Raw genomic sequence first — 144,179 nt, forward strand, 5'->3', positions numbered from 1 at the left:
TCCCTTTGATTCCATCGTGCCTATAATCTACTGTACTAGTCCTCTCGGATATAATCAGCTGTAGTTTTTCTCCGTTTAAGGTATTATAGACACATATGAGTTCTAACTACTGACAAATTTTCAACTTGAAGGTCTTAAAATTACGGCTAAACACGCGCCCAAAAAAAAATTTGTACCCCCTCTAGGGGAGTAATATAATTTAAATTTGATACAACTGACGAGTGCGGGCCTATTGTAGTGTCTTTGTAAGTAATAGATACAAAGATGTTACAACTGTTTGTAACAGCAAATTATAAATAACATTTCAATAAACATTTTCCATTAAACGAACAAATTTTAATAAAAATGTATTTATCTGATTTATTTAGCAAGCCCTTTAATTTGGCTCGAGGCGGAAATAATTGTTAAAAAAATAATTTCTTACCAAATCTGTTTTGTTTTATAATATCGCATTCCGGTGGGACCAAAAACATGTCTTCATGAGAAAAGAACGGATTATCAATAACTGTCTCGTGGTAGAAGTTTTTGTATTTTCTCAAATCATTTACGTATTTCCCGACCTTATCGGCTTTCATTATTAACGCGTTTATGGCATTGTTGCAATCTTTTTCGGAGCTTATGCTAATAGATTCGTCTTCATTCAATACTCTTAAGTTGTTAAGCAGCATAGGATTGAAGTAACGCTTAAAGATTTGACCAATCCATTCCGGCGCAAACACCTGTATGTTTTCTTTGTCATTATACTTGACCAATTTTTCCAGTTCCCCTGCGGTTAAATTAAAATGTTCCAAAACCTTTTCCGGATAAAGACCTAACCGTATGAAACCGACGAATGTGTTCAATATGGAAAAGCCCAAATTAGTAATATTCTTTTTGAACAACTCGACCCTGGTGGCGACGTCTTTGAATTTGTCGTCACCCGTGTAAAACATAACTTTGACCAAAGACACGTACGAACCGATGACTGACAATACGGGATGTGCCGTGGCTGCCAACACTTGCTGTTGGAACGACTTAAGACAATCCACGTCGAAAGTCCGCTGTGCCATCGAAAACAATATTGTTATGTCGGGATACGTGTCGTCTTCTAATTTTGTCAGTAATGTGACGTTCCGCAGTAATTCCAAATTGTCGGGTTCGCTTTCTTTTAGCCAGTCCACTTGGGCGAAATCATTTTCGGCTTGCAACAACAGGTCAAAGAATAACATTTGTTTCGGATAGTACCGCATGTACGTTTGTCTGTTCAAAATCGGCTCTGTCAAAGCCTGCATCTTCAAAACGCTTTCGTGCAGTGCGTTCATGTGCGTTTTGATTTTCTCAGATGAATTGTCGTAGCTATCATTCAAATTAAAAAATTTCGGTAACAATTTGTTGAATTGATTGTAACCCCGACTTATTTTACTCGAATCGCGCGTAATAATGGTCGAGTAGTAGTATGGGAAAGGCAACCAAGGGCAATTGATGCGAATGCTATCAAGTAAATATCCAAATATTTTTTCATTGGCTTTCTGAAATTCTCCTTTATAAATACACACCTTGTTCGTCGGTAGGTCCGATACTATTTCACGCTCCGGCCCGTCGTACGTTCGTACCAATAATGTATTTGAAACGTTGTTCAAGTATAAATTGATTGCCATCATGTCCTTCGGTCGTCTGAGCGATTGGTTGTTTTCCGTCATCAGGTCATCGAGAATAGCCAAAACGGTTTGGCCTTGAGCTCGTAACGCTTCGCCACACTTTTTAAGCTCTTCTAAATTCAACGAATCCTCTTTGTAATTATCGAATTTTGTGTCCAAATTAATTGCATGTAATTTGAAAGCAAAAAACATGTATCTGGAATAAAAGCAGTGTTTCGTGTTTTGCGTTTTAACAAATGAGTCGAGAATAACAAGCAGTATCAAGCTCTTGTATAATATCATCGTGTACTATATTATTATAAATCACTGAAAAATACACGTTATAGCTTGGAACACCTACAATTGTGAAATGTGTAGCTATACTGTCCGTAAGCAGACTGTCAAGAAACTGTTTTTTAGAAATATTATTTGTTTTGCACGGACAATTTTAGACGTCATCGAAAACACATATTAAAACTAGAGAAACAATTTTAGACAGACAATATTTTATGTATTTTTTTTTTAGTGTTTAAAAACATGCATGGATCTCTTGCATTTTCATTATATCAGAACTTCGGTATTTAAATTTACAGCTAGACTAAAATGCTTTTATTTTAGGTTCTATTGTAATGGTTTACATGGGACTTTCAGTTAGGAAAAAGCTCCATAACCGTTTTGTCTCCTGATTTTTTATCAAAGTTTTATCATTATATTTTTTAAGAGTGGCAGTGGTTGTCGGTATATTGTACAATACGTTTATAAGAATTATTCGAATCGAACAAGGAAACCAAATCGATTGATCTAGACCAACGCGTTAGGTTAGGTTAGACTACGTTTTGTGTAAAATTGATGTGTACACAAGCGTGTGTAGTCCATTAAGACCTACAAGATTCGATCAAATAAAAATAAAAATATGGGCTATAGGATAATATTTCTTTTTGTTATCATGGCTCATAGTATAATGTATTTCATTTGCTTTGCTCGGTACAGCACTCATAAAAAATCTACTATTGCAAAATTTGGGCGCGCAGTGAACAAGATAAAGCTGAACTATACGGATATCAACTCGAACTTGTATTTCAGCCAAACGACATAATTTCTGAACTTGACAGCACTCAATGTCAGTCACTCATTTCTACAAGAGAAATCATACAGCACTTTACACCACTTGAAGTAGCCCATGAAAGCGATACCAACATCAACACGAAAAAGGCACCTGGATACGATGAGATTAGCCCACGCATCCTTAAAGAGCTATCTAAGAAGGCAATCATCCACCTTAGTCACATCTTCAACGCCCGATATCGCTTCTACCATGCATGTCAAAATTATTCAAAAAACTTCTTCTTAAGCGTCTTAGCCCACTTATTGAAGCAAAACAAATCATACCAGACCAGAAAAGTGTGAGTCTGAGTTTACTGTTTTTCTTGTATTTTTCGATAAATATTATTTTGACACCATACACGACTGACAATATTATTTATCATCAACACGGTGACTATGATTGGACTCCACTTACTTAAGGTCGATATGTGATTTAATAAAATATATAACCAACATTTGTATCATTCGTTGTCCTACTTTGATCTACAAAAAAAAAAAAAAAATTAAAAAAAAATAATCTAATTACAGAATTAAAAAAGTAAACGTCCTATTCATAAATACACTGCACTGATGTTTTATGTTATTTGTTAGACCTATCTTCAGACTAATTATCACTTCTTAAATCTTAAAAATGCGCAAAAAATATGTCAACCTTTCTCGCAGGAGGGGATGGGGGGTTGTCAAAATTTCGGTTTTTCCACGTGCGATTTTGTCGATGGCACATTTTATATTGAAAATGCTAAGGTTATAATATATTGAAAATATTTTCAAAAAAACATAAAATTTCGGCACTTGTGCACACATGAGAATGTCTGAGTACATTTTTTTTTTGTGAATGTGATAAAATCACTTTTAAAAAATGTCATTAAAACCTAAAACTTATGATTGGCCACTCAAAACTTACCGGGACCACTCTAAATAGAATCCGTTAAAATATTGGCATGATTTGATAATTTTTTTTTAAACATTTAACATCTGCAAAAAACAGTTTTCCGGCAATTAAAAAAAAAATGTACTCCAGAATTTTGTTATTCGTCTAATATGTTATGGATACATAACACTATGAGTTGTGACTCCTGAAAAATGTTTACAACTAATAGGTCTTATAATTACTGCTAAAAACACAAAAAACGTTGCACCCCTAAAAAAGAGCAGTCTATACAGACAAAAAAAAAACCTACACCATTATGCAAATATATTTCAGATACCAGCTGTTGACTGTTGATTCACCCTTACTCATTGTCACCTACAAACCTACTACCGTAAAATCGTAACCCCCCCCCACCCCCTTTTAGTTTGGTTTTTCCCTAATAAAACAAAGCTTTACTACAGATTTTTAATTAAATTTTATGTGCCCCATTCTAGAAAAAACTTAAAGTAAACCCAATTTTTTTTTTTTTTATTAAGTAAAAATTTTACTATAGCTTTAAACAATCTCGAAAATCTTTTCATATTCTTCTAAACGTCAGTAGTTAGAACCGAGTGTCTTAAAAATGTACTGAGTTTTACTAATTAAAAAAAAAAAAAAAAACAGTACATATTGAAAAAACAATTTATAAAAACTATCACTGTGTCTTGAATCAGGATGCGTGATGAAGTTTTTTGCGGTTTGACAATCAAACGAAGCTAATACTGTTAATTTTTAAATGTCGATAGTGTTTTAAAAAAGTATGTAAACAGCGAAAATTGTAATAAAAATAATTAGGATTAAAGGAAAAATAAACGGAAGAAGTTAAGACGAAAACAATTGCTGGTCGATAAAATAATTTTCATAAAAAAAGGCATAAAATTGTTAATGTGACATTGCCGCCGAAAGTATATTTTATTTAGAAAAAATATGAAATAGGTATTGATAAAAGCACTATGAAGGCAATAATGTACTTAAAAATAAGCCTATAATTATCGCATACAATTAGTACGAATCGTGTTTTTGAGGAAATTAAATTTAAAGATTAAACCTGCTCCCAGTTGATTAATTTTAGTACTCGGCAATTATTTGGTGCTACCAGATGTTTGGTGCTACCAGAATTTTAGGGGATAACTATTTATGCCCACTCCACCTTTACCCAAACGACGGTACTAGTTATCATACAATTTATATTATAACTTAATGTTATATTAATGTTGCGAGTGAGGATGTTATAGAAAATTGGCAAATCAAATTTAACCAGTATGACGATAATGAAGATAGTTTAATATCTTTAATACTAGATATATTTAATTCTTGTTAAAGCGACACAACAATGTTCTGCGTTCATATCGTTATACAATCAGTTGGCATAAATATTTTATGGAGATGATCAAATTATATTTAAAAAATGTAATTAATTGTAACCGCGATAATGACGATTTCAAATTTTTTTGCATTTTTCCATAATTTTGAATTTTTTAATTATTCCTTATACTTTTATTTTCTATTAAATTACAATAAAGAGAGTTTTTAAATGATTTACTGTTACAACTTTTAGTTAGTTACATAAAAAAAAATGTAGATACTACATTTCACAATTTCCCTATAATATATATTTTGTCCCACTGTCAACTGAGGCCACCGGTTGTTCGACTGTATATGGCAAATTTCAATATTTCACATAATTATCGTTACTTTTAGTAGTTAGCATAAAAAAATAATCAAAATATCAATTGCTAAAGATTGCTCTGTTTTTGTATTTTTTATTTAAAAAGAAAATCAAGCGTATAAGTTTATAAAAAGTCCACCTTTTTTAGACCCTTAGAAAAAGTACTAAACGTTTTTAACCGTTATTTGGCTACATTCGTTTACTTTGACTACTTTTTTAACACTTTCAATTATGTATTATTTTACAGTATTAATTATATTTACAAAAATTAGTGTTACAAAAATAAAGTACATTATAAGAAAAATGTACAAAATAACAAAAACATGTTTACAACTACACTTTAAATGTTGACTTAATATCACCTATATTACAAAAAATAATCTTAATTTCACTGAATTTGCAGTAGTCGTTCAAGTATTTACAATGGAGGATAAATAAGAATTAGTACGTTTATTTTTTAAAGCAAACAAATTGTGAATTTGTGTTTAATTTGAAATTATGGCATTTGGAAACTAGATATGGCACGGCTTATTTGAATTTTGAAAAATCGACTGAAGGTGAATCAAGTGTGAGGCAACACTAAGGTTGGGCAAAATACAATATTTACAGCTCCCTGGCTATAAGGCATATCAAAGTCAAACTATCACAGTACTTGAAAATAATGTATATTAAACCGTATGCACTATTCAAATATTTAAAATAAAAAGTTGCGTAACAGCCTGTGACAAATTGCCAAGTTTCAAATCAAATAAAATTATGTATTCTGATCTAATGACAAAAAACATTGGTCGAGAACACTAGTCTAATTTCACACCCGATGTATAAAAACTTTGATAATAAAAATCTACAGTATTTTTTTAGTTCAATAAACATATTGGTTTTTGATTCTTTTTCAAAAACACCCTTTTTTTGTCCGGCCTATCCATTTACATCAAACATAACACATGTTATTGGTTTTTTTGTGGAATATAAAACCATGAACCAATCTAAACCTATTATTACTCAATGGTATTTGGAAACTGCTAAGAAAATATTAAATTGGGTTATGGGAGTGCTGTCTGCGGCCAACATTTTATTTAGGACTGACTACTGCATACAAATAATTCACAACATTAATCAAATTGTTTGAAAATTGTTATGAAATTCAGAATTTAATGTTTAAAATAAGTTTTGAAATTCAGAATTTAACAAGCTCGCAGAGCAGCCGTTGCTGGCATAAGTTGTGTTTTTAATTTCACATTTTTTTTTAAATTAATGATTTATTAATTAATTATTTTATAGGTAATATAATTTAACTTTGTGCTAACGTTGAATTTTTATAAATTCACTTCGTTTATGTCCATATACTTAGTTGTGTATATACTATATTAGTTTTCAAACTTTGTTTGAGCTTGATTTATACTGCACTGTTTTTTATTTAATTAGGACTAATTTTTTGGTAGTACATTTTTTCAGACCGTCACAGTCTCCTTGATAGCGGCTTAAAAAAGGCATGTAAAAAAAAAAATTGATTGAGTAGTGCTACAATATTTTGATCATAATATAATATTGATATTTTCTAGTTTCTAAATTTTTAGTTTTTATTTTATTTTAGAACTATTCAATCAATATTATGTCCTTATACACATCCCATGTGGCTATTCTCTAGACTCTACAAGACAACAGCCAAGTGCCATTATACAAAGCTGGCTATTATCAAACAAATTAATTATAAAAAAACTAACTAATAAAACTCAATATTATGTAAATTGTACAAGATAATGTGTAATAAAAGCAAACCCTATGGTGAATCGTTATTAGGATAATGTCAGTACAATTACACAGGCGGCGTAGGCTGTAGTGGCGCTCGATACAGGCGATGCCTGTATACAAAATCCTTGATTTTTTTCCAACAACAATATTTTACATACAATCCTCTTAAGTTTAAATACAATTTCTACACGAGTGTTTTGGGGAAATCTAGAAATGATTTATTAAACTTGGATCGGGTAAATTCTGAAATCATCTGTCGACATTGTTGTATCGATGAAGCGCACGACGTTTGCTCGGAACTCGGTTAGAATTCATTGTGTGTCACTATCCTTAAAAAAATGCAATATATATTTTATATATTATATAACAGTTTAATATAACCTTTAAATTGTTGTGTAGATAATTATCAAAATTTGGAAGGAAAGACAAAATAAAAATTCGAGTCGATCGAGACCAAAACAGACTATAAATTCAATAGTGTATAATTTACTAATTATTATTACTAATATTATTCAACTTCAAGTTATATGCACTCACGGTTATCACAAAAAAACTACTAACTGACCAGCTGCAGCTTACAACCCTAACCGTGTACAAATCATAAACATTAACAACAATTCAACAGTACACACAAATCTAAAATAAATAGGAACGGTTAAGGTTTACACGAACCTGCATTACAGCTTCGGATGTAGGTACAAATAATTATCACAGACTGGAAATTTAAAACAAAAAGTTTGACAACAAGTTTACAGACACAAAAAAACACACATCATAGTAAAACCAATACTTTCGCTGCTCTGCATCGAAAATTAAAATAAAGCTCCAAAGGGGACGAGGACAGCCACAGTTCTAATAAACAAATTTGAATTTTCACAGTTAATGCCAAGATAATAATATTATTTGTTAATATTAAAAGCATGGCATAAAACATAGGTATGTTGGCGAACTTGTGATAACATTGAAAATGGCTGCCGTCGTTCTCGGGCGGCCGTGTACTTTTGCCGAGAAAACGCCGGCAGCCATGTTGTCAATATTGATAACGTAAGTTCTGAATGTACCTGTGTGTTTTTTTATGATGAAAGTTTTATCATGTTGTTTTCATTTGAATTCCGAATTAATCTCAATAATAATAATTAAAATATAAATATACCTACATATAGGTATATCTTTGTATCCTATGACGTACCTGACACACACGTCTTATCCATCTTAGACTTATCAACATGTAAACAACGCCGTCTCCAAAATGTGTTACAGGTCTGTCGTTTTGTCGAGTAAGTCTATTGTTGTGCATGACAAGTAGGTATAAATATAATAATGTGATACACATTCAAATAATTATCGTCAATACATGTTTAACATGTCAATGACTATTAACGTGTGCGGAGTTTAATTGGATATTTTTTTTTTTTTTTGACCCGTTGTAAATTGTACTTTCCCAAACTCGAGGCGATTACACCATTGTACAATAATATGTATTTATGTAAACGTTTTCATAGTATATTTTTGCTCGTAATTATAGTTTCCGTACTGACTCACTTGTTTTCGGTACACGTTTGTAAGAAAAATTGGCAATTTGCCTATTTAAAAAGAAAGAAAAAAATTACTTCAATAAAACTTAAGACGCACGATTTTATCATAAAAACATACTCGTATAATGTTCCGTTTTGATCAAGGTAAAGATCGTTACGTACCGGACAGACAATACTGCTTGGCACATTCGACAAGTTATTATCTCGATCAAGAGTGGGCGTCCTGTGCTTATGAAGATTTTTCTTACGATACGGTTTGTCAATGTTTAAAACTTATTAATTTGGTCTTTATATACCTAAAATTGTATGGTAAAACTTGGTTATTCAAACAGAGTTCAGTTCTCCTAAACTTTAAATTTGTTTTAAGTACACCCATACTCAAAAGATTTGTTAATTAATTTGAACATCCACCAAACCGCTCCCTAATTTTCCACTATTGATTGTATAACTTATTAAAATTAAGTAGGTAAAAAAAAAAAATTCATATTAATAATATTTTTTTTTTTAAAACTATAAACTGTTGTTACCGACAATAGTGTAGTCGATGAAATTAAAAAAAGCCAATTTATTGAGTTGCTGTACGTTACATTTATTTAGAAATATTGTACCTATTATAGTAGTTAATACACTGTATACACATATATTAATAATTTTTTTTGTGTTCTGTTGGTTTATGAATTACAGCCTTATGAGTATCAACGTCAACGTGAACAGCAGCGTCGAGCATTTTTACAACTACAGTCTATAATTTCGCTGGCTAACGGCGGACATCTATTGTACGGTTTATCGAGAAAACACGACGAGGCCAAACATTATAACTACGATTCTCAAGAAGGTATGACATGGCCTCTTCGTATGGTTAACTATAGAAAAGTCAAAAGACATCATTTAAACACCAACAACGATGCTAGAAATCAAATGTTGGACATGCCGAACTTATCGGACGATTGGAGTATGTAAATTAATTTCACACAAATTTAACATAACGAGTAACTCCCCCCCCCCTCCCAATTTTTGTTTTTGTACAGTGACAAAAGTAATAGACTGGAGCTCGACAGGTTATTTAACGGCCGCAATTCAATCGTCAATTTACCTGTGGTCGTCGCAAACTCAAAGCATTCAACACAAAATCATCACTAGCCCCGAAATCGACAACGTAACTCGTATTACTTGTTTGAAATGGGATAGACGAGGTACGAAATTGGCGTATGCCGTCTGCAGCCATCAGGACTTGGACAGTTTTGATTTAGACTTGAGCGCCACCAGTAGTTCGTTTACTCGCAGCATCCCAAACGCCGACATAAACACTGTAGTAGATGAAGCCGATGAACATATGTACAGTGTAGACGATACCAATGTTGATGATAATAATACACTGCAAACTAGCACTGCTGCTGTTGTAAATGAAAGAATCGATTTAACGGACAGTATTGAACACGCGGAACAAAATGATTCGTCGGCCATATCAAAGAAACAAACTAATTCTATTAAGGTACAAACAATATTATTAAAACAACTTAAAACTACTACCTACTACTGTAATATTGTGTTTCTGTCTTTTCAGATCTGGCTATTAAACGAGGAAGCCAGCTTTGTGCAACTCGAATGTGTCACATCCGTGGCATGCGGATGTGTACACAAATCGTCTGATTTTACTAACGACTGTAGTACGGTTGCAATGGATTGGTTGGCCGATGGACAAATTTTGGTAACGTGAGTACGCAAAATATATACCCAAGTTGAGTTAGGTAGTTGTTTCAGCGTCGATTTACTTACACAGATAGGTAAACGGATGTTTGCCTACTTGATCAATAGTTCAACACATGTGTTTTGTTTCAATAAAATTTGTATTCCATTGTGTGTACAAAAATATTTGTAATTTTTTCCTGCTCAGGGGCTGTACGAGAGCAACAATTACGTTTTATCGTTATATTAGCAAATTACATCAACTGAACGTTGTACGCGTCATACACACCAACAGCAAACTCCAAACGATGATAAGCTGTATGCATTTGTCACAAGATTCGGAAAGCCGATATCTGGCCGTTGCATTTCATTCGCAACTACGATGCAAATTGAAATTGTGGCGTATCGGAAAAACAACGGTAGATCACTGTGGACAAAACGCCGACGATGCCGTGATTGGTCTTGACTCGTTTACCGACAACAAGTCAAAGTTGACTTTAACCGAAGTGTTAACGGACACCTACAACAGTAAAGATAGAGAACAAGGAGGCTGGGTGATAAAAGTATGCAAACAATTGTTAATAATTACTGGACATTTATTAAAACAAAATTCTACTACCTATTGTATTTAAATAAATAAGTACATTTGTTTTTTTTTTTTGTTCCAGGCTCTAGCTTGGCATCCGTGGAAATTTTCTCTAGTATGTTACGCGGTTACGCCCGTGAAAAGTTACGATTTATTGACCAGGCCTTTGCCGTCGTGGCTCGTATTAGCCAATGCTTGTCGCGGTCAAGTGCTAAAACGAGTGGAACAGACCACCAGTCAACCGTGTCCGACAATACAAATTTTATCCGTCGACACCCATTGCATGACTTTTAGTCGTTTCACGGGAGAGCTGTTAGTGTCGGCTTCCACAGTTTACCGTAAGTCGTTAATGTTTGTTTATAAATTTATGTGGTTAAATATAAAAACAAAAAAAATTGTTTTTTTTTTTTTTATTCTTGTGACAAGTGTGTTCTTTTGGATGGTAAAAAAACAATTATCCTAATTATTTAAGATTAAAAAAAAAATAGAGGCTAGGTTAGGTTGGCAAGTAGCACTTTTATGTAAAAATGTAATTATTTCAAGTTTTTGATTTATTATCAGTGATCAAAAATACTTTGTACTATTGTCTTTTTTTATTTATTATAAAAGTAGTATAACACATAATTATTTTTTTATGACCTTTACTTAGAATATCAACAAATAGGTGAAACAAACATTAGTCAATAAAAAAACTTAATTTTTCACTTGAACCAATAATTAAATACGCCTCACAAATAAGGAGAAGTCCAAGGAGAAAAAACCTAGCCTTTGAATTAAATATATATTTAATAAAACTTGTCCACATTAAAATTTTACTATTTTATTGTTAATATTTTATTCCATCTAACTTTTATTTAAAAAATATATACATAACATAATATTATTATTATATTTATTTTATTAGGCAAAAATTCCAATCAAAATAACAGCGTCGTCATCGTAGAACACGGAGTCGTCGTCATGCATAGTCTGACGTATATTGTCGACATGTTAAGCGGTAGCAACTCGGGTAAAGGTTTGTTCACGGCTTGGAGTCCAAACGGTTGTCGAGTTGGTAATTGTAGTGGTTTTTTTTTATATATTTAATATATAAGATAATGGATTTGTAAATATTTTAATATTTCACTCAATAATATTTTATTTTTGTCTTTTTTAAGCTTTCACGAGTACCGACGAATCTCTCAGGATATGGAATTTTTTCCCGACCGACACTCGAAAGCCTAACGGGGGCGACGGTGGCACGGCGGCTGATCCAGCCAAACACTATGGTCGCGATAAAAAAAAGAGAAACAATTCATCGTACTATTGTCATCATAATAACAACTTGATGTCGAAACTATCTTTTCACGCATCGCTCGTGATCAAATAATGAAATTGTTTTTTTTTTTTTTAACTTGTATTGTCATTTATAATAATTCATAAGACTTAACCGTATTCATATATAGATATATTATAAACATAAGCGGCTTAGGCTTCTCATTCCTTGTCTTTCACTTTTTAATTAAATAATTATTGTGAATTTTTACCATTTTTACGCGTTTAAAAGATTATTTTTATATTAGAACCAATTAAATATTGATTTTTATCGAATTGTAACAAAGAATAAATTATATAATATAATATAGATGTGTAATATTTGAATAAAAACTGTTTTATACATTAATACTGCCAATTATGTGTTCTGGTAACTATTTTTACAGTCTTTTACACAATATGGATTAAGTTGTGAACGTTAAAGGGACACGTCGTATTCTCTGAATGGATTATGCATTTAGTTACATAAAGCATCCACCAGCCAGTTCTTTTACATATTATACAAAATTCTGCTACAAGTAATGTGTCATAATATTAAGGTATATCAATCAGGGGAGAGGCTTTTGTACGACGTAGGTCTTAAGTGTAATATAAAAAGACAGAAATTTCTGTTGCTCCAGATCTTGGCAGTTCACTTCGGACAATCGAGATATTTTAGAAAATGCTATTGGCAAAAGCATTGACTCAGATCACCAACATTACTATTAGACAACGCGTTTAACTTTTATACTTGGTAATCAAACATTTAAAAAGTGAAATGATTATTAATCGTTTGTTGACCATTCGACTGTTGGTATAGTGTAGTCAAATTATCGACAATTTTTTTAAAATAATTTATGAATACAATCGAATAGTGTATATTGTGTGAGACAAGATATATTACTAATAGTTAAAAAAAAAAAATTGTATTATAATAATAGTTATTATTTTTCCGCCAAATATTCGAAATGGAAATAATTTGATCAAAAAGTCAAATGGCCTACAATAAAACTCCAATATATGTATATATACAATTTGCATCAGCTGTTATTGGTGAATTTTTCACATTGGATTTATTATTTTTCTAGTCGTAACGATTGCATACAGAATGTGTCGATTGTCAGGTGACAACCAAATATTTACCAAACTTGTGATGACTACGTAAAATATTTTTTCTGGGATAAAAATGAATTTAAATAATTATAAAATGAAACATGCGCTACCCAATGATGATAATATTTAACTTTTATTCATATAGCTAAATACGATATATTTTCAGGACCTTCTGTATACTATAATACAGAACATACACTGCCGTGTTAAAAACACATCATTGTAAATCATATGGCTGATCATCAGCTACGCAATGAAGCTAAAAGAGAATAACACCTAATTGACACTATAAAGACAGAAAGCCCAATAAAGCCAATAACAAAATTTAACTGTTTACTGTTGACAAAGTTGTTATTATAACGTTATCACAGATTAGATAACATGTTATCTAATCCTATGCTATACTACGGATTATACGAATCCGTGTTTATGCGGTAAACCGCGGCTACCGCGGTTACCAAGTCGGTAAACGGTGTTCGGCGGAGGTACATAGACACACAGACAGACCACGGCCCGTAATTTTTCGGCAGCACCATTTTGGACGCAAGCCCGTGTTCGTTGCGGCCGTTTTGCCGTCGCAACCGTTGCCGTATACGTACCGGCCGCGGACTACGGTGTGTGACGTACGAATTGACCAGCCGAGGAGGCGTTTTTTTTTTTTCCTAACAAAATGCTGATAACAATTTATCACATTATTTGGCCACGACCGTGTATGCTGTGTAACGTCGTTGTGTTTAGAATGATTTTAATTTAATTTAGTTCGGAGTTGTATTGTTATATTTTTATGACAGTCAAAAAAAAGAAAATAATATTTTAAACCTATTTTTCAACTTCACACACACACCACACACACACACACTATGAGTTTTAACGACAATCGCTTAAGTACGTACACAGACATACAGCTTAGCGTCGATCAAACGCGCGATATTATTATTATAAAATTATTTTCAATTTTGATTTTGTCATATCTAGATTTGAGCAGCGGCAATAGGCGTCTGACGAGGCGACCCATGGAAACCCCGGGATTGGACACGAAGAGCCCTCCGATGGCGGCGGTGCCGCCAACACCGACTCCACAACCTTATTACCACAATCAACAGTCTCCCCAGTATGAGCCCCAACAGTTTGCGCCTCAGCAACAGTTTTATTACAACGATTTCACGCCGAATCCGTCCGCGCCACAACACGGCTACGGTCAACAAAATTTCGCGTATTCCGGACCCTCGCCAATGATGGACGGTGTACAACAGCGACCAAATTACCCCCCTAGTACGTGTAATAACAGTAATAATAATTGTAGTTTCAATGTAACACATTGTACTAACACACATTGACTCGTCTCTTAAGGCCCGGGTCTGCAGGTTTCACCACAGCAAGTGCCGTCGAACATGTTCATTCCTACGAGTAACTTTGTCGACGCGTTCGGCGGCAATCCGTTGCTGGCCGGCGCCACCGTTAAATATGGACAAAAAATATTGGGTCAGGTCGTTGACGACCAAGTGGGCAAGTATACCAGCGGGTTCGGCGCACAAATAAAGCGATATTTCGCCGTCGACACTCGATATGTAATCAGCAAGTTGACTCTGTTGATATTTCCATTTGCACGTACGGTACGTTTTGTATATTTTATCATTTACAATTCAGTCTAACTAAGTTGAAATGACTTAAACCAATACTTATTGAAATCTTACTTACTTGCCATCACTTTAGTCCAAGATAAAATTTCATTGCCGTGTCTGCTGGCCTATGTCTTGTTTGACCATTCTAAACGATAAACCTTTTAATTGCTAAACTTAATTCATTGTTTTAAAACCAAAAAATATTTAATATAAAATGTTCCAAAACGCTAAACAATATATAACAATAAAGAAAACAACGTTGGTAGGTATTATAATGCATTCCAAATTGCCCGTGTGATTCACTAACCGTACGTTTTAAACTAAACTATACATTGTATTCTTGTCAATACAGGATTGGTCAATTGTTTTGGAAACCACGGGAGAACATAACGGCGGACATCAGCGTGTCGGTCCCAAGACTGATATTAACGCCCCAGATCTTTACATACCGACCGTTTCGTTTATTACGTAAGACATATGCGTCAAAATTACACATTGTTTGACTTTTTGACTATTCGTGTTAAAACTAACTAACTACAACGGGTGTCTGCACATACAGGTACTTACTGTTGCTGGGACTTATACTGGGCAAACACAATCAGTTCAGTCCGGAAATGTTGAGCGTGCACGCATCACGCGCGCTCGCCTGGGAAATGTTTGTGGTCACGATGGAAATGTTGACGTTGTACGTTATAAACATACAAAGTTCCCTAAGGACTCTGGACCTCACTTCCTATTCGGGATACAAATATTTTGGGTAATTTAAATTGATATAATACTTTTTCAACACATTCTTGTCGGGTTGCAAAGTAGTTTGCGCAGTCGGGCAATGTGAGAGTTAGTCAATTACAGTTAAATACATTTTCTTTACACATTTGTTGCCGGCATACTATTAACAAATTAACGTAACTTTAAGACTAGGCCATTCGTAAGCCGAAAATATTTTCTATTTTTTTTATATGACAATTACTTTTGTTTTGAAGCAAAATTGTTAATGTTTTACAAGTAGTGACAAAGCTTTCAAACACTTTCTAAGGTAAGGAAATAAAAGTGAATTAAATTTGATGGTTTAATAGAAAATAACACTTTTAAAAATAACCTGCTTTATTTTACCCGTCGTCAGGTTAGGTATCGGTTTGTCGATCCAACAGAGTTTTGTCGTGCAACCCGACGACGATAAGACAATAATACAATACTAATCAACGATAGTAGGTAATAATGTATTCTATTTGTTTTAGGATCGTCGTGTGTGTTCCTTTCGGATTGATGTTTGGAGAAACTGCATTTTACATTTCTCTCCTGTATTCGAGCGTGGCTTTTATGTATTTTCTGGTAAGAAGATATTATTATTATCTAAAAAAAACATATTACCAAGTAGGGTCCGGAACTTGATGACCTCAAAATCCTTCAAAAATGCACTAACAAAAAAAAAACAAGTTATAATAACTAAAAGTCACCTAAAATAATAAAAGATTGATCGTCTGTCTAGTAATTTGTTGCCGTCGTATCTATAACGAAACTATTATTTGCTTAGCCGTAGATCTTATTCGCGAGAAGGACCATCTTCGGAAAATAATTTTACTAAATACATTACACACAATAATATTATGATAATATTTCCTCCTAACGTTAAATAATTTATGAACCACATGAAATTGTCTAACCATAGTTTACCTTCTTAATTAACACTAAATATATTCTCATATATATTTAATCAAATGTGTTGATAATAATTTTTTTATATTAATGTATAAAATATAATAGGTAGTTGGTTAAATAATATCATTGAGTATAGATTGTATACTATATTATTATTATTAATTTAGATAAAACAAATATTATGTTCTAATCTATTATTGCTATTTAAAATTCACAAAATAAATTTTAATAAAGATAAAAAATTATAATCTATTTTAATTTATATTAAAATGATTTTTTTTACTTAAAAACAGTTGCTAGTGTGGTTTTTTTGAGACATAAAACTTCTCCAATAGGTTTTTATCTATTTTAGTTTCTTAAAGTGATCTCTCCGCTCTCCCGTGGAAGTAACCGGAATAGTTAGAAGCAATAGTCGTAAGCCGATAGAAATATTTGTGTAGCTTAACAACGTTGGGCCTATTTCTAAATGTCCATATTTTTATTTTGTAAATGTTTGCTTACTCTACATATGCTTAACTAGTATAAGTATTTCATACCAAATTATTAAAGTGAAAATTAATTCATAACTCTCAAAGCGAATGATCAACTTGCCTGCCCGCTGATGATGGCATTGGACGAGCATCAAAAAATTAAAAACGCATTCGGGTCGAGTTTCTAAAAAATGTAAATATTTTCCCAACTTACAATATTGTATTAACAGCCTTTTTTTTATTAAAACAACAATTATGTTGATTTTAGATTATAAAATAATAGTACATTTTTTTTCCCCCTTTTAAACTGACATCATATCTTATAACGACGTTAACAATTAATAAATCGTTAAAGCCGTTAAGTGTATACATTGTTTTTTTTTTGCTTTCAGTTATTCTCAATGCGTTGCCAGTTGAATTCTTCGGTGTCGGACACTAATAATCCGGTGGTGATGATCGAGTACAAGCGCAAAAGAACGCTGTATTTTTTAATTTTGGCCGTAGTCATTCAACCCATTACCACGTGGTTCTTGGTGTCCAACTTAACGTTCTCGATGAGACAAAAACCTATTTAATAATAGTAAAAAAAAAAAAAAAACAAAGACCATTTCTCAATTTATCTCGGGGCGTTTCTGATTATTAATTTTTCTTTGTTTTTTTTTTTAAATTATTACTATTTTCTAATTATTTATTAATTAACTATTATATACACTTATTATATTTACCTTCTATATTGTAAAAAAAAAATAAATAAATAAATAAAAATGTGTTGTGTATTAACGCGTTAATAACTTAACTCGGGTGTTTATTAGTGAAATTTCAACAAAATTACTTTATTTTATTTACGATCAAAACCGCATAAACCTGTTAACTGCTTCGTAATATTTTTTCCACAAGAAGAATCGCGACTGAACAGTTTTCCTTGAGAAAATATTTGTCGTCGATTGTAAATTTAACAGAAAAAAAAAAAAGGAAAAGTTATCCGTATCGAGTAATCTCTTGAGAAAATATAAAACAATATTTATCGTCGGCTTTGTTATTAGAAGGTATGCAAATATATAATAACATTGAAGTTGCCCTTAATATTCCTGGCCTAAATTATTGTACTGGAAAGGAAAGTAACTCTATTGAAGTACCTTCAATCAACCATAATATACCGTTTATATAATGTGTTGAGGAAACAAACTACTGTTGCGTTGACATCGGCATTTGCTACGAATGAAGTTGGGTTTTTGATACTTTTGAATAATCAATATTAGCTCCTTTCATACTATTTTTCCTCGCTTGCAATACACGACTTGTTGTTTTTTTTTTCCATTGTTAATTTTATTAGAAGCTTTTTAAAATCAAACAAAGACATACGTTTGTAATTAAAGTACTGTCTAGATTGATATAACTTGTAGTTTATTTTGTACAGTAAGAAAAGCGTTTGTCGGTGATGAATAAAATATATTATTATATGTACAGACTTTTACTCGCTTTATGACATAATAGGCAATTAATGTGAAGTAGATAAAATTGTTTAAAATGTTTTTAAAAGTATAACCAAAAGAGTCCAGCAATTAAAACCAGGACAATAACTGAATTGTCTTTTCAAAGTCCAAGCAAGTATCCACGTTGTGTGAGCTCTATACTTTTATTGTTAAAAAAAAACCACTAAATTGTATGTTACTGCAATAATAATAAATGTCTGTAAATTAATATTATTACTGTTTTTTTTTTTTGTATAATGATTAAATATATTTATATATTATTTTTTAATGACTATATTATTAAATATAAGTCATTTTTTACAAGTTAATGAAGCTAGTACAATTAAAATTATTTCGTTTAATATTTATGTTGGATATATTTATATTATATACGTATAAAAAGGTACCTAAAAAAAAAAATGATCTGAATATTTACTTTTTGCACCACGGATTAAAAATAATTGTGTTCAAACAATTAAACTGTCACATCTACGGACATATGCTAATTATTATACTTAGTTTATCGACTTACTATACTAAGTTTATTATACAAATTTTATTATATAGTTAAACTGTCGTCGTATTTTGTTTATTGAGATTTAAATTTTCTAACTACTTAAAAACATTTTTATGTCAAATGCATAGTTTAGTAAAATTATTATTAAGTTTTCCACTGTGTATACTGAATACTGATGGTTACATATTTTCCTGTTAGTAAAAATGTAAAAGAATAATACTTTTTTTTTTATTAAATCCCATCCATACAAATGGTTTATAATTACTTACTGTTAAATTTAAAAAAAAACTAATCACAGTAAATCATTAAGGGGATTGCATGCGGTTTATTTTTAAGGAGTTTTGTATAGGCAATATCTAAGAAGAAATAAGTTTTAAAACTAGGATGTTTATGGTCTTGCATCTATTTTTTAGTGAAATCAGAATTACACTAAAATACGATTTAAATTTGAATCATAAAGACTAGATTTCAAATCAGCAAACTTGATATTGCACATATTTGCAGATTTGACACTTTTGAGAGCACATAATTGCCTATAACGATTATATTTTATAGATATTTTAGTAGGTGGCCTATTTGTAAGTATAATGTTATTAAAAAATGTTCCATTTTATATTATTATCTTTAGTCGTTCTTATTTATGATTAGGTATGAGCTTAAGAAAACTATACATAACATATGAGAAAAGTATTGAACAAATATTCTGTAAATAAAAATATTGCCCATTTTTTTTTTTTTAATTATCACCAGTCCTTTTAAATTTGAAAACATTACCAAAATAATTGTAATTCAATTTTATTCTTGGGGTAGGGGGTGAGGGTCAAGTCGCTCAGAGTAAAAAAAAAAAAAATACTTGATGCTAAAAAAACAAGCATAGTACACGAGTAGTGGAAATTTTGTCTGGCTTTTCGGTCTGAAACGTCACAAAAATTAGTTAGATTTATTAGAAGAAAAAAAAACTATAATAAAATAAAAATATAAACAAACTTAGGGTCACACTACACACTTATGCCTACTGTTCATACTACAGTCTACAAACTTGTGTCTTTAACCTTTACGTAAGGAGGCTTTGAAAAGAAGAGAAAACCCTGCCCAAAGCAAGGGGTTAGTTCTTGCCCTCACTTGTCTCTCAATCTTGTACATTAGCAATTCACCAAGCCGAAAACCTTTATCTCAATAACAATAGGGTCAAAGAGAGTGTAACAATTATTGGAAAAATCACTTAGCTGTCCCATATTGTTTTCTAGACTGTCGAAACGTTAAAACGATAAGTTTGATTCGGTTATTATTATAATTTATTTTTATTCAATACCGAATAATACAAATTACAGTTTTAAAAACTAGCGTTTTACTCTAATATAATAATATATCTAATATATGGTATAAAATATAATAAGTGTTGTCAATTCAAATAATTTTTTATAATAATAATAATAATAAAAAAAAAAGAGGGTAAATGTTTCAATACAAGGTACGATAAAATATGTTATGGTTTTTTTTTTTTTTGTTGCCACCAATGGCACACAATAATAATAATAATATTATAACTAACGCGATAACGGTTACAATAGTCAAAAAAATGAATACAATAATAATAATCACTAGACGAGTAAATAATAGTCGAAAAAAATAATATATATAGGTACGTAGTTATTTGTAAGGTTAAATATTTGGAATAAATTGTGTCCGTCTAGCCGAGTACGACGAACGCGGTTAGTTTGATGTTCCCGAAGCTACGTTGTTGGACGTCGATTCCACCGTAATGTTCCCGGCAGTCGTATTCGTGCCGAATATGACGGCTAATTCGTCCAACAGAGTTTCGTTTCGATAAGCCACTCTTATGTCGGGCACGTTGGTTCTGGATATGTCGTTGCCGGCCACTCCTTCTTTCGTGTAGTTCGGTCCCAACCAGTATTGTTTAATCTGACAAAAAAAAAAAAAACGATAGGTACATAAAAGTCAAACTATATTATAATATATAAACGATTTTAGTTTTAAATACAAAATATGTTTCACACATAAGTTCAACAATAATAACTTATACGTATGTTTATTCGCTTACTCTGTGCGGGAAACCCGACATCAATACCGAATTCCTAGCCAACTCGCTCATGTCGCAAGCCGACAATTTCCAAACTTGCGCCGCTATAGAGTATTCTTCCATCAAGGGTTCCTTAAATAAAAACGAAAACCAACATTAAAATAAATTATCATTTAGTAATGATAATTATAATAATGGTAATTCTTGAAAAGTGCCTAGTAGTAAGTACCAAGTATAAAAGTACTTGGAGATTAGTCAGATCAATGATATTAGATACCCAGAGGGAAGGAGCAGGACAGAAGGTAAGGTAGGAATAGGGCCAAAGAAAACCCCTCTCCTCCCTTGATCCTTTATCGGCTGATACTTCCCTCCTGTCCCTGTCGACATGCTTGAAGCGATAAGTTAAGTTTTAAATGAAAAAAATAGGTCAACAGGGCTCTTCACGTGAATGTGTCTTATATTCCAGTACCAGTGTCTTTCCTTCAAGGAAAGAACTAACGAATAACGATGTTCTTCTTCTCATCTCATCTCATCTCACTATCCGGTGTCGCCATGACGCTATAGTAATTCCACCTTCAGCCCAAAACCTTAACAATGTGCACGGTAAATTTTTGCCTAAGTAGACAGAAGCAGAACGCAATATTCACCTTGGTGAAATGAAACTGCAACGGATCGTCGGTGGACAGGCTGATGACCAGGCCTCGAGCCAAATACTCCGGCAACGGGTTCCGATGGTAGTTCAAAAACAGCGAGTTATTCGACAACGGAGACATGGCAATGCCTATCTGGGCGACATAGTACAAATACTGAAGCACCGGCACTTTCCTCAGCAGCAATCCGTGGGATATGTTTTCGGCCATCATAAAACCGCACACCAAATGCTGAACGGCGCCGGCCTCTCCGCAATGAGGCCTCAGCACGAAAGTGTTCAGTCCTTGTTTGCTAAAAAGCAACGGGAAAAACATTATTCTCAACAATGTTCAATAGATAGAAATACATACATACATACATTGATATGTTTACAAAGAGTTGGAATAGGTACTTACATTCTTAGATGATTCAAAACGGTCATGTTGGCATACATGTAATATTGGTAGTAGGCGTAAGGTGGGTTGTCGGTAGTGTCCTTCCATTGGGCCGGCTTCGGCACGTCTCGATCGACAAACGGATTTTCCGGTTTGGATTCGTCGTCCACGCTGTCGAATCCGACCACATGTTGCAAAAATCTAAAAAAAAAACAACAACAGTATTAATTATTATGACAACACGGTAGCCTGAACCACCATAAGACAAAATATTATCTCTTGCCCTCTTCGCACAAAAATGCATAACACATATCCATGTCAACAACAGTGACAAGAAACAGCTGATAATGGATAAGTGACAAGAAACAGCTGATTAAGTAGGTAAAAGGGTTCAGGTCGGGAGGAAGGAGAAGACTATTGGATAGATCAGAGAGGGTAGGATAGCAGGGGATGCAGAACAGTGGGAAAGGTCAGAGAGTCTCATACTATGTTTGTCTATGTAGCTGAGAAATTAATGTGTTTTAATTTTTTTGAAAACTGACCCATAAAAATAATTACCACACAAAACCTGATTTTTTAAAAAGCAACAAAGCAACTCGAGTAGTATAATATTAAAACAACTATGTGGGGTTTTTATATTTATAATCTTCCAAGGCCAATTTTTATAGCTGGGACACAACAGTAATTTTCCCCTCCATAAACAACTGGGCATTGGTCTCGTGTAACATCATATTAATAATATCCATAATTTTCACACAAATAGTTATAGTATTATGGATGGCCTTTCCACTTTTTAACACTTGTAGTTTTAAACTGTACATACATTTTTTTTTAGAATTTGTGCATTAGTTTTGCTTATAATTTGTATCTTATGTAATTGAAGTACTTTTAATTTGGTAGTCATGTTATGCGCGAGCCTATCTAAGCTTTATAAGAAATATGGCCCCTCACGTTATAACAATATTATAATTTGAGTAGAGACCATCATTTTTTTTTTACTCTGACCAATCGATTCAGTTGTCACCCTTTACTTTTTGTTCATAATTGATTCGAATTGATAATCACCTGTGTAAATCTGGATGACTCTGTGGGTCATTGGTGGCTTCGAATAATGGCAAAAAAACGTTGTCCAACAGTTGTTGAAAATTGTCGAGTATACTGTTTGACTTGAATATATCACTGAAAAAAAATAAAAAATACAATTAACAACATTTAACCAATCACTTGATTTTTTCAAAACAAAATCTCCAATCAACACACTATAATTGGGAAAAAATTTTCCTAGACATTGGATTCAACGATATAGGAAAGGACAGTTTGGCTTTTTTTTTTCAGTTTTTTTGGTTTAAGCTCTAAAAATTGCAACAATGTTTTCCTATTATTTTATAAGCATTTTCAATTTGTTTTCAAAAAACGAACAAATTTTAGGTTTAATATAAAATAAACTAATCGCCGTTTTCAAAAATATTACTAGGCGCATTAGACCAATTATTGTTGGAAACTATCATTTGATCATTTAAATGCAAATAGGTACTCTATTTAAAAATTAGCTTCGATGTCGTGCTGATGAGGTATTGTTTTTGCAATGATGATTTTATTTTATTTTTAGTCAAAAAAATTAAAAGTTTACCCCTTTCCGCCCAAACATGAGAAAATCATCCAAAAAGTGTAAAAATTGGTCAACGTAAACATTATGGGGCGCTATGACTTTTTAAAAAGTAGTCGCATTAGTTTCAAACTTGTATAAAACAAATTGCTTAGACATCATGTTATTAAATAAATAAACATCAAAACCTTTGTGCCAGATAGTTTTATGACTTGAGGTCTGAAAATTAGATTGAAAGTACATCTAGAGTGGTACCTGAAAAACAGTTTGATCAAGTTGTTGTTTACGATATACGGTTAACGATGACGACAAAGTATTACGGACAAGCGGTCAACCGTAATCGTATCCACCCTTATAGTAAAATTACAATTTAAAGCACATTATTGTGATAACAATTCTTTTATTTCGTACTCCAACCACCTCCGAATTCGCACGAAAGAGTTTTTTATAGTTACAATAATTTTTGTAGACCCGTGACCTCTCCTGGCAAAATATGACCCGACCCCACTTTACCTGCTTTTGCAGTAGTTTACTTATTATGTTTATTAAAAAAATCAAACTATACATTAGTTCCTTTTAGAAAAAACTTAAAGCAACTTATGGTTATATGTATAGTGAAGAAATTAACGCTAACGATAGACTGACAGTGATCGTATCAGCCTTTCATTAGCGCTGAAGAAATACGTATACGCATAGAGTGTATTATTTTTATAATAGGGTTAAGGGTTTAAATATTAATTTCTTTACTACATTGGTACCTATAGTGCATGTTTTTACTTTGCACTTACAACAAACGTGGAATTTGAACGAGCCATCTAATGTTGTCAGAATAAACCCGATTGGAAATCGCCCATCGTGCCAGTTTATCCCATTCGTCACGACTCTTGCCGTAAATCGATAAACGGAGTTCGGCATTCTGATACTTGGACTCTTCCAAATCGGCAGCCACTTCGTTGATCACACGAGCAAAATACTTTCCGCCCGTGTGGTTGTCGGTTTTCAAGAACACCTCTCTCAGACGGGATTCTCCAATCGGGTTGTACTTTGCGTTGAACTTGTCGAATCTGTGGAAAGTGTTGCGGTCCTGTTTGTATTGTACAAAAAAATCCAAAAACAATAATAATTAATTTAAAAAAAAAATATATATACATAAAACATTATCCACACAAATACAAAATATAGCATATAATTACATTACATGATAGATGAGTTCTATTGAATAATAGATGAGAACAAAATGTTCATCCTTTTCTTGGAGAAAACATATCAATGTATATTATATCAATATTATATCAAGTATGTTTGATGAGTGGATAAGAGATGTGGAAGCACAACGGCCATAACGTTATAAGTCTAACAGGGACAGATTTTGATCCTAATGAAAAGTAGTGTTAAGTAAACTTTGGATTGACAGTCATAACACATATTTGTGTTGAGTGACAAATGTTTTTGTAACATCTGATCAATATAGTAAAAAAGAAATAAATTCAAATGAGTGTAATAAAAATCATAGAGGCCCAACATTTTAGTGACAAATTGTCGGTGACCGTGGACTTTTATTTTTATTCGTTTTTTTTTTAAACTGAAGATTGCATACTTAAAAATAGTAATAATACACATAAGACAATACGTATAACAGCTAGCCGTTGCATACTAATTAGGACATCTAATTGACATTGCAAGAAATCTAAGTATCCGTTTACCGCGTGTACATCCAACATATCCACCGTCAGGTCGTAAGAAGTCAACTTCATCGATTCGAAAACTTGTCTAAGCGACATCCCTCCGGCTGTTACCACTTCATCGGCGTGGTTCTTTAGTGTTTTCTTAATGAAACGCAGCAAATGTTTTTGATTCATGCACGACGCAGCGTGTATATGAGTGTCGACCTGTGAAAAAAACACAAATAATTAATACAATATAAAATAGAAACGTACAATTCAATGTTTCTCACGATTGAGAAGACCTCGGAAAGCCCGCCCATTTTATAGGCCTGCGACCTTAAATCGTTTTAACCCTTGCGTTGTACCTTTTAAGATACATACATTTGATTTATAATACTTTCTATGACCAACAGTAAAAAGTACTGTTATTTTAAGTGTTTTTTTAAATTTTAAAATTAGCCCTAGCCGAGTTGTATAAAAGGCGCTTTACCTATGGAAATGTTATGTTTACGTTTAGACGGACACCTCAAATTGGTCTCGATCCCTAAAATAGTATTTATTTATAAACAATAACTGTTTTTACCATCATAATATAGATATTAGATGTGACTTAAGAACATATTTTTATTGGGTTCATCTATACAGGGTGATCGTATTAAGACACTCGTTTTCTCTTAAAATAATTGCAATTTTCCTTATTGGGAAACACTTTAGTTTATGTTATTTTACAAATTCAAAATTGTATCTTTTTATTTTTCTCTGTAGCTCTATCAACTTTAAAACTCAAGAAGTAACGCAAATATGTTTTAATACGTTTTCGAAATAAGAATAATTTTCAAAACATTTTGTCTGGCCAATAACCAGTTTTGGGTTGTTTGGAGGCGGATTGCGGTAGTGTAATGCCAGCAGATAAAAATAATACTACACTCCACCCTTACTCCTGTCTTAAATTTTAATTTTAATAACTTAAAATGTAATTATACAAAACTGGTTATCGACCAGTCAGCATTTTCAGCAAATAAGTCTGAATGAAAAAAAGTAAGTTGAATATATACGTTACCCGTTAAGTTTCAAAAGTCGATAGAGCTCTGGAAAATACTAAAAAAGGTATTTGTACATAGTAATTATAGAATATTATAAAATAACATGAATACATATAATTTCAATAAGAAAAACTACCAAATTATTATCCGAGAAAATGAGCGTCTTACGTTAAATTGATCTCTCTGTAATTTTATATATTCGCCACAATAAGATAATTAATAGTAATAGAAAAAATAATTCAAGCAAGGCTAGCCGATTAAAAATGAAAGTTAATTAGAGAAAGACACTTTTTCATATTTTTTTAAAAAGCCAAAATAACCCAAAAATGCACACGTATTGGGCAATTGTTTATTAAGAACGTTTATAAGTCAAAATTAACAGAATTCGTTACATCTAAAACGATAAGCCATCAAAATCAACAATAGCACACTATTCTGACAGCTTACTTAGATTTTAAACTTATATTCTTATGTTATAGCATAAGAATGTTATGCCTTTTAAAACGGTATAAACTTAATTTTTCTCTATCAGAATATCACATATTTAAATTATTTTGAGGCAGTAAGAACAAGAAAAAAACTCTTTAATTCCAAATTAAAAAAATAAAATTGTAATGTTTTTTAAGTACATATTTGTGTTTTAAATTCTAAAAAAATTTCATATTATACTTACAATTTATTATATTTTCTAGAGAGCTGTCAACTTTGAAACTAAAATTTTAAATTCAAGAATATCTATCGTCAGTAAGCTGATAAAGCTTTAGAAACTTCAATATTAAATGTTTCTTATTTTTTATTATCACATTTCTTATGGACTGACTTTATGAAGAAATCGGTTTGGTAGTAGGATTTTTTTTTAAAAGTGTCAATTATTTATAAGCTATTGCGTTTATTGAATTAATCTTGAACTACCATAATATTTTAATCATTAAAATTACAAAATTTTCGGACCAGTTCGTGACACAAGGACAAATTAATGGGAAAGAAAGTTCAACAAGGAACTCCAGGAAGAATTGGGCTTAGCACCAGTCACTAGTTACATAAAAGGACACATAATACAGTGGGCCATATTACGAGAAGAAACTAAGAAGAAACCTCGAGGCAGACCGAGGGAAGAGGTGGCTAGACGCAGTAGAAGAGAATCTTAAAGCTCTGAGAGTGCAAGAATGGAATGGAATAGTTCAGGATCCAAAGAGATGGAGGGATGTAGGGATGGTGACAAAGAATCTAATAGAGTCGTGAATGCCAGTGAAGAAGAAGAAGAAGAATTAAAATGAAAAATGTTAATTTTTTTAATTATAAAAATACTATTTACCTTTCTAATGTTATAGAAATCGCGATGTGGAATAGCTTTTTGCGAAGCGAGTTCTCTTAACTCGTTTAACAGAACGTGCAATTGGAATTTCGAAGACAAGTACGATAGTCGACGATAGCAAAACGATTTTCTGTACAAAAAAAAAAAACAAAAAATTATCATACATTCGATTATAAGAGGAAAAAAAATACTGAAAACGGGTAAAAAAAAAATATGGTAAAATATACCGACTAAAAACGGCGTAGAGTTTATTACAAACGAATTTGTTTTATGGCTAGGAGTCAGTTCAAAATTAGCACGTTTCAACAAGATATGTCCCATTGTCTTTGCCCACGGTCTTATATACAGGCCAGGCAACTAGACTACTTATTGATGATCCGAATCTAGTTGAATTTTCAATGTATATGTTTTATATATGTTATTATTGGCTTATCGTGATAGTTATATCATAATAGACGCAGACTCGGATCTAGAAATACAATTTGGAGGGGAGGGGTCAAGTTGCTCAGAGTAAAAGAAAAAATATATAATCCTAAAAAAAAAAAATCATATTAGATCATCAAGAGGATTCGATACCAGCGGTTTTTTTCAGTCAAAACACATCATTTTTTGTCCATCGCACATGCTGAATCAGTAATCCGATAAGTAATTTGAAAACAGATTTGAATTTGTCATAAAGTTTACTTAACCATCCTTCGAGGCACTTTTTTCAATTTTGAATTTTAGCCCTTTACAAATTTGATTTTAAAATTTGAAACTTTATAAAATGTTCAAACGTTACTTATTTATAGTAAGAAAAAGCTATCAAAAAAGTACCACGTAGGATTCCAAGTAAACTTCATAACAAATTCAAATCTGTTCGGCTTGAATCGGCCTGTGCATGGTCAAAAAATGTACAATTATATTAACTAAAACGGCTTTTACTCATAGACAAAATTATTTAAATTAAATCAATTTTTTACATAAAAAAAATAAGAAATCCGTTTCCCACATAACCTAGTAATGTTGCCAAAGAATTTGTACATCTTTACAGAATAGAGATCAGACCATCTTAAGTAGCCGAAATTTTGTCTGGCTTTTTGGTCTGAAACGTCACAAAAACAGCCCGCATGCAATACCCTTAATAAGTTAAATTGACTTTTGTAGAAGTATTTATTTGGCGTATCTACTATTTTCTCAATGGAAGCTGAAATTCCGATTTTGATTGAGATATTGGAAAATTAGTTTATAGATTTATTAGAAAAAAAAACTATAATAAAGTTATAATACAATTTAGCGTGTTATTTGATGTCAGATTCTTTTTTTTACAAAAACCAAAGTTTTCTAGTAGTTTTTAAATAAACCGTGAAGGTTAAAGTTAATTTCTGGGAAGGGGGTCATGACCCTCTCCTGCATCTGTGCCTGAATATACGGCCTAGCTAACCTTTGATGATTCATCAATAAATAAGCCAATCTACTACTTAGGGGTTTAGTCTGGCAGCCTGACCTGTATATAATACAGTGTCCTTGCCTATAATAAGAGACACGAAAGTGTGATGAGGAGGAGAGTGACAAGAGATAATATGTGAGGTGATAGGTTTTCAGGAGTGGGCGGGTGCCATAAAACATATTCGTGTGTTTCTCCTCGAAAACGAGGAAAAGTCTTTTGTTATTGTTTAACGTTTACTTGTTAAATAACAATCGACGAAACTTACAAAGGTCCGTCGGAAATCATAGTGCACAGCCGTGTCATGTCTTTACAAAACGTCTCCAAGTTCGGGTACGGAAATCCCTGAACGGGATTTTCCGAATTGGGATCTTCGAATAATTGGAACACACCGTCTTGCGAACGTATTGTGTATCCCAGAGACGGCGGGAATTCACATTGCCAAGGGTCGCCCACGCTGGCCGGTGGGTGTACCGGATGGTCTGTGAAAATTTGTTTAAAACAACAGTAATAATAATAATAATATAATGATGATAACTATATATACAGCATTCGAATATTAGTCGACAAAACAAACAACGGTAGTTAATAAAACGTCATAACAAAGCAACAATATCTATGTACATAATAATTAACGATTAATAACTACTATAAAATACAATGTAATTGGTAATATTAGAGCTATGCGATTATACAACAATGTTCTCAGCACATCATATAAGTTATTCGGTTAAAACTACAAAATAAATACAATACGATTAAAAAGCGGCGGTAGGTAGTTGAGACACGTGTAATTTTACATTTATTTTTAATTATAAGTCAAACGAGCGTGCCGACTGCGGACTATATTGTATAATATTTTAAAATTTCAACTTAACTCTCGAGATCAACGGTGGATACACGTTTTAGTTAACAGTAACATAATATTATAGGATACACATTCAAAAGGATTTTAAACATCATTTCTATCGGTTATCCACAATGGAATAACGCGATGATGAACTGTTAAGTTAGTGCAAATTTGTAGTGTGATAACTGATAACTACTGAAGTAGGTACACTATAATAGAACGGCGGCGGCGGTATTGAAAATATTAATAAAAAAAAAAATGTTAAAGCTTTTTATAATCCCCACGAATTTTTTAATATTGGCATAAATATGTCTTATGACTGAGGAGGAGGAGAGCGAGGGACGGCGACAAGGGGAAATCAACAAGTGATAACAGGATCCGCTGATAAGAGACAAAAAGGATCAGCTGATCATAAGACATGCTCATTATCCAATACTGGTCTTTCCTTCAAGGGAAAGATTGCATTTTTGTTGTTTTTGTAAATTGCTAGGAATATATATATTAATTTGTGTATATATTAGTGTTACAAGATTCAAACGTAAATAATGTTAAAGAAAACTGATTTGATCATCGCTTATCACACGCACCGTATTCACCGGACGCAATATCAAACAATAGTTGATCCGTAAACGCGTCGTCCATGGTTGAACTCCGACGGTCGGCCCACGGATTATAAGAGGACTTCGAGGACGGTCTCCGGTGTGTTGAAGACCGTCGTCGTTGCTGATCAACTGTTTTAGCAACGACCGTTGCTTCTGCTATTATTATTTTTACACACGTTAGAAAACACACCCGAAATGGCAATACATAAGATTTTCCCACGTGGGTGGTCTTTTCCGGCATTGCATTACCGTTTACCGGATAATCAATTTAATATGCTACACTTTATAAAAAAAAAAAAAGGAACCCTACACAGTTAGGTCAGGGCATAGTGGGGACGAAGCATATTGGGTTTCGAGAAGGTCACAGATATCACATTCAAATAGGTGCAAATGGACTGGCTCCCAAACCAAAGAGTAAAAATATATTATAGAGCTGTAATAACATACGACTTGTACTCAGCTAATTGAAGGCGACCGACAGTGTGACCACTTTAAGTAAAGATTAATACTTTCTTTTTTTAATTGTTAAACACTGCACAGTATCGTCCTTATCAATTATATAGATAAATTAAAATTGCACGATAATGTCATAGTAAGATAACTGCTAAGTCATATGTTTCGTATCACATGGTTGTACAAGTATGAAACAATTAAAAAATATGTACCAGAGAAAAATAAGTTCTTCGTTCTAGTCACCAGTACGAAGCCATAACCAAAACACGGTTATGGACATCTGAAAAGCTAATATTTTGGCTAATGTATATCCTACCCGAAACCCTTAACCCTTGATCAAATTAACAATTCGGGTGCAGACTGCAGATCCATCCTTTTTTACTAGTTTTAGTTTTAACACCGAGTTGATAATAAATAAAAAAGTTCTCATTTATTAATTAATTGTCCATCGACAGCTGTTAAGTTCAGCTTATATTCCATCGTCAAACGTGTTACTTGTAAAAATAAAAATTAAGCGTTTGTTTTTAGGTATTAAGTTTAGAAGAATGTGCTGGATACTTTATACAAACAAGTATTAGAGAGATCCTCGCCGCAATCCTATTGCGACAGCAGACAACTATAATTTACCCTAATGGCTCTTTGAAAGATCATTTGTCAGTAAAACATACTACTACTATTGCACACACTAACTATTGGAATACTGGTTTGGGGTGTCTAAATTGTTTATGAAATTATGTATTACTCGAATATCTATAAGGGAAGGAAATGCCACAAGGTAAACTTGGGTAAACTAATGTAGCACGTTAAATCAACTATCAAGTATCATTACTATACACAATAGGGGAGATTGTAAATTGCATCAGGAATATTGTTATCATTTATCAGTGTAGTAATTGACGGTGGTGGACTTTCAGCTTAGCAGTATTACCCATTCGTGGTTGATTTCGACGAAAAAAATAGTCAAAATATAATTAAAAACTTATGAATTTTCAAACGGGGGGGGGGGGAGTAGTCGGATATATACTGATAATAATAACATTAGTTTATAGCTTTTTTGCGCAGCAGGTAGGACTACCTTTGCCTTATGTGAATTCACTATATTTAATGTGATACGAGTGTATTGGAAATAATTTTCACTCATTCTATTTAAAATATGTTTTTTATACAATTCGAAAAATGGATCTTATTTAAAATCAAACACCCCCAAACCTTTTAACACCCCATTCAAATAATTTAAATTTAAGGACTTAACTGGGTTTTGGTGCTTTTTATTCAATTGATAATAACTTTGGTGTTTATCCATAGATTTTCATCAACGGTAGCTTGTTTTTTTTTCGTAAACTAGTGTCTGTAAATGAGAAAATGCTGAAAATTGTAATGTATTTTTCGCGCCAGCTAGTCACTTTACACAATAAAAGGGTGGCATCTGATTTTTGTTTTCGCTGTAAACTATGGCAATCGTTTAGCCGTACATAAAAAGCTTAGTAAATATATTTAAGAGTTTTGGCATCTTTTAGCAATAAAAACCTTGTGCAATTCACAATCGCCCACATAGTGTATAGGTCTTGTCAAAACATATGTAGTATTGGATACCTAGTATCTACACAATATATATATATATATATATATATATATATAACAATTGGATAATTAACCTAAAACTTAAAAAAATAATAAAATGCGAAAACTGTCTATTCAACTAAAAAAGTAAAAAAATTATTAAATCATATTATTATTATTGCGTAGATGACTTTTATATGGATAACAGATTTAAAAAAAAAAACTGTATCATTAAGTCACTTGTTATTTTAGAGTTTTATATTATATATTCTGTAAAAAAAACTTACCAGCAATCGACTGGCGATCTTCGTGCTTGATTACCCGAGCAGTTGGGTAAGGCTGATGTTGTCTGACTCCAGACTTGGCGTCGTTTACCGAATTGACGGTACCGTCTGCCGAAGGCGACGAAGACGAGTTGCCCGTGGTGGTCGCATCGGTCGACGCGTCTTGTGTTGCTGATACATTTTCCTGTTGTCGTTTCTTGTGGAAAAACTTCGAGGTGATAGTAGGGAACGATTGATGGGACACGCGCATGTAACGTTCCCGAATGTGTAGCGCTTCCATGAGTTGTTGCGACGCCCAGTGTAAATCCTCCAAAGGTACCTACACACAGCAGATTTGGTAATTAAATATTTAAACGAACAGTGTTAACTCTTACACTGTTTTTGATGATATGACAATATTAGAAACGGAGAAAATCTAATAAATCCATTTCTTCTCCGATTACTTCTCTAATGGCCGTTCGCACCAACTAAACGTGCTCACATTTTAAGTATAGTTGGTTCGAAGGGTCATAAGGGAGAGCAACAAGGGTGGTCCTGAGAATGAAAAGAGGGGGGGGGGAAGCTGGAAAAAAATTTACTTTAAATATATTTCTAATATATTATTTTAAAAAGAAACATAAAAAGAAACTATAAAAAAATGGATATATTTTCTCTTTTCAATTATTTCTTATCGCTTATCTTTTGTCTTATCTCTTAATATTTAAAATATATTTTTGAATATTGTTACGCGAAAACGGCGACATACTATTTTTTTTCATAATAAGAATGTTTTTGGACACCGTTTAAGTATTTCAAATTGAATCGAAATGGATATAGACTGTTTTTTAAGGCAAACACGTCACTTTTTTTTATTCATCGTACCGGCCGACCTCATTATCGTATAATAAATCTAAAAACGGATTTGTCTTGGTCATAAAGTCTACATGAGATAGGGTTTTGCCTTTTTTCAAAATTTAATCCTTTTCAAATTTGGCAACATAATCAGTAAGGAAGTGAGGTTTTTTAGGGTAAATGTATTACTGAAAAATTTTGGTTTTTAATGACTAAAATTAAACAAAGAAATAATATTGAAGTGTCTAGGAACCGTATCGGCCCAACCCACAAAATATCAATTTGTGTTTTATTTGAAAATATGTTACAGAATTGTATTTCTTACCAGTGACAAACTGGCCCAACTCTCAAAATTATTATTCGCTAGAAAGCAGCACATAATTCATTTTGTCATTGGAATTTTAATAATTATCTCCAGTGCAAAAAAACTTAAAATTTATGATAGTTCTATACATGGTCGAAAAGGCATTAATTTATTCAAATTCAAGTGACCATATTTGTTTCGTTTATTAAAACAAAACAAAAAAATGAATAAAAGTCAAAACTTTGAAAGCTTGTGCTGTAAAATTTCACTTTTGAGGGTTGGGCCGATAAGGTTCTAGACGCCTCACATTAAAGGGTCATAAGTTGTGTTGGAAGTTTGCAAACAAACTTATAAATACAGCATTATTTAAGAGGTAATTTCGACCATTTATAAAAATCATAGTAATCGCATACCTAAAAACATTAAATTAATTAGCGAAATCTTTTAAAGAAAAATATTAAGTGTACTTGATGAATTCTATCATGTTTATAAAGACTGTGTTTGTCACAACGAATAACTTTACATCTAATCTAATATTTGAAGTATGTTTTTTAGAACAAAATGTAAAATGTTGAAGAGCTTTGTTTACTATGTTTTCAACTACTTAAATTCAAAACGACGACAACAATACTAGCAGTATTATGAAGTTTATCTTATACTTGGGTATCTCATGACACATTATTATATTGATTATTTAAAGGATGGTATGATAAAACTTGGACATAATAAATCCATTTCTTATAAGCAAAAGACGTCCCAACCTAAGACTACTGACTGGCATAAGACGTTTAGACAACAAACATTAGAAATTGTCTAACAATTTATTTCACTAGAAATCGCCACGGATTGCCAATGGCTTAAGGAACAGGCAATGAAAAAAAAAACGATTTTTTTCAAATCTGTATTAAGTTCTGCGTAGGTTGATAGAATCACTTTATATAATTTTTTAAAGTTGCCGATGTAGAATCCTGCATGTTTTTTGATTTTCAGGAAAATGCTCCACTTGTAAAATCAAGGTTTCTTTGTCATATGAAGTACATTTATGCAAAATCTCAGAAAGGGTTTTCTATTTTTAGTATAGATAGAGGGAAGGGGAATTTTGTATCTAAAAAATGTATAATCTTTTGTTTGCGTTAAGCAAAAAAAAGTTTCTTCTAGATTTTTCTTTTCAACGAGCCAGTAGTGATAAAATTTGGTTCTTCAAGACAGAAAAATAATCAGTAAAATGGTTTTCCAGAAACTATTTTTTGTTTCTGATAAGAGATTAGAGTTGAGGGATGTGGTTGGGGTTGGGGTGGGAATTAGCTTGGAGATAGGGAATGGGAGATAGGGGTAGGGGATAGAAATGTTTTCGAAAAGAAAAACTTCAAAATTGCAATTATTTTCTGAGAAAATCAGCGTCTTGCGTTAAGGGGCCTCTACAGGGGGAAACTTATTAATGAACTAACACTAGTTTAAAAATTGATCTACGATCGAAGCCTTGAAAATGTTATGAATAATTCAAATGTTTTCCTAGGAACAGTATGTTTGTACTAAAATAGATCCTACCTACTTTATAAAAATAACCTTTTTTTTTATGAATTTACAATCTATAATACAAGGCAAATAGTAATATTAATATACACAAACATAAATATGATAGAACCCAACGTGATTTTTTCCTAATTATTTTTAATTTAATATTAAATATCAAAATAAATCCTTCTTCCTATGATTATGTAAATGTTAAAAATATTTACCTCAAGAGAATTACATGCGGTCTATTTTTAAGGAGTTTTGTACATGCAATATTCAAGAAAAATGTGGTTTTAATAAATTTCGACCATGTCAATTAATCAACCGGTTAATTTGTATAAGCTTCAAGGTGTGATTTTTAATTTAAATAGTTTTATCTATATTTAAAATCCATTTTGGTTTATTTTGTACCAAAAAACTAGACAAAATGTCGATTATACAGGACGGTCCAATTTCATTTTTGTAAAGAGATTCCGAATTCTTTGGTTACTTTACTATGTTATGTAGGAAGCCGATTTTCATTTAAAATATGTCGGTTTCTTGTAATTAAATAAATTGAATTTGCTTTTTTTTTCAACATTGAAATACAATTTTTCACATAAACAAATCCGTTTTCTACAATATAACCTAGTAATGTTGCCAAATAACTCTTGTATCTCTATAGTGGTAGAGGTCCCTTAAACCACACTGTATAGTAATAATATGTTTGCATGTTTAACTCACTCCGCTGTTGTGCTCTCCGCTAATGCTGACTCTCTGAAAGTGTGGCACAAAATCGTATTGTCCTTGGCTATCGTCTCCGTGTTGTAGCCAGTGGCCCGTTTGTCCACCAAAATCCGGGGCGGCAGACGAATCCGGTAAATCCGAAGATGATCCATCTGCGTGTACCGGTTGACAACAATTACTGTCATCCACGTTCGAAGATGTCGCCGGTTGTGCCGTGGGTTGTTGTCCGTGGACGGCCGCCGTCGCGGCTCTTTTTTCATCGAACTCTTTGGCCAGACTAGACGGATTGAGCAAATCATAAAAAATCATTAAAAATAATTGGAAAAATTAATTAATTAATTAAAAAAAAAAAAAAAAAACGTATAACGTATTCCGAGTAAAGACCGGCGGCTTGTGCGGACGGGCAATCGCCGACGAGGATCTATTAAACATAATATTATTAGGTTTGTACTATGATTGCATTTGAAACAAAAACAACATTTATTATCAGCAGCGGTACATTATTAATATACTAGTGTAGTATACCACCACCGACACCGCGTCATAAACTCGTCGGTAAATAATATATAAACGCGCGACAGTAGTAAAAGTCACGACGGCGGATCAAAGACCACCACCGCAGTTATTCATTCTGTATATTTGTTTTGTACTATTACATTAATTCAATTATTACGCTACGACACAACTTGTTTCATTTCTACTTTGACCGTTTATTCGTACTACTCTAAATTGATTTATCTACGTTTTCTCGTGGACTTATGAACTCGGTAACACAAAAATATCAAGGTTAGAAGAAGGGGCGGTCAAAGGCTACCTACTTACTACTACCGACTCAATAATAGGCATACACTAGGTATTTACTAAAATGCCACATGGATTTTTATCATTTTTTCAACCTAGTCCATTTTTATTATCAACAACAAAATTAACATATAATATATTTTTATAGTAAACAATCAAATCAAACGCACGCACGTTTGCAAAGCACACCGAGATAAACATTATTTTGGAAATCAAATCCTCTATTCTAAACGACCAAGCTAAACATATTATTTATTTAAAACTAAACAACAAAAACAGAAGAATCTCTTTCAACTAGGCAACAAGCCTCGTCGTGTAGTTTGTACAGCCTGATGAACCGACAGTAAAAACGTTTACACAGTGCAAACATGTTAAATTTTTAAATTTACAACAAAAAAAAAACACAACAAGCAGTAATTTTATCGGGTCAATCACTCGTTGGAAACTGCAATTCGTAGAGATTGTGTTTAATCAGTTTTATTAAAAACGCTTATGAATGCAACTTTGTGAATAATATTTAATGCTTGTACTTATATCTTCTAGTATGGTATTTATGTGAGCGATATTCAAAATAAAATATGTTTTCGAAATCCATACATTTTATACACTATCCGTACCTATAATTCATTGTAAGCAAAATATATTTCAATCGTTTCAAGGTAGATATAAAATATTATAATAATATACAAATGATCATGTTTGTGAACCATTTTTTACTGGCCAAACAACAAGTCGAATCTCACGGAAAAAGTATTTTACTTTTGGGTCAAATTCGGTTTCTTTAAAAGTAAAAATTTGCAAAATTTCAATTCCTAAAGATTGAAGTGTATTAAACAAGTATATTAAAATATAATGGAACATTTTTTTTTCGACTATTGTCTTATTTCATTTATGATAAAATAAAAGCAGAGATTATATTATTATTATAAAGCAATCTGATAGCAGAAAATAACAAGTAACAAACAATAATGAAATGAACGTGGTGACACACACGTATTACATATTTTATCAGCGATAAATGTGAAAAAATACAATATTTACACACATATATTGGTTTTACAAAAACATGTGTCGGGTTCGATGTACATAATTAAAACAAATAAAGGTGTAACACTCTTTTACACTGGAGCTATTAGAAGATAGACCACTAGTGTTCAATTAAATTTGTTCGATTTATTATGAAACCAAAACGTACGATAACATTTATATAAATAAATATTATTGTTAACATATAGAATAGGATTTTTTGATTATAATTGTAAAAAATCAAGAAAGTAAACGGATTGTGAGATAAATAGAAAATACATGAAATGATGAAATTTTACACAATATTTCAATTTTACCATTTACACTATGATTATCACAAAACTTTAAGTATAAATAAGGTTTTTGCAAACAGGATATATTTTCTGCGGATACGATAACATGTGATTATTATTTTATAGAATATCTTATATTAATAAAATTAAAAAACAAGCAGCTAGAAAAACGATTTTTTTGCATAAATCAATCATGTCCTATGCGTATATCGTCAAGACGAACGCACCAGAACGATAATTGGCTTTGTGTATGACGTCACATTTATAATAATAATTGTATTACATTACAAGCACAAAGAAACCCTACTGTATCGTTAGTCTAGTCTATCAGCCACTAGGTCAATACTTATTCCACCTTCTCATCGTTAATATAGCCACGAGGTCACGGGTAAATAAAAGTTGTGTGGCAAATAGTGATTTGTCAGGTAAGTTAATTTAACATTTATTAGAAAGATAATAATATACAAGAAATATAGCTGGTATTAAGACACATTATTGTTATGCAGCTCATCGTGGTATTTATCACAGTAACATAAGTCACACAAATAATATTAATATTGAAATAATATTAATTAATATTCACGATAATACGTTATGTAAGCCTCTACTAGCTCTGAAGTGTTGTAGTATTTACCGGCTGACAAAATAACAAATTGTTCATTTATTTTATAAGAACAATACGAGACAAGGCAATTACGCAACGCTTTGCCACCGTACAGATCAATTAAAAGATGACACATATTTTATAAATAAGCACAAAAACGTGGTTAGCCGTCATCTCATTTACTATAATATTACGAAAGAATATATTATTAAAGACGGAACGGGAAAACATTACTAGAGTTGAACCAAGCAACCCTTAAGAAGTTAATATTAATCAGATATTTAGCAGCTTTTCATAAACTATATTAAAAAATATTTATCTTCTATTTTTGAGAATAGGTACATAAATATAGAGGTGTGATTGACTGGATGGAAGTATATTGAAACAATGGTAACGGTATTTTAATCGAAATTTAAATTTAAAATTGACTATTTTAGACCCTAATCACAGACTACAGGAATAGCTTTACAAAATGAACGTTAATTGTTCAACCCGTGACCAAATTCGAGTTCATTACAAACCATACAATACGATTCATTAGGTGCACTTATTTTTTTCTTGAAATGTTTGCAATTTTTTAGTTTTTCTTTTTGAAAATATTTTTTTTCTTATGTTATATTACAATACCATACAATTACTTAATATTTATCTAATTTTATTCCAAAGCTCTGTCCATTTAAAAAATAAATGGTAATGTATATGGTGTATATGTGGTAAATTTTTACTGGTTGATAAATAGTTTTGGATAATTATTGCAGTCCTAAATTTTAAATTTTATTAGCTGTAAAAGTAATTATTCGAAACTGGTTAACGGACAAGTAAAAATGTCCAGCAAATTGTTCAAAATTTTAAAAGTAAATTAAATAATTATGTTACAGTTTAAGTTTTTAAAGTTGATAGAGCTCTGAATAAAATTAAATACAATGTGTAATAAAATAACACTCACCACTGTAGCTCGACTTTAAAATTGACAAAATTACACTAAACAAATGAAGCCGAAAACGTTTTGATTTTTCATAAGTATGCATGAGTATAAACGTAAATAAAGATATATTTTATTATGTTTACACAGTAAACATAAGTGTATGATTTTTTTAAGAACAATAGATAAGAGCGCGCGTATCTCTATTTTATGTTTTCGAAATGGTTTTGAACAAAACTTGAAATAATTTCAATTATTAATCAATTTTAGTTTCGATGCGGAGTTGAGAAGGTATTGTATGAACATTGATGTGTTCTTTAAAATGTTTTAATTTGTTTGTCTGTACCCACGTTATCTTATCTTGTCAGAAATCGTACTTAGAAGGTACTTAAAAAAGCCAAACATGTAAAAAGTTTACCCCTTCTCCTTCAAAAACGCGAAAAAAACAAACAAATTTATATGTTTTTCAACTTAAATTACTATAAATATTTTTTAAATTAATCGAATTATTTCAAAATCTGTATGGAATATTCTTTAAGACATAGTACTACAAGAAAAACGTCGACCAACCAAAAAAAACATCATAGGCACTTTCTATCCTAAAAGGGGTGGAACATTTTTTTTATATTCCTCTTTTAGGTGAAGTTTTATGGGTTGAATTCGGAAAATTAGACTAAAGCTAGATCTATAAAATGTACAATTTTCTCAGAAAAATGTAGTCAACCTTTTTTTTTTATAAAAGAAAAACGAAAAAAAAACAGGGGAAAACTACACTGACCGTAATCAATTTTTGGATTGCTATGCGACTTCAACAGTCAACAGGTATTTGAAAATATTTTAGTTATATTTTCAATTACGATATATGGATAAGCATATGTATGATAATTGATAAGCATATATATATATATATATGGATAAGTATAAGTATAGCAATAAATTATTATAGACGGACGAGCAACTCTAATCGCATCCACCCTCGTACTTAAAACAAATTTTCAAACATTGTCATAAGGTACAATGCTTTTATCGATATTTGTACTTCTATCATTCGCCGAAGCGTTTATTCGAAACTGATTTTGTCACTTTCAATTATTATTATTCATATAAACCTTGTGACCTTTCCCCCCTCTCGTTCAATATGCTCCGTTCCCTCTAACTAGTGATAAGAACTGAAGTCGACTTCGCCATTTTTGTGGGATTTCTGTGTGTACAAAATAATATATATATATATATATATATATATGATTCTGTGTTATCAACTTAACTTGTAGTTGTTATAAACAGTGATAACAGTAATAAACATTTAATAAGGTTCTAGTTCCCACAAGGATGGGGGATAATGGTAAAATTCTGTTGGCGACATGAACTCTTATAGCAATCTAGTTTATAATAATAAATAAATATATATATATGTATCCGTGTCCCCACTATACTGGCTTTTTATTTATTTAATAAAAACACTATAAAAAACACATACCTATTGCTAATTGCGGCCATTTTGCTTTCGATTCGTTCGATTGGAAATTGTGGTAGCTGATAAGAAGACGTGACGCTGCCACCTACGTTAGACGCCAAGTCGGAGGCGATCTGAGGTGCAGTTCCCGTCGAAGATGCGGCGCTTATGGCTGAACTCTGTTGCATCGCCGGAGGAGATGTGGCCATTGGGTCGTCGTCGTCATCACTATCTGTGTACACAAAGAGATGATAAAACACACTAGCATAATATTCAATAGCGGTTTATAATGTTACATAAATAACATATTTTTATCGTGGAAAAATGTGTTTTTTTTTTTTTGCCATTCAAGAAGCTCAATAATATACAACCGCAGCCCGATTCTCGACAAGCAAGGCGCGCGCGTTTACTCTGATTTGGCGCGATAACGCCTCACAACAGGAATAGCATTCCTATTTTGCAAGGGTATCCGCGTTCGCCTAAATCGTATATGGGGAGAGAGAGAGAGAGAGCGAGAGACTCGGTCACCTTGTTTAACGATCACGTGTAACCGAGGAGTACGTGCCGCTGTACAAACAAGACTTCTCATTTCTCAATGCACTTGATTAATTAAACTATATAATATATATATAATAGAAGAAAAGAGGCTAACTAACAGTGGCTACGGTCTAGATAAAAAATTATAGGTCTCTCGAAATAACGTTTGAATATCCTTAGACAGTATCAAGTTTGTGACATATATTAATATGTATTTTATGCGCAATCATTCGACCGTCTTTAGTCAGCACTTATAACGCTGTATAAAATAAAGAAACACTTAAATAAATTACCATTTATTTTTACGGGTTGATTTAAATGTAAAACTAAAGTACTAAAGCTAAGGAATTTAAGTGATTTACCTAAGTGCAATAAACGTATCACGCAGGACTAGTAGCGGATAAGAGATATAATTAATGATATAGGATCACATCCAAGTATATATTATGTAAGGTGGACTTAAAACATTGTATTTGTTAATAATTTACATTTAAGTATTGTGTTCTTAAACAATCAGTACAAATTTATTTATTTTTCATTAATAAAAAAATAACTCTCCTAATTAAATATAAAAAAAAATATGTTGTAGTGAATTGACATAAAGATTAAAAATAATAACGCAAAAGGACACGATTTAAAAGTTCAATAGAAATTTGAAAAAGGTGCGATTTAACGAGCATTTTTTTTTTAGTTTTTAAACAATTTTTTTGATGATAGTGAGGAGAATTTACTAAAATTAGAAAATATTCAAATTTTTTCTGAAATCTTCTTAATTTCTTCCAGAGCGCTATCAATTTTGAAACTTAAACTGGGACTTCAATTATTCTGCTTTCAAAAAAGTAATAAAATATATAACTTTCTAATTATGTTTCAAAAGTTGATAAGAGCTTTGGAAAATACTAAAAATGGTAAATATTTAGTAGTTTTTTAATATTAATACTTATAATAAAAACATGTTTTAAAAAAGAAAAACTATAAAATTGCAATGTATCGCCTTGTACACTAGTTCATAATTCACAGTATTATTCTTGCATAAAATATAATTTTTTTAATTAATATAGAGGTATAAGAAAAAATTACATAAATATATACTTATTATACTATAAACAATTGGATTTTAGCCCCTCCGAAGATGTTTTTCTATTTTAGTACTGTCAACAATATTATAAGATTAGAGATATTAGTGGCAGGTATAAAGATTGAATCTTCAACCTCACCAGTGATCTATGGAAAATACTTTTACACGAATGAATGTAAATGATTTTAGTCAAACAGACGTTATAGTAACATAATGTACGAGGAGTTTAGTACTTAGATACTTGTAAAATAATATATTACCATCATCTGAAAAATCCCTAAGCGAATATCCACGATCAGAATCCGACTCGGATTCCGCCTGTTAACAAGTGCATTTGGAGATTTACAGTACGCCCGTCTTAAATGTGATTTCTGATAAGCAGATGCACTATTCGACGGTTGTGGTGGTGGCGATGGAGATCCGGTGGAAGGATTTATGTTAATTAGTCCACGTCTATTCATAGTAAGGATTCGGGGTAAAAATGTAACGATTCAGTAGTTGAAAAAAAAAAAATACTCAAATATTAATAATATTACTAGTACAAATTAATCGGGGGAAAAAAAAGGAGATAAATTTCAGTAGCTATGATTATTTTTGTTTATGTTAGATTCAACGATAACGGAACACTACAAAGTAAACTGGCAAGTAGTAATGATCTGTTTTGTGTCACCGACGAGTAAAGTCGACTCAAGTTGGCATAAAAATGACATTCAACAACACTACCTACCGTTGTTCTTTTTTTAAAAATAGAAGTGTAGGTCGTAGTTCTCTAATTTTAGCCGAATACAAAGCTCACACACACACACACATACTATAAAAATATTACCCACCAACTAAGTATATATAACACAAAGGAAAGACATGCCCTGTACTTTATATTTGGACTTTATTGTAATCCGTAATCACTAATTAGAAAAAAACATGTTGTGATCATAACTTAATTATATTTATCGTTTAATGAATAAATGTGCTTAGCTCTGGGATCGACTATTATTTATTTTATCCATCAACTTTTTATACAAAGAACACAGGGTGAATGGTTCCATATGACCAAGTCAATATCTTAAAAGAGTTTTTTAAATTATTCTTTTTCACAGTTTTATTATAGTTTTTGGTTAGGCCAAATTTGATACATATTTCAATGATCCCATCCTTTATGTGTGAAACCCAATGAAACTAAGATTTTGAAACGATAACGTGCAATGTGCATACTTTACTACCTTTTTAAATTAAGAATAATTTACTGAAAATTTTGACTGGTCGATACCCAGTTTTGAATAATTACATAGAAAGTTATTTAAGTTTAAAATTTAGGATAAGGTGGATTAACATGCTCAGATAAAAATAATACTACACTCCAACCTTCCTCCCGTCCTAAATTTTAAACTTTAAAAGTGATTATCCAAAACTGGTTATCGACCAGTCAACACTTTCAGTAAATTATTCTTAATGTAAAAAGTTAACTAAATATATACGTTTACCATATAAGTAACAAAAGTTAATAGAGCCCTAGAAAATACCAAAAAAAGGTAAATATTTAATCATTTTATATCTTATATTTTTGAAAAAAATTTTCAATATTGGGCGAACTAATTATTATAAAAGTATAAATATAAAGGGGAAAAATTGCATTTCTTAGATATAATGATTTTAATGAAAAATATTAGGGTACCAACTATAATACCGAAATTATTAAAAATAGATTCAATACTTTCGATCTTATTAGTTTAATTATAAACTTAAATTTCAATTAATCAAACTAAAAATCCGGCCATAGTATTCATTCATACATTCTGTAGCTGGGACTTTACTATTGGCTTACAGACATGTAGGTCTATCTCTAAAACTTTTCATTCTTTTGACAGTTTAAGATAAAATTGAAAATTATACGTTTATAAGATGTAACACACGGGCTTTTTAAAATTTAAACCATTAAACCGCATGGTTATGAAATCCGAACTACCTGTATCATTTCACCAGTAGAGTGTAGCATTTTGTTTTTTCCACAACAAGCTCTTAAAAGTTATTAACATCAGATTTTTTCCATTTCAATTACCACCATAGTTTTTTGATTATTTTTTAAATCAAGAAAGTAAAATAACAGATTGTGGTGGTTATAAAACGAGTGCAAAGTGAAGTGAGGCCTATCTTGGCTAATATTATAAAATAATTTAACATACCACGCGGTTTGACGGTAGACATGGCGTTGGGCGGAGGGCTACAGGACGGTGTTGGTCTTGAGGTCAGTTCGTCGTCTTCTTCGTCGTAATCGGTATCGACTCTAGTCTGATTGAATAAGTTTTTGGTGGCCGCAGACAAGATGGAAACTTCATCTTCCCCGCCCAATGCATTGGCAGGGACTTCCGATTTGTTGGGTGCACTTAACAGTGACATCGCAATAGCAACAGAACGCCGCTGCGACTAATTCGTTTTCGGTTTCCTGTAGAAAGAAAATTTAATTTTTTTTTAAATATATATTATTACGGTTACGTCTGTACGATATATATATATATATATATATATATTATAAGAACGTTAGATTCGACGCCGGATTTTCATTGGCAAAGAAACGATATTTTACATAAATAGTAATCATAAAATGTTTTTTTTTTTTTTTTATTGCGACCACGCACAAGCTAACGACAAACGCATACTTGACACGACGTCGAGAAGATTATTATTAATTCTCGTATACGTTCAATCAATTACAAAATATACAGAACACTAATGTGCTGCACTTGTAAAATGTTTACTTTCGCGGTGGAGATGTTTCTTAGATAACGAAACGTGGCTGTTGTAATATGATGAACATAAGCGGCAGGCAACACACGAGCCGTCTGAATGACCTGTGATGTGCGGCGAACCGTCCGCTGTGTAGATAACACTCAACACATAATAAATCCGTTAAATAATCGGAATAGAGTTTTTTGGGCATGTCGAAATTATAATATTGTGTATATTTAAATAGAAATGTCGCTGTATCAAATGCCTCAAAGAGACCGATTGGTGGGGGAGGAGGGATTAAGACAAATTATCCGAGGCGGTGTGAATTTCTGGAGCGCCAAATAAAATATTATACCTCTCGCTTTTCACCTTGACAAAATAGATAACTCAAGAAACGATTAAAGCATTTTGATAATTTTTCTAAAACTATCCAAACACTATATCCAAATACAAGTTGCTGAATAGAGCGATCCGTTTAACGTAAGATATTCATTTGCTCGGAAAATAATTGCGTTTGTTCTTTTTGAAAACATTGTTGTTATAACATTACCTACTAAATGATTACCTTTTTTTGGTATTTTCCCGAGCTCTAAGGACTTTTGAAACTTGATGGTAACGCATATATACATAATTAACTTTTTAGATTGAGAATAATTTTCTGAAAATGTTGACTGGACCATAACCAGTTTTGGATAATCACATTTAAAATAATTTAAGTTTAAAATTTAGGCCGGTGGAAGGGTGGAGTGTAGTATTATTTTTATCTGAGCGCAGCAATACTCCACCACACTCCTCCCTTCGTCCTAAATTTTAAACTTTAATTATGTTGAAAGTAATTATACAAAACTGGTTATCGACCATTCAAAATTATTCTAAATAACAAAAATACTATATAAATATATATTTATATATATATACGTTGAAATTTTAGTTTTAAAAGTTGATAGAGCTCAAACGATAAAAATTTGACTATTGTCTAGCAACACAAAATAAAGTGTCTCCAAACAGAAAAACTTGATCACACTGTATATTTACCTCACAATAAAAACATACAACAACATTTAGCAAAAAAAAAGACTAAATAATTATTTAATAATAGAAAATGTTTAAAACTGTTCAGTTTATTTTACAAAGTATTAAATATAAAAATATGCTAAACATTGTCAACGTATTGGAGTAATGTATAATGGCGATAATCAATGATGATGATATTTATAAGGATATGTCTAAAAATAAAAACATTTTAGTTTAAGGTTTAGCTAAATTATTATTATTTTTTTTTTTATTAAAATTCGGCAATTTATAGTAAGTCAGTTTATTTAGTATTAAATGAAAAAAAATAATAACATTTTGAATAATTTTGTAACATTACCTACTTTTTCAGGTTAAGAATTGTTCTTCAACGGATTTTCGAGTAGACCAAAAAATATTTTTAAGTACCCACGACTTAAAAAAACCCAAAAATTCAAAAACGAGGACGTGAACATTTTACTAATACAAATTTTGTACAAAATTAGCACAAAAAAACACATATTTCAATTACTTTTTTTGATATTTAGATTATATATTTTTTTTTATGTAAGTAACTAATATTTGATTTTCTAAAAAATCTTTCATGCAAGATTATTTACTTTTTGATGAATTTGCAGACAAGACCATTTGTGAATAAAGTACAGTGATATAAATAATAATAAAATAAAACTAGCAAAAATAATTTATTTGGGAACATGCGAAATAAAAAATTAAGAAGAAATCATATCAATATGAATAAAAATTTCTAAAAATACAAGTACAGTTTTAAACCATAAACGTTAGAAGGCTATACACGAATAACATATGGGTTGTATGTATGAAAAATATGAATATTATTAAGATGTATTACATGAGACCAATGCCCCGTTAATAGGAAAAAAATAACTATATGATTAATAGCTTGGCAACACTTACACCAATATCTAAGACACTCATAAAATCAAAAGTTACTGTATAAAACATGTTCTAGAAATATATAAAAACCTTACAAAAAAAAAAATTAAACATATGGTTTGGCCGTGTATTTTCAATTAGTTAGTACTTTTATTATATTTCAAAGATCGAACAAATAGTTAAATACAATTTTTAATTACATTTAATTAAATCACATTGGTGTGATTCGAAAATATTTTGAATGTGGTTTAAACTGGATGGAACCGCTATTAGGATGTTGATGAGAAATAAGTAAAAAAATTAATAAATTTGTACACTGGAACATTTTTATTGAGGGTTTCCGGTTTGAAAATTTTGTAACACATTATATAGATGGGAATATTTATCCTATTATTTTTATGGAGAAAAATAATTAAACTGAATTGGGGCATGCTTTATTTTAAGGTGCAGTCCACTTAACAAATATGAGTATATTATAGAAATAAGTAGGTATATATTCTTTTTTTTTTTCAAGAATGTGGGCTATATAATTTGTTTTTCTTTCTTTTAGACTTAACTTTTCTTTTTTATAAAACTTCCTATATTTTCAATTAAGTGTTATTTTATAAGCCACAACAATTATTTAATAATTCATCTTTAAGACTCCTCACACGTACGTTAGATATATAAAGCATAAAACTAGCAATTTTTTAAAATTTTAATTTGTATTTGTCATTAAATTTTTCGCAAACTAAATTTAATTAATTCTCGGTTTGACAATTATCCAGATAATCAGATTAAATTTTTTATCTAAATAAAATAATCAAATTATCGTTCGAAATAAACAATTTTTGTTTTCATTTTTAAACTTAAATTAAACGTATAATTAAATCCAAAAATCCATATTGTTTATCAATAAAAACACCTGGTTGTTGGAATACTTCGGATGTCAGTCTTATCCCTAGTTTATACGATTTGTGTTTAAAAAATTTTAGTAGATTTTATTAGAATTTTTTAAACTGTAAGTGATAAAATAAATGCTTTGATGTGTATCCGTAGATTTATAAAAAATCATTGTCAATTATGTGCTTAAAATGGTATTTTTAGTATTAGAGTGGATACGATTAGGGTTGATCGTCAGTCAATAATAAAATAATACATTTTTTTCAAAACCTGTCGACTGTTGATTCACTCACACATAGCAACCTAAAAACTGATTACGGTCAGAGTGTAATTTTTCCCCTTTCTTTTTTTTGTTTTTTTTTTTAATAAAAAACTTTTTATAAGTTTTAATAATTTTAAGTCGAAAATTTGTAAACTTTTTGGTCGTTTTTCACGTTTTTTGAAAAAGAAGAGGTGAATTTCTTAAATTTTTGACCCAACAAAGTATATTATTTATTATTATACTTTTGTGTACGATTTCTGTTCTATATAGACTATATTTGCTACACGAAGAGATCGGTTCGGCGACTTAGAAGCAAACGAAAATAAGAATAAGAATATTTTGCTCGGTGTGTTTAATTGAGAGTTGATTTAAATATAAATGAAAGTTTACCAAATGTTGAAAGTTTATTGCGTTTATATATTTCTCTTGTGTGTACCAATTGTACTGGTGAAAGACCTTTTCCCTATTAAAGTGATTAAAAAACGTATTAAGATATTTAATGTCCTGAACTTTTTGTAAATAAATATAATACAAATATAACTGTAAATTTCGTTTTGGGCACTTGTGCCTGTTAAATAAATAAATAATATCAGAAAATAATCTGCAAATTCTTAAATTTTTTAGCACCGAGAGTGAATTTGTAAAATATGTAGAATTTAAAGATGTTACCAGACCTTTTGCAAATAAAAAATCTAGACAAAAATAATTATGTATGGATTTTATAACTAATTTGTATATATGTATATTCACATATAATTTAATCATTATTTTAAACTGATTAATGTTGTTTCAATTTGACACGGTTATGTATAATAAATATTATTTATATTCATAAATAAAATTATGCAACGTGATATTTTTAATTTGTAGCAATTTTTAGTCTACACACCCTTCTCTCCCAACACTGGAAACAGTCTTCAACACAAGAATCATAATATTATATTTTATCGGTGTTCTATTATTTATTTGGTTCAATCAATTAGGCATACCTATCTGAATAGCTATTCGCTTACGGCCCCCAAATTACTTATAATCCGGCTCTGCTTAGGAGATATCGCGGGTCCACACACAAAAAAAAAAAAATAACATAAAAACACACCGTTCTCTAAAACCAATAAGCTGGAAAAAAAAAATTATATTTCAATTGTTATTGTACACCTACTTACGAGCAAGGACCGTCGTGTACAGCAGCAGCTGCTGAACGGATGATGATGGATACCGCATAAGTTATTAGACAATGTTAACACCGTGGGGTTTTTCAAAATAGATTTTCATTTTAGGAATGATACCTATGCACAACAATCATAGTATGGACGACATAGTATTGCGCCGGTGTTCGCAAACTGTGCGTTATTATCGGAATATTAGGAAACGTTTACAATAATAATATTAACAATACAAATCGGTGACATAATAATTCGTAATTCCCCCTTTTCACCCGACTCGATAACGATCCACGATCAACACCACCGCGACGGTTTCGATAACTGCACGAACTTTAAAATAGCCGTGTTTCGATATACACCGTGGTCGACGTGACCATTGGACTTTAGAGAAATTCGGCCAATATCGTTTTTTCAACTCATTCAAACGCGGCCATTGTCGACGACGATTAAAACGCAGGGACGACCAATATTATGATGGTTTGGAGATATTTTTTTTTTTACAGTGTTGTAAAATCAACCCACGGACAACCGAGATGAAAATCAATGAAATATTTTTGCAAAATAGGTACTAGTGTACTAGGCACGAGTCACAGCACCCTTCCTGTATACACCACGCACGGGATGGTTGTACAGGTTTATTTTAATTTCCCTCTACGGTGTGTAATAATAATATATTGTGTTATATTATCACGACTAGAGGCGACAAGAGCACCGGTGGAACTCGGTCCCTTGAATAATATAATTACTGTCGACGTTAATATTCGGTGAATTCAAATGATGAAAATATTAATTTAAACAAGATAATATTACACATTGTATTTTGTTAATGTACACACATGTCACATGTTTTTTCGCCTATGCTCTTCGGGTGATTTCAACGTAGATTGAGGAGTCAAAAATAAGTAAGCATATTTTGTTGTGTGATAAAAAAAAAAAAAAAAGTCGTTTGTCTGAAAGGCATTTATCGATTAACTTAATATCGTCTTTACGTCCAAACAGGTACGATGGTGTCGACAAGCGATAGTCAAGACTACGAGTACGATAGAAATTTTGGCTACGAAAATTACTATTACAACGAGCAAAGAGTAAACGGATCTTACAAAAAATATCAGTACAAGAAAAATAGATATCAAGACGAGCATAATCCTCTAGGGTCAAACGCAGAGGGATCTGGACGAAGAGTAATAATAACAGCTTAATTTTTTTTTATTATTCTTCACCTAGACCTAGAACTGTAATATCATATTTGTATTGTGATTTGTTTTTATGAAAAGTATCGCAATTGGCATCCAAAATGGACACAGCAACATTACCAAAAAAATTACACGTTGCAATCGAATGGAAACCCACCGCAGTATAGACGTCGTCATGACCACTATCGCAAACTTTATTACAGAAATAACAGCCAAAACAGCACCGATCACGCAAAACATTCATCTGAATATTCGTACAAAAAGGGTGAAGAGCGATCAGAAAAAATACCATTCCATTCGGAAGAAACGGCTGGCGTAGTTAATAAACTCGAACAAATGGCCAATACTTGTGAACGGCAAAAAAAAACGCCTATCTCGCTGTTGAACGAATTAGCCATGCGTGTCGGCGATAGAATTGATGAAAACAAAAAGGCCGTTACCTACGAACTTGTCGCTGTTACAGGACATGCACATAAGCCAATATTTACATACTTGTGCACTGCATGTAACAAAACAGGTACGATAACGTTAATTTTAATCATGCGTTACTTCATAATTATCTATTGAAAAAGTAATGAAAAAATCATTTTTTTTTTTTACAAATATAGTTCAATTTTTAACATACATAATATGAGGAATTTTAATTTAAAAACAGCTAATTGAATTGAATTTTTAATAATTACAGCCATTCAGTTTTGTAAATATAATTTTATAGTTTATTAAATAACAATAGTACAATACTGTAACTTTGTTACAGCGGATGAATTAAAATAAAACAATTTCCATTTTTAAAATATAATGTGATGTCTTTTTGGCACGAAACGATTTAGTTTAATTAATTTTTGAACATTATAAATATCTCATATTATGTATTATTATATTAAAAAAAAATCCTCCTTAATTTTTAAGAAAATGTTCAAATGTTAAAAAAAAAACTTAATAAAACTCATGATTACAGCGACAGGTGATGGGCGGTCGAAGAAAGAAGCAAAACAAAGTGCAGCGTCTAGTTTGTTAGAAAAACTGCTTGCCGGTGGATCTTCTACCGATAGCGATAGAATTATCACATCCACTACGTTAACAGATAGTGTTGCTTTGAAAAAGCATTGCTCGGAAAGCTCGTCGACTGCCGAACCGGAGCAACAATTTGCAGAAACAGAAAATAAAACAGACCTAACTGATGTGAACATGTAAGCAAACCAATAAAAAATTACACTTACATATAAATAAATATATTTTTTAAAGTAGGTAATACTATTAGTATTTTATATATTTAAAGGAAACTTTCAAACTATGAGTCGGTACAAATCGCACACTGTAACATGAACCCCATAGGGACTTTACAAGAGTTGTGTACGACTCAGAGATGGGCAGCCCCTTTTTATAATTTTGAAAAAATATGTTCTGGCGAAAAAAAAAAGTCTCAAGGTCGAAATAGAGGCATTACATATAAGGTGACTTGTCGAATTTTCCATTTGGAATCAACAGGTGAATTTATTATAATGAGATATTTATTTTTTTTATTAAATAGTGATTTTTTTTTTTTTTAACTCCGTTGTTTCAATTCATGAACTAATAACTCTCTTTTAAATATTATAGGTACTGCTCATACAAAAAGAACGGCTAAAAGAGATGCTGCTCGCCTTATGTTCCAGCAGATACACGATATTGGTGTAGACAAGTTAAATGAACAAAAATTAGTTCAATCAAAAACTAAAACATCCAACCAGGTATTTACAATATTTTAATTTTTGTCACATTATACAATAATATTTATTTCATTAACAAGTTATAACATCCCCAGATAAAATAATTTATACACATGCTAATTCATGTTTTTACTAGATATAACAATTAACGGACAGCAATATATTTATTGAGTACGTTTTCATTTTTTAAATTTAATTATAAACATATATTTATACAAGAATAATCCAAATGTTTACAAACCTTTAAATGATTAAATATTTAGAAGAAAAATACAATTCTAATAAATTAAAAATTAAATATTATCTTCTCTGTAACTCTCAATAAATAAAAAAACAAATAACTATTATTAAGTGTTAAAAACTTGTAATTATACATTAAATACTATGTTTTGTAGGTTATTCTAATACGTATAATAAAATAATAACATCTAATTATTGCTATGAAAGAATTCATATATTATTACAGATAATTATGATTTCTGAATTACCAATTTTTTTATAAAATCAATATTGTCTTTGTCGTGGTTTTTATTGATATTTGATACGTTTACAAACTACAGAATAGGTTGAAGCATTTTATTGATAGTAATTTTATCACTTTCAGTCGGACAAACCTCTGATTATTATTGCGTAAATAGTAAATATTGTAAAATACAAAACAATGGCCACAAAATTGTGCAAACATATTGATAAAAATGAAATGACAGTAATGACATGGGTTTTAATGTTTAGGTACACGCAGAGGAAGAAGTACTAGAAAAACAACAAGACGATGAAGTCGTACAAGAATGGACTACAGCGCATAGTTTTCGTTTTTATTTTACCGCTGCAGCAACTGCTGCAGCTGCATCGATGAATGTTCCTCTGGATTTATCTCCGTCACACGCATTATTCGATGTGAGTAGTAATAATACGCATCAATATTATTATTACTGAAATTTTAATAAAATTTTAATCTTTTCAGAATAATAATACCCTAAAATTACAAGAGGATCAACAAAAACTCAAACAAGAACAATTTCATATGGTAATCGAACAGTCGATCGTACAACAACCCACAAATATGAATGCCGCCGATCAGCTACAAACATTGTGTCAGCAATTGGGTTTTCGAGCCGTTTACGTTCGTGTAAATGATTTAATATCGAATAATACCAATCAAAAAGGTGATGTATTTAAAAATAATTTCTATAAAATAGTGTCGAGCAGAATAAGCAGAATAATAAAATCAAATTTTGTTGGGCTTTGGTGAAATATATTACAGAAATCGAAAATCAAACTGAAGAGTATGCAGTTCTAGTTCAAGTAAGCACAGTACCTGTAACCGTTACTGTAGGACGTGCTGCTACGGCCGACGATGCAGTTCAGGTTGCGGCCGAACGCGTATTATATGCATTTAGAGCCATGTTACTTATCACTTCATGCCCGGTCGATAATTTAAACAATAATAATGAACAGAGGCATAACATGTCAACGAACAATTTTTGCTACGTGAAAATTTAACTAAAATTCTAAGTATAGGAAATTTATTTAAAATACTTACATTTTAGTTATTTGTTAATTTATTTATTACTGATATTTTGTTAAGGTTAATTTTAGTACAATTTTATAATATTATTATTATTGGTGTGTCCGCAATATTTTTGATACAAATGTTGTTTTTGTTAAGTTATAATCAATATTTTACAATTGAGCCTTTTTGTTCAATGTTTTTTTTTTCTTTTATTATTCATAATTTTACCGTCATTGTTATATTTATTGTACACGTCCCATATTACTATTTATATTAAAAATAATAACTACATTTTTATTTATTACAGAAAATCGAATAGCTATAAAAAAAAAAAAAAAATGAGTATTAAAATAAAAATAAAATTAATACTACCTTTTGACAAAAAAAAAACCACAATTATTTCAAATACCTATTGTAGCAATATTATTATATTTAATTAACATAATGATTACCTTTTGATAACGAACACGAATGCTGTCGGATACGAATGCAACAACGATGATTACACGGATAGCGACATTAATGAATTTTATTAATTTTGATTTGACAGTTTTGTTTTACTTCATTTGATTATGTCAACGACAATCGATGGGTTCTTAGATCAACACACACACACACACAATATGCGCCGTATGAACATTGAACAACAATAGCAATTAAAAATCACAACATAGTTACAATACAGTAGCCGCTCTATTGCGATTAGTATGATCTAATAAATAGATTAGGTCGTGTTAAGTTCAATAAAATTAATAATATGATTAAAAAAACAATGGTATAGTCGTTTTTACACTTCGTCGTTGATTTGCATAGTATTGAAAGAAAAATGGAATTTGCATTTTTACTATCAAAACATTGTGTGCTTAAAGTTCAAGGATCAGCTGATAACAAACAATACCCTGGTATACTACTTGAATGTTATCACATAATAGCTGTAATGTAATGATAACAGAATGGAATATTCTGAAAATGTTGTTATCTATTGTTATTAGTGATCAATATTTGATAATCGATTCCAGAGTCGGTGAAATCTGCGTCTAAATCCTAATATTTTACGTTTTAATGCAAAAATATCCCAACTAATTCAATTAAACGCAAACCGTATTCTAAGTATAAGCCTTTCGTCGTTTGTATTGTAAATCAATTATATTACAGTGTCGAATAATCATCCAAACATCATTACAACATTGTCTTTCTAAACTTGTGAGATTGTTTTTTTTTATTTTCCAAATCGTTTTTCGGCGGACATCCCTCGTGTTTGTTTGTTTTTTTTTTTTTACAGTCAATAGTGGAAACGCGTTTTGAAATAGCGTTCGATTAAGCGGTTTTCATTTTGTACCAGTACAATTTTTTTTTATACTTGCCCGTGAGTACATACAAAAAGCTGTGAAACATGATGGCAGCAAAGGGTTTTAAAAGGTTCGTCGTCGACAACAAAGAAGTGCTCATGTTTCTGGTCGGATTCGGTGTCATGCATTACGGATGGTATAATCTACAACGTAACAGTACTTTGAATAAAGCCTTGAACGCGTCTCACGAAAAGGAGCTTAAGGACGTAAGTGTTCGGTCAATTGTTCTTTATACAAATAATATAATATTATACCTAGGCACAGAGTGATCAACTGAAAGTGGTAGTGGTATTTTTGGTCAGAAAACAATTGCAATTTAATAGGTTTTTGTTAATATTATATTTTGGGGCTTTATCAACTTTCAAAATCCAAACGAGAAGGTGTATACTAGAAAAAAACTTAGCAAATTATAGTTATAACTCATATATATTAAAGAATATTTAAAAACCCTCAACCATAAAATAATACATTCGTATACCTATTACGGAAACAAAGCTGTCATCTTCAGCGTTAACAACGGACTGAGACCGATTACGGGTATGATGCAAATATGATTTTTAGATTAGTTAAAAAGCATAAATAGTCAAAGGAAGTTAGAACAGCCAGCACGCTTAGTAGGAGGGACAAAGAAAAAATGATTAGATCGGGTGTGGTTTATTTTAAGGGGGTTAACAACCATTTTTAAAAATTACGGTACAACTCTATTTGCATCAAAAAGTAATAACATAAAATGTCAACAAGGTAGTACCAAAGATAAAATAGGGAAAGAGAAAAAATCGGAGATTTATAAAATACAATGTGATAAATGCTATGTAGGTCGGACAAAACAAAACGTTGGGTTTAGGTACACAAATCTGTTGCGGAACATTTATTGGATACTAATTTTTTTACTGGTCGATATCCAGAGTTAAATATGTGAGTTTAATTTTTAAAAGTTAGAAAATTTGGCAATTAAATATATTTAACCTCGAATAACTCTAACCTAAATAAATAATTTGGGTTCTGTGTTCTGAAATTAAGAATTAAGCTCTATGACAGAATGAAATGGTAGTCAATATTTTTGGGACAATTTCGGAAAGGTAGTGTTGATTGGATGTCACAAGAGAATACGGAGAGAGAATTTCCTTATGATAAAGATAGTTTGAATGAACAAAAAGGCACCGTCAAGTGTGACGAAATAAAGACGACAAAATATGTGACTTTTGTTTATTAAAGAAGAATTAATGACTCCGTTATGTCTTAAAGGTTTTTATTTTTATTATAATTATTATTATTATATTAAATTTCTAGGCGTACAAGCGACTGGAAAATGAAATCAACGAAAATTGGCCCGATCAAAAGCAGCAACTACAGCATCAGCAGCAGTTTTTACTGAAAAATCCTCCTAAAAACACTAATTAAAAAACAATAGCTTTTTGTAGATTTTCATTGATAAACTGTTAGCTATAATTAGAATTATTTTTTAATCGGTAATCGTACTTCTATTTTTTTTTTTTTTGTTATTGAGATGTATTCGAAAAATAAATTTAATAAACCTTAAAAAAAAAAAAAATTGTACAATGATATATTATTCTGTTGTGGTAAATTTACATAGTTGAGTTTGGCAACTGTTTTGTATATTATTAAGAATTAAGAAAGCATGCGGCTGGAATTAGCATCAACTAACTCTAGTCTTTTAGTTTAACCGTAAAAGATAACTTTAATTATAATTTATGTATGTATAGTTTATGTTTGTAATTGTTAACATGATAAAATAGAATATATCTGTGTGACAACAATTAAATAAGAACCTCTTTATTTATTTTTTTTTTTTTGGTTAAAAAATTATAAAATCTGTCGTTGGTATACATTATTTTTTTTGGTTTCGTAAGTGGTGTCTAATATTATTAGTGGTAATATATTTGATATTTTTCAACAATTTTTATTATCTAGACTGTGATCACAGCTGTTAGTCTCGACGTCCATTTTGTTGACAACATTAAACTAAATGACAAATCCAGTTCTACGACAGAATGAAACTGTATGTAATGTAATCAGGATAACTGCGGAAGAGAGTACCAATTGGATGTCAAAAGCAAATGTTTTCACTAAATAATAAATATATATAAAATAGGTAAAAAAAACCATTGGAGGAGTGTGTATTTATATTTTCTCGTAAAATGCATTGAGGCGTTTTTATTTACTTTACGAGATTTTCTTTCTTAAGATCAGATACCATACAGGGTACATATTGTTATATGTTAGAAAAATGCATTACAAATACTTCTATGAATGGTTAGAAGTTACTCATTTTCTTTTCCGGCTCATAGTAATGGACAAGTTCAACCAGTAATGTTTACTTTATACCGAACCAGTATAATGTTTAAGTATAATATTATGAAGTTTTATTAAAATAAATATAAAAATTTAAATCTATTGATAATTTACAATTAGGAAAAAAATAGACGATGTGAAGATGTAGTATTATCCAAACCATTTGATTCAGTTAAGTCTTGACTGTAGGCATGTTCAACATGAAAGAATCGTATTGACGCTGGTTAAGCCTGAAATGGCAAATTTTTGTTTGTCATCAAAAAAATATGTAGACACTTTTAAACTACCGTAGAAAAATAATTACATTCAATCATTATCGTCTTCGTTATCAACAGCATCGGCAATGTCATCGTCATCATCATCATCATCATCTTCGAGAACATCAACAAAGTCTGCCGCTTTGGGTTGGCGCCAACTACTCGTGTTGAAATTGTAGGGCGCTACGACTCTTCTCGCCGGTTGTTCCGATTTTATTTCCTTAACGAAAAATAAAAATATAATACACCCTACACACAAGAAATTTGCTGTTTTTTTTTTTTTTTTAACTCACCTTTATTTTATTTTCTTGAACGATCTGCAATGTGACCGATTCTCTAAGACTTATTGGTGCAATTTTTCTATTGTTATCTATTGGTTTTTTTATCGGTTTATTAGGTACAAAACGCGTTTTTCCTGGTGAATGTAAATCGATGCGCCCGCATAAATTTTTAGCAAACCGTTCGATCGTCTTGAATTCCTGAGACTCTTCCTTGTTTGGATTTCCTTTCGTAGAGCTTTCGACTTCCATTAAATCTGAAGGTTTTATCAATGGTTCTCCTACGGGTTGTTCTTCTCTAAACAAACAAAAAAAAAAAAAATAATAAAACTCGGTTTATAAACAAGTTAAACATTATAAAACAAAATTATTATTCTTTGCGTACTTACTTGATAATTATTTTGGCTTGATTAACTCCAGAATGTGACGCGATCATCTTAAGAACATTTGTGTCGTCTTCGAGAATTTGCTCACAGCTAGATTGTTGGTCGTACGTTGCATGTTTACCAGACCATTCGAGTGTGTCCAGCTGGTCTTTACCAATATTCAGCACAGCCAAATCTTCACATAGCTTATCGTGTTCACGACGTTTTTCTATTTCGATTTCTACCAGGTTTAAAAAATTCTTCACCTTCTCACCTTTGTCGGGTAACGTATCCAAAAAACGTCTAAATAAAAGGTGACATCATAATTATTGTACTATACATTGGTAAAAAAATCAATATGAACAGGGCCACATTAACGTTAGTGCAAAAGGGGCAAATGTTCCCAGCGCCAAATTTTGAGGGGCATCAAAATTAAAATTATCCCAAAAAAAAAATTGGAGTAATATTATTTATACAACTTTTTTTTACTTAAAATGCGGTCGTTAAGTAGTCGAAAAATTTTTCGTTCCCGAATATAGAAATAATCTAAAGCATTATTAGTACTTTACCTTTTTCAATTTATTAATGTAAATGTCTTTTTCAGTGTTAATGGCACAATTTAAGATCATTATTAATCCATGAAAAATTATCAAATTAATCCATATTATGTATCGTATCAGATTTTGTTAAAGAAATAAAATGAGAAGACCTTATACAAAAATTTGCACAAACAAAATGTAGAAAAAAACATATTTAAATACAGAACAATATTTTTTATTTTTTTTTTAAAGTAACCATAACATTATAATTTAAAAACTAAACTATAAAACTGTCTTGTCAATTTTTTTTTGGAGGGGAAGGGGAGCAGCAATAATTGTTTACTCCACGGCAGTATTAGCTCTTAATGTGGCCCTGAATATGTATGATTTTTAGATTAGAAAATTTACCAAACAAATCTAAACAAGCGGAAAATACTCTACTTAGGATAAGATTTAATGATAATATGCATCTAAATTTAAAAACAAATTTTGCTGAAAAATGTATTGTAAATAAAAAAACCTTTAACGAAACTAAAAACAAAGTATAAATAAGACATATACTATTTTTATTTATTTAGATTTGTTTGGTAGTTTTTTTCCTTAAATATTACACAAATCAATGGCCATAGGTCAAACAGAGATAATTTTTAATTTAGTTACGCTTTTATATAATAATCTACAGGTTTAAATTGTTTGTTAAGTAAATTATAAAGCAAAAATTGTAAATATTTTAAACATTTTCAATGGACCTTTCAACACAGATATTTTATTACAAATACTAATGACAATATACTGTTACAGTTTGGTTTTGTTGTTCAATAAATGCACAATTTTGTTTACACAGTTTGTTCAGTGTAAGTCGGAGAAAAACGTTGGGTGTTTTATGGGACGAGGCAATTTCTACAAGAGTATGGTGAGACCGACTATGTTATATGGATCGGAATGTCAAGCGGTATATAGGAAAATAGAATAAATAACGAATGTAGCAGAGATGTGAACGCTTAGGCAGATGGGTGAAATGATGAGACGATATGATAAAGAACAAATACGTTGGATATAGCATAAACATGGTTCCATAACAGACAAAATGAGAGAAAATAGACCGAAACGGTTTGGCGATATTATGAGAAGAGAGCAGTAAGAATGGTAATGAAAATAAACGTAGAAAGAAAGAAGAAGACCGAAACAAAAAAAAAAAGGTGGTGGATGCCAAATGGAAAATGACAGTTGGGATGATAGCGAAGGAGAAGAACATTGTAATTAGTTAAATAATTATTGTTCTAACATTATAGTTGTAGATGCAACAGATATTAATCTAGAGGTATTGGAAATCACTACAACGCAGGACATCCATGAACAAATTAAAAGAGCAATTAATAAACACAATCTAAATGAATGGCACAGAATAAGAGTTAACAAACTAAGAGAGATAAAACTTACCACCAACAATTGGACAGACAACTCTCAACTAAACCGTAAAGAATCGGTGGTCTTAACAAGGCTCCGAATCGGACACACACGGTTAACCCACAATCATCTTATGAAGAAAAAAAGAAGTTCAGCTATGCGAGATGTGTAATAATGCAGTGACAGTAAAACACATATTCACCAAATGTAGGAAATACAAAAACTACCAAACGGAATATAACATGCCAGAACAGCTACAGGCAACTCTACACACCAACAAACAATCCGAAAGAAACATCCTACAATTCCTCAAAAAAGCAATGCTGTACACTTTAATTTAAACAATCCTGTAATATTGTCTAATATATTGTAAAAATAACTATAGTTCAGGAGGTGTCGAGGCTTTAATAATAAAAAAAAAATAATAATAATATATAAAAGTACATTACATGTTTTTTAAGATTTTACTCTGTCGTTCCAGTAACTCTTGGAGCTGGCCAAGGGTCTTTTCTTTTAGGTCGACTTTGTTTTCGTTGAAACTTTTACATTTAGTCGAAAACATTGTAGTTTATTTTACTATACTAGCTATACAAACAACACGGCGTCCAAGTTCGTAATAAATAATAAGTAATGTTTAGTAAACATAAATTAATGATTAGTAGTGATACCATCGGCAGGCCCCGGACACTGATAAAAATTAACATGGGAAAGATTCTTATCACACAAAAACGCGGCGGCCATCTTGTTAAGGTGAGATACAGATGTAACACATAACACTGAAAAGATCTTTACAACATGGTCGTCACTTTTTTTATTTACATCTAAAGTGACTCTTCTGATTTTATCTATTCTGTTTGATAACGACTCCGGGAGATAAGAACACGGGATAGACGAAAGCATAAGCACAGAATAGATTGAATTTAGTCTAGTCCGCTACTCAATAATACTATTTTAAAAATATTCTGTTAAATCGACGAATTCGGTAGTGAAAATAACTAAAATTCAGTTATTCATGAACGGTTTTACGATGCTAAATTATCGATTTTAAAGAGTTGATTAATTTGATTTTTGAATATTTTTTTTTCATTATAACAACTCAAATCTGTAATCCTTTAGTGTTTAGTTAACAGCACTTAGTTTGACCTCACAGACTAAACAACTAACGTTTTTACCACAATGCCAGCGTTTAATTTCAGCGGACCCGCAGAGATATTAAGAGCCGAACAAAAAGATGAAGAACAATGTGAAAAAATCAACAGACAATTATCTGAATTTTTATTAAAACTTAAAGGTAAGTCTCAAAACATTACGATTCGTTTTGTGTTCCAAATATATATATATATATATATATTTATTTGTATTGTTTATTTTAAAATGTGCAGGTCATATTTTCATTAATAAAAACAGGAAAACCATATTATGTGCGTCACAAATGCTTTACTATGGGCTCACCACTCTGTCTAGATTACAGACATTGGGAGAGGAATACACCAGGATTGTACAAGTTGGAAAAACCGGCAGACACATTCCAGGATTTATGGTAATCGAATATAATATCAGCATTAAATGTTACTGCGATCTTTGCGATACTAAAACTGTAATTCTTGTTAAATTATTCGCAGCAAACTATTGGTATGCTTTCGATGTTTATTATTGGAGATCAACTCATACTACGTTGCATAGACTATATCGCCGATTATATACAAGCCAATGAATCCATAACCGAAACTGCGAAACATCAAATAATTCACACTTTGAAAATAGTTAAATCCATACTGCCGATCGTTCAAAGTTTTAACCGAGTGTTGTTCTATTGGAACGCTTCTTTTTACACATGGTCAAAACGCTTTTTCAACATCCGATACGTAAGTTTCGATCTCATTATGATGAAAATGACATATAAAATATATAAAATTACATTGTAATATTTACATTTTCCCATAGATATTTGCTGTTCCGTGGTATCGTCCTTCACAATCTTTGCACGTATTTAAAATACTCAGCATAGTCTCGGCTATTCATATCAGCACACTTATGTTAGTTTCTTTGTCAAAAAGTAATGATACCGAAACCACAGACGACGATGTAGTAACTGAACCAACGTCAGACAGTAACAAATGTTCACTTTGCTTGGAAATGAGAACTCATACTTCGCTGGCCGTTTGTGGTCATTTGTTCTGCTGGAATTGCATACACGAATGGTTGCAAACTAATAAATTTTGTCCGTTGTGTCGCAAAGTCCTGGACCCCAGGAAAATCATACCATTGCAAAATTATGCTTAAATAATATTGATAGAGATATTTGTTTTTACTTACGGAACATGTTTGGTGATCTGTACAATTTTTGGGGATAACATATATTTTTTTATAGAATAACATATTACATAATTGTATGTATTAATCGCATTTGTATGACAAGAACAGGCCAACACGGTCATCATTTCCCCTCTATCTAAATAAATGGATGTACGATTAAAAGTTAAATATATACTTAGGTGTAACGAAAAGTGATTTGTATATAATGAATTATTATTTAATGATAATTAAATGTAAATACTATTGATTAACCGTTTTCTTTATAATGTATATTGTAATATCTGGAACTTATGTGTACTCTGTTAATAATAAGGTACGAATTGTAAAATAATAAATTCACCTAAAACACATTTGAGACTGCCAAGCAATTGTCTATTGACCACCGAGTTAATTTATTTTAAGCATGCTTAAATGTTTTATAGTTTTAACCTTAATACTGTAATTACAGTGTGATTGGTTATAAAATTCCTGATAATTTAATTAACTATCTAATAATTGTTTACTTTTATAGATTTTCTGACACGTGTAATCTTAATAATTTAGATTGAGTTTAAATATTTAATATTCAAATAATTATAATTATGGATCTTCGTGGAAATGAATGGGTAAAAATGTTTGGTTTGTTTTTTTAATGATCTATATATATATATATATATATATATATAAATTGCACTTCTCAACATTTTGAAGGATTTCGACTAATTTTAATGTGTGTTGTACACACATAAAAAAAAACATGGTCACGTAGTCCGAATATCTATTAATATAGTCTTTTGAGAGGTTTAAAAGAGCTCAGATACCTATCATTTTAAACATAAATAATAATATATAGGTTACTGCTACATGTAAAATCTTTTACTACAATAAACGCAACAAGTAAATCCATTCCATTTAAAAAAGACATAAACTTTTGATTAAGACATTAAATGAGCTAACTGCATTGACAAAGCTATGTTTAGGTTAAAAAAATTGTCAAGAAATATTGCGATTTTAACGAGTAAAGTATGGTCAATTTTTCACAAAATCTTAATTTAAAGGTTAAACTGTGATGTGTAATTATTAGTTCAATAACTAGGACTCTATTTTGGTAGTTAATTTATTTATTGGAATATCACAGCATCCTTGAAAGCGATTTAAAAATGTTTTTTCATCTCTACATGTTTAAGCAGAATGAAAATTACTCGCTTAATTTTGGTTAGAGTAAAATCACCCATTATAAAATTAAAAGAGAACAATATTCCCAAGGGCAAGACGGTGCGTTTTTTTCATTATTCCAAATATAAAGCTCAATACATAGTTTAGAAATAACGACTACTTACTTTTATGGCTGTAACTTTTCACAAATGATTTTTTTTTTTTAAAACGCACCGTCTTGTCCTCCGAAATATTGTTTTCTTTTAATTTTATAATGGGTGCTTTTACTCTAAAACCAAAATTAAGCGAGTAATTTTCAATTGGCGTAAACATGTTTTTACCACTGAAAATCACCGGTGCGGCGCCCTCTTAAGATAGTACAACTAAAATGTAAAAAATTACAAATTTAACACAGTTGTAGTCCTAGCATAAAAAGTTGCAAATGCAGAATTTCTATTTAAAGCTAAATACAAAGTTTAATAACTCTTTTAAGTAAAATCATTTTTTTTCTCTCCAAAATTACAAGCTTTTGCAGTCAGTATTTTATGTTTAATGTTACGTTAAAAATTAAAATTAAATCTAGACAATAAATGTCGCGAGTCTCTAACAAGTTATTTATTAATTAAAATCATCAAAATTTGACTAGTTTTAGCTTTAAAATATATGACAATGTTGACAATATCACTTTAACACGATACCAATTTTAATTATAAACATTGACCAAATTAACAAAATATGTATTAAAATTTTTAAAAAAGTGCATTTAACACAACAATGCATCCAATAGTAATAATACAAATATAAATAAAACATGTCAAATGCTAAAAAAAAGGCTGCAGATTAAAGTGGGATAAATCACTTTTATATAAAACATTTGAATAATATTTTGTTGGGTTTTATATAAATCATTGACAGACATTACACAGATGGTGCACGTTATTTGTGTTTTGTGAGGTGAGGTTTTTGAGTAAATGGTTTAGAGCACTAGATAAATTTTAAATTCTTTTTCCCAGTGTGCACGCGTTTGTGGTGTCGTATGAGGTTGGATTTATCAGAAAAAGTTTTTGAGCACACATTACATTTAAAGGGCTTTTCCCCGGAGTGCACTCGTTTGTGTATTGTGAGGCTGGGAGTATGAGAAAAAGTTTTTGAGCACACGTTACATTTAAAGGGCTTTTCCCCGGAGTGCACTCGTTTGTGACGTGTAAGGTTGGGTAATTGAGAAAAAGTCATTGAGCACACGTTACATTTAAAGGACTTTTCCCCAGAGTGCAATCGTTTGTGTAGTGCGAGGTTGGATTTTTGAGTAAATAACTTGGAGCACAAATTACATTTGAAAGGCTTTTCCCCAGAGTGCACTAGTTTGTGACGTGTGAGGCTGAAATTATGAGTAAATAACTTAGAGCACAAATTACATTTGAAAAGCTTTTCCCCAGTGTGCACTCGTTTGTGTAGTGTGAGGTTAGATTTTTGAGTAAATAACTTGGAGCACAAATTACATTTGTAAGGTTTTTCCCCAGTGTGCACGCGTTTGTGTATTGTGAGGTTAGAACTTGTAGAAAAAGGCTTAAGGCAGACGTCACATTTATAGGCTCGGCTGATGTTCGAGTATGTGTTAGTAAAATCCGTTAAACTTTGGTGGGATTTTAATATATGTAAAGTTATTTGTTTTTTGGTGTCAAATATTTTTTGACATAAATGACATTGGAAAAACCGTCGTTTGGGTATATCTTCATTGTTATACTTTGTTGCTGATTTTTTATTGTTATCTGTTTCAATCCTCGATTCGAAATAACAACCGTCAGTTTTTTTGTTCACTTCATTTCTCGTACGATGGTCACTAAAACAAAACATTATCGAACAATAAATTACAACGTTTTGATAATATATATATCTTTTTTCACAATTGTAAATCTAATTTGAAATAAAGTAAATGTACTGAATATACAACATTTTAGGTTAGTGTAAAAATTGTATTTTTTTAAAAGTTTTAAATAACTGAAATATATACATCAAAAAGTTGTTTAACTCTGTGAACGAAGACATAATAAATGTCGCCTATGTAAACTGAACCAAACGCTTATCACCTATTTATCGATGAATAACTCAAGAAACATTGATTTTGAATAAATAAAACATATACAGGCAAAAAGAGACTTTTAACAATACCGAAACACATAAAACCAAAATAAAAGGATTAGTTGGCAAAGTCTATAGTTTCAAAGAAAGTATATTTACATAGTCGTTTCATACTAAATATGTAACTATTACTTTATTACAAAAAAGGGTTTGAGATTAAACAGTGCCTTACTTGAATTCGTTTTCGACATCTGTTGTAACTGCACATTCATCAATCATAGGAATGCCACTGTGCGATTTTGTTATATGATGTTTCAATTGCTTTTGAGATGTAAATGACTGCAGACACAAGTCACATATTTCCTCCACCAAGCTGTGTGTTGCTAGCATGCCCAAAGCCTTAGTTTCTTGGATTTTTATCAAAGATTTATAGCAATGTTTTTCCATTTTATCATTCTCTTGTTCAATGTTAGTTTCGTTGATCATATCGTTATCTCTACGAGTAAAATCCGTTAAACTTTGGTGGGATTTTAATATATGTAAAGTTATTTGTTTTTTGGTGTCAAATATTTTTTGACATAAATGACATTGGAAAAACCGTCGTTTGGGTATATCTTCATTGTTATACTTTGTTGCTGATTTTTTATTGTTATCTGTTTCAATCCTCGATTCGAAATAACAACCGTCAGTTTTTTTGTTCACTTCATTTCTCGTACGATGGTCACTAAAACAAAACATTATCGAACAATAAATTACAACGTTTTGATAATATATACATCTTTTTTCACAATTGTAAATCTAATTTGAAATAAAGTAAATGTACTGAATATACAACATTTTAGGTTAGTGTAAAAATTGTATTTTTTTAAAAGTTTTAAATAACTGAAATATATACATCAAAAAGTTGTTTAACTCTGTGAGCGAAGACATAATAAATGTCGCCTATGTAAACTGAACCAAACGCTTATCACCTATTTATCGATGAATAACTCAAGAAACATTGATTTTGAATAAATAAAACATATACAGGCAAAAAGAGACTTTTAACAATACCGAAACACATAAAACCAAAATAAAAGGATTAGTTGGCAAAGTCTATAGTTTCAAAGAAAGTATATTTACATAGTCGTTTCATACTAAATATGTAACTATTACTTTATTACAAAAAAGGGTTTGAGATTAAACAGTGCCTTACTTGAATTCGTTTTCGACATCTGTTGTAACTGCACATTCATCAATCATAGGAATGCCACTGTGCGATTTTGTTATATGATGTTTCAATTGCTTTTGAGATGTAAATGACTGCAGACACAAGTCACATATTTCCTCCACCAAGCTGTGTGTTGCTAGCATGCCCAAAGCCTTAGTTTCTTGGATTTTTATCAAAGATTTATAGCAATGTTTTTCCATTTTATCATTCTCTTGTTCAATGTTAGTTTCGTTGATCATATCGTTATCTCTACGAGTAAAATCCGTTAAACTTTGGTGGGATTTTAATATATGTAAAGTTATTTGTTTTTTGGTGTCAAATATTTTTTGACATAAATGACATTGGAAAAACCGTCGTTTGGGTATATCTTCATTGTTATACTTTGTTGCTGATTTTTTATTGTTATCTGTTTCAATCCTCGATTCGAAATAACAACCGTCAGTTTTTTTGTTCACTTCATTTCTCGTACGATGGTCACTAAAACAAAACATTATCGAACAATAAATTACAACGTTTTGATAATATATATATCTTTTTTCACAATTGTAAATCTAATTTGAAATAAAGTAAATGTACTGAATATACAACATTTTAGGTTAGTAAATTTTAATTGTCTGTTGAATGAATGTTGATATAACATTTATGTACGTTTAATGGAAACCATTAATAATTTAATATATTTAATTGAACACTTAGCCTTACCTATAAGTATTTTTGGAGTTTTTTGTTAGCGAATCTAAAAGACCACTGTTTTTAGCTTCAACTTTTACTTTTGTAGAAGTGCAAGTATCTCCGAAACTAACATTTAATTAAAATATATTTATTAAAACTAAAAATGTAGCTATGAGCAATGAGTTTGAACACAGATAATGTACTAGCTACTACCAGCGAACAAACAATACTATTAACAAAATAACTGGTATGAGCATTTAACATAAATATAATACAGGTGTTATAAATTAACTACAGAAATAAGAATGGAAGATCAATCGGCAACTGCAAAAATATGGAAAGACTTTAGACAAGAGTGTCCCATGTCAACAATGTTGTTTAATATATACTCGTATGTCGAACGACCAATCCAAGAGATAAAGGAAAAGCTCAATAGACAAAAAATAGGTGTGATGGTCAGGGTAGAACTTATGCAAATGCTTAGATTCGCAGACGACATTGATTTAGTAACCAAAAACGAGTAAGAGATGGAGATTGTATTAGGAGGGATGCTGAAGTGTTTTGAAGAATACGACCTAAAGATAAACTGAGAAGAAGACTAGGGTATGATATGCCAGAAAACGCAACAAAAACACAGACTCCAATTTCAAGTACGAAATACCCTTTAGAACAAGTAGATCTATAAAAACTTTGGCAGTTTAACCAGCCAGGGTGGCAAGAGCATTAAGCGTGTGGCTCATTACGGAGTTCTGTACTAATGACAGTGTACTTAATGAAATAGGTGAATCTAGAGGATTATTAAGATCTATCAAAAAAAGAGGAAGGAACTCCACCACAGAGTATTGAACAAATAGAAGGCAAGAGAGGCAGAGGACGTCATAGAACATTGATAATCAATAAAATTATTAATAATGCCAGACTGAGAACCTAAACGGAACTAAAGAGACTAGCCAATAATAGAGAAGAGTGGAGAGAGTATGGAATAATGCTGTAATACCAATCTTAGGGTTGATTACTAAAGAAGAATTACCTGTATTCATTTCCGTCGATTGTTTTTCGTTGCTCTTTCACTTGCTCATTATTTTCTCCTATTTCAAATATAGACTTGTAGTAGTAGTCGTCGGTCTCACCTACATTAAGTTTAGTTCTTGGCTTGTCTTCTGTTTCATTAAATCTAAAACACAAAAGTATATATGAAAAAATAAGGTTTTTAATTGTATTTATTTCTTTAGAAAGATATCAAACAACAAGTCGACATCAGACCATAGATGTCTTTCAAGTGCTAAATAAAATGGAAGCGGATAATACAATTGTAAAACAATGCTATTTATGCGGACTAGTCTTATTCTTAAAATATTACTTGTATTTTCCAAATCAGATCAACTAATCCTGTACCTAAATTGTGTTATTAAAACTCAGTCATAATTTAACAACTTTTTAAGAACCCCAGATCAGACCAAACCAGTTTCATAAAATATTTTTTATTGCATACCAAAAAATAATCATTTATTTTAATCGTAAATAACATACAATATATAAATTATCTGAATCCAAAATTAACACAGTTTATACATGGGAAATGATTCTAAACCAATTCGGACAAATTATATCCCTGAACTGCTGACAAATAAAATAATGATAATGCATAGCCAACTAATATAAGAGGCTGCCAAACTACCATTTTATAAGAGACTAAAATTACATCAAATCTTTTTACGTGGTTCAAATACTGTGAAGTTTTGAGTGAACAAAAAGCCAAAAATCATTCAACATTAAAGTGATGATAAGTTCAATTATGTACATAGTAAAATAACTAATAAATGAAAAACCCGAAGAAAAAAAAAATTCAAATAAATAAGAGACCTGTTTTCCTAACAGAGCAAAACCAAACTAAAAAAAATAGTTTTTACTTCATTTATTCGGTGTATAAATTCAGTCCGCTGTGAGCGCTGATGATAGCACTGCTACTGAATTACTATCGTATACACTACTACTCAAAATTGTATTTTTTAAAAAGTTTTAAATAACTGAAATATTAACATCAAAAAGTTGTTTAACTCTGTGAACGAAGACATAATAAATGTCGCCTATGTAAACTGAACCAAACGCTTATCACCTATTTATCGATGAATAACTCAAGAAACATTGATTTTGAATAAATAAAACATATACAGGCAAAAAGAGACTTTTAACAATACCGAAACACATAAAACCAAAATAAAAGGATTAGTTGGCAAAGTCTATAGTTTCAAAGAAAGTATATTTACATAGTCGTTTCATACTAAATATGTAACTATTACTTTATTACAAAAAAGGGTTTGAGATTAAACAGTGCCTTACTTGAATTCGTTTTCGACATCTGTTGTAACTGCACATTCATCAATCATAGGAATGCCACTGTGCGATTTTGTTATATGATGTTTCAATTGCTTTTGAGATGTAAATGACTGCAGACACAAGTCACATATTTCCTCCACCAAGCTGTGTGTTGCTAGCATGCCCGAAGCCTTAGTTTCTTGGATTTTTATCAAAGATTTATAGCAATGTTTTTCCATTTTATCATTCTCTTGTTCAATGTTAGTTTCGTTGATCATATCGTTATCTCTACGAGTAAAAAACAATATATGTTATAATTTTTTTATATATTTTATAAAAATAATTTATTTTTTACATAGTAATAGTTTTGGTTAATACAAAAAAATGTTTAAGTAAAATCTTGTTTTTATCCAATATTTATATATTATTTAAAATGTTCAGATAATAAAATAATGTTATATAGATGTTAAATTTTAAATTCACACACTAAACATAAATTTCAAGTATGTTTGGATGTGAAGTTAGTGATTAATTATTATTATTACTGATGAAGACAAAAGAGTAAAATGTGGGCTAGTGTATGACAGTTAAAAAACCAATTATGTTCTCTACCTCATAGCTCCATCGAAGAGTAGATAAAATTTTAGTAAAAATTCAAAACAAGTTAGGAAAAGACTATTATGGTATTTTGAGATTTAATATCGACTTACTCGAAACCAGTATCGACTTCGTCTTTAATTTGAATTTCATTGATCTTAAAAATATCATGATGTGATGTTGTAATATGATGTTTCAATTGCTTTCCGGATGTAAACGATTCTAAACACAATTCGCATTTTTCGTCTGCCAAGTTGTTCGTTGCTCGCATGTCTACAGATGTCGTTTCTTCAACTTGTATCAATGATTCGTAGCAATGATTTTCCATTTCATCAAATTCGTGTTTAACATTAGTCCCGTTGATGATATCTTTATCTCTAAGAGTAAAAAACCGCAAAATGTTTTTTTTTATTCATTAGTTAAGTTAATTTCTAATTTTACCCACAATATAATTACTTTTATTTATTTATTTTATTTATTTTACGTCTGACGGCAATTTACAAGAAAATACTTACATGTTGGTAAATAATAAAGATAAAAATTAAATTATATAAATTACAATTATTAATAATAGTATACGGTTAAAAATAGTGAAACGCATGCAAATGAAAGTAAAAATAAACATAGTAACAAAATAAAACATTTTGTGGGCCGAGTCTAAGATTTAATTTATACTTTACTAGGACTAAAAGTCTAGGAGACTGGGGTCCGAGTTAATTATATTCATGGTTCTTTGGATAGGGTCATTACATAAATAGTTTGTTTTCCGAGTGCTGATTTCGAAAACCTGTTAATTACGGGACCCAAGCCTAGGTACATGAAATGTGACTCTATTAAGTAAACGGATAGCATCGATCTTACCATGCACTAAATTATTAATAAATCGAATGTCTAACAATTTTCTTCTCGCTACAAGGCTAGATAAATTCAAGAATTCAGCTGTACTGCTGTGTAATTATGAGGGGGATGAGGAATGTTTAAAACATAACCAGCGAATGATAAAAAACGATTTTGAACCCTTTCAATTTTTTTAATGTCTTTCTGGGTATAAGGAGACCATATAACAGATCCGAATTCTAAAATTGACCGTACTAATGATGAGTATAACGTTATGAGGCAATTAGCTTGGTCAAAGTTCGACGCATTTCGACGAATAAAACCAAAAATACGTAGTGCTTTACAAGTAATGAGCTCAACATGAGTACTGAAAGATAAAGAAGGCACTAATGTAAATCCTAAATCTTCTACCTGATATACTCGAGGCAGACATTTATTTAAAATTGAGTAATCAAAATGTAATTTATTATGCGTTCTGAAAAATGACATTACCCTGCATTTATCAATGTTTAAAGAAAGTCCAAACATTTTACACCAATCAACTAGTTTATCTATCGAATTTTGCAGTACAATAAAGTCATCTGGAGTTTTTATTTTATGAAAAATTTTAGCATCATCTGCAAATAAAAGTATTCTACAAGGCGAAATAATCTTCGATATAGTATTGATAAAAAAGGTTAAATAAAAGCGGTGACAAGTGTCCACCTTGAGGTACACCTGATGTTACTTTAACGTGTTCCGATTTATTATTAAGTAAATCAACAAATTGAAATCTGTCACTGAGGTATGATTGAATCCATGATAATAATGGATTTCCCACACCCAGCTTACCCAAAATAAGGATTAATGTATTATGCTCCACTATGTCGAATGCTTTCGAAAAATCTGTATATATAACATCAACTTGTTGGTGCAGTTCAAATGCATCTAAAACATCGGTGGAGAAGTCGATCATATTAGTAACCGTGGATCGACCAGGTATAAAACCGTGTTGATCTTCGGATAGTATTGATCTAAATTGCCTTTCAATTTTCTTTAGAACCAGGAGTTCAAAAAGCTTACCAATAAGAGGTAACCCAGAAATCGGACGGTAATTTATAATATCAGTGTTACTTTTACAGTTACATTTAGGTAAAACTAGATATTTTGTATTTAATTATTCAAGAATATTTCGACCAGAACTTCTGTCTGGAATGTAGTGATGTGAAGTTATGACAACTTATAAATTAATAAAAATGTGTAATTATTGAAAGTATTTCTCACCCGAGTTTTTTCCCGGCGACTTTTCTTTGGGGATTTTTTCGGGACGAAGAGATCATATTGTTATGCGATGAATATTTCAATCTTTTGGAAGTTAACCACTCTTCGTCACTAGTTCCAATCCGAACGGCAGTATTTTGTTCAAAACGTACACCTATCACCGACTCGAAATTCCAATATTCATCCGTTTGACGTTTCCCTTGGACAGTTTGACACTTATAACACCGTTACTAAATTGTTACAATATACTGAGACAAATAGCATAATAACATAGTATCATCAAAGGTTTATAACGTGTTTCCGCGTTTGTTGACGATTTTGTAAAACACCGCTGGTGACTGGTGTGTGCCATAAACAATGAAAAAAAATGGATCGATAGTAGGGATTGCAGAGAGGGATATCCGAGGGTCAATATCGATAGTATATTTGTTCAAGCCCCGCGCGCTGCAATATTTACCTTCACTGCGTTCTACCTCCAGCCGACCACCGCGTACCGCAGTCCCCGCTGTTATCACATGTTGTAGACTATTCTGTGATAGTGCAGTCCTGTTTGTATGCATGTGTATCGTTTATTATGAGTTACGCAGTATAATATATTTATATACTTTATAATAAGACAACGTCACTTGAGGTTTTCTTAAAAAAGTTATTATTCACTGTGCGTTTTTACCAAATAACATTCTAGATCAGCGCTGTGCCGTCTCGAAGTAGCTCTGTAAACGTAAGTACCGATATTAACATTTTCATCTATAACAATTTACACCAGTTTTATTTATTTTGATAATAAAGTACAGAGTTTACTGGTTTAATAAGGATTTTTGAAACACTAGTTTACTGTTATATTAGGGAACAGATTTCTCTACTTTATTTTAATGTAAACTGACTTGCTGAACTTAAAAAAAAACATTTAAAATGAAAATTGATAAATTGTAAAACACCACAAAAGTAATAATTTTGTTAATTGAGACTTCTAATAATTACAATTAGTAATAATAATTTATTATTGATATACTGTTCAATTGTTCTATAGTTCCTCTAAAAGCTTTCTACATTTTGATATCTTGTTACCAATCTAGACAATTCATTAGGCTTATATAATTCATAAGAACATTGTACACCAATTGTTACGACTGCTAGTTAGCAGCATATGTTCTGGCCAATTATTTGCATGACGACGACGACTCGTTATTATTTCGATGGAAATAAGATGTGATTATATATTTAAAGTAGGCGCACTACTTAAGTACCGCAAGTTAGTGTCGTTTTCGGGCTGGGGGGGCTAAGGCTAAAGCATGTCCATGCTAAAAATGTAATTCCTTTTTTACTAAATCAGGATTGTGATATATTAATTTATATCGAGTTGTCATTTTTTATATGCTTACTAGTAAATTTATTTTCTTAACAAATATAATCTACGGTCAACAGAAATAATAAATATTTTAAATGTATAATTGTTGTAGGTCTGAGCGGTAGGCAAGCGGGTAAATGTGGCAGAGAGAAATTAGGTTAATGTTTAAACACAGTTGTTAAAAAAAAACACGTTAAACTTTATTGTAAGTAATTGACCAATATTACAATTAAAAAGGTCTCGCGGTAACCCGAGAATGACGTCGACGCGACTGACGGCTGGGTAAATTCCAATATTGTTTATCAAAGACGGCACGGGTCGCCGTATCGGAAGGGAAGAATAATATATATATTTATATATATACAATATCAATAATTAAACACAATATTACCACATTGTTAAGAGAAAAATTGAATTATATTTTGATGGTAGGGTAAAACAGTGATGAGGTACCGATATTAACATTTTCATCTATTACAATTTACACCAGTTTTATTTATTTTAATAATTAACTACAGATTACAGTAATAAAATAATATTAAAAACCCTCGACTGTAAAAATGATATACTCTTAGCGTATATTGGCAACAATGTTGTCATCTTCACCGCTAACGACAAACTGAGAACTCGGTCTTATACTCAGACTTATAAACTGAGGTGCGCCATCAACAGCCGTAGGGATGAAAACGCTAGTTTACACCCATCCGGTGTAGTAGATGCCATGATCCTTTTCTTATGTAAACATTAAAATATTTTTCTATAAATTGGTTTTTAAGAAATTAGTTTTTTATTGTGTCATAATTTCATTCCCATGTTTTACTCGATTGCACTTAAACTACTGAACCGATTGACATCATTGTGATAAACATCATTGGTAATTCAATTACTTGCATTTGATAGCTTGTGCGACTAACAGATAGGAGATTCCAACTCGAGATATTTATTAAATTGTGAGCCTACCTTGTGATTTTTAAAAATTTCATATTATCTTGAAAACAATTCATAAAACAATTTGTTTTAATATTATCATTTTATAGTGTTATTTGTCTTAATAAATTAATAAGTAATCTACAGTTTACGGGTTTAATATGGATTTTATAAACAATTCAAATGGTTAGTGTACAATCATTTAGACGTATAGACTTACAGAGTGAGTTACTAATATATTTTTAGGATTTCTGTTATTCATGATCCATAGTTTTAAATAGTCTAACTTTGACCATTAATCATTATGTATTAAGAAACCGGGTTAGGACAAAACCAAACCGGACTGGTCTTAATAATATATTTGTATTATTGATTTTACTAAAAAAAATTGTCAAGCCCGGATCAGACCATTGCCATATTTTGACTAGACCGGACCGCACCCTTTAAATTTAACTGGACTAACCCGGACCTAACCGGATCAATTAAAAAAACTGTAGCTAGTGACTGGACCGGATTAACCCGGGAAACAGTCCGGGCTTTTGTGGTCCGGTTTGGGTTAGCCCGGGACCGGACTAATCTCTAGTGTATATTATTTTACCCATATGTCATCTCCATGTATATAAATTGTTTTTTTTAACAAATTATTCTATTATTTCTATTTCTATTAGCAACTATAAAAACTAATTATTTTAAATAATAATGTTCATACTTAAGTGGCCAAATATTATATATGCATATTGTATTAATATGCATTAGGTCGAACCATAACATATAAATGATAATAAAATCAAATTGTAAATAGTCATAAATATGTATTAGCCCGTAATATTAAAATTAAAAAAAATAAGAGTAGAATTTGATGTACTTAACACTACTATGTTAAGGGCATAGGACAATGTATCAAAAATGAGTACTATCCTACGAAAAAGAGTATGTGTGGTCACCATAGTTAAAGTAGCAATAGTCTTAAAAAACTCCTCTAAAAGATTTTTTTGGAAAGTATACTTGTAAGATTATCTTTAATATAAGTTTTACTTTGTAATGAGGAAAGGTTACATTTTTTTTATCGTTAATAAATTCGTTTTTGATCATGTTACAAATGCTACTTTACTCTTAGCAGATATTTTTAATTCCTTGTAAGATCATTAAAACTTATATTTTTTTGTTTTTAGGGACAGGCGAACGAGCAACGAAATGGTAGTCAAAGTTGAAGTAGATAATGTGGATGGAAATTGTTTTGAATCTGTCTTACAATTTGATAAAAATTATCTTTTTGATATGCCAACGAAAAACTACGATTTCGACGAAATACATTCTTATGTATGTGATGTATGTAAGAAGTCGTTTTCTAACAAACAAAAAGTGTCTCAACATATTTCTCATATTTTTGTCTCAAATTTTCATTCTAGAAACATTTGTCCTATCACAGATTAACATGAATTTAATTTTTATAAGCTTATACACGAATTTATATTTTCCAAATAGACAATAAACAAAAACATTACCTTTATCATCTTTTTAGTTCTAATAAATGTATTTAAGACACAACAAGTAATTCAGACTTTTGTCGACGGATACAATTTAATTTTAGGCCATGATTGCACAAGTATAATTTTCTTTGTATCTTCTAGTAAATTTATAATTAAAACTGAATAATAAATTAGAGGTACTACACAGCAGAAGCTAACCAAGGGATTCCCCTCCACCTGTTCCAACATATTGCAACCTCTAACGTTTCATAAATAACACATACTTCGTAATCGAAATTAATGGCCAAAGAAATAAATTATAAATTTAGGACTAACTTTTACTAAGAGGATTTAATTAATAAAAAGTAATATTTAAGTGAATACCACAACAAACCCGTTTGATGTCTCTTCTGTTCTAACAACCAGATGTTTTCGTTGTGTAATAACTTTTACATTGATGTTCTCCCAAAGTATTAACAAATACAAATAAACCATCAACAAAAAAATGTGTAAATAATTTTACGACTAAACTGAATTCAAAAAAGGTGTTATTAAAAAAAATTAGTACTATATTTGAATACCATAGGATTTAAGAGTAATATCATTGAAAGTAATGATATGACTTTTTAAGGATAACTCTGTTCCTGCCATGTTAACCAATTGCCATTGATTTTTTTGTCTGTCATATCTTTCACAATGAAGTTTTCCTCTATTATTCACAAACACGAATAAGTCGTTTTTCATGATAACAACACCTGCATTTAAAAATAATTATGAGTAAAATAATGACTTATATACTTGATTAAATGTATACAGACTTGAGCAGTATATATTACAATCCATGTTCATGTCAGGCATTTGATCCCATTTGAAATGTTGTAAATCGAATTTAAAAACTTGTCGAAGTGCGAGTGAACCACCAATGAGATAAATGACGTTATCTATTCTTGACAAACCCATGGTATGATTACAAATCGGCATTTCTAATTGTTTCCAGTGTTTCTTTTTAAAATCATAGTACTCTACAATTGCCAGAGACCTATCATTATATCCACCAAACTACACAAAACAATAAAAATTAATTCAAATGCTAACAAACTATAATAGCTTGTTAAATAAATATTTTACAATTATTTTGTAATACAAATAATAAAATATAAGTATAAACATATTTAGTCGTTAAGCATGGTATTTATCGTTAAATTGTGTTTACTTACAACATATAATTTATTACTAACTACGACAGCACTGCACCTGTATCGAGCAGTGGGCATTGGTTCAATTTCGGTCCATACTTTTGAATTTGTATCATAGTATTCGATAGAATTTAAACGATTTGTATTTGATTCATTATAGCCTCCAACCTAAGTATAAAAAATGTGTATTCATTATGTTAACTACAAACAAATTAATACGTGCGACATATATGTACTGTTTGTAAGTACAAACAGCAAAGTGTGTTCGTGGTTGATTCAATGGCCTTGTAGAAACCCATTGTTTTGACTTTGACTTAAGATCAAGCTCATCTACAAGTGTTACAAATGTATTGCCAGACTCATTTACACCACCAATGGCAAGTATTATCCCATTTTTAGAGACAACCATCGTTGTGTCTTTACGGGGAGGTAAAAAGAATATATGATCGCTCGGTTTCCATTTTAGATCATTATCGTTTCTAATATCCATATACTTTACACTGGAACCGCCACTTTTCGAATGACCAGTAATTGCAAAAATAATCTGAATACACGTATATACAAATGTCAGGTAATACAAGCACATAACTTGTACAATTATTATGTACCTATAAAATGTAAAAACCTAGATTTAAAATGGCCAAAAGTAACTTAACATAGAGATTAAACTATTTTGAATTTATTATTTAGTTCTAATTTGAAAATCATTCGTTATGTTAACTACGAAGCGACGACGAAAGACAATTATCGGAAAGACCATTTCGGATCCATTTCGAATGTTAATCTGTTACGCTGTTATCTGATATGAGATAAGAGATATGTTGCACGTTCAGCGTTCAAATTAGAACTTAATAATAAATTCAAAATAGTTTAATTCTCTATGTTAAGTTACTTTTGGCCAGATAATAAACACTACAATTTTAACCAGAAACTTGATTGTACATAATTTTTTAATCTCCTTGGCTTTATGCTGTAACTGGAAGCTCCATGTATTTTTTTTTTTAAATTATAATTCCACAACTAATCTAAATTTATTTGGTACTTCAACGAGACATGAAAATGCTCTTTCGTGGTTGCAGACTCGGCTGAAAAACTTTTTAGTTCTATTTCTAAGTTCTACTAATCATTATTTATAGACCCTCAAAACTCGTCAGTTGGCTCCTTCCCACCCTGTATTTCAAGAGCTTTGTCTAATTTTTTTTTTTTTTTTGGTTTACACTACTAAAAACAAGAAAAGAAAAGGTTTTTTAATTATTAACATTAATATTTATTTAATTCTTATAATTATCAATAAAATATATTTTTGAGAAACATTAATTAAGGTAATATAATCTAAAAAAAAAGTTGTATTCCATTATTTGTATAGCATATTCTGATATTGCTTTTCAGAAAATGTTTTTTAATAATTAAATCTTATAGTAATTTATGACTACTAATGAAAATGAATACATTAATACGGATACATTCTTTTAGAAACAAAGAATTTTGTGATGTTACCTTAGTTACTGATGAAGGCCTAAAAATAGAAGCACATAGAAATATATATATATATTTTTTTTAATAATAATTCCACAACTAATCTAAATTTATTCGGTACTTCAACGAGACATGAAAATGTTCTATCGTGGTTGCAGACTCAGCTGAAAAATGGCTGATTTTATTTAAGTTATCTTTTTAAATATATATCTACAAGATGGCGGCCGTTAGTAGCAATCTTTTGCTGTAGCCGATATTTGGAGTTTACTCATCGATCTCTGGATCTGTCAATAAACAGAATTTTTTGATACTGGGCTGAAAATAACCCACGGGAACTTCATGAAAGACCATTCTACTCAACTAAAGTGTCAATATTGTGTGCTGTATCCCAAATTTGGGGTGATTGGCCGGTATTTTTTTAAAGAGCACAACAGGACTGTTACTGTCACTTCGGCGCGATATGTTTTGATGTTGGAAACTGCAGCACAGGTTGGAAGAAATTGATGAAGAATATGACTTGGGGGATGTATTGTTTCAACTAAATGGAGCTTCAGAGCACACAGCTCGAAATTTGCTAGTTTTTTTTTCTTCCAAATGTTTCCTGGGTGGTTAGTCTCTCAAAAGTGTGACGTGGGCTAGCCGGCTCGCTCCCCTGATTTGAGCACGTGCGTTTTTTTCTTCTAAAGCTTCCTTAAGGATAAAGTTTTCAAACATTGTCCCTATACCTTAGAAGACCTGAAAGAGAGAATCACTGAAGAAATCCCGGTCATACCCATCGAAACGTGCCGAAGATCATACCAAAACTTGCAAAAATTGCTTACAACAATGTATTGCTAATGACGCCAGCCATCTTGGTAATATAATTTTCTAAACTTAACTTGAGAAACTGAAATTGTTAATAATTTAAATAAAACAAACCGGTTGTCTCTAATTAATGTTCGTAATTGATAGCCCCCCAAAACTCGTCAGTCAGCTCCGCTCCACCCTGTATTACCTACACACCAGGACTCCGCTATATTAATAAAAGGTCACTTAAAAATACAAACATTAATTGGTAATAAATAATACTTGTACAATACTAATCAATTAATGAATCACTTATAGAATTGATACATTTTTTCGGAGTGTTCTTGCATAATAACTTCCATAATTATTTTGCTTGTATTACAGTATAGATTATAAATGTACCTTTTATGTGTCTGAAATTGTAAAATTAGTTTACCATTTAACATGGTAAAATACAATTATTCTTCTTTTAAAAAGACGAAGTAAAGTAAAAAGTTTACAATCGAACACTACAAATTCCCTGATTTTAAATAAAACTCTGAAAAAAAATCATGTTTGAAATTAAAAATTATAAAATAGGCTGATAGAATTGTTTGATATAGTCGCAATTGTTAATATAGTAGGCCTGAAAATAATTTTTAGAAAATCAAAGGGCGTGAAAAACTTGATTTAAATACCAAAACCAATGAGTTGAGGTTTCAGTTGTAGTTCTGAGTACAATACTTGTATTTAATTATTTGTTTTGGGTATAAAATTGTTAATACATAAATGAAGTTTTCAGAAACATCTGGGTCTAAAAATACTAATTCAAACAAATTCTCAGCCAAATATTAACTATGGTTTCTATTATGTATTAACAATATTTATAGTGATAATGGCAACACTGTCATTTTGTTGTTACTCATTCTTATCAACAATTTTTGTATTAGTTGTAAGTCGTTGTATCAAAAAGAAATATGCACAAAAATATACAACAGTTTCTAAACCATACATTTTAAAAATTTCAAGTTAGCTATAACGAAACGATAAAAATTGTTTCAATTGGATATAGAAAAAAAAAATTAAATTAATTACATTATTTGAAAATTAAAAACCAACAAAGTTACCAATCAAGGTATATATTGTGTTTTTTTAAACATTGAAAACTAAATTTTGATTAATAACAATATTAATAAATAATAACACAAAGCTAGACGATTTTGCGGACTAGATTAAATTAAACTGGCGTTGATCACTCGACTCAACTCCGAGTAAATCATAAGTAATAAAAAAACATATAAAGATGAAGACAGAAAACACGGAAATAATGTAAATTAATTAGAAATGAAAAATAGTAGGTACTCACACAACGTAGAAACGTAAACTGTTGTCCAGAGCTGCTACTAAAAACTTATATTAAATAATTAACAGGCAAGACAAAATTCAATTGTATTGTTGTTTTCACAACGAACACACTTAAGCGAATGGATAATGAATTGATTCAAAATAACTAGCCAATAAATCGATTAAGGCCAATTATTAAAAAACTACTAAAAAACTTTTGGCCACAACATAAAATTAATCATCACCCACCATTCGAGTACGAGATTACAGTCCCTTATTGTTATAATTATCCATTTTAATTCTTAACTAGTTTCTCACTATTTATACTTTAATCTTTATTGTCTTAGCTTCTAACCTTCAAGTTATACTTGTAGTTTTGTATTATTCATCTAATTTATCAATATATACCGCTGTAAATTTGGTTTGGTTTTATTTTTCTAATAATGTAAACTACATTTGTCTTTATTTTGTTTTATTATTTTCAAGCTTCGGCAACTTAGGCAATTAGTATGTATGTTAGTTGGTAGACACATTTGTACCCATATAAATTGACTTTTTATTATTGACTAAAATTAAGAAATATGTACTTAAATTGAGAAATGTTGAAATTAATATTACCTATATACTGTAATACGTTTAATAGCATAATATTAATCATTTTTGACACAATATAATCGATTTAGGTATGTCATAAAACTTTTTTTTTAAAAATAAATTTCTTTTATTATTATTTTAGACTGTTCTTTGCAGATAATATTAACCGTTTGTAATATTTTCTACAGTAATTATTTGTTTTGTTTATTTTCTACAGCTAAAAAAATTTTAAAAAAATTTTCGGAACACTACTGCACAATTAGGGTTTTTTCTCGTTGAAGTATTTTTACTTGCTAAATTAAATTGATTACTAATAACTAATAATTAATGAATTTAACTAATTTTTAAAAATTGTATACACATTTCGTTATTGATGTTTTATTAGTATTGGTTAATACTTTGGGTGAACTTAATTGTGCAAGATATGACAGACCAAAAGAACAGAGCATCTGGTTCACAAGGAGAGCCATTAAATTATATTTGTCATAATATGATGATATTAATGATGTTATTCTGAATATATATGGTATTCACTTATAATGTTAATTTTTATTAATTAAATCTTATGAGTAAAAATTTCTACATAATATTGCACAGCTCCAGCTATGTAGTACGTCTAACTTGTTATATTCAGTTTTAATTCCAAGTTAACTGGAGGATACAAAGACAGTTTTTTCAATGATGATTTACAAGTTGTTTCCGAAATTAAATATTTGTCCTTTCAACGTACGGATGGCTCTTGTGCATGCCCAATACTTAGGCCTATGTGATTGATTTTTTTTTTAACTGTCTACGAAGGCGCTTACAAGAGTAACGCATTTTTGTTTCTGCACGGTACTGTTATCTCGGAAGACGAAGTATAATTATATGATTATATGGTTGTTTACAATACCTCAACGCTAGGTTTTCGAGTCAACTAAACTATACTTAACGGATTTATTAGTACGAGCTACACTCGAAATTATCACATTTAGTGCAAACTAATGCAGTTGTTATGGTGTTTCTTATAAGGAAGTTCATTGGAAACAGCTGTTTCTTTTTGGTCGAGACCGTCGGGTTATCGATTTGTAAGACCGAAAGTTCTTGTAAATGTAATTGTACCTGAATGTCCGAATGGGTTATGTGCAAGTTCGTGAAGTTCTTTTATAATATACTTCTAACAAATACAACAATATTGAATCATTTTGCTGAACACAATACGTATTTTGTATCCAACTCAAATCTCTATTTATCATTAACATTGGTTTTGGAATGTCTCAAAAATTGTCCATACAAGATGTATGAAGAAATGTGTCATGAAATGGTTTAATCGTAATCATTAGTTTGTTTCAATAAAAAAGATAACAAAATCAATTAATAGCCATTTTCTCACCCTCCTGGCTTTTTCCAAGATATATGGCTGACCTTTTTAAGACACCAAATGTAATAGTGATAGGTATCGCTTGATAAAAGCGTCATTGGAATAGCATGCCAGTATTCTTTGCCAAAGGATCATTATCAGAAAAAAGAAGTTTAACTGATAGGTACTCAACTGGACTAAAAATTTAAATAGTACACACCTTCCCTTCAAAATCAATAATAACATTTACATATTTTACTACTTAAAATTACACAACTATACAACTTAAGAATAATCGAGTTTGTACGGAATATTCATTAGATATAGAACTAAAAATACAAGTAAACTAACCTAAAAAAATAAAAATACAGTCATTTAGATGGGATGAAAACGTTTTTTTATATTTCTCTTTTTAGGGTGTAGTGATAGGACTAAAGATTTGATAATCTGACTAATCAATAGTAAAGCAATAATATAAAGGTTTTTTTTTAATTTTTTAATTCAAATAAAATAACAAAAAAAATATTAAATCACACTCTTGCCGTATTTATTTTCCAAGTTCAAAGTGTCCAGGTATCTAAAGGTAGCATAATAACTAAAAACCCCGCAAAAAAAACAAGAGGCAATAAATTATTAATACCACACGCAGTAAACCTTAGTAATAATCATTTAAATATCATAAATACAATTTATACAAACAATCACATTTCAAAAGTTTTTTTCTATTTATAATTTAGGATTAGAAAAACTAACAAAATAACGCACAAATTATGATTGAAAAAAGAACAAATATACTAATATCTAACATGTCTTAACATAAAATATAGTACAATACTGTACCAGCACTGTATCAGGTCAGACTTTTGAAAAAAATATTTAGAGTAGAAACCTCAAACAGAGGGTTTGTACACATTTGTGTCATCATAGGTGTGTTTTTAAAAAAAAACTTTAATTACACGTCACTTGTGTACGGCTTGCCTAGTGTGCATGCGTTCATGTTTTGTGAGGTGGGATTTTTGAGTGAATGACTTTATACACACCGTACACTTGTAGGGTTTTTCACCAGTGTGCAAGCGTTTATGATTTGTGAGATTAGATTTAATAGCAAATGGCTTTAAACACACCGCACACTTATAGGGCTTTTCACCAGTATGCACGCGTTTGTGAACAACAAGATGGCTTTTTCGAACAAATGACTTTAAACACACCGCACACTTGTAGGGCTTTTCACCAGTGTGCAAGCGTTCATGACTTGTGAGATTAGATTTAACAGCGAATGTCTTTAAGCACACCGTACACTTATAGGGCTTTTCCCCAGTGTGCACGCGTTCATGATTTGTGAGCGTGAATTTAAAAGCGAATGACTTTAAGCACACGTCACATTTGTAAGGCTTTTCTTTAGTGTGCATACGTTTATGATCTGTGAGTTCGGATTTTTGAGCGAGTGATTTTAAACACACGTTGCATTTGTAGGGCTTAATCCCAGTGTGCAAGCGTTGGTGTCTTGTGAGGCTGGATTTGTGAGAATACGACAATACGCACAAATTACATTTATAATGATTTTCCCCAGTGTGCACGCGTTTTTTATGGGTTGATAAGTGTGCACTATGTGAATGTGTAATGTGTCGGGCAACTTTTTTTTTTGTAGAAAATGTTTTTTTGCATACATCGCAGACAAACGGCTGTATCTCGTCCATGATATAGTTTGTTGTTGGCACATCCATAAGAACACTTTTTTCAACTTCAATCACAGACTCGAAACAATGTCCATTCACTAGATCCACTTCGACTTTGATAATGGTATTGTTGCACGATTCTTCGATACTTTAAACATAATACATAATGTTAAAGGCTAAAAATGGAATATAAAATATCTACTACACCGCTTGAATATGAGCAATCAATATTAAAATAGAATTATGTTCTTAGTATTACCAGAAGAATTAATAAATTTGAAAATTAGTATTCAAAAACTAACTGGTCATAGAAATAACTCCAAAAAAAAAGAAAACATATTTTGTTAATAGGCCATTTTACTACGCTCGTTTAATTTACAGAAAATTGTACTCAGTAAGGCAATAACAGTTTTAGGAAAAGATTGGAAGTAATAGAAATGTTTGTTGGCGAATACAATTGTGCATAGCTAAAAAGAAAAGAAGGAAATATTGATACTAAAAACTGTACGCATTCCTATTCTGTGGATTAGATATGTGACTAAAAATTATAGGATTTTTAGGTATGATCAAATATTATAATTTATTAACAACAAATTATATTATATAAACATTATTTAAATCCAAACTTATTGATATTGAAATCTAAATCACCTCTTGTATAATTCTTTAATAATATTCGGTTTTGTTTCTTCTACTAATGCTCCAGTAATTTGCTCTTTCGTATCCTCATCTTCTTCCTCTATTTTGATAACAACTTCACTGCAATAATCATCCATTTTAATTCTGATGCTTAGCTGGTTTCTCACGACTTTGAATTCTAAAACACAAATCACAATTTCAAAAATTAGTAAAAGAACTTATAATTAATTAATAAAAATGTCTTTAGCTTGAGGTTTACTTGAGTATACTTATCTCGTATTAAGGGACAATAACTACATTTTCGGAAAATTTATTAATTAGATATAGCATGTAAAAAAATAACCCATACTCTTCATAATTCTACCTCATCACTGTTTTACCCCACCATCAAAATATAATTCAATTTTTCTCTTAACAATGTGGTAATATTGTGTTTAATTATTGATATTGTACATATATAAATATATATATTATTATTATTATTAACAGCCCGGACTGTTTCCCGGGTTAATCCGGTCCAGTCACTAGCTACAGTTTTTTTAATTGATCCGGTTAGGTCCGGGTTAGTCCAGTTAAATTTAAAGGGTGCGGTCCGGTCTAGTCAAAATATGGCAATGGTCTGATCCGGGCTTGACAATTTTTTTTAGTAAAATCAATAATACAAATATATTATTAAGACCAGTCCGGTTTGGTTTTGTCCTAACCCGGGTTTCTTAATACATAATGATTAATGGTCAAAGTTAGACTATTTAAAACTATGGATCATGAATAACAGAAATCCTAAAAATATATTAGTAACTCACTCTGTAAGTCTATACGTCTAAATGATTGTACACTAACCATTTGAATTGTTTATAAAATCCATATTAAACCCGTAAACTGTAGATTACTTATTAATTTATTAAGACAAATAACACTATAAAATGATAATATTAAAACAAATTGTTTTATGAATTGTTTTCAAGATAATATGAAATTTTTAAAAATCACAAGGTAGGCTCACAATTTAATAAATATCTCGAGTTGGAATCTCCTATCTGTTAGTCGCACAAGCTATCAAATGCAAGTAATTGAATTACCAATGATGTTTATCACAATGATGTCAATCGGTTCAGTAGTTTAAGTGCAATCGAGTAAAACATGGGAATGAAATTATGACACAATAAAAAACTAATTTCTTAAAAACCAATTTATAGAAAAATATTTTAATGTTTACATAAGAAAAGGATCATGGCATCTACTACACCGGATGGGTGTAAACTAGCGTTTTCATCCCTACGGCTGTTGATGGCGCACCTCAGTTTATAAGTCTGAGTATAAGACCGAGTTCTCAGTTTGTCGTTAGCGGTGAAGATGACAACATTGTTGCCAATATACGCTAAGAGTATATCATTTTTACAGTCGAGGGTTTTTAATATTATTTTATTACTGTAATCTGTAGTTAATTATTAAAATAAATAAAACTGGTGTAAATTGTAATAGATGAAAATGTTAATATCGGTACCTCATCACTGTTTTACCCTACCATCAAAATATAATTCAATTTTTCTCTTAACAATGTGGTAATATTGTGTTTAATTATTGATATTGTATATATATATATATGTATTTATTTATTATTAAACGGGCAAGCACAATGACAAATTATACGTGGATAAAATATTTACATAGATAAAGGTTTATGTGTAGGTACAATAAATTAAGTTATTAAATCACTAATATATAAATTAAACGTAATACAAGAATTACAAATAAACATGTCAATGTTAAAATTTTTTACATGTTGCGTAGATCTAACTAAAGGGTTTGTTTTTACCATATGAGGTACGCTGGAATGGCACGTAAAAAGTATTAGTTTGTTTAGTCATACGACCAGGAACTAAAAAAGAAATACTAGATAATAAATCCGGACAGTTAACATAACCATTTAAAAGTTTATATATAAATATATACATAATATTATTGTTATATATATATATAATTCTTCCCTTCCGATACGGCGACCCGTGCCGTCTTTGATAAACAATATTGTAATTTACCCAGTTGTCAGTAGCGTTGACGTTATTCTCGGATTACCGCGAGACCTTTTTAATTGTAATATTGGACAATTACTTACAATAAAGTTTAACGTGTTTTTTTTTAACAACTGTGTTTAAACATTAACCTAGTTTTTCTCTGCCACATTTACCCGCTTGCCTACCGCTGAGATCTACAACAATAAAACATTTAAAATATTTATTATTTCTGTTGACCATAGATTATATTTGTTAAGAAAATAAATTTACTAGTAAGCATATAAAAAATGATAACTCAATAAAAATTAATACATCACAATCCTGATTTAGTTAAAAAGGAATAACATTTTTAGCACCAAAAATGACACTAACTTGCGATACTTAAGTAGCGCGCCTACTTTAAAAATATAATCACATCTTATTGCCATCAAAATAATAACGAGTTGTCGTCGTCATGCAAATAATTGGTCAGAACATATGCTGCTAACTAGCAGTCGTAGCAATTGGTGTACAATGTTCTTACGAATTATATAAACCTAATGAATTGTCTAGATTGGTAATAAGATGTAGAGAGCTTATAGAAGAACTATAGAACAATTGAACAGTATATCAATAATAAATTATTATCACTAATTGTAATTATTAGAAGTCTCAATTAACAAAATTATTACTTATGTGGTGTTTTACAATTTATCAATTTTCATTTTAAATGTTTTTTATAAGTTCAACAAGTCAGTTTACATTAAAATAAAGTAGAGAAATCTGTTTCCTAATATAGCAGTAAACTAGTGTTATCATCCTTATAGCCGTCGATAGCGCTTCTCACTCTGTAAGTATATACGTCTAAAACGACTGAGCGCTAACCATTTGAAATGCTTAAAAAATCCATATTAAATTTGTAAACTGTAGGTTACAAGTCAGTTTACATTAAAATAAAGTAGAGAAATCTGTTCCCTTATATAACAGTAAACTAGTGTTTCAAAAGTCCTTATTAAGCCAGTAAACTCTGTACTTTATTATTAAAATAAATAAAATGGGATAAAATTGTAATTGATGATAATGTTAATATCGGTACTGTAGTATAGAGTAGAATTTAAGTAAATAGATTAAGTAAAACAAATTATATGTTAAAATTGTGTATTATTATGTACTGTGTAACAATAACGCCAATTCGGCAATTCATACAAATGACCCACTTTAACTTAATGTAAAATACGCAAAACAATATTAACTATTTTTACTATAAAAGGCAAATGTCAAGTAAGCCAAATTAACCTCTCCACTTAGCATTACCTAGGTGGAGACCATTTTGTACTTACCGATCGTTCTGTGTGTTTTAATTGCTATTATACTTGTTTTCAAAGTGTAATCCTTTTTTTGTGTTATTATTTAATAGCGTCACTTTTATTATTTACTACTCTCTTTTACGTTAAAGTTTAACTCCAAATAACGTGTACTAGGACAACCTTTTTAGTGATCAAAATTGCAAATGGTCTTTAATCCCTAAGTTCTAAACTTACAGAAATTGTCATTAATCTAGCTCTAGGAATAATTAAAAAATGGTCTCTAATTACGACCAAAAACCGTATTAGATGCGCTGCATAACTATTACTTATTGTTAGTGTGTTATTTGTGCTGGCTGAAGTATAGTTTCGAAAGGTATTTAAACCTTTCGAAACTATACTGTGCGCGTTGGCATTGGCTTTGATTAACTTTAAAAAATCCTAGTTTAACTGATTGAAAGAGTTTAAGTTAGTGTAAATTGAGGCGGGTATTGGATAATATCGTATACAACATTACTCACGTTCACACAGCTACTTCGAGATCCTCAGATTTACAGACCACACGGCAGAGCGTTGATCTAGAATGTTCTTTGGTAAAAACGCACAATGAATAATAACTTTTTTTTAGAAAACCTTAAGTGACGTTGTCTAATTATAAAGTATAAACATAATATACTGCGTGACTCATAATAAACGATACACATACAAACAAACAAGAGTGCACTATCACGGAATAGTCTACAGCATGTGATAACAGCGGAGACTGCGGTCCGCGATGGTCGGCTGGAGGTAGAACGCAGTGAAGATAAGTATTGGAGCGCGATGGGCTTGAACAAAATACATACTATCGACGTTGACCAAACACCTTTAAAGAAAACCTACAAAATTATTATTTAAATGTTTTGTTAGGGTGATTTATTCCACTTGAACCTGCAGCCTTTTTTTTAGTGCTCAACATGTTTTATTAATAGTTTTATGGTTTTATTACTATCGGACATCTTGTATTGTTTCGACATGACTATGTCAACATTGTCATACGATTTACAGTTAAAACAAGTTAAATTTTGTCAATTTTTATTAGTAAATAATTTGTTAGCTAATCGCGACATTTATTTACTTGTCACTATTTTTTTTGAACATAACTATAAAAAATATTGATAACAAAAATTTATATCATTTTGGAGCCAAATATTTTTAGCTTAAGAATTATGTTATTGTAATTGTATACATCATAAAAAAAACCCCAATGACTTTATGCTTTTCTACAGAGCAAATATTGTTACCTCTTGATTTTACTTGTTGCGATTTTTGTAGCAAACGCTTTTACGTAATAAATACTATTAAATATCTGTAACTTATTTGTTATTGTTAAGAATTTTCATAAATATCACACAAGTTGTAAGTACAATTTATTTAACTCTGAACTCTACTTAGTCGTCAAGCAGCCGATATATTATAGTTTTAAATAACGATTTCTGTAGTTTGGTTGAATTGCTTTAATATTTTGTGGCAAAATCTATAGGACGCAAACATTTCTAACAATATACCTAATTTTATGTCTGTTAAATTATGTTATAGTTGTCCCGCTTTAACGCTAAAAGTCGTTTGAAAACAAAAGTAAATTTAACCATAAGATATTATAACAAATTATTGAAAATATTTGTAGTTCATTTATTTGCAGCTCAAATAGATTTTGTAATTATTTGAATTTATGTTAACATTTGCTAGGTAAGGATGCCAAATAATTGTGCCTTATTGTAGAATAAACCGAACTAAGGCAAAATAAAATATACGAAGGCAATTTGTAGGCTTAAACATTGATGTATTACATTTTATAAAACCCATCACGTTGAGAGCTTTACTGACGGTAGTATTGATATGAGATGGTCAAAGTTCAAAGACTGTGTATAATATATACCAAGAAAACTCGCTCGAGAGGAATACCATTAAGAAAATAAGAGTAGGAGATGAGATTAGGTTGCCCGGCGAAAGTCATACTATGGCATTTGTCTATATAAGTCCAAGTCCAAGGTGTTTAACCCAAGAAAAAAACATGTAAAGCTCAGCATTAAGTGTGAGACAGCTTTTCTAACTTAGGCATCCATTTGTTTGTAGAAATTGACAAATCAAATGAATAGTAGAGGACTGAGGTGACCCCTAAATTATGTTTATTAAGTATAATTTCGATACATTTTCGCTCTTTTTCTGAGTGTTACATAGTAATACCGTATAAGTCAACATTGGCGTCCTTTGGCATTTCGTCAACCGAATACTTAAAAAAAAATAACACTTGTCTGTAAAACAAACACATTTTTGTGATCCGAAAAATAGTAAACGTCACAACATAACCATATTGTTGAGTGTTGACAGTAAAATATATTATTATTTTAGATTTAACTTTTCAGATAGCTATAAACCCGACAATTTCACAGAGAATAGTGTTATTCCTTTTAATTTTGCTTAGTTAAACTTCAGTGAAAACAGTAAATAAAATATTAATACTATGAACTTCAAACTGTATATTATTTTGTTGATATCCTTCATCTTAATTACATATGCCGAACTAACTGGTAAAGAGGTAATTTTTCATATTTTTTTTTCTACTATTATACTGAAACAATTTTAGATTATTATTTTTATCAATCAAAACTATAATTTTAATATTTTTTAACTATTTATTAAATAATTTTTTTAAATAAAATATGATATGAATGAAAAAATAATAGGTTAAACGAATATTTATTAAATTGTAATACAATATTGTATATATATACTATATTATATAATTGTTTATTTCAATAGGTACTGTCATTTGTAATTTTTTAATTTTTAAATTTGGGAATATATATTTTTTTTAAATATAGTTACTTAAAAATTAACGAATAAAATATTATCATTTTATTTCAATTAATACGACATTAGCTACCTCAAAGCCAGTTTATGGTTTGACACCTAAACAAAAATAAAATTGTTATTTTGACAAATTTCTTTCAAAAAACTTTTCAGGCTATACAAAAGGCTTATGAAGTTGCTTTAGATTTCTACGAGACACCTGAAGAAGAAGATCTTAAATTAGAGAGTTTTATTGATTTTATTGGTGAAGAAAATAGCGGGACTGTAAAAGATTATTTGGACAATAATTCAGAAGAAGCAAAAGACAAGGGTAATTTTTAGTATTAATAATTATTTATCATACAATAAACTGTTCGCCTATTTTCTACGAAGGCGAAGTTAAAAATGATTTCTTCGGACGTTAAAAAGTCAATTTCAAACCTAATCGGTTGTATTACACTCGGTTCAACATCGAATCTAAAATACCGACAATAGTCAAATTAAAACCCTTATATATTATTTAAAAAATAGAATACAAACCTTCTTTAAACATTTTAGTGAATTTTGAGTTCTGGCAACTTTTTAAACTTTAACGCATGTATTTAATTAACTTAAACAAATAAGAATAATTTGCTGAAAATGTTGATTAACCGATAGCCAGTTTTGAAGAATTTCTTTTAAGTTCAAATTTTAGGATTGCAAGGAAGTTAATTAAATATATAAATTGTAAATTGTAAAATAATATTAAAATATTGTACGTACATCATAATATTAGAAGGGTTCATGTCTAATACTTTAAGAAAACCCTAGGTGTTTATAAAAAACACATCTCCTATTTGTCATTACACAATTTTGCATATAAAAATATACATCAGCCTTCAACATAATATCCCAAACACACTAAAAGATGCACTAGGAGAAAATAATACACTTTTTGAAATATATAAATCTGAACACATTATTATTACATAGATTTAGTCCCCTACACTCATTAATTTATAAATAATTATTTTGTACAACGTGTCTTAAACATAGGCGAATAGCCTAGTTGCTGAAATCAGTTAGAATAATCTCAAACAATTTTTTTTTAAATATTACACATTAATATAAATTTTCCGTTGTTTTATGAGTTAGAGAGCTGTATTAGTGTACTAATTTTAGTGTCATATGAAAATGTCAATAACAATTTGTTAATGCTCAATATAGTCAACAATCGCTTTTATAGTTTAGGGCCTAAGCATTTTTTTCTATTTTTTTTTTATTCTTCTACGCTGGTTTTTTAGTTAACTATACGCTTGTTTTTTGTTTTTCCAGACAATATAAAATTAGAACTTTTTACGAAACTTCTGGGAGCAGTTGGCTTAAAATACAGTGTTTCTGTCAGAGATATGGTTTCATTAGTGTTGGTAGGACGAAATTTTAATAATATGGCTCGTTACATACAGGCTACACGCATATCCGTAGATTAAAAATATATAGAGCTGGAACATCATAGTGTAATATTTCACTCATTGCGATTCCCTGACTATAATATACATTACGATTAAATTCAACCAGCCTATATTATAAGTGTACATTATATTCAAATGCTTTATTATTTTGGCGAAACGCCGTTTCTCATCTATTAATATTATATTATACATAATTTGTAAAAATAAAAAGATATCAGTATAAAATCTAAATTGTTAGATTATTAAACATTATTTAATTTATAATATAAAATAAAACATAGTGTATTAAATGTTTATAGCATATAGTACAATAAATGCAATTATATAAAATAAAAGCGGTACGTTATTTTTTGTTTGTTATGTATATTATACTCTGTGATCTATTTAGCGTTAGACTCTCATTTTCTATGAAAAGAATTTAAAATTTTTATATTTGAAAGACATTTTAGTTAAATGTTGTTTTACTATAATAAATATTACGCTTCGATACTAATCTGTCAATGACAGAAGTACAAATATCGACAATATCGTTTATTGAAAATATTCTGACTATTTTTTAAAAATATATAGTGTGCGTTAATTTTAAGTTCATAATGTAAACTTTTAGTATGTTCTTCTCGATTCAAAGTACATTAGGATACATTAACTGGTCTAAAGTCTTGGTTCGTTATCAAATCTATTAAGCGGTTCAAAAGATAATGTGGGTCCAGACACAAAAATTCTTTAAAAAAATTAAAACATCATTCTTTCTTAATACCTATGGTTTTTTACAGAAAAAAAAATGTTAGAAAATATATTTAGTATTATGTAAGCAGCTAAAATTAGCATACACACAAATAGTGATTTCCAATTCCATCTGAGTCGTTAAAAAGGTATCGCCAAACATTACTTGACTTCTGTTGGAATTTCTAGTGCCTGTAAAAATAAAATATAAAATAATAAAACTCTTAAAAACATGTTTATACTTTAAAATGTTCTTCATTAAAAAAAAAGTTATTAAATTATTAAAAACTAGGTAAGCAGTAAATTCATAATGTAAAAGTAGTATCAATATCACTAATATTAAAAATGATTATAAAATATTATTACAATTACATGAAAATATAAATAAAAAATGATAAGGTTTTACTATAAATGTTTCAGTACTGTCATATTTCAATTTTTTAATTGCCACTTTGAAATCAGTTCTCTATTTAAAAATTTAACAGATGAAAATATTCTAAATCTAATAAATAATTTAACTAAATAAACAATCACAATTTGGAAATGGATACTTATAAGGTAATTTACATAAATGTTCATTTAAATTAGGCGCCACTCCTTTAGCAACTGCGAGTAATGGAAAATGTTGAATAAAAATATTATCAAGTTCAATTATGTATTTAAAATAAATCATTATCGGGCGTTTGAAGGTTACCGTACAGTATTGGTGTAGGCTTTAAAATAGCATAATAATAATGCTTGATCTAAACTTTTTTGAGATCTACCATACTACACACACACACAAGTCACAGGAATGTTGGCAATTAAAGTATGTATTTTCTAAAACCGACTCTAACAACACAATATTGGCAGCGCTGGCTTCTTGGGAATTTATGTAACACAAAATCTCATCTAGGTCTTTTATGCAATTAGCATTGTGTGAATGCTGAAAATAGTTTAGATAAAATACATTTCTAAAAGCAACATACAATTATACTGGAATTGGATTTCAGTTGTTTCCATTCTTATTTTGAAATATACCGAACAAATGTTTTAAACAATCCTAAATTTGTACGATTACTATACAATAAATAAACGCTGGGATGCTTGGAATTTCCAAGAGTCATACAGCATTAGAAAAACAATTTATGGATATAAGCCACCCATCAATGAAATTCATTCGGGCAGTCTATATCTGCCCCATTCACTTTGAAAAGTTGAAATCATAATAAAAAGATGTTTTTTTTTGCAATAATGTATTTTTAAAAGGCTTTCGATAGCATTTGCTATTTGGCACGTTAGATGAATAAAATATATCAAAAAGTTTATTTACATATTAGTTATAAAATGAATAATAGCTTTAGACTCAACGCTAGTTTACCCAATGCTAAGTAAGTATTCATACCAACAGCTACCGATTCGATAAACACCAGGCAGATAAATGCTCTCATTTTTTTCAAATGGCCCAGGACATATGTGAGCAAAAGTAAGCTCCTGCTAATCTTTTTACAAAAAAAAAAAATAAGTTTGCTATCTCTACTATAAAATTGTTGAAGATAGGTACTATCAATTGTTTTATCACCAATTTTAAAATAATGTTTAAGAACATATTTCTTGTTGACTTTATCAAGTGTGGCAGATCAAATAAGTATATAATATCCTTACTTCTAACTGTAAAATAAGAGTGCTCTAGACTGACATGGACGCTTTTACTAAAACTAACAAAAGTTGACCCTTGGTCTGTAGAAAACGCTTTTACATTTAAAGAAATATTTAACGTCTTTACAATACCACTTAAATCTACACTTTTGCTGCTTCCAGACACAAAAAGTACGCTATAGGAAATTTCCAAGCTACTTTATTTCCTCTTAGCATTAAAACTTATGCATACTTGGCTGCACCAAGTAAATAAAACAAATGGGTTTCACGAGACATTTCCTCAGTACATAATATACAGTCAAGCGTATCATTTTGAAAATTAGAAATTTTAAATTTAACAAACTCGAATAAAAAATTCAATTGAACCAGAAGTTGTTCATATTTTGAAGCAACTCTCCTTAACGTTCTAATAGAAGGTAGACTAAATACTGTGTTCAAGAACCTATATACAGCTGGGCCTAAGAAGTAGATTGTCAACGCCAGTTGTTTCATATCATTAGTATACCTGTATCCATGAGGGTTTCTTTTCTGTCATGTGAGACTTCACAATGGTTAGTACATCAGGAGACAAATGTTTTTGACACAGATCAAGAAAATGTTCAACGCTCTCATATTTGGCTTGTTGTTTCCTTAATTTCATTACAGTTTTTTCGGCTTTAAGACGAGCTTTCATCTCATTTTTAATTTGGGTACGCAAAATGTCTTCGACACACGAGTCTTCAGATGTGCATGTTATTACACTACCTATATATTATATAAGGACATATAAGGTTAGTAAAATATAAGTTAACAAATTATTAGAAAAATAATTTACCAGTGGAAGAAATGTCCAATGGTTTATCTTCAACACAAGATGTTGAGTCGGCCAATTTTTGAGAATCTTTTCTATCTGAGAAGTAAGAATACAGTTTTACATTTTTATTTTATTTAGATAGACATTTTTCATATGTACCTGGAAAAAATGTAGGTATAGCGTGTGGTTGTAATCTATTTCTTAGATCATTGAGAAACATTTTTTTCTCAAAATGTTTACTGCACAATAAAATGTTTTTTAGAGAATGACTATCGGCATCGAGTTGACAATTATTTAACCAGATTCCACATCTAAAGCATAAAGAAAAAGCTATTTTTTAATTGTTTAAAAACACCGTTGACTTATGTTAGTTTTTATAATTATAATAAAATCGAATTACCGAACAGGATCTTTAGGAAAACTAAACAAGCTCAATGATTCATTGCCAGTACGTTTTTCTCCACACGACTTCAATACACATTTCTTTGAAGAACGTGCACGCTCATTAAACCACATAATAATGAACAAACTTAATACTAAAAACTAATTTAAACATTTAAATAATACAAATTATATAAGCAATTAAAAAAATTAAGAAGTTTTTACTAATGTAAACAAATAGATAAGAGGAGTTCTGCTAACAATATCTGATAAGAGCAGCCAGGAGTTCCCAAAATGGTAATAAAAACAGAAAATATACTACTGTATAATTTGGCCATTGCAATCTGACTAAAAAATCCTTTCTAATCAGATTTGAATAAATAAGTACATTTGTTTAGTTTCTCCAATACATATAAAACATTGAGTGTGTAATTTTCTACCTGTTGTTATATCCCAAAGAAGAAGAGCATTTGCAAGTAGTTAGTAGTCTCGTTGTAATTGTGTTACTGTAAGTATCTAGTAATATTATCATTGATTTGATAGTTTTATTTGTATTAAGAAATGATTAAGTAACCTACAGTTTACAAATTTAATATGGATTTTTTAAGCAATTCAAATGGTTAGCGTACAGTCGTTTTAGACGTATATACTTACAGAGTGAGAAGCGCTATCGACGGCTATAAGGATGATAACACTAGTTTACTGCTATATTAGGGAACAGATTTCTCTACTTTATTTTAATGTAAATTGACTTGCTGAACTTAAAAAAAACATTTAAAATGAAAATTGATAAATTGTAAAACACCACATAAGTAATAATTTTGTTAATTGAGAGTTCTAATAATTACAATTAGTGATAATTTTTTATTTTATTTATTTTACAAAACAGGCCGTGGCCCAAAGTACAATTTTTGTAGACACAGAAATACATATATAGTTATTTAATTTAACAAGCTATACAAAAGTGAAGGTGGAGATGTTCACATTTGCAATGCGCAATATCTTGAAAATAGGTCTATTATATGAATAATTAGTGTTGCAAATCGGTACAAAGAAAGGATATGGTGATCTAGAATGGAAGTTATGGACTTTGAAGTTGAGTTCACTTAATAAATCAGGACAATCAATAGATCCATCCATAAGCTTTCTCAAAAAGTCTTGACTAGCAGAAATACGCCTATCAGCTAGTGTTGCTAACCCAAGTTTATTTAATACTGGCTCATAGTCGTGTGGTCAGTGAGCAATATGGAGTACCCTGGCAGCAAAATACAAGAATTTCCGTTGGACCCTCTCTATCTGGTTTTTAGCAATTACGGTATTAGGGTCCCACAGCATACTTTAGAATAGATCGAACAAGAGCACAGTACAAAGATTTTAACGGAGCTAACAAGTTTAATTCCGTGGAAACTCTCTTTACGAACCCAAGTGTCTTTAGCGCCTTACAGCAAGATTTTTCAATATGGTCATGGAAGTTAAGTTCCCGATCAAATGTGATACCGAGTTCATTTACTGTACTAACTACATCAAGGAATACTTCTTTTAATAAGTAATTATACATAATAGGGTGATGGATTCTGTAGGACATAGAGTGGACAATTTTGAAGTTATTTTTAAAATAGTTATATTTAAGGAGTAAAATTTTGATATGAATGCTTTCAAGCAAGATAAGTACGAATAAAAATTAAAGAAAATTTTCAAAAAATTGTCTTGTTATTTTTGTTTCGTAACCTTAGAAGAAAAAAAGTATAAAAGGGGTGAAGAGTGGCGCAATGAGCATTGTATGGTTTTAAAGGAAATTTAATCTAGTATTTAAATATTACCATTTCTTTTGCATACATTTGCCCAGTGTTTTATTCTCATTTTTCGCAAAATGAGATTAAATAGAGTCTTTAAAGTGGAGGCCCAAAAACAGGGGGCTGTGTAATAAATTGAATGTTAAAAGTTATATAAGGCAAAAATTGAAAGTAGACTATTTTGAAAACATGTTTTGAACATAGAAAAATTGCAAGGAACCTTAAAACTCATGAATTTGACCTTACCATTCCAGTTCTGTGTGTGAGCAACATGAATCTGATACTCATTTTGTTTAAAAAGTAATTGACTAAATTTCAGCCAGATTGTTTTAATTTGTATTAAAATTTTCCAAATTTGGAACACCATTTATCCGGCGGGGACGACAGTTTTTTTTTAATTCTTTCAGATTTTTTTATACAGTGGATACTTCCTTATATTTTGATTGTTTCACGAAAAATTCAGTTTAAATAAGAAATAACGTGTTCTGTGAGATTTTGTTAGTTTTGGCGAACTTAAAAAAATCATTTTTAAACAAAATTAAATTTTGAAAATGATATTTAACTTCAAAATTGTTGTAGTTGTAATAATTATTACAACTGATAAGCAACAGAATTGACGCTGATAACAATGCGAGATAATATCAATTTGTTCAACCATGTCTCAAAACCGTCACATATTAATAATTATGAATACATTTTCAACAGGAGCTATGCTGTTTCTGGGTTTCACAACTATACAAAAAAAACAACTAGCATTAAATGGAGAACAATTCTGAGAATGACTTTTGTCCGCCTAAATCAGCTTTTTTGCCCACTGTGCGGCGGCTCGTTATTATTTCGATGGCAATAAGATGTGATTATATATTTAAAATAGGCGCGCTACTTAAGTATCGCAAGTTAGGGTCGTTTTCGGGCTGGGGGGCTAAGGCTAAAGCATGTCCATGCTAAAAATGTTATTCCTTTTTTACTAAATCAGGATTGTGATATATTAATTTATATCGAGTTATCATGTTTTATATGATACCTTCACTGCGTTCTACCTCCAGCCGACCATCGCGGACCGCAGTCGTCGCTGTTATCACATGTTGTAGACTGTTCTGTGATAGTGCACTCTAGTTTGTATGTGTATCGTTCATTATGAGTCATGCAGTATATGTTTATGCTTTATATTAAGACAACGTCACTTAAGGTTTTCTTAAAAAAGTTATTATTCATTGTGCGTTTTTACCAAAAAACATTCTAGATCAGCGCTGTGCTGTGTGGTCTGTAAATCTGAGGGTCTCAAATTAGCTCTGTAAACGTAAGTACCGGTATTAACTTTATCATGAATTACGATTTACTCCTATTTTATTTATTTTAAAATAAACTACAGAGTTTACGGGTTTAATAATGATTTTTAAAACAATTTAATGAATTGTACTTGTGTAAAGTTTAGACTTATAGACTGAGGTGTGTCAACGGCCGTAGGGATGAAAACGCTATTTAACAGCCTTTCGGTGTAACAGATGCCACCATCCTTTTCCTATGTAAACATTCAAATATTTTTCTATAAACTGATTTTTGAGAAATTATTTTTTATTGTGATATAATTTTATTCAAATACTTGGATTTGATAGCTTGTGCGACAAAACGTGAACCTACTTTGTGATTTTTTAAAAATTCATATTATCTTGAAAACCATCCATAAAAAATGGATTATCACTGTTTTTATTGGATTATTTGTCTTAAGAAATTATTAAGTAACCTACAGCTTACAGATTTAATATGGATTTTTTAAACAATTCAAATGGTTAGCGTACAGTCGTTTTAGAAGTATACACTTACAGAGTGAGAAGCGCTTTCGACGGCTATGAGGATGATAACACTAGTCTACTGCTATATTAGGGAACAGATTTCTCTACTTTATTTTAATTTAAACTGACTTGTTGAACTTATAAAAAACATTTAGAATGAAAATTGATAAATTGTAAAACACCACATAAGTAATAATTTTGTTAATTGAGACTTCTAATAATTACAATTAGTGATTATAATTTATTATTGATATACTGTTCAATTGTTCTATAGTTTCTCTAAAAGCTTTCTACATTTTGATATCTTGTTACCAATCTAGACAATTCATTAGGTTTATAATATTCATAAGAACATTGTACACCAATTGTTACGACTGCTAGTTAGCAGCATATGTTCTGACCAATTATTTGCATGACGACGACGACTCGTTATTATTTCGATGGCAATAAGATGTGATTATATATTTAAAGTAGGCGCGCTACTTAAGTATCGCAATGTTAGCAAATTAGCATGTTCCATACTAAAAATTGTATTCCTTTTTTACTAAATCAGGATTGTGATGTATTAATTTTTATTGAGTTATCATTTTTTATATGCTTACTAGTAAATTTATTTTCTTAACAAATATAATCTATGGTCAACAGAAATATTAAATATTTTGAATGTATTATTGTTGTAGGTCTGAGTGGTAGGCAAGCAGGTAAATGTGGTAGAGGAAAATTAGGTTAATGTTTGTATAAACACAGTTGTTAAAAAAAAACACGTTAAACTTTATTGTAAGTAGTTGACCAATATTACAATTAAAAAGGTCTCGCGGTAACCCGAGAATAACGTCAACGCTACTGACAACTGGGTAAATTCCAATATTGTTTATCAAAGACGGCACGGATCGCCGTATCGGAAGGGAAGAATAATATATATATTTATATATATATACAATATCAATAATTAAACACAATATTACCACATTGTTAAGAGAAAAATTGAATTATATTTTGATGGTGGGGTAAAACAGTGATGAGGTAGAATTATGAAGAGTATGGGTTATTTTTTTACATGCTATATCTAATTAATAAATTTTCCGAAAATGTAGTTATTGTCCCTTAATACGAGATAAGTATAGGCATGTTTCTAATGATGTCATTCGCTGGTAAAACTTCTCGGTTTTTTTAAATAAAACATATGTCTACCCTCATGTTTCATTTGAATATGTTTAACCTCAAGCTAAAGACATTTTTATTAATTAATTATAAGTTCTTTTACTAATTTTTGAAATTGTGATTTGTGTTTTAGAATTCAAAGTCGTGAGAAACCAGCTAAGCATCAGAATTAAAATGGATGATTATTGCAGTGAAGTTGTTATCAAAATAGAGGAAGAAGATGAGGATACGAAAGAGCAAATTACTGGAGCATTAGTAGAAGAAACAAAACCGAATATTATTAAAGAATTATACAAGAGGTGATTTAGATTTCAATATCAATAAGTTTGGATTTAAATAATGTTTATATAATATAATTTGTTGTTAATAAATTATAATATTTGATCATACCTAAAAATCCTATAATTTTTAGTCCCATATCTAATCCACAGAATAGGAAGTCGTACAGTTTTTAGTATCAATATTTCCTTCTTTACTTTTTAGCTATGCACAATTTTATTCGCCAACAAACATTTCTATTACTTCCAATCTTTTTCTAAAACTGTTATTGCCTTACTGAGTACAATTTTCTGTAAATTAAACGAGCGTAGTAAAATGGCCTATTAACAAAATATGTTTTCTTTTTTTTTGGAGTTATTTCTATGACCAGTTAGTTTTTGAATACTAATTTTCAAATTTATTAATTCTTCTGGTAATACTAAGAACATAATTCTATTTTAATATTGATTGCTCATATTCAAGCGGTGTAATAGATATTTTATATTCCATTTTTAGCCTTTAACAGTATGTTTTATGTTTAAAGTATCGAAGAATCGTGCAACAATACCATTGTCAAAGTCGAAGTGGACCTAGTGAATGGACATTGTTTCGAGTCTGTGATTGAAGTTGAAAAAAGTGTTCTTATGGATGTGCCAACAACAAACTATATCATGGACGAGATACAGCCGTTTGTCTGCGATGTATGCAAAAAAACATTTTCTACAAAAAAAAAAGTTGCCCGACACATTACACATTCACATAGTGCACACTTATCAACCCATAAAAAACGCGTGCACACTGGGGAAAATCATTATAAATGTAATTTGTGCGTATTGTCGTATTCTCACAAATCCAGCCTCACAAGACACCAACGCTTGCACACTGGGATTAAGCCCTACAAATGCAACGTGTGTTTAAAATCACTCGCTCAAAAATCCGAACTCACAGATCATAAACGTATGCACACTAAAGAAAAGCCTTACAAATGTGACGTGTGCTTAAAGTCATTCGCTGTTAAATTCACGCTCACAAATCATGAACGCGTGCACACTGGGGAAAAGCCCTATAAGTGTGCGGTGTGCTTAAAGACATTCGCTGTTAAATCTAATCTCACAAATCATGAACGCGTGCACACTGGGGAAAAGCCCTACAATTGTGCGGTGTGTTTAAAGTCATTTGTTCGAAAAAGCAATCTTGTTGTTCACAAACGCGTGCATACTGGTGAAAAGCCCTACAAGTGTGCGGTGTGTTTAAAGCCATTCGTTCAAAAATCCCACCTCACAAAACATGAACGCAAGCACACTAGGCAAGCCGTACACAAGTGACGTGTAATTAAAGTTTTTTTTTAAAAACACACCTATGATGACACAAATGTGTACAAACCCTCTGTTTGAGGTTTCTACTCTAAATATTTTTTTCAAAAGTCTGACCTGATACAGTGCTGGTACAGTATTGTACTATATTTTATGTTAAGACATGTTAGATATTAGTATATTTGATCTTTTTTCAATCATAATTTGTGCGTTATTTTGTTAGTTTTTCTAATCCTAAATTATAAATAGAAAAAAACTTTTGAAATGTGATTGTTAGTATAAATTGTATTTATGATATTTAAATGATTATTACTAAGGTTTACTGCGTGTGGTATTAATAGTTTATTGCCTCTTGTTTTTTTGCGGGGTTTTTAGTTATTATGCTACCTTTAGATACCTGGACACTTTGAACTTGGAAAATAAATACGGCAAGAGTGTGATTTAATATTTTTTTTGTTATTTTATTTGAACTAAAAAATTTAAAAAAAAAACCTTTATATTATTAAATCTTTAGTCCTCTCATTACACCCTAAAAAGAGAAATATATAAAAACGTTTTTAACCCATCTAAATGACTGTATTTTTATTTTTTTAGGTTAGTTTACTTGTATTTTTAGTTCTATATCTAATGAATATTCCGTACAAACTCGATTATTCTTAAGTTGTATAGTTGTGTAATTTTAAGTAGTAAAATATGTAAATGTTGTTATTGATTTTGAAGGGAAGGGGTGTACTATTTAAATTTTTAGTCCAGTTAAGTACCTATCAGTTAAACTTCTTTTTTCTAATAATGATCCTTTGGCAAAGAATACTGGCATGCTATTCCAATGACGCTTTTATCAAGCGATACCTATCACTATTACATTTGGTGTCTTAAAAAGGTCAGCCATATATCTTGGAAAAAGCCAGGAGGGTGAGAAAATGGCTATTAATTGATTTTGTTATCTTTTTTATTGGAACAAACTAATGATTAGGATTAAGCCATTTCATGACACATTTCTTCATACATCTTGTATGGACAATTTTTGAGACATTCCAAAACCAATGTTAATGATAAATAGAGATTTGAGTTGGATACAAAATACGTATTGTGTTCAGCAAAATGATTCAATATTGTTATATTTGTTAGAAGTATATTATAAAAGAACTTCACGAACTTGCACATAACCCATTCGGACATTCAGGTACAATTACATTTACAAGAACTTTCGGTCTTACAAAACGATAACCCGACGGTCTCGACCAAAAAGAAACAGCTGTTTCCAATAAACTTCCTCATTAGAAACACCATAACAACTGCATTAGTTTGCACTAAATGTGATAATTTCGAGTGTAGCTCGTACTAATAAATCCGTTAAGTATAGTTTAGTTGACTCGAAAAGCCAGCGTTGTGGTATTGTAAACAACCATATAATCATATAATTATACTTCGTCTTCCGAGATAACAAAAATGCGTTACTCTTGTAAGCGCCTTCGTAGACAGTTGAAAAAAAATCAAGCACATATGCCTAAGAATTGGGCATGCACAAGAGCCATCCGTACGTTGAAAGGACAAATATTTAATTTCGGAAACAACTTGTAAATCATCATTGAAAAAACTGTCTTTGTATCCTCCAGTTAACTTGGAATTAAAACTGAATATAACAAGTTAGACATACTACATAGCTGGAGCTATGACCAGTTAATTTTTGAATACTAATTTTCAAATTTATTAATTCTTCTGGTAATACTAAGAACATAATTCTATTTTAATATTGATTGCTTATATTCAAGCGGTGTAGTAGATATTTTATATTCCATTTTTAGCCTTTAACATTATGTTTTATGTTTAAAGTATCGAAGAATCGTGCAACAATACCATTGTCAAAGTCGAAGTGGACCTAGTATTCACTAGGTTGACTTCGACCTAGTGACGTGTGTTTAAAATCACTCGCTCAAAAATCCGAACTCACAAGACACAAACACTTGCACACTGGGATTAAGCCCTACAAATGCAACGTGTGTTTAAAATCATTCGCTCAAAACTCCGGCCTCATAAATCATAAACGTGTGCACACCGGGGAAAAGCCCTATGATTGTAATATGTGCTCAAAGTCATTTTCTCGAAAATCCAAGCTTAGGAAACACGAACGAGTGCATACCGGTGAAAAGCCTGACAATTGTAACGTGTGTTTAAAATCATTCGCTGAAAACTTTAAACTCACAAAACATAAACGTGTGCACACTGGCGAAAAACCCTATAAATGTCACGTGTGCTTAATGGCATTTTCAGAAATATCTAACTTCACAAAACACCAACGCGTGCACACGGGTGAAAAGCCCTATATATGCGATGTGTGTTTAAAATCATTCGCTCAAAACTCCCACCTCACAGATCATAAACGTGTGCACACTAAAGAAAAGCCTTACAAATGTGACGTGTGCCTAATGTCGTTTTCTCACAAATCTAGCCTCACGAGACATAAACACGTCATGCACAATAGAAATTTATAAAAACACGCTTTTCTAAAAATAGTAAAAAGTGAACTAAAAAGTAAAAAATAATTACAGCACATTTTTTTTAAAAATGTCAATTACTTTAAAAAATGAAAAATAACTACAATTTTAAATAATGTTAAACATCTTTAATTTTTGACCAAAAAGAAAAATGTGGTCCCTATTCAACAAAGTTTCTAATACATTTATCAAATGACATTTCAAATAATGTTTTATATTGTAACTAAAAATTAGTTAACATAATACCTAACTCAATGAAATTATATTTTGTATTATTATTCTAAGAAACCTAATATTGTTTTTTTGAAAAATTTTTAACGTTGTAAATTTTTTTTAAACTAATACAAATTTTGTATCATTTATTTAAAACTTTTGTCAATCTTTATAATTTTGTAATACCCTAAACATAGCTTTGTAATACGCAGTTAGTTTTTAATGTCGTGATCAAAAGCGTATGTCATAACATCCAATATGATAGACCTAACCGAGTAAAATTCAATTTAACTGTACCTACACTTCTAATTTTCAGATTTTTAAAATTTGTAAACAAGTTTGAACAATTTAAATTTCAAATTTTTGGTCTTTTGTTATACAATTTACTATATTCTCTAAGAGGGGTATTTATTTTTTTAAATTTATCAATTTTCTGATAACCAAGTAAAAAATTATTCATTTAGTTCCCATATAGAAGCTTTTTTGACTTTTTAGGTCTTATTCTGTACTAATATTCGAGCTTAACATCCTCTTTTCTAGGTTATTGTAGGAATCGATTTTTATATATTTGAATGAGAATTGTGTTTAAATCCTATTTTAATTATATTTTCATTTTTCTATTTTTCTCATATTTTTAGTATTCACTGCCTTGTCTTTTTTAAGTGAATAAAGTAGAAGAAAATAATTGTTTTTACTCGTAGAAAAAATTGTATAAGTTATACAACTACAATATATACATTTTATACATATTGCTTTCTTTTAATTTAAATATTTTAATCAATAACTTATGCTCTTTGGGCGGTTATACAAATTAATAAAGAGTCTCTAGGAGTATTTTAAGGTAGATACAGGGTAATTACCTGTCCAGGGTCTCTCAATTTAGCCCTAGAAGGCACTGTAACAATTTGGTAGAGGCCTATATGATCTCCAGAATCGGATATAGTTGAAATTTCTATAGAACATTAACTAGGCATGACTCCATTCACACTTGGCCTTAAACCCAAATATCGACAAGCACTCACCTCTGGGAGGGGGGGGGGGGCTGGAAGGTGTTTAGTTTTTTCCCATTTTTAGGACTTGAGATCTGAAAATTATTCTGATGATAGGACTTATATTTATACCTATAGCATGTGTAAAAAAAATTCTGAAGTCAAAATGTATTCGTATTATGGAAAAACAAGAAAAATCTTAAAATTTCGATTTTGAAAGCTGTTTTGGGTTAAGGAATTATATAATTATTGATAGCTTAAGAATATTTTTTTTATGAAAAATGCACAGAAACAAAAAAAGAGAAACTCTAACATTGACAATTTTATAAACAGGTTAATTTTTATTATCATGTGTCACTCAATTTCTCACTGGTTTTAATTAATAATAACATTTTTTATTTTATATAGTTTTGTATTGTGATCTCAATTTTCTACAAATTTTTATGTTCCTATCCCGTTTCTAAACTAATTATTTTTATATTATCTTTTTAAATGGATAATAATAATTAGTTTTGGAGGGAGGTAAAAATAAAAAAGATTGTAAAACATCGAGATCACATTATATAAAACAATATGAAAGAAATAGTTTAATTTTTCATTAAACCCTAATAGAGATATTGAGTGGTTCACGATTAAATGATCATCGTATTGGTATTACAATTAATGAAATTGTTTAGGTTTTATGGACGTTGAAGCTGTTTTCAAGTATCTCAATTATTTTGCAAACTGAGGATACCAAAGCAATAAAACAATTATTGGTTTTATTAATAATACCACCTGCTTTCAATGCTGTAATAACAACAGATTGTTTTATATTTTAGGGTGATATCCTGTTTTAAAACTTAAGTTAATCTAACCTTAAAGTTGAGAATTCTGACTTTATCATATCAAACTCGGGGGATTTACTATTCTTTAATTTCAATATAGTTGCTTGTACTTTAGTCTTCGAAAAAATCGTTAAATAATAAAGCGTTTAAATCGGAGTGACTGCATTTAGATTTATTTATATTGTCATTAAAATTTAAAAGGAATATTGAAGCTATACTAGCTTCTACTTTAGAAAAATAATAATAAAAAATATTTGCCACATAACTGGTTCGTCAATATAATTAAAAGTTCCTTTTCCGATTTTTATTATAATATATATTAATATTTATCATATTACTCCTAAAATATAATACTTTACAATGGCCTATGAACACACATTTTTTGTACGATGAAATGTGTTAGTACAAAAATGACTTTGAAGTATTTTTTTTTTCTTCAGCTTCAGAGACCGTTCAGGCCCATTGCTGCAACACACACTTCCTTCCATTTCTCTCTTTCCATTGCTACCTCCCTGTAGTTTTCAACTCCTAGCGTTGTTAGATCCTTTTAGACTTTATCAAACCATCGTTGCTTAGGTCTGCCTAAGGGCCTCCAACCTAGGACCTCCTTTGCAATCATGTTACACCTTAGTTTGTGACCCAGCCAGCTTAGTCTTTTGGCTCTAATTACTCCCTTGAAGTATTGTGTACAAAAAAACGCACAATTATTTACCATTGCTTTTAGCGTTTTATATTTCTTGATTTCGTATCGAATTGAACAACATAGGACGAATAGTAAGAGCCCACACAATAATACTTCTCTAAATCAGTACCACACAACCGTATAAACAATTTTACATACTTGAAATTTTACCACACAATAATATGTGGGAAAATAACTTGTAATCGACATGCTTTTCAATTTAAAGTATGTAATGTTAATTTTTGTACCCAGAATTATTCTTATATAAATCATATTAAAGCTAATCCAATACCAACGTGGCTGGCCAGCCAGGATGTTATTTCCACAGCTCTCGCCATATGTATTTAATAATATATTCTACACGGTTTATTTAGTCACTCAATATGGGAACTCTGTTAAGATTGTATTATCACTAACACTAAATCTTTATAAAATAATTTTCAAGATGAATTAGGATATAATATCTATTGGAATTATAAACAATTAACCTGTCACCCGCATTTGCATAGACATTAAATTAAGGTAACAAACATTGAGAAGTAGAAATAAATAGCTGGAATAGACTAGATGAAAAAATACAACTTTAATTAGGTATTCGGTAATTATTTATTTTGTTGGTAGACATGCATGTTACAGTACTTAATATTACATGCATGTACTATTATGTACTCGATATCAAAATGGTTTATGTGGAATATGTTATTGGAAAATTCACCGACATAGGAACATTAATACACAAACACAGAAGCAAAATAGTAAAATAAAAAAACTCAAAATTACCGTATATTGTTAAATATCTGTAAAATGGGCACACTGATAGATATGGTTATTGGAATTATTTCATTTTACATTTACCTAAACCCTGTTATATTATTAAGTAAAAGTTCAAGACTGTCGTTATTTTCCACTTGTTATCGCGCATTACTACTATTAAACTCAACCAGTTTTGTTGATTTTGTTTGAATGCAAATTAAAATTAGTTTTTTTTTCAAGATGAACTCTATACAAGATGGTCAGTAGATTTTATTTATGTATACACATTTAAATGTACACGAATATTGATTGACAAAAAATATGAAAAATGCACAATAATACATTATATTTTGAATAGTCAACTTTATTTTTGAAGCATAATTTAAAAAAAAATAAATTACCGACACTTAAAATTAAATGACATATATTTTATAGCAAATTTTCCAAGGATTAAAACAAGTTTTTTTTATCCACTGCGTTTGGCGATTTAAATAGAAACCGTAACAATTAAAACAATTTTTTTTTTACTTTTTAGAAACATCCTTTACAATTCAAAATCGATATATTTAAAAAAAAAAGTAGGGATCGCTATTTTTGAAACCTTAAATTGATATGAAAATGTTTTTAAGCCTTTATTTAAATATACATGTAAAAGGAAACCTGTTCTACTAAAGTAAAATGTATAAGATTTCCAAAGGGTTAGTTAGAATGGTTAAGTTAGGTTTGGTTAACAAATCGTTCTTATTTTACATAATTAAATTAATTGTATTTTATGTCATTAAGACAGAACACTTAATACATTATGTTTTTTGTTATATTATATAGTCAAACCAGTTTAGAATTTTTAATACTACTCATTTTTTAATTTTACAAGTGATGTGTAATATAGTATTAATAGATGAGAGGCAGCGTCACGCCAAAATAATAAAGTTTGTGTAAACTTATAATATAGGCTGGTTGAATTTAATTACAATATGTATTATAGTCAGGTAATCGCAATAAAGTAAGCGAAAAAGCGAGCTGCAGTGTGATCAGATTGACAAAATTACATTTCTCTGGTAGATATTTTTAATTTTGTTTCACTAACTACAACTATTTGTTACAAACCATTTGTATTTTCGGTTAAAAAAATGTATCACTTGACATTATCATGTGAAATTCGAATTTACCTATTGATCTGTATAGTTGATCGGTTAGGTTTAACAACTTATGTTACGTATCAGCAGTTTATATAAATACATATGGTGGGAATTGTCTACCATACGCGGGTGCTGCACCGGCACAACTCGTCATTCGTGTAATTTGGGTTTCATAATAAACATTAGCGAATATTATTATTTATACTAATCTAATTGTGTTTTACTTTCATGCTAAGGTATAACAAATTGGCGACGAAGAAAACTCTTTATTTCTCACATAGACCATACTGTCTATTAAAAGTAAATTAAAATTATTTACGTGTCTAAGAAGCTCAGTGAATTTGTAATAAAATGTTTTTAAAAAATGGTTGAAACCAAAGAAACCGTTTAATTCAATCAAGTAATTAGAACATCCGGAACATTTGAACCTGGAATGGACGTGACCATATTCGAATCTAAGCTGACAAATTTTTTTCTGGCAAACGGAATCGAAAACGAAGTTCAAAAGAAAGCCATATTGCTTTCATCAGTTAGTGAAGAAATTCATAAAATTTTATTCAGTTTATGCGTTCCAAGCACACCAGACACTCAGACGTATGCTACACTTATTGGTCTTTTAAATAAATACTATAAGCCAGTAAAGTCCTACTTCGCCGCGAGACATGCGTTTTATCAAGCCAAAAAACGTACAGATGAAACAGTTGCTGAATGGGGTGCCCGAGTCAAAAACCTTGCATCCAAATGCAATTTCTCGTCAGAATTATCTACTGTCATCCGTGATATTTTCGTAGTGGGTATGGATCCGGGAAAAGTGCAAGACCGACTACTTGAAGAAGATGCTTCTAAAGTAAGCACAACATTTACAAGCCTCTCAGAAATAGCTACTGCTAAAGAGGCTACTTTGAAAGAAAAAAATGGCTGGGAGAAGGACGAAGCCGACCTCAAATACCAGAGGCAGTCGCGCAAGTTCAAACCAGCTGATCGTCGGACAACTTCAGATAAACCAAGGTGCGGGGTATGCGGTCGTTCAAACCACGCCCAAAAAGACTGCAAATACAAGAACTACAGCTGTAACATTTGTAATGTCAAAGGTCACCTGGCTCCTATGTGTACTAAAAAGGGTAAGAATGATCAACCAAACTATAATAAGTCTGCCCATTATAAATTTATATCACAGAATTCGAATAAAAATGTAGATGAAAATGATATTATGTATAATTTATCTGATACGTAACAACTTATAAAAAAAAAATGTTTATTTCTATTTCAAGTGGTCACACTGTCGGTCACCTTCTTGATTACATCGTACAGGTTATTTTTACTCTATGATTATAATATAGGTAACAAGTTAGGGTTCTTAAGACCTCGTGCTACCAATGCTGCCATAGCCATATTTCTGGTATTTAATTCGTATTTAGAGCCAACTACTTTCACAAGCTTCGAAAAGAGTTTTAATTTTATATCGTCTGAAAACAAAAAACAAAAATATAATTAATTTGAAAATTTATTATATACTTAAATTTTTAGAATATATATATATATATACAGCTGCAGTTTTGCAGTAACAAGTCACAAAAAATTAAAAACATAATACAAAGTTTTTGCGAAACAAATTTCTTATTAAATCTAACACATGAGTTTTAGATTATTTTTCTAGTAAACAAAAACTAAATTTTAATTTTAAAATTTTAAAATTTCTTATGCTTAAAATATGGCGTGAAAACTTTTATTATTATAATTTTAGGAAAAATAAGTAATTAAAGTTTTTGCTAATAACTTTAAAAGTAAGTCAGACCGACCAAAACTGACTTCATTATCGTCATCAGCTTAAAAAAACCAGTATAGTGTGGTCGGGGCATAGTGGGGACGGGGAGGTCACAGGTTTACAGGAGTTTTTAAATCTGAAATTGATAAAATCAATTTCGAAAAAACGCCTCGATGCAAATCGGTAGTTAGTATTTTCAAGCCAGTACAGTCCAAACCAGCAAAGTTAGAAAGTTTTAAATTGAGGTTCTGTATTTACAAATAAGCATCAAAGCGTTAATTTGAAAGTGATTTTATCCGAGAGGCCTAGTACAGTAGAATTTATATTCTAATATATTTTCCATTAGGTCTATGCATAATGGAATCAAAGCAACGAGGCAACGGAGAGGTCACAGGTCTACAGGAATTATTATAAATTAAATTTGTGTTTTTTTAATAAGAGTATAGGAGTAGTATCATAAAGAAAAATCGATTTTGTTACATTTAAATTAAAATAATACGTATACTGGTACTGTGATGGAGAAAACAATAAATTTTAGCTACATATATTACTTATTAGTTAAATATTACTAACGTGTATAGCCACTAGCGGTCGGCTGTTGCCGGTTATTTAACAATAACCTTTTATGGAGATTTTAAAAATTGTGTTATTTTAATAAAAGCATAGGAGCGGTATCATAATGTTAAATGTTCACGAGATTTAATCTAGTCATAAAATAAAGTATTATCATTCATGACTTAATTATTATTAAAATATATCTTAATTTGAACATAGTAATAAAATAATGAAATATTTTATACAAAATTAGATCTACAAGTTCATAAACTAAACAATTAAAATTAGCACGAAGCAGATTATCTAATATTAGACAATTAAAACAATCAAGCGTGAACCTCTTCAAATGAATAACAGTATAATAATATGCAAAACATTAGTGTTCCTTTAAAAAAATTGTGTAGTAAAAAATACATTTTGGGGCGGTATACTGCATAAAAACCAACACTTAATCTGAATCCAAAAAACAACAGTCATCTTCATAATTTGCAGGTAGTTGGACCTTATATACTCATAGTTGACCTTCGGTCGGTAATATAACGCGGGTGATAAAATAACGAGATAACGACAGTGGTTTTGTCGTGTCAGAATCATTAAGTGTCTGAATAAGTACACGGATAGGTTTTTTCCCCAATAAATCGTGTACCTATTATAATCAGTTGCACGATTTAGTCGTCTGTGATATCATGTAATGATATCACAAATTTCAACCCAAAGGTCTTAAAATTACGGCTTAAAACCCCGAAAAACAAAAAAAAAACTGTACCCCCCTTGGGGGGTGGGAAATGGGTATAATTTAAATTTGATACAACTGACGTGTGCGGGCCGGGCATACTAAATAAATATTCCTTATAAATTTCATCTCGATCCGACTCTTTTTCTCGAAATTGTAGCCAGTAAAAGTTCTACCCGTACGATTTGTTTTTTGTTTTTTCAAATTTCGTCTGTGAAGAAGTAAACTTTTTCAACTTTTACCCCCCCAAACACTTTTTTAATATTCCAAAAATACATATTTCTATAAAATTCTATGACCAAATTTCATTATTTTTTAAAGGGCAAATCATTGTAAAACTTACACCTACTACCCCTTCAGCTCTGTATCAAAGATACAATATGAAAACTTTTTTTGGTGTTTATATTATATATTTTGCTAGGTAGGTATCATTATACTTTATATATATATATATATATATATATATATACATTAACAAGGCTAATATCGTGACAAATTTATTTAAGTACCAATAACAAATGACAACTCTGTTGTGGTTTGTTAATACTAATAAAATATATTACAACTTTTATAAGACATTTTCAGTGTTGAGTGTTGAGGGGATGGGTGTAAACTACAATTACTAATAATTCAAAATATCATGTTGCATAATTTTATTTATGAATATAAATAATATTTATAATCATGTCAAATTGAAATAATTAAATTATAGGTATATACTAATTTGTATTATAAAATCAGTCACTAGTCATCATTGCAACGGTCAACTTGTTTATCCTCTTCATCCGTACATAACTTTTTGTCTTAGATTTTTCGTTTGCAAAAGTTCGGATAATATCTTCGAAGTCTAATGATTTTAAAAATTCACTTTCGATGCTCAAAGTTCCAAGGTTTTAGTACTTTAGTTTGGAGGTTAAATTTTGTTGATTTAAATATAATTGCAACACTATCATTAGGTATGTGGCATTAGGCATTGTTGGCAACTTTAATATGATCTTTTTAACAATATTTATTTTCTGCAAAGGTATTAAAATCAGAAACTGAATAGATACATAACACTGGAATGCTATTATTTAAGACCTTAACCTAGTCATGGTAGCCTTAAATACCGGTCTAGTAATTTGAACAGAATTTAATAAAGCAACATCTGTTTTTAAAAATTCCATGTTTTCAATAAATAAGTCACATTTGAAAATCATTTTCTTCGCTTTTTTTTTGCATGATATAACTGGAGGCGGAGTCCAATACACTTGTTCTGGCCCTTTTTTTATTTTTATAGTTTTGTTTAGTTGAATATTATCATTAAAAGTCAACACTAACAAAAAAAAAATTGTTCTGTAACTTCTATTACTGTGATCTCCAATCTCTTGGTTTGATACCAAATTAATCATGAAATTTCTATTCAATATAGTAGAGGATTTTATTAAATATTTATTAAGATATATTCAATAAAAATTGTGTATTATATTATGTAGTATGACAATTGAATCGGTAGCAATAATTAATATTATACAATATAAAATATTGGCTATGCTGTAACGGATTAAGCTCACCGAGCACATGCGTGATTGACCTTCTGAAGTACTTGAGCTCGTGACATCTATTATTTCTAGATAATCTAACCAAAAAGGCCTTTTTTTATGAATTTATAGGGATTAATTGATATCTAAATCGATATTATAGTGGATACAAACTATAATGCAGCGTACATAAACAGTATTAATTAAATTAAAAAACAATGTTTTGCATATTTACGTTGACTTCTGAACACACATTTGTTATTTCAGTTTTTAGCTCATTAACGTTTAATAATGTTTTACTGTAAACTTTTATTACCCAACAGTGTTAAATCTTGTTGTTGAAATGTTACCTGAAATCGGTCAACGACTAATAGAGTCCCATTTGAAAATCAAAAGTTGCTATCGAAAAAACTAATTTTAAAAGGGTGGTAAAACCAAAAAAAAATTGTGAAAAATTGAGATCACGTTGTATAAAAATACTATGGTTAAAAAAAATTAAATTATTAATTAAACCCAGTGGGATAATGAGTGGTTCACGATAAGTGGATCACCCTGTATATTAAATATATAAAACATTTAATTAATATAAATATTTTTTAAATATCACCAAAACTTCAAAATTCCTAGAAGGTGTTTTTACCGTAGTTTTTTTTTTACCTAATCACATAAAACAAAAAGGAAATATAATATTTTTAAAAAAATCGAATTATCCAGAATATTTTTTATCGAAGAAACCCCAAAAAACCTAGTCGTACCATTTGCGTTGCTTGTACAGTAGTTGTTATTGTACATTTTGTTCAATCAAATAGGTGCATCTGTTTGGACGCCTACAAAGAACACACGCCGTTTCTATTTAGACATAGTTGAACTTGTTCAAACAATGTGTATTGTGCTCGTGTAAATTTTTCTATACGTAAGTTATTAAGCTTTCATTCGTCCAACTTAACGCTGTTTTTGAGAGTTATAAACGATTATTATTTCATCATGCAAAAATTTACTATTTTTTTTGTAGTTTTCGTTATTTTGGAAATATCATTGGGTAATATCTTTTTGTATTTTACCTATACTACTTTATTCTCAGGATAAATATCCGTAATTATCAGTGTAGTTATGATTTTAAGCTAATCAATTAAATTGAATAAACTGTATTGGTTGATGTAGATTACTTAAATGTATTATATATATATATATATATATATATATATATATATATATATATATATATATAGTATATATATTTGAGTAATCTACATCAACCAATACAGTACACATATATATTTCCCTTACAAACCTATGTGTGCAAAAGTGAATATATATATATATATATTGATACCTATTTTTTTATATTTAAATTTAGTTACACGAGGTCTGCCGTATCCAGGTAAGTAATAATTAACAATACACGGAGCGTTATATATTTCACTTAAATTGTACACATTTCTTTATCTTGTACATAAATTGTTTTATAATACTATTGTTAAGAATTGCAGTAGAAGTAGAATAACAGTATATAGTTATCAATTATTTTTTTTCCTATATTATACCAAAACGTAACTTTTAAATTAGTAAACGGTAATTTAATTTGTATCGTTTGTTGGATTAGGTTTAAATGACGCGCAGCAAGACGAAAAAGGTGAGTACAGACTGTAGAGACGGTTGTTACTTAAAACTTTAAGTGCATAATTTCTCACATATTTAAAAAAATAGTTTTGATTATTTTAGTTGTTTAGAAGTTTACATGTTACACTACTATTATAGTTGCTGTACAGAGATAAATTCTCGACAGAGGTTATCCCCTTTTACCCTTATACTCATTATACAAACACAATACCGTTTAAATATTTATTATTATTTATCCAGTTTAAAATATAGACATGTTTCTGGGCTGGATTCAAACAATAATTTGTGTGGATAAAAATGTGTTAGGTCGTTCAATGGCGGCCGAGTCTGTTGTGTATAGAGCGACCCGGTCACGGTTCAATCCCCGGTTGTACAACTAAACTTTTTGTATTTTTTTCGACCATTTTTTTCGGGGGTTATTATCAGGTTATTTCTTGTTTAGAAGCAGGTTATTATCGGGTCATTATAAAATAAAAATTGCAAAAATTGAGTGCAGGATAGGAGATTGTAGGTATAGAGAGAAAAGGGGTAGAAGAGGATATTTTTGAAGTTCAATAAAGCCCTGTCTACAGTTTAGACATACGGTGTCTGGCTGTGGAGACCTCCTCTAAAAAAGTTACCATTTTGAAACTTATTCTTCATTATTTAATATTTATACTTACATATACACACATGTACATATTTTATATTCGTTATATACAAAAATCATAACATTCAAATACTCGTTATTATTTATTTACACATAAAGCAATCCGATCCATTTTACCCCTTATAGTAAGGGAAGATTAACGTTCATTAGCAAAAAAAACCGAAGCGTTACAATGTTTTTTTCAATTTACTTATACATTCGTACTAACTAATTGTATGAGTATATTGCATTTTTCCCCTGTACCATTATGCCAATTTTTAATTAGCTAGCAGTAAACTGATTTTTATAATTTACTGAATTAGGCGAAAAAGCTGTGGGTGAATTTCCAGATGTCGTAAAAGGTCAGTATAGATTATAGATTATGTAGAGGGGGTAAAAACAAAAAAAAAAGTGTGAAAAATTAATACCACGTGGTATAAAAAAAATATGAAAAAAAAAAAATTTTAATTTCTTATTAAACCCTATGAGATATTGAGTGGTTCACGATAAGTGGATCACCCTGTATATATACATACAGAGTGTAATGTAAAGTTCTACCGAGCTTCAAATGAGACATTCAGGATGCTTTATGGGTACAATAAATGGTATTCATTGTTTTTTAATTTAAAAATTATTTAAAATAGAAATCGTATCTCATTAAAAAATTGTTTTACGAAAAAAAAAAAATTTTCAGATTTGAATTCAGAATTCAGGAGAAAAAATTTTAGGTTAGATTTTCATTCTCTATTCAGTGGTTTTCTTAGAATTATTTTATATTAAATGATGTGTCGCATGTCATATGTTGGTTTTAGTCACATGCCGGCCACTCAGTGGCCACTCGGTGGTCACCCTGTGGACGTATGTGTGGCCAGATACCAAAAAATCATGTTACATATCAATCCAACACGATTTTTTCTCCCAATTTCAAATCTGATATAATTTTTTTCGTGAGACAATTTTTTAATGAGATACAAGTTCTATTTTAAATAATTTTGATAATAAAAAAAAATGAATACCATTTATTATACCCATCAGAGCATCCTGAATGTCTCATTTGAAGCTCGGTAAAACTTTACATTACCCCTGTTTATTATATATGTACATTGTATACTCGACTCGTATATTATTATTTATTTTTAGTATATTTTATGATTATAATTTTTTATCAAATAACAACCCATCGAAATTGACCTTGAGTAGAATCAAAACAATGAAATAACAGAATTTAATGGCCACTGATTTAACAAAAAAAAAATTATATGATGAATTTAATAACTTCATAACTTAATTTAGCGAACGTTTGTAAGTTAAGTTCTGCTGGCTTCGTGAAAATATAACAACAAATACATTTCTGTTGAACATAACTTAATAAGTATAAAAAATTTATATTTATTTTAACATATCTAACTTAATTTCTGATTGTTTTTAGATTGTGTGAAAAATATCACATCAGGTATGTTTTTTCATCACATTTTACCTCATTTCAGTTCCTTAAATTGAAGAGTTCCCAATTTGAAGTTATGTTTATTCGTTTAGTTAAGTGCACCCATGTTAGTACAAATTAACTATGCTCGCACAAGTTTTAATTTTTAATTTAAAATTTTTTAAACTTATTAATTACCTAATCAATAATGTGTCCGCATAATTTGTGATTTATGCAATATGTAACCCAAATTAAATAGGATTTATATTTTTCAGTGTTTTTTTTTTAATTATATATAACTCGTGTTCAAATTATTTATATGTTTTCTGTAGTGGTCGGGAACGCGGCTAAGCAAGTGGGAAAATGTTTTAGTGGAGAAAACCTAAAAGAATGCTGTGGCCTAACGCACGGTAAACAAAGATTACTTATATTCTATTTTTAATTTGTATCTATTTAAAAATTCATACCTTATTAATTTGATAATTCATATTTAAAAAATTTCAATAGTTCTGTGAGTTAATTTCCTAAAAAAAAAAAACAATTTCAGCTTCAGAACAAGGTCTTCCAGGTCATCACCAGGGATCATAAGGTAATCTAATCTAATATATTATTTATATTATAAATATATATATATATATATATATATATATATATATATATATATATATATAAAGGCCAAATCGCCAAATACGAACATACTTTTTGAGCACCCCCCCCGCCCCTCACATCGCAAAACTTTTTACAATCTGATAGACATTTTTTTTATTTTGCCGAGTAACGGAAAGTTGCCCGAAATTTTAGATTTTTTCTAATATTTTTTTTTTAGAAAGCTGAGAAAATGTTACATCATGTTATGTGTAAATTTCAAGTAAAAAATTTGGAAAACTATCTATACTTTACATAATTATTTTAACTATTTTACTGTAATCGTTTTATCAAATTTTCTATGGATTTTCAACAAATTTTTGGTTTTCTAAGCGTTTATTACCTATATTATAGGGAACCTAGTTTGAAATTTACACATTTTATGAAAACAAATTTCTCAGCTTTCTGAAAAAAAAAAAAAAGAATAATACTCGAATTTTTGGCAACACAAAAAATCAACTTTTTAAATTGTAAACTCAATTTAAATTACTTACTCAAAAAAAAAAAAAAACCAATTTTTTTTTTAGAAAACCGAGATTATTTTACATAAGAAAATTATTATTAATAGTTTGTTTTGATGGGCGAAAATACTAAAAACCCGATAAAATAGAAGACTAAATAAAAAACTAAAATACTTTGTACGATAATGGCCAAAATAGTAAAAAAAAAAATGTTCAGGGGTAAATTAAAAAAATATGTTTTAAAATTCTAATTGTAACATACGCAAACAATTTACAATTCGTTTTTATCAACTTAAATTATTTTAAAACAAATTATAGTTTAAGCTATGAATGATAATAGGTAACTAAAATATCATCGTAACAAATAAAATTATATTTTTCAGTTACAGAAAGGATCCAATTATTGCAGTTTTTGTTAAACACAATATAATTATCATTAAAATGTGTACATTTATCCTAATCCTAATTATATATTTCACTAAATCGTAATAAACATTAATTACTATTTGGTAAACTTAACGTGTTTTATTTTTTATAAGTTTGTTAAAAAATACTTGTTATTATTGATAAACTGACTGGTTTGAATTAAAAGACAATAGTGGTCTGATTGATTGAGATCCTTATTAAGAGATTTCTTTTGTGACAATTAATTTTTATTTAGTTTGAAATGACAGTTCAAAATTCTATAAAACTTATGTGGTTCCAGCAATGATGCGTTAAAACGTAAATATTGGACATTAAGTGATATATCTGATAGAAATATACTTTGATTAACTGTTTATAGGTCAAATTAATGTTGTGTTTTTAGTGAATATTATTAATTACTTTGAAAGTAATTATTTAAAACTGGCAATCGATTAGTCAACATTTTCAGCTAATTATTCCTTGAGTTTATTAAACATAAAAATTATCATTTAAACGGTTGATAGAGCCTAAAAAATACTTGAAAAGGTAAATATTTAGTAATTTTATTATATTTTAAAATTATTTAAAGAATTATGTTTTATTAAGAAACAACTTGTTTTCGGTACAAACAATATAATATTAATATCGTGTTACGGCGCACCGGGTATGCAATTTAACTTCATACGTGCCAACTAACCAAACGGTTGTCTCTTTTTTTATTACCACATATTGTTTTATTTTTTTTAACTAGCTCCCAATTTATTTTGTAAAACAGAAGCAATTAATAGCTGATATACCGAGCGATCCATCCGATGTAAGACACTTATTTTTTCAAAAAATTTGAATGTTTTAAATAATATTTTAGCTTCGATGCAAAGCGAGAAGGTTTTTTTTTTATCTGTATACACTGTAACTTTTTTAATACTGGACCAATTCCTTCGAATAGCAACTCTATAAATCGAAATTTTCATCTAGTTGGTACTTCGGGGGGTTAAAAGTTGAAAAAGTTTAATTCTTCACAGACAAAGGTTGAAAAAACAAAAAAAAAAACCGTACGAGTTTTTAAGTTAGAACTTTTACTGGCTATAATTTCGAGAAAAATAGTCGGATCGAGTTGAAATGTATAAAAAATAATTATTTGGTATGCCCGCACACGTCAGTTGTGTCAAACTTAAACTATACCCATTTCCCACCCCCCTAGGGGGGGTACAAGTTTTTTTGTTTTTCGGGGTTTTTAGACGTAATTTTAAAACTTTTGGGTTGAAAATTTGCCAGTAGTTGGAACTCATATGTACCCATAACATATTAAACGGAAAAAAAATTCGGCACTACAGTTTTTTTTTAATTGCCGGGAAACTGTGTTTTCGCAGATTTCGTATATTTTAACAAAAACACCTAAAATCTTTAAAAAAAATTGATCAAATCATTAAAACAATTTTACGTATATCTATGCAGAAGGACACTATTAGGTTTTGTGCTCAAGTACCACTTTTGACTTAAAGTTTATTATTTTATTACTATGTACAGATTAAGATAAATTTTAATAATAATTAAGTCATAAATGATAATACTTTATTTTATGACTAGATCAAATCTCGTGAACATTTAACATTATGATACTGCTCCTATGATATTATTAAAAAAACACAATTTTTAAAATCTCCATAAAAGGTTATTGTTAAATAACAGGCAACAGCCGACCGCTAGTTGCTATACACGTTAGTAATATTTAACTAATAACTAATATATGTAGGTAAAATTTATTGTTTTCTCCATCACAGTACCAGTATACGATTTATTTTAATTTAAATGTAAGAAAATCGATTTTTCTTTAGAAAATGACAAGAAATTAATATACAGGATGAGGCAGTGAAACGGCGATTTTCTAATGTATTTAAATGGTAAAACCCGTTTCACTATCCCACCCTTTACATTTTAAAAATCTATGAAAAGGTATTTTTAGTTGCATTTTATTTTTTACATTGTCAATCTAGTGATTTTATCCGAGAGGACTAGTACAGTAGAGTATAGGCATAATGTAATCAAAGCAATGAGGAAACGGAGAGGTCACAGGTCTACAAGAATTATTATAAATAAAAGTGATAAAATTGAATAAAATCGCTTTCAAATAAACGCTTTGATGCTCATTTGTAAATACAGAACCTTCATTTAAAACTTCCTAACTTTGCTGGTTTATACAGCGCTAGGTTTGGACTGTACTGGCTTGAAAATACTAACTACCGATTTGCATCGAAGCGTTTTTTCGAAAGTGATTTTATCACTTTCAGATTTAAAAATTCCTGTAAACCTGTGACCTCCCCGTCCCCAATATGCCCCGACACAACTATGCTCCGTCCCCACTATGCACCGACCCCACTGTACTGGTTTTTTTTTTTATACTCTTCAGTACATATTTTACCACATATTGCAATACTTTGAAAATGCCTTTACCTTCATCCATTATATGCAGAAGAAGTTTTTTTTGAACATATGTTTTAAATTTCATTAATATGTAGGTAAATTCTAAATCTCAAGAGTATCAACCAGCACAATTAAGAAAGGAGCATGATGTTTTTAGTAGTTATTTAATTTAAAAGTGTTAACATCACTGTCGCTTCGGTGCAAATTTGTAAATAGTAAGTACACTGTACAGAAAAAATTAAGTACAGTCGAAACCATTACAGATCAAACCAAGCTCAGTGTTAGCCAGTTCTGTCGAAACCAAGCACAGTATAACCAAGCTCAATTATAAATTAGCATAGCGGTTCAAGAGGGGTGATTAATTTGAAAGTTATCAAATTACATTCAAGAAAACTCTTCGATGCGAATCTGTGGATATCAGAACTCATTTTGGTGGTTTTTTACTGTGCTGGTTTATACTCTGCTCGGTTTGAACTGTACTGATTTAGACTGTACTCGATTTATACTTTACTAAGTTATACTTCATACAGATTCGCATAGGAGCGTTCGAAAGTGATTTAATAACTTTAAAATTAAACCATTCGCTTGAACCATTATGCTTATTTATAATTGAGCTTGGTTTCGACTAAACTGGTTTAGACAATACTTGGTTTATACTATACTGGTTAAAAAAACACTACTAATTTGGACTGTACTGGCTTACACTTTGCATTTATTATTCAGAAACAATTTGCTGAAAATTTTGAATTGTCAATAACCACTTTTGGATCATTTCTTTTTAAGTTTTTTAGGTTTAAAGTTTAGGAAGGGAGGTGGAGGGCGGTGGAGTAATGCGTGCAGATAATAATAACTCTATGCGCTTACTCTACCGTACTCCACTTTTCGTCTTATATTTTAACCTTTAATAACTTAAAAAGTAATTATCTAAAACTGTTTATTTGGTTAAGAAAATATTCAAATAACTGTTAGTTATTATTTCTTTAAAAATCTTACAAAAAATCAAAAAACAGCTAAGATATTATTTGTTTTCAAACTAAACACAATAAAACGTATAAAGATTTGTTTGAAACTAGTAATCCTTAGTTTAAGACATTCTATCTTTTTATTTTGATGTGATTTGTAGACATATTATGATGTATTACTAATTTAACTGAAAACAAATAATTGCAATTTTTTTTATCAAATAAATTGATAATAACGAAGAAATTGTAATAAGTAGCATGCCAGAAAGAAAAACAAAAAAAAACACGTAACAAAAATAAATTTCTAGTATGTAAGTATTTTAAGTATTATTAATATAAAATAAAAAAGGGGAAAATTGTAGGTATATTTTATACATATATATTTATGTGTATTTATTAGATAAGATTGATAATGATAATGAAGTCAGTTGTTCGACAACCGCTAGTACAAATACTTATGTTGTTCGATTTATGTTAACAACCTAACAAAATGTACAGATCAAAATAAGAGTCCGTTGAGAGGATGATTTCTTCTTTGCCCAACCTCCTCGGACCACAATATAAGCGCTCAGCGTTACTGGTCGGTTCTGGGACATAGGTGATCCCTCCGGGGCGAACCAAAAAATTACTGTTCCTAGTTACAATATTTGTAAATTAAATTATATAAATATTTTCGAACCTACTTTGACGTTTTACGTTGACGGCTTGTTCGGCTGTGGAACTTGGTAGGGAGCGGAAATAAGAACTTAAGGCCGATGATGGGGGGGGGGGGCTCAGGTAACCCGGAAATGTCATTTGGAACCGTTAGTACGCAGTACTGATGCGTGTCCCCTTAAGCAAGCGATAACACTGTAGACCTGTTAGCTCGTGATTTAGAGAAGACAAATATTAGCACCAAGCCAACATATCTTGTCAATTGTTCGTAAGTTTCACTATTTACCCAATAGAAGAATTTTAATTTATAGTATATATTATTGAAAAAAGGATTGTTTAATATTTTGTAAATGACTAACGCCAGTTTTGTATCTTGTTTTATATTTATTAATAAATCCTAAAAACGTGTGACAGTGAAATGGCAAGTAATTTTTTAAATTAAAATTGACTATTTTCGTATTTACTTAAATTATTTAAGTCTTGCGTGTACATGATGTAAAATGTTGTAAAATAAAATGTGACGTTGCCATATTATGGTTGTTGTGGTGCTAGTAGTAACTTTAATTCTTCCCGATTTTAACAATTCCCCCCACGCCGTATGCGAAGCCCAAATTGTAAAAGCAACTGTCTAAGATGTCACTAACGAAACAATCAATTTCGTTTTCTAGGAATTGCAACATAGTGGTTTCTTGCGGAATCAGTGTCTTGCTCTTTTTGTACTCAAAGTCTTCGAGTAAATTCTGTGCAGTCCAATCTCTGTGTGACTGAATGTTGCAATGTCGGTAGCTAAAAAAATACATGTGCTTGTTATACACTTCCAAAATATATTGGCTTATGGTCTTTAGTTCGAAATCCACCACGTTCTCGTCGATAACTTGTTGGGACAATTTCGACGACGTGCTCGGTCCTATAGCTAAAGTAAACTCGGTCAATTTTTCAGTAGCGACCCTTACACTGTGCATAGGTCTCGATTTAGGGTCCAGCGAAGAAAGAGTGTCCAGCGCGTCTGACATGCATTGAAACCTTGGCGACGTGCTGTAGAGTTTGATCAGCAGCAAACGAAAACAATCGTAATACCTTTGAAGCCAAGTATCTGACGTTCCCTTGTCGTATTGGCAAACTTGTATTAAAATATTTATGAGACTCTTGTAGTTTAAAACAATATCGCTGTACTTACACATGAGCACAGTACAGATCTCCTTGTATCGTTTCAGGACGTTGGATTCATCGACTGGATTCCGGTTCGAGGATATGGCTTCGAGTATTACAGATATGGGATCCAACATTTCTTTGCGATTTTTTTTTAAGATTTTAACGTTGTCCAAGAACTGCCATCCCGAATGACGCACCAACGTATTTAATTTATTAGCGAGTTCTGATTTGTTTAATTCGCTTATAACTTGTGTCGAATTAAGTACAACAACCCAAACCAGTATTGGATTCAAAGTATGTAAATACATTATCGTAGCGTCTAATAATGCGAAACACAGAATGACTAGTCGATGGAAATCTTTAACTAAAGACAACAGTGTTCGAAAGCTTTGATTACAACTTTGATTAATTCATTTTGTTGTTTAAACACATGTGAAATATATTTTCTAACAATATTCACGCGGTGATTTTGATTTACACGCAACGTTCCTCTAGTTTGTTAATTTAAACACACTTGTTATTTGCACAGTGACAGCGGAGTCGGCTCGAGTCTGATTACTCGTGTAGTTTGCACAATTTTATTAAAACTTTTAAAAAAAAATTTTCCGCTAAAATCTTATTCGGACTATAACGAACATTAAAAAAAAAAAATTATTCAAATGGGTCCAACCGTTCTCAAGTGATGCGCTGACCAACGAACACCAATTCATTTTTTATTATAATCAGAATCTTTCATTTCTGATTAGCATTGGTTTCTCCAATTTTAACTTTTTTTTATGTAACTTTATTTCTGTTAATCTGTTTTTCAATAAGTATCAGCAGTCCTTGAATTGCTTATCGTGTACTTTTTTGTATTCTAAATCCATATTGGTCAATTTTTAGGTACACTTCCACTTTTCCTTCTATTCTTCGATTCATTATTTTTGTGAAAACTTTTGTTACATATTTGGCCTTCATAGATTTGGTAAAGGCATTCGATAAAGTTAACTGGAATAAAATGCTTTTGACACTAAGAGAATTTGGTGTCAAACTACACGACCTAAAAATCATCCATAGTCTTTACAACAAGAAGACAGCTTGCATTAATAAAGTAGAAACCACTGCAAATGCTCAAATACAAAAAGGAGTCCGACAAAACTGTTCGTTAACACAATCACTTTTTAATTGCTACATCGAAAAAGTTATAAGTACAGCGAAAGCAAAGCTAACAAGCCTAAATATTAGAATCAAAATTGGCGGAGAAATGTTTTCAATGATACGTTTCGCAGATGATATCGTGGTGATAGAAGACAGCGAAGGTGTCATTCAGCGTACAGTTGATAAAATGTATGAAATTATAACCATAGTGATTTAAGTAAAAGTCCATAAACTTTTAGTTTTGTGTGAAGGGGCAACTTGGATTTAAAGTGAAGAAATTGTATCAAAATGTTAAGACGTACGTTCAGTTTAATTTTAAAATGGCAGTATAATTATCAATTAAGAGTGGGATAATATAAGGTTGTAACACAGATAAGATATCTTATCTGTGGTTATAATATAATATCTGGGTCTCTGGTAGATCGAAGACGGCAGCGGATCGCGTTTTTGATAATCGCTTTGTGGAATTGCGAGGGGCGGGACAAATTGATATATTAATTAATATTAACATTCAATGTGTGCATTGTGTACCTATTGCGTTTTCAGTAGCTGTGGACAAAACACATTATGAAGCGGCAGTGAACACGTGTGTCTTATTTAACCCTGGTGCCCATATTTAATGTTCAATAAATAAATCGTTATCTCGATGACGGGAAATCGTAACAGGAATTTTCCACGCAAATTTCAGAATGATCCCCAGCCCGAAAACATATCCATGTCAAATTTTTAAATGATTGTGAATTTTATAGAAATTATCATGTTATCATAACGTTCACATTAGTTATTATTATTGTAACGAAATGGACATTTTAAAGTTAATATAATTTTGTGATATGTTGGCAATATTAGACTATTATATCAATCGTAATCTTCTATATTGAGATGTAGATTTTCCAACTCAGCGGTACATTCTTCTGTCCTCACAACACCAATTGTCGGATTGAGTTCTTCGATATATTCTGTAAGTGATCGTATGGCGCTAAAGTTGACCGTGCAGAAAGTCGATTTCAGATGAGACAAGTAAGTTTTCGCGTTCTCCAAACTATTGTACTCGATCCCCATCGGTTCAGGCACAGTACTGTCGGTTTTTTTTTCGAGATTTGATTTCTTCTCCGAGCCGGCTCATGTATGGTATTGTAAATTCTCGATTGTCTATAACGAATTGATTGGCAGCGTCGCATCCGAAAGGCTGACAAAGCGTGACCAGTATTGAAACTAAAAAGCTGACCACGCTGGCCAACGTCTCTGTGCCGTTGATAAGATTTCTAAGAGCGCCCAGCAAGATGTACACGTGTAAATCTTCGGACAACTTCAACGTAGTGCCGAATTCTACCACTATATTGCGCCATTTTTGGGCGTAGTGTAAGAAGGGCCCCGACTTAACAGGGTAATCCAGTAAATATGTCATGTGCTTTACCGACAGACGGAACATGATGATTTTGAAAAAGTCATAGCACGCGTTATAGTACAGTATAACGGGATATAGATTGGTGTTAGTCCAGTCCAGGGCACGCGCATTTGCCCAAGCCGTATACAGTACCGCGCTAGTGTTGTTCCATTTCATTCTCAAGTTGTACACGTTTTGCAGGTCGGCTTTGAGCCTTTCGTGCGTGCCCAGGTTGTGGAAAAAAAGCGCTTGGATTTTCGTACTGATTTCGAGCCTTTGTCTCAACGCGTCGTCACTAATTATATCGTTTTTCTCCAGCTGAGCTTTGGCCGCGTCCAAGTGCAGTACGAGTATAGTTGTCTTATAATAAACCGGTCCGGAGGTCCGAAGTGATTTCAAAACGCTGCCGTAGGTGTCGAATGTATTGCCTTGGCGGCACCCGGCTAGGTCGGCATCCAGCTTCTGGATGACGTAGACTAGAGATTCGAAAATTTTCAGATTGTCTACCGCCGAATTTTTAGTTTGCTCGTAAACACCACCTACCAAGCTGGTAAACAAATATAGTATCCACAAGGCGCCAATACGCCGTATTCCATTCAATCCGAACAACGACACTATCTGGAACTTCACTACTGTTGTAATACTGCTGATGGAAGTTACCAACCCTCTTAGTTCGGTATTGTACGGTTTTTCGAGTAAAACCTTAAATACCCGCATGTGTGTACGCCCTCCAAACAGATATCCGCATCTTAAGTCCTTTTGGAGTTGATCGTTTTGAATATTATCTTTGTCCGTGTACTCGTATCCGGTTTCCAATGGCTGCGCCGAAGTGTAAACGAACAACATTAAACCCAAAACGATTTTCGCAGTCGGTAGTTCGGGGCGCAACATATTTCAGTATTGAAAACTATTAAATCGGTCAAAAAGTTTGCTCAGCTCGTAAGATGTCGAAATTTTGGTGATCGAAGATGAAATTATCGTTAACAAGACAAAATGTTAATTAAGATCTTATTCGTATTTATGACACTTTTTCATTGTTGGTGTATTTGTTTAGACTATTTTTTTTTTTGATTGTCAAATGTACGTTTAATAATATAATTTTTGAATTCAGCTGTTTAAATAATAAAAAGACAGTGCGATTGGGGCGGGTAGGACACGGGTCTCCTACAGAAATTATTAAAACTGAAAGTGATAAGCCTTTTCTCCTATCCCCAACTTAAAACTTTATTGACTAAGAAAATAGTTGTCCCAAACTGGTTATCAGTCAACATTTTTAGTACATTGTTCTCAAATTAAAATGTTAACGAAATGTATGCATTACCATTTAGGTTTCAAATGTTAATATAAAAACAATTGGGAGGGGATAATACAAATTTGTGGATAACTGAGATCACATTATATGAAAACACTGAAAATATAAAATAATGAATTAAACCCAATGAGATATTAAGTGGTTCACGATAAAATAATCACCTAGCATTCGGTACAAATAAGTACACATGTTATTGTTTTACAACACATGAACATTTTATATTTATTTATTGTAACTTATTTTTTTTTTCGTCGCGATGTTTAACTAGTGTCTGAACTCTTTGTAAAAACTACATAGGTACGGTGATCTTAATGTGTACGTTGTCTGTAATTAGGACACATTTTTTTATTAAAAATTTAATTTATTTTGTTTAATGACTATGACGTATACATGATGAAATTTTAAACACTTGTGCTTACGCATCGATATTATTTTTTTATCCGCTTGAAAACATATGCATGTCGAAAAAATTTTTAAAACAAAAACGAGAAAAAAAGCCAATACGTATAAAGTGGGGACGGTGAGGTTTACAGGAATTATTACAATTGAATGTGATAAAATTACTTTCAAACAAACGCTTCGATGCGTATCAGTAGTTAGTATTTTCAAACCAGTAACGTCAAAACTAAGCATAGTATAAACCAGCACAGTAAGAAAATATTAAAGTGAGGTGCAGTGTTTACAATAACACCACCACTTTAAAAAAAGTCGGCTTAAGTAGCATTTTCTTATTTTTTTTTAAATTAGATGTTTATAAAATGCATTAACAATAATCAGAAAATGTACCTACCAAAAGTATGTAAATAAAGTGAGTTATTTTCATAAAATGAATGAATTGACCAAAAAAAAATTGTTTTTTGTTGTGTACCTATTCAAAATCTGGCTATAAAATTTGGCTTAATTTTAGTATATTTTTCATATGGATTTTTTTAAGTGCACACTACTTTACTTGCAGCTGTACATAACAGATTAGCATTAATGCTGTAACTCTCATCTATAGCCGAAGACGGCTTAGTTTGAGTGTTTTCAGAATCGGAGGATTTTTTTTTATGGGTTGTTCTTCAATCCCTAATTTTGATTTTAAATTTGACAAAATGGTATATTGATTTTGAGTAACGATCAAGTACAAACTTTTAGGTTTTACAATGTTGTTAAATTCTTTTGCTATCTCAGACCAAACTAAATTAAGATATTGTAGTTAACCGTTTTCGAATATAGAATTTCCATGAATTAGAAGTTTTTGTTTAAGTTAATGAGGATAGACTAAAGGTTTCTTTCTTCGGTTAGTCTGCATATAAAAAAAAATACTGTTATCTTTAGGAAAACGAGGCGCAAGGAGGACGTTATACTATTTTTGTATTAGGCGGTTCGGTGTAGATAAAATTGTAATGTAAATTTACTTCTATAGAAATAAAGAAATTCTTTATTAATCATCAATTTTTTATCAGACCATTTTATCGTCGTTTCCTATTTCAATTAAGACATTTTTCCTTTTAAATCATTTATAAAAAGAGTAAAAGGCATTCTGCGTTAACATGTGTCCCAAAAAAATTACATATTTTGTAATTTAACATTACGACGCCCTAAATTTTTGTTTTAAAATCGTCAAATAGTCCCAAATTTGAATGAATTAATATTTAAACATAGTCCACCTATTAACATCGACAAACGAAACAAATATCATAAACCCTTATCCAAAGAAGGAAAATATGTTTATTATATTGTGAATTACTATGTATGGGGAACTATGGCAAAAAATGTTTATAGACCGACGATCAATCCTAATCGTTTCCCCACTAATACTAAACATTAATTTGTAAGCCCATCGTTGTCATTAAGTACAATGCAATGGATAGTGGCTTTTTTTATTACAACACAAAACACATATTTTTGATAGTTATATTAATAACGTGTTATTATAATACTACCTAGTTAAAAAAAAATAACAAATAAATAACAATAATTACTAACAAATGAAAAAAGTCAAGATTTGTAGAAGCATAAACACTTTTAATATAACTTAAACGACCTTATTAAAATAAAACGTTTATGTTTTGTATTACATTTTCGAATTGCTAAATTAAAAATCGGTCTTATAGACACCATAGAGAAATGTAAAAAGCTTCACATAAAAAAATAACAATTAAAACCCGTCCAATAGATGTGTCGGAAAATGTATAGGCCCATATTGTTGTCGGCCATACAAATGATTGGCCTTTGTAAATGTGAACACTTGAAGAGCCATTATTATTTTTTTGAATATTATCATTCAAGGTTTCAGTTCTTCAATCATATAGTATTCTTTAAGTTCCTATAAAAAAAAATGCTCAAAGTTCGTTTAAAAATCAAAATTATGTTGTAAAAATGTTTACTAACAACACTATTACAACAACAATAATGCAAAAAAAGAAAATACATATGTATTTCTAGCTTTACTACATATCGCCGCCTCGGCAAAAATTTTAATTTTACAAGAGAACCAAAAAACAAATTTATTTTCACTAAAATATTATGGGATGTAATTTGTTTTTTTGTTATTTTTTCTCAGGTACACGTCAGACGTTCTAAAATGCGATAAAGAAATAACTTTAACCCGTTGCGTTGGTCCGAGATACATGTTTAGTTGTTACTTGTTACCTTTGATTTTGAACTGAAAGAGCTGAGGTTTAACATTTTGACTATATATGATTTCCACCAGCGTGGGACTCTAGGCATACTTTTATAGTTAAAAACGAAAAATTACTTGTCATCTAATACCGAAAACTATAGTTATAAAATTTGCATAGCTCAGAGACTTTCAAACTGTTTTCTTTCATACAAATTGGTAAATATACAATTTTCTATAGATCATTTAAAAAATGATCCAAGCAGCAGAAACGATATTTAGCCTGTGTAATTTTACACAGTCTATAATAATAACATTGTTATGTAAATATGAGATTATTCACGTAGCAACTTGAAAAATAGTAGCCAATAATTACAAATTTCAAAGATTAAAAAAAAAATATTGACATAGAGTTAAAGACTACATCATAAAACCAAGTGGGACTGTAAAATTTCAATTCCATGGAAGGGTAAATGAACATACCAATAGTTCTTATTGACTTTTATTGGTGGTAGCTTAACCTCGTCTCTCTCCCCAAACATCATTCAAGCGTTGTAATATAACTACAATAAATATATTAATATTTAAAAGAATATTTATTAACTTTCAACCAATATACCAGCGTAATTTAATAGTAATCTACTAGCTCTTATTTATATTTATGTAGAATAACTAATCTAAGTATTTATACAAAATCATGTTATAAATGTGAGTAAAAAGTGCACTTTAATAGTATGTGTATGGTATTTTTGTGAAAAGTTATTCGAATAAATTTCTCGTTAACAGTTTATTACCTAGATGATTGTTTGTTAAATTTTAATTTGAATAATGCACAGCTCTGCTTGCTCGTATTTAGTATTGAATATATTTTTTTAATGTTTAATCTTATACACATTTTTGTAAATTTATTTATTAGACATTTTGATTTCCAAATTGGTGTATTTATCGTATACGTGTTACATAAAACCAACTATGCAGTTATCTTGATATATATATTTTTTTTACTATACATTCCTAAATGGCGAAAATGAAATGAGAGAATCAATCTCAAATTTTTTTATAAAAATGGTAAATTAGGAATAACAAAAAAAAAAAAAAAATGTTAATAAAACTCAATATTGAGGTCGTATGTTCTTGTACCTGGGGAACTAAGTAGCCATACTTAATCCAACGATAATTAAAGTATTAAACCTAGAAAAGAACAGCTACCCATAATAATATGCCCCCCCCACATAGATGGATTAAAATTTTTTCATCCAAATACATATAATACGATAGTATATCACAAGTAAAGTATTGTTAATTTGTTCAGTTAATTATGAATAGAAAAGTTTTATTGAGCTCAATTTTTTTATAGTCTAATAGCGATGTATAGAATATTAGACATAGAATTATGAAATCTGCGCAGAATTTATAATCAATAATAAAATAGTACTTACGTTTAACAGCTTATTCGATCATACAACATATAATATTTAATTTTAGAAAAAATGAAAAAGAATATGTAGGTATCAAAACGTTATATAAATCAAAATACTACATTGTAGGTAAAATATCATATGATGGAAAAGAGCTAACGGAGGCAGTTTTTTTGACAACTAAAAATTTGTGATAAAAACCAAATGGTACATAACTTCAAATCATTTGTTGTGCCAACAGAAAATTCACAAAAAAAACAGCCAAAAGGAAATTCGTTTTTTTTAAATCAATAAATTTACTTTTAGTATCGATGCCGAGCTGAGAAGGTATTGTTTTTACAATGATGTGTTTTTATTTTGTATTTTTGTATCTGGACCCACGATATCTCGTAAACCGCTGAACCGATTTCTTTGTGTAGCAACTCTATAGATCAGAAATCATACCTGAAAGGTACTTTAGGGGCCAAAAATTTAAAAAAGTCACCCCTTCCCCATCAAAATCGAGAAAAACACCTAAAAAATGTACAACACTTTCAACTTAAAATTACGATGCACTATAACTTTTTTAAAAATAGTTCAAAAAGTTCTAAATTTTTCAAACATAGTACTAACGATAAACATTAACAGACCAAAAAAATATTTTAAACCCTTTCCCCTAGAAGGGATAGTATTTTTTTCTTTATTTCCCTTTTTCAATCAAAGTTTTGCAGATTTAGATCTGAATATTAGACCGAAGGTTGATCTAAAATGGAACTATAACGTGTACAATTTTCTCAAAAATCTGTAGTCAAATTTTTTTTTTTTATTAAGGAAAAACCCCAAAAATAGGGTAAATTTACACTTTGGCCGTAGTCAGTTTCTAGGTTGCTATGTGTGTGTGAATCAACAGTCAACAGGTAATGAAAATATTTTCATTATATTGTTAACTACGATATATGGGTAACTATGACAGTACATTTTTATATGTATCAAGCTTTTTTCGGTTATGTGCCAGAGCTAATTCCACCCCCATATCCATTCCCACCCCATCTCCTGTCCCCAACCCCAACCCTATCCCACCCCACCCCTTATCCCCTACCCCTATCACTCACCTCTACCACCTATCACTCACTCCTACCCCTATATCCCACCCCTACCCCTATCACTCACCCCTATATCCCGCCCCTATCTCCTACCCCTATCTCCCGTCCCAACCCCATTTCTTTTTTCGTTACGCTTTTTTCGGTTATGTGCCAGAGCTAAGACATGAAAATGTCTAAAAATCTTTTCACTTAATCTAAAATGGAGGAGGTGGATTTTTGAGCACCCTAACTTTTGCTATTGGTGTATATTTATGTAATTTTTGTAACAATGTTCAAATGTCATAGTTCATGGAAAATTTTTTTTTAAGAAGGTAAATTTTCAATAAAAATTATTACAAAAATAATATTTATTACATTTTATTAATTTGCGTTTAAAATAATACATTATAATACTGTAATTTTTGACCAATTTTAATTAGTTCTTTATATAGCTTAAGACAAGGAATTATAGTTGATCTAATGTTATTTCGAGTTTAACATAGGATTATTAGTTATGTTGGAAGCAACTATTAATTAATGATTTAATGTTATTTTTTGTTATTATAAGGATGAAAAAAAAGTATTTAAAATTAAAATATATACTTGAAAGTTTGTAATAAAACATATCAATTTGGATACAGCTCAATTTAGAAATCATGTGCTTTTGTACTTGCGGAACAAAGTAGCCATAATCGATCCAACGATATTTAAACCTAGATAATAACATATACCAATAATAACACCCTTCCTTCCGCAGAATGATTAAAAACACTTAATCAAAGTACATACAATATGATTGGAACTTCCAGTAACGGCTAATGTAATTCCTATTCGAACAGTTAATCATAATATTATTATTCATAATAATTTTATAGCTGTCTACGCCACACGTCTCATTTTCACTGATAAATATTATTATAATCTTCCTTTCGTATTATGTAGCCATTAAATTGTTATTTTTGTTTTCCTATATTATATTACATTATACCTTAAAATTGTGACTTATATCATTACTAGTTCATGTCCAATAAACAATATCTTGTCATTACGACAACTCATTTTGTTGCGTTATTAAAACCCACTCAAAACCTACACTAACACCTTTAATCGAAACAATAGCGATGCGCACAATATTAGAAATAGAATTGTCTTTTATTTTCATGAAGTCTGAGCAGAATTTATTATCAATAATAAAATTATGTAAAGTACTTACGTTTAGCAGCTTATTTGATAGTTCTACATACATCTGATCATAGTAAATACAAAAAATGATACATTTCAAAATGGTGTGTAACTCAATATATTATTTTGATAAGATATTATTTTCAATATTTAATTTGATAGCAAAAAAAAGTTACAGTCTACTTAAAACCTAACTGCTAAAATTATAAAATATGGAACATGCTTTAGCCTGCTGGCTCCTGAAAGTGATTTTTTCTGATCTACAGGGTGTTCCAGCATGAAAGGTAAGTAATAAGTGATTGGACATCTGGGACACCCCCAAATAAGCCCCCCGTTTTTATTTTTTCGATAAGTCAAAAATTGTAGGTTTCGACAGTTAAGTAAAAAAATAATAACCTAAAAAAAAAAAAAATTATTCCATGTTATTCAGTTCAAAAAGCTAACCTTAAAAGAGTGGTCACATCATTTTCAGTCCCTTTCGGCCCCTAACTCATAAAATGATTAGAGACCAGAAATAATTGATAAGAGATAAAAGAAAAAAGATAAATTATGAGAGATTAAAGATAAATGATAAGAGATAAGTGCTAAATGATAAGTGTTTGAAGATAAATGATTAGAAACAAGAGATAAGGAATAAATAATAAAATATTAGTGATAAGAGATAAATGATTAGAGACTAGAGGTAAGAAAAAAATAATAAGAAAAGTGATAAGAGAAGAGTTAGGGGCTGAAAAAGACTGAAAATGATGTGACCCCTCTTTTAAGGTGAGCTTTTTGCACTAAATAACAGGGAATAATTTTTTTTTTTTTAAATCATTTTTTTTTTACTTAACTGTCGAAATCTTCAATTTTTTATTCATCGAAAAAATGAAAACGGGGGGCTTATTTGGTGGTCCCCCAGATGTCCAATCACCTATTACTTACCTTTAATGCTGGAACACCCTGTATAAACTCCTTGCGATTTATGACGATAGTATAGGCTTAATTTGTTATATGTTCTGGCCAAAACGTTTGCATGACGACGACGAGCCGTTATTATTGACTATGATAGCTAGGCAAAACCTAGAGCTGAGAATGAGCTAAAACGAGTCCAAGGACAAGTTAAGGCCTAACCTGACCAGGCCGTGTTCCACTGGGTATGTGGGTTAGACTATTTTTTGTCGCTTATTGTGTGTGTCGTTATTTGGTTAGGTAGTTTCTAGCTGGGAGGCCAAATATGAAAATGTCATTTCCATATTGTATAGTAAACATTGTTTAATCTACTTAAAACTAATGCTAATATTACTGTTGTATAAATACAAAAAAATTGCGTTACTCAAGTTGGTAATTTCCTGTTCCAAAATTTGGCGGGTTTTGTACAGTGATAAGGTTTGTTTTCCATTACGTGTCGATTGCATGCATCGCCCTCCCTTTAGTTTGGAACTACTTTATTTCTGTAAGATGGCTTATCAAATATGCTATAAATTATTAAAATATATTTGTTTAATGTTTCAAAAAATAGATCATTGGTATAAATTAATATTATTAGTGTGGAACATAAATTCTAAAAAAATTTTAATATTTTTTTTCACCAAAAAAAAAAACGCATAACACAAAATTATTCGGTTTTAAACTTTAACTTGAATAAAAATTGTTTGCATACAATACTTAAACATTTATATATAACAAAGCCAATGACTGAAAACGTGACGAGTACCAGAGATATTATATCTAAAAGGTAGTATTCGTACCACGTGAGATCAAACGCTTTTGTCTTAAGATGTTGTGCACCATCATGTCGTACGACGTATTCAGTCCAGTAAGCGGCTATTTTAGCAGGCGACATTGGGCGGTCCTTAAAACGCTTGGTTGCTAGTTTAGCGTTAGACAAGTACCTAATTGTGAGTACAAAAGAACAAATTTAAAAAAATAATAAGTTTCATAACGCCTAAAACATAATTTGTATTGGAATAACATTGATTGCAAATTAATGAACTAAAATAATTAAATTAAGTCTATCCATAGGATTCCAATTATATAATTATATTTGAATACAAAATATTTTGTACAATTTATGATAATATCTACCAGCCTAACATTACATAACTATTCACTGATATTGCCCCAAAGAAAATCATTTTTATTGATGTAAGATGTATATATAAAAAAAAAAAAATTGTAAAAACTATATATTATGTATAATACTATTACTGAATTTTGTAGATAAGAATTTACTTAATACAAACAAGAGTTTCGATTAAATTATACACTGATCCTACACTATGCAAACGTTTGCTGTTCGAGTTATTATTTTACTCTCCATACGTATTGTCTATAAAAATAGTTTTTTTTGTTTTTCCTATGTGTAATGTTCCATATTTCAATATTATTAATTAATAACGTGATGTTTTTTACTGCGGTTCTTACTTTTTATCGTTAATTAATTTATTAACCGATTCGAAAATCAGAGTTTCGGTGACAGTCATCACGTCGAGTGAAATGGCCATTCCGGCTTCGACGAGATTACCAATGTTCCTCGGTTGATCGTAGAATAGCGGAAACCCTAACATCGGAACTCCGGCATCGACAGCTTCAAACACACCAGATATCCCGCCATGTCCGATGAACAGCTTGACATTCGGATGCACTAGGATAAAAATCGGTTCGCTCGTTTACAGTTGTGAATTAATAATAATCTAGGCACTTCTTTATACACATCCTCCCTGCGATTCTTACAGAGAATATCACGTTGAGGGAACCACTTTTTCGTCATCACGTTGTCCGGTTTGCCTTCCATTTCGCACTCGTATTTCCACAGTATTCTCTGGGGGAGTCGTGCAAGAGCTAGTTTGAATGCGTTTCTAATGTGGTCAGGAAACGACGACATTTTTATTGACGATCCGAACGTGAAGTAAATAACTCCATTCGGTGAATTTTCAATAAACTCTCGTATATCCTGAAGTTTTTTCAAAATTTTAACCGATTAATTAAATGCATGCCGCGCAATTTTTAGCATTTTTGGCATGCAAGACGCAACGCAAAGGTTCAAAGTATAAAAAAAGGTGGCCAAAAATAATTAAATAAATAAAAAAATATTATCTAAGAAAAATATAATTTAAAAAATCGATTTAAACCCACTTGTTGTTGCATATTTAAATGTTTGAAAATACACCTGATATTTACTATTTGTATTACGGCGGTTGTTTAAAATTGCGTACACGTCATCATATCTTTTTTTGAACAATTGTTTGTTTTTACTATGGCTTAAACCTCTCGAAATTTACACATGAGCCACTTCATGACCGTCGTTTTGCTAATGACTCTTCTTATACAATCCAATGAAAACAATTATTTAAAAGCATGGATTAGATGTATTAAAAATCGACGACCGAGTAAATAAAAAAAACATTATTGACGATACTGTTAAGTGCTTAGACTTTTCATTCTTCACCGGGTATCAATAAATGTCTTTATTTCAATATCAATTTTACTATAGTAAGTACTCATAAAGTTAAACTGAATTACACATACTTTGCTAAATGGAATAGTAGTTGTAGAATAATATATGAAATACGTCTTAAAACCAATCAAGCTACTTCAATTTAAACATTTTGCGAAACTATACTTCATCAAACCCTAACCACTAGTTTAAGCGGAAAGGGGAACATATTACTTACGTCATACATATACCTAAGCCCATTGCATTATTTGGGACTTACATTTGGTATGGCGTTGGGTTCGGGAAGGTGGATACCGCCGATTTCTATGATATTCGGCGGCATGGGTCTGGCCATTTCGACGATGAAATGACTGTTGACAAACACCAAAGACGGTTTGACCGGCTCTATCCGGTCGTACGGTCTGGGGTCGGACTTGACGGCCATTGTTTCGACGTACCACAACAGAGACCTGCTGTATTTGTACGTGAGAAAGTTGAGCAACCGCTGTTGGAACGTCTTGGGGTAGCCGAAAGACAGCATAAAATTGGACACGTAAGCGGGGTTCGGGTCTTCGCCAAGAAACGACGATTCCATGTAGGTCGGCATTGGCGACGGGAACAGGTAAATCAGTGGCAAACGGAGACGACGGACCAACGCTGACATACAGTCCGTGGCAAGTGATTCGGTGACGATGACGTCGAACTCGTCGGCGTTGCCCGCAGCCATGATGGTTTTCATTTTGGCGTTTGCAAATACGCTGTCACAAGATTGTCTATTGCGGTGCACCACGTAGTCGATTAGATTGTTCGGAGGTCTTAACCGTTCTTTGAACCCTACCAGATCCATATTCAACCGCAACGGTCCCTCCAAGACGAATTCCGTGTAGTTTGGGCGTTTTCCATCGGGAAACCACGTGAAAACCGTAACGTTATGCCCGAAGTCGGTCAGCGCGTGCAAAAATCCGTTCATGAAATTCCAATGGCTTTTGCCCGATATCGTGTTCACGGCTAACACCCGTAATCCTGCCTGTGTCGGGTGAAAACACAACGCGGCGAACGGCAATAACGCCGAGGCGAACCGCACTAAAAACATGATTATAACTCTTCGGGAAAATTATTGTGTTGATCTTCTGTAATAACCGATCGGACTAGTCGATACCACGAGCGAGTTTTATATTCCGTTTATGAAAACGGTCATCACTTTGTGTTTTATCGACAGATAATCGAAGAATAGTTTATTCATATAGAAACATTTCAATGTATGCCTATGTCGGTCGGCTTTCGATACCATGTTCAAGATAAGTGCAATTGCCTCTCCGCTTGGAGAAATATAAAAATGCATTATCTTAATACCCATTATAGATTAGAAAAATGCATTCAATTAACATAAAGTATAACAATTACATACTATCTAAATTGAAGTATCACAAAACAATTTTTTGAAAAAATGTTCAAATCTTGTAGAGTTTTACATTAAGTTTAATTTTTTTTGTTAAAAATTAATCAGCAAAATTGTTTTTCATTTAGAGACATGCCTACAAATCTTATGTAAAATGAATATTAATAAAAATGTTATAAATTAATAGAATAATTGTTTTTTTTTTGTATTTAAAATTTGAATTTAGTTTATAACGACACAATACTTAAAGAAGAAAAAAATTAATTTTGAGTACTCTTTTTTTATGTAAGAAAAAAATAATCAAAATCAGTTGTTTACTTTGAAAAAAATATTTTAAAATAGGGATTTACGCTGTTGTTGACCTCGGGCTTTATACACAATGTTAAATGAAGGTGGTTGAAGGGGGTTTTTAAATAAAATTTAAGAGACGATAATAATACCATTAAGATGAGGTTTTTTTTATTACAAGCAAATGATATTTAAATTTATACTGTTAACAATTATTGCGACGTACTCATTAGAGTAAAGGTTGTCTAGAGGTCACATACAAGTTGTTACATGAACTTAACTTTCACAAAATGTTTGTATTAATTGAATATAATAAAATATATTTATAGACAGCGTACTTGTATCCACAACAAGGTACGTAAAAGATACACACATGTACCTACATACATTTATATTATACAACAAAAAAAAATGTAAAGTTTGTGGTTGTACAAACAAAAGCTATTTTTAATCTTATATATTTTGCTTTCTAAAGCAACAATAGTTTATGCAAATAAGAGTGAAGTTATCTAAACACACTTATCTAGAGTCTAGACAGTTATACAAACAGTTGTCATAAGCAAACTGTCAAGTGACAGTCTTAGGTTGTTGTGATACATAAATTGCATGTACCTTTAGTTGATTCTGCGACAATCTGTATAAATCTCTTCTCTGTCAATTGAATCTTCTTTTGCAGAGTAGATTTAATTAAATACTTAATCAAAAACACTGTGAGTCAATTGTACTCTTATGGTATCATATTTTAAAATAATACACCCTAATACCAGATTTTGTATGCAAAGATACGCTGAATATTTAAATTAATTGTGAAGTGCATACAAATTAATTATATGCATTTATAATTATAATTATAGTGAAGTGCATATGGTATGTTTATTAACCTTCCTGTGCTGTGTTCAGACTGAAAAACAAACGATTAAGCACTGATTAAGTTACACTTAATTTTTCTGGTACTACGATGTCGAATTTGCACAACTCGCTTGCTGAAATAGCCAAGATAGTACGACTTGAGATTTGGCATAAAAATGTTTTAATAATTTTAGCATAAACGCAGTTTCAACTACAACAAAAAATATAAATTTCTTTTTTTTTATAAGTTTTTATAACACTTAAAAAGTTAACGTGGACAATATCGTATAATTTCTTTGAAATTAAAACATAATCTTCGTTTTTTGGTACTTTGTAAAACAATAATCGTCAAAACTGTATCTGAAACAATTTTTTTGGTTTAATCAACTTTTTTGGGGTTTAAAAATGTTTGACCGTATCGAAAAAAAGCCCATTTTATTTCTTTAATTAGAACAAAAAACTGAACTCATATTTTTTATCACTTGAACTTGATGGACACAAGTGTTTTTAATACAGCTTATATTATCAAATAATTAATCGTTGACAACTATCACTTAAGCTAGTATAAGCTTAAGCTAATATATCATAAGATATCTATTGTTTTATAAAGCACGTGAAAACCATGAGTGTTTATAATACAGCTTATATTAACAAATAATGAAATGTCATATTATTGATATATCATTGAAAAAACTTCCTCTTAATGTATTTAATATAACATAAGATATTGATCATTCCAGTTGACAACACGATTTATTATTTTGAAATTTTCTTTCCTTACATTTTTATGAAAGTAGTAGAAAAATTAAACATGCTATGTGGCAGGGAAATCAACAGAGATTTACTTTTCATGAAAATGAACTACTTTTTCGCATGGGGCGGTAAGATATTATAATATAAAATATAACTAGCATTCACTTTTACACTCCATTGATGATACAATATTACTGTTTGTCTGTTGATATGTTTATAATGAAAAGGGTAAGAGTGAATGTATGTAGGTGCACTTTTTGATGCATGACAAAAGCTGTCATCTTTTCTTGAACGTGAAACAAGGATGGAGTTTGTAAGTATGTGTTTATTAAAATAGAAATATGAAGTTTTGTAGAATAAATAGAAAAACGGAGAAAGAGTCAGGAGAGGATGTTTCTTTGCTTCCCAATTTTCAATTGATAAGCCGACGTATCTTATTCTGCACAGAAGAGAGTAAAAACTCATTTAAGATCAAGAATAAATGATAACCGTCTTAATAGTTCATCTGTTATCTCTAACGAATCTGAAATTACCACGATGGAACTAGTAATATAAAATTCGTGCCGAAAAATTGAATTTTGTTAAGTCGTTTAAAATTTTGCGAGGGCACTAAATAAACAGTGCTCCAGGGCACTAGAAATGTAAAAACGTCTTTGAGTAAAGCAACTAGAAAATAGATAATGCCAGCTGACCTTACTTGTATAAGCAGAGTTGGGCATTATTCGAATGATTATTATTCAAACTAAAAAATTACTTTGATTAAATGATTCATTCCTATTTTTTTTTTTTTTAATACTTTTTTTACCTTACAGCTTATTTTGCTATTGATGATATAATTTAAAAAAAACTTAATTACGTTAAAATAGTTATTCGAATAAAAAAAAAAAGTATTCGAATCGTCTTAGAAAGTTTGAGTTCTTTATTTTTATTGTTTTTTTTTTTAAATTAATTATTGACGTTTTTTTTCTATATTTTTTACATTAGCCTACGCACCTGTTATTCCGTTTTGTGCCACTATTGGAAAACAACGAGGATATTCCGCATTGGCGATGGGAATCACTTTGACTGGCTTGCAGATACCTAGTCTTGTTGTACGACCTTTGCTAGGAAGCGTCACGGACGCCTACCAATGCCGGAAATTGATGTTTCTCATTGGAGAGGTGCTTTCAGCACTAGCAGTTCTCGGATTGATATTTTTACCTGGTGCAACGGTCGCAGAAAGTATCGCCGATGAGATCGTGTTTAACACCTTGCTGTACTGGGTGTTCTTTTTTTTATTGTTTTTCTTATACCTTGGATGTGTAATGCGGTCGCTCATGGAGGATACGATCTGTGTCAGTCTACTCGGTACATCGATGTTCCTAGTCGATAAATATTTCTTTATTAATCATAAAATATGTTTTCACGCTTAGACAGAATGTAACTATTTTTTTTCTCTCCAGGAGACAATGTACACAATTACGGACAACAAAGAGTTTGGGGAGCAATTGGTTACGGTATAATTTCTATAGTTTCTGGGGTGGTCGTCGACTGGTTTAGCATAGGACAAGCTCATGACGACTTTAGACCCGGATTCGTGATAGCATTTATATGCGTAGCCTTCGACGTGTACGTTTCGGCTAAAATCAAGGTAATCTACAATTAGAATACATTTTGGTTTCGGTCAATTTGATCTAACAAACAAATTAATATTGCGATTACCGAAACCATATAAATTTCGATAGATTGTTTATACTATCTGTTATTATTTTAAAGTTATATAGTTTTGGTACAGAGGTATTTTGTAACTAACTACACTAAAGAACCTGTATAATTTCAGGTTGAACAAGTTAAAAAAACAGAAACTTTTAGTGG

At 30.6% G+C, this 144,179-nt stretch overlaps 13 protein-coding genes across 24 annotated transcripts in view; 7 read left to right on the forward strand and 6 right to left on the reverse strand.

Moving 5' to 3' along the window:
* Positions 1-8,218: 8,218 nt before the first annotated feature.
* Positions 8,219-12,419, forward strand: LOC126845519 (uncharacterized). Of its 2 annotated transcripts, none has more exons than XM_050584173.1 (9): positions 8,219-8,328; positions 8,731-8,840; positions 9,271-9,538; positions 9,615-10,078; positions 10,151-10,299; positions 10,481-10,835; positions 10,941-11,196; positions 11,763-11,912; positions 12,016-12,419. In XM_050584173.1, the coding sequence occupies exons 1-9, from the start codon at positions 8,301-8,303 to the stop codon at positions 12,225-12,227; spliced, it is 1,992 nt and encodes a 663-aa protein (XP_050440130.1). In that variant the 5' UTR covers positions 8,219-8,300; the 3' UTR covers positions 12,228-12,419. The 2 variants fall into 2 exon arrangements, with proteins under 2 accessions (XP_050440130.1, XP_050440131.1); XM_050584174.1 differs by having other exon boundaries at positions 8,302-8,353.
* A 1,524-nt stretch (positions 12,420-13,943) lies between these two features.
* On the forward strand, positions 13,944-17,746 carry LOC126845518 (protein YIF1A-like). The gene is made up of 7 exons (XM_050584172.1): positions 13,944-14,149; positions 14,240-14,536; positions 14,615-14,877; positions 15,239-15,354; positions 15,446-15,643; positions 16,125-16,218; positions 17,408-17,746. The coding sequence occupies exons 1-7, from the start codon at positions 14,125-14,127 to the stop codon at positions 17,588-17,590; spliced, it is 1,176 nt and encodes a 391-aa protein (XP_050440129.1). The 5' UTR covers positions 13,944-14,124; the 3' UTR covers positions 17,591-17,746.
* A 2,681-nt stretch (positions 17,747-20,427) lies between these two features.
* Positions 20,428-55,160, reverse strand: LOC126845520 (AMP deaminase 2-like). Of its 5 annotated transcripts, none has more exons than XM_050584175.1 (15): positions 54,791-55,160; positions 45,144-45,403; positions 41,373-41,580; positions 36,247-36,526; positions 32,877-33,192; positions 30,562-30,732; positions 29,393-29,606; positions 27,699-27,828; positions 25,380-25,565; positions 24,465-24,760; positions 23,136-23,249; positions 22,092-22,271; positions 21,693-21,987; positions 21,067-21,177; positions 20,428-20,927 (listed from the first exon to the last, which is right to left on the reverse strand). In XM_050584175.1, the coding sequence occupies exons 2-15, from the start codon at positions 45,355-45,357 to the stop codon at positions 20,718-20,720; spliced, it is 2,925 nt and encodes a 974-aa protein (XP_050440132.1). In that variant the 5' UTR covers positions 45,358-45,403; positions 54,791-55,160; the 3' UTR covers positions 20,428-20,717. The 5 variants fall into 5 exon arrangements, with proteins under 5 accessions (XP_050440132.1, XP_050440133.1, XP_050440134.1 ...); XM_050584176.1 differs by lacking the exon at positions 54,791-55,160 and adding an exon at positions 49,924-50,080; XM_050584177.1 differs by lacking the exon at positions 54,791-55,160 and adding an exon at positions 49,920-50,080.
* On the forward strand, positions 50,526-54,578 carry LOC126845522 (RISC-loading complex subunit tarbp2-like). The gene is made up of 9 exons (XM_050584180.1): positions 50,526-50,825; positions 50,923-51,104; positions 51,198-51,633; positions 52,075-52,306; positions 52,396-52,604; positions 52,716-52,846; positions 53,558-53,722; positions 53,790-53,991; positions 54,090-54,578. The coding sequence occupies exons 2-9, from the start codon at positions 50,928-50,930 to the stop codon at positions 54,326-54,328; spliced, it is 1,791 nt and encodes a 596-aa protein (XP_050440137.1). The 5' UTR covers positions 50,526-50,825; positions 50,923-50,927; the 3' UTR covers positions 54,329-54,578.
* Positions 55,161-58,048: 2,888 nt separating the features above from the next.
* Positions 58,049-61,494, reverse strand: LOC126845517 (uncharacterized). Its single transcript, XM_050584171.1, has 5 exons — positions 61,296-61,494; positions 58,925-59,203; positions 58,551-58,833; positions 58,305-58,477; positions 58,049-58,230 (listed from the first exon to the last, which is right to left on the reverse strand). The coding sequence occupies exons 1-4, from the start codon at positions 61,406-61,408 to the stop codon at positions 58,307-58,309; spliced, it is 846 nt and encodes a 281-aa protein (XP_050440128.1). The 5' UTR covers positions 61,409-61,494; the 3' UTR covers positions 58,049-58,230; positions 58,305-58,306.
* Positions 61,495-61,719: 225 nt separating this feature from the next.
* On the forward strand, positions 61,720-63,512 carry LOC126845516 (peroxisome biogenesis factor 10-like). Its single transcript, XM_050584170.1, has 4 exons — positions 61,720-62,137; positions 62,229-62,386; positions 62,469-62,711; positions 62,791-63,512. Exons 1-4 carry the CDS (start codon positions 62,023-62,025, stop codon positions 63,127-63,129), a joined length of 855 nt encoding a protein of 284 aa, XP_050440127.1. The 5' UTR covers positions 61,720-62,022; the 3' UTR covers positions 63,130-63,512.
* A 1,711-nt stretch (positions 63,513-65,223) lies between these two features.
* LOC126845528 (zinc finger protein ZFP2-like) lies at positions 65,224-73,554 on the reverse strand. 4 transcript variants are annotated; one of them, XM_050584187.1, is made up of 7 exons: positions 73,271-73,554; positions 71,284-71,547; positions 70,598-70,861; positions 69,288-69,431; positions 67,571-68,062; positions 66,608-67,099; positions 65,224-66,136 (listed from the first exon to the last, which is right to left on the reverse strand). In XM_050584187.1, exons 1-7 carry the CDS (start codon positions 73,324-73,326, stop codon positions 65,281-65,283), a joined length of 2,568 nt encoding a protein of 855 aa, XP_050440144.1. In that variant the 5' UTR covers positions 73,327-73,554; the 3' UTR covers positions 65,224-65,280. The 4 variants fall into 4 exon arrangements, with proteins under 4 accessions (XP_050440144.1, XP_050440145.1, XP_050440146.1 ...); XM_050584188.1 differs by lacking the exon at positions 69,288-69,431; XM_050584189.1 differs by lacking the exon at positions 67,571-68,062.
* A 10,976-nt stretch (positions 73,555-84,530) lies between these two features.
* Positions 84,531-86,212, reverse strand: LOC126845529 (gastrula zinc finger protein XlCGF7.1-like). The gene is made up of 2 exons (XM_050584191.1): positions 86,053-86,212; positions 84,531-85,549 (listed from the first exon to the last, which is right to left on the reverse strand). The coding sequence occupies exons 1-2, from the start codon at positions 86,175-86,177 to the stop codon at positions 84,685-84,687; spliced, it is 990 nt and encodes a 329-aa protein (XP_050440148.1). The 5' UTR covers positions 86,178-86,212; the 3' UTR covers positions 84,531-84,684.
* A 5,603-nt stretch (positions 86,213-91,815) lies between these two features.
* On the forward strand, positions 91,816-93,659 carry LOC126845524 (uncharacterized). Its single transcript, XM_050584183.1, has 3 exons — positions 91,816-91,916; positions 92,345-92,501; positions 93,485-93,659. Exons 1-3 carry the CDS (start codon positions 91,842-91,844, stop codon positions 93,637-93,639), a joined length of 387 nt encoding a protein of 128 aa, XP_050440140.1. The 5' UTR covers positions 91,816-91,841; the 3' UTR covers positions 93,640-93,659.
* A 478-nt stretch (positions 93,660-94,137) lies between these two features.
* Positions 94,138-97,372, reverse strand: LOC126845523 (uncharacterized). Of its 3 annotated transcripts, XR_007686790.1 has the most exons (6): positions 97,176-97,372; positions 96,935-97,086; positions 96,797-96,871; positions 96,488-96,726; positions 94,456-94,536; positions 94,138-94,378 (listed from the first exon to the last, which is right to left on the reverse strand). XR_007686790.1 is itself a non-coding variant. In XM_050584181.1 (5 exons), the coding sequence occupies exons 1-5, from the start codon at positions 97,289-97,291 to the stop codon at positions 94,507-94,509; spliced, it is 612 nt and encodes a 203-aa protein (XP_050440138.1). In that variant the 5' UTR covers positions 97,292-97,372; the 3' UTR covers positions 94,138-94,506. The 3 variants fall into 3 exon arrangements, 2 of the variants coding, with proteins under 2 accessions (XP_050440138.1, XP_050440139.1); XM_050584181.1 differs by having other exon boundaries at positions 94,138-94,536; XM_050584182.1 differs by having other exon boundaries at positions 94,138-94,536; positions 96,935-97,105.
* A 155-nt stretch (positions 97,373-97,527) lies between these two features.
* LOC126845525 (uncharacterized) lies at positions 97,528-110,229 on the forward strand. Its single transcript, XM_050584184.1, has 5 exons — positions 97,528-97,664; positions 102,037-102,202; positions 102,706-102,862; positions 107,849-107,962; positions 110,221-110,229. Exons 2-5 carry the CDS (start codon positions 102,078-102,080, stop codon positions 110,227-110,229), a joined length of 405 nt encoding a protein of 134 aa, XP_050440141.1. The 5' UTR covers positions 97,528-97,664; positions 102,037-102,077.
* Positions 110,230-138,020: 27,791 nt separating this feature from the next.
* Positions 138,021-140,261, reverse strand: LOC126845515 (UDP-glucosyltransferase 2-like). Its single transcript, XM_050584169.1, has 3 exons — positions 139,317-140,261; positions 138,334-138,553; positions 138,021-138,244 (listed from the first exon to the last, which is right to left on the reverse strand). Exons 1-3 carry the CDS (start codon positions 140,127-140,129, stop codon positions 138,021-138,023), a joined length of 1,257 nt encoding a protein of 418 aa, XP_050440126.1. The 5' UTR covers positions 140,130-140,261.
* Positions 140,262-142,279: 2,018 nt separating this feature from the next.
* Positions 142,280-144,179, forward strand: part of LOC126845526 (major facilitator superfamily domain-containing protein 6-A-like) — a 3,681-nt gene continuing 1,781 nt past the window's right edge. For both annotated transcript variants that reach the window (XM_050584185.1, XM_050584186.1), the window contains exons 1-4: positions 142,280-142,453; positions 143,310-143,672; positions 143,768-143,955; positions 144,145-144,179. The exon at positions 144,145-144,179 is cut by the window's right edge and continues 102 nt beyond it. In XM_050584185.1, the coding sequence (XP_050440142.1) occupies positions 142,360-142,453; positions 143,310-143,672; positions 143,768-143,955; positions 144,145-144,179 (680 nt within the window). In that variant the 5' untranslated portion in view covers positions 142,280-142,359. The remainder of the gene's footprint in view (positions 142,454-143,309; positions 143,673-143,767; positions 143,956-144,144) is intronic.

Source organism: Adelges cooleyi, unplaced genomic scaffold, assembly GCF_023614345.1.
Source record: "Adelges cooleyi isolate 19-005CV unplaced genomic scaffold, UGA_ACOO_1.1 ACOO_flye_CR_arks_rails_tigmint_CR_PRNA_796, whole genome shotgun sequence".
Classification (NCBI taxonomy): Eukaryota; Metazoa; Arthropoda; class Insecta; order Hemiptera; family Adelgidae; genus Adelges; species Adelges cooleyi.

What these genes read in the sequence shown, in the direction of transcription:
- LOC126845515 (XM_050584169.1), bottom strand. Translation starts at nt 140,129, where the DNA reads ATGTTTTTAGTGCGGTTCGCCTCGGCGTTATTGCCGTTCGCCGCGTTG. An exon ending in AACCCAACGCCATACCAAAT is followed by an intron (nt 138,554 to 139,316) that starts GTAAGTCCCAAA and finishes AAAAAACTTCAG; the next exon opens with GATATACGAGAGTTTATTGA. An exon ending in CCCTCAACGTGATATTCTCT is followed by an intron (nt 138,245 to 138,333) that starts GTAAGAATCGCA and finishes TTTTTATCCTAG; the next exon opens with TGCATCCGAATGTCAAGCTG.
- LOC126845518 (XM_050584172.1), top strand. Translation starts at nt 14,125, where the DNA reads ATGAGTTTTAACGACAATCGCTTAA. An exon ending in GCGACCAAATTACCCCCCTA is followed by an intron (nt 14,537 to 14,614) that starts GTACGTGTAATA and finishes TCGTCTCTTAAG; the next exon opens with GCCCGGGTCTGCAGGTTTCA. An exon ending in TCGGGATACAAATATTTTGG is followed by an intron (nt 15,644 to 16,124) that starts GTAATTTAAATT and finishes TATTTGTTTTAG; the next exon opens with GATCGTCGTGTGTGTTCCTT.
- LOC126845520 (XM_050584175.1), bottom strand. Translation starts at nt 45,357, where the DNA reads ATGTCACTGTTAAGTGCACCCAACAAATCGGAAGTCCCTGCCAATGCA. An exon ending in AGATCGCCAGTCGATTGCTG is followed by an intron (nt 30,733 to 32,876) that starts GTAAGTTTTTTT and finishes AAATAATAATAG; the next exon opens with CAGAAGCAACGGTCGTTGCT. An exon ending in ATTTCTATAACATTAGAAAG is followed by an intron (nt 25,566 to 27,698) that starts GTAAATAGTATT and finishes TTTTTTTCACAG; the next exon opens with GTCGACACTCATATACACGC.
- LOC126845519 (XM_050584173.1), top strand. Translation starts at nt 8,301, where the DNA reads ATGTGTTACAGGTCTGTCGTTTTGTCGA. An exon ending in AAGATTTTTCTTACGATACG is followed by an intron (nt 8,841 to 9,270) that starts GTTTGTCAATGT and finishes TATGAATTACAG; the next exon opens with CCTTATGAGTATCAACGTCA. An exon ending in TCCAAACGGTTGTCGAGTTG is followed by an intron (nt 11,913 to 12,015) that starts GTAATTGTAGTG and finishes GTCTTTTTTAAG; the next exon opens with CTTTCACGAGTACCGACGAA.
- LOC126845516 (XM_050584170.1), top strand. Translation starts at nt 62,023, where the DNA reads ATGCCAGCGTTTAATTTCAGCGGACCCGCAGAGATATTAAGAGCCGAA. An exon ending in ATTTTTATTAAAACTTAAAG is followed by an intron (nt 62,138 to 62,228) that starts GTAAGTCTCAAA and finishes TAAAATGTGCAG; the next exon opens with GTCATATTTTCATTAATAAA. An exon ending in GCTTTTTCAACATCCGATAC is followed by an intron (nt 62,712 to 62,790) that starts GTAAGTTTCGAT and finishes ATTTTCCCATAG; the next exon opens with ATATTTGCTGTTCCGTGGTA.
- LOC126845528 (XM_050584187.1), bottom strand. Translation starts at nt 73,326, where the DNA reads ATGATCTCTTCGTCCCGAAAAAATCCCCAAAGAAAAGTCGCCGGGAAA. An exon ending in GATGTCGAAAACGAATTCAA is followed by an intron (nt 69,432 to 70,597) that starts GTAAGGCACTGT and finishes TTTGTGTTTTAG; the next exon opens with ATTTAATGAAACAGAAGACA. An exon ending in ATCGACGGAAATGAATACAG is followed by an intron (nt 68,063 to 69,287) that starts GTAATTCTTCTT and finishes GTTTTGTTTTAG; the next exon opens with TGACCATCGTACGAGAAATG.
- LOC126845524 (XM_050584183.1), top strand. Translation starts at nt 91,842, where the DNA reads ATGAACTTCAAACTGTATATTATTTTGTTGATATCCTTCATCTTAATT. An exon ending in CCGAACTAACTGGTAAAGAG is followed by an intron (nt 91,917 to 92,344) that starts GTAATTTTTCAT and finishes AAAACTTTTCAG; the next exon opens with GCTATACAAAAGGCTTATGA. An exon ending in AGAAGAAGCAAAAGACAAGG is followed by an intron (nt 92,502 to 93,484) that starts GTAATTTTTAGT and finishes TTGTTTTTCCAG; the next exon opens with ACAATATAAAATTAGAACTT.
- LOC126845522 (XM_050584180.1), top strand. Translation starts at nt 50,928, where the DNA reads ATGGTGTCGACAAGCGATAGTCAAGACTACGAGTACGATAGAAATTTT. An exon ending in CAGAGGGATCTGGACGAAGA is followed by an intron (nt 51,105 to 51,197) that starts GTAATAATAACA and finishes TTTTATGAAAAG; the next exon opens with TATCGCAATTGGCATCCAAA. An exon ending in CGTCACACGCATTATTCGAT is followed by an intron (nt 53,723 to 53,789) that starts GTGAGTAGTAAT and finishes TAATCTTTTCAG; the next exon opens with AATAATAATACCCTAAAATT.
- LOC126845525 (XM_050584184.1), top strand. Translation starts at nt 102,078, where the DNA reads ATGGATGATTATTGCAGTGAAGTTGTTATCAAAATAGAGGAAGAAGAT. An exon ending in ATTAAAGAATTATACAAGAG is followed by an intron (nt 102,203 to 102,705) that starts GTGATTTAGATT and finishes TTATGTTTAAAG; the next exon opens with TATCGAAGAATCGTGCAACA. An exon ending in TACAGCCGTTTGTCTGCGAT is followed by an intron (nt 102,863 to 107,848) that starts GTATGCAAAAAA and finishes GAAATTGTTTAG; the next exon opens with GTTTTATGGACGTTGAAGCT.
- LOC126845529 (XM_050584191.1), bottom strand. Translation starts at nt 86,177, where the DNA reads ATGGATGATTATTGCAGTGAAGTTGTTATCAAAATAGAGGAAGAAGAT. An exon ending in ATTAAAGAATTATACAAGAG is followed by an intron (nt 85,550 to 86,052) that starts GTGATTTAGATT and finishes TTATGTTTAAAG; the next exon opens with TATCGAAGAATCGTGCAACA.
- LOC126845523 (XM_050584181.1), bottom strand. Translation starts at nt 97,291, where the DNA reads ATGTGGTTTAATGAGCGTGCACGTTCTTCAAAGAAATGTGTATTGAAG. An exon ending in TTTCCTAAAGATCCTGTTCG is followed by an intron (nt 97,087 to 97,175) that starts GTAATTCGATTT and finishes TTTATGCTTTAG; the next exon opens with ATGTGGAATCTGGTTAAATA. An exon ending in TATACCTACATTTTTTCCAG is followed by an intron (nt 96,872 to 96,934) that starts GTACATATGAAA and finishes CTTACTTCTCAG; the next exon opens with ATAGAAAAGATTCTCAAAAA.
- LOC126845517 (XM_050584171.1), bottom strand. Translation starts at nt 61,408, where the DNA reads ATGTTTTCGACTAAATGTAAAAGTTTCAACGAAAACAAAGTCGACCTA. An exon ending in AGTAAAATCTTAAAAAACAT is followed by an intron (nt 59,204 to 61,295) that starts GTAATGTACTTT and finishes CCTTTTATTTAG; the next exon opens with ACGTTTTTTGGATACGTTAC. An exon ending in CAAGCCAAAATAATTATCAA is followed by an intron (nt 58,834 to 58,924) that starts GTAAGTACGCAA and finishes TTGTTTGTTTAG; the next exon opens with AGAAGAACAACCCGTAGGAG.